General features: G+C 37.2%; 1 protein-coding gene and 1 pseudogene across 1 annotated transcript; one reads left to right on the forward strand and one right to left on the reverse strand.

Annotated features, from left to right (window-relative positions):
- Nucleotides 1–35,162: 35,162 nt before the first annotated feature.
- On the reverse strand, nucleotides 35,163–109,019 carry SLC13A1 (solute carrier family 13 member 1). Its single transcript, XM_055129057.1, has 16 exons — nucleotides 108,971–109,019; nucleotides 106,950–107,023; nucleotides 103,577–103,705; nucleotides 99,137–99,273; nucleotides 96,209–96,396; nucleotides 94,169–94,226; nucleotides 94,039–94,087; nucleotides 75,406–75,557; nucleotides 60,882–61,001; nucleotides 56,374–56,472; nucleotides 55,695–55,796; nucleotides 52,585–52,691; nucleotides 50,285–50,394; nucleotides 41,682–41,843; nucleotides 37,603–37,740; nucleotides 35,163–35,300 (listed from the first exon to the last, which is right to left on the reverse strand). Exons 1-16 carry the CDS (start codon nucleotides 109,017–109,019, stop codon nucleotides 35,163–35,165), a joined length of 1,812 nt encoding a protein of 603 aa, XP_054985032.1.
- A 32,302-nt stretch (nucleotides 109,020–141,321) lies between these two features.
- LOC101553841 (serine/threonine-protein phosphatase 2A regulatory subunit B'' subunit gamma-like) lies at nucleotides 141,322–142,587 on the forward strand (annotated as a pseudogene).
- The last annotated feature ends 1,592 nt before the right edge of the window (nucleotides 142,588–144,179 follow it).

The raw sequence follows: 144,179 nt of genomic DNA on the forward strand, positions 1-144,179 counted from the left end.
TTTAGGAGAAGGAGGAGAGTTCATATGCCTCATATTCTACTGATTGTTGGTAATGAGAGAGAGAGAGAGAGAGAGAGAGAAAGCAAAATCTTAAACTATAGAAAAGAAAGTCACAATCAGAATTGAACTTAATGTCCAACTCATATTAAAGTTAGTGATGATAAGAATAATATTTTTAGGAAGCATGTCTGGGCTGGAGCGATAACACAGTGGCTGGGCATTCGCCTTTCACGTGGCCAACCTGAGTTTGATTCCTCCACCCCTCTCGGAGAGCCCTGCAAGCTACCGAGAGTATCGCGCCCGCATGGCAGAGCCTGGCAAGCTACCCGTGCAAATTGGATATGCCAAAAACAGTAACAATAAGTCTCTCAATGAGAGACATTACTGGTGCCTGATCGAACAAATAGATGAGCAGTGACAGTGACAGTGATGTCTGGACTTAGAATACGGTGTCTTTTGTTGTAGATGTCCGGACTGAAGTGATAGCACAGCAGGTAGGGCATTTGCCTTGCATGTGTTCGACCCAGGTTCAATTCCTCTGTCCCTCTTGGAGAGCCTGGCAAGCTACCTGTGGCATATTCGATATGCCAAAAGCAGTAACAAGTCTCACACTGGAGACATTACTATTGCCCACTCAAGTAAATCAATGAACAATGGAACGACAGTAGATATTTAGTGGATGCAGTTATGAACTCAGTTCCTTAGGGCAAAATACCAAGAGTTATGAAAAGATCAAACATGTCAATGAAATTGTTTTCTTATATGGAGTGATAGCACAGAGGGGAGGGCGTTTGCCTTGCATGCGGCCGACCCGGGTTCGATTCCTCCATCCCTCTCAGAGACTCCGGCAAGCTACTGAGAGTATCTAGCCCGCACAGGAGAGCATGACAAGCTCCCTGTGGCGTATTCCATATGCCAAAAACAGTAACAATAAGTCTCACAATGGAGACGTTACTGGTACCCACTCGAGCAAATCCATGAGAAATGGGATGACAGTGATAGATACAGTGATTTTTATTACTATCAGCCTTAAGTAGGATAGATTAAATCAGAGGAATAAGTATGTAGTGATGTCAGTTGTGGTGACAAGAGAGGAGTATAGGTGAAGAAAAACAATAGTTGAAATCACTAGTTATTACTTCATTAGGATGTCCTAGTACTTAGAACTTTAATGTTTTATTTTTTATAAAGGAAGATCAATTTCACAAAAGCTAATGAATTACATGATTCCTTTAAAATTCTAGGCAAAGTTCCTAAGGTTCAAAGACTTTCAATATTCTGAGAACAAAGAGAAACATGAGGCGATTCTGGGAAGTAAGATATGAGAGACTCTTACTTATGACAAAAAAAAACTTTGATGCCCAAGAAAAATAGTTTTCTTAAAATCAATAACAAGACACAACTGGACTCTAATCAATCATTTGCAGAATCCACAGATAGCAGTCTTGAGTTGCTTTGAAGCATTTGTGTTGAAGCTCAGTGAGGAACTTTCTTTGAAAACAATATTTCCCAGTTGTTTTACCTTTTGGAGTTTACTATAATATCTTAAGATATAGCATAGATTCATTCTAATCTTTGCATCACTCTAAAGATAAATGCACAGGTACATGTTGCCCTGGCATATATATATGTGGAGAAAGATCTTTGGGGCCCCATAGAAATAAAGATTTTTCTGACAGTCTATCTTCTTTGAGAAATAAGCATAGAAGACTGAATTTTAAAATTGTCTTTCGTTGGTCACTTTCAAACTATTTTTGATTCATCATATGAAAAGGTCTAACTTTCATGTTTGAGCTGCAAAATATGAAATATGCTGAGAGATGCACTTTTGCTCAGGATGCTACCAAAGAGATGTTCCCACCTTCTGAGCTGTCCACGGAATGCTTACAGGATCTCTAATATTTCTTGTTTTTTAACATAACCCAAGTCAAATTTTAGACTCATATCTAACAAACTTTAAAATTACTGTTTCCAAAACTAATAATAATATCTTTTGTTGCTATGGAAATTCATTTAGAAAATATATTCACAAACTATAATTTCACAGCAACAACCCAGCTATCTTCCTTATGTTTATTCAGTCACTACATAACTTTGAGTAATTACAAAGTGCCAGGCACAAATGTACCACTTTCGTATTTAGAAATTCATTCTTGGACTGAGGAGACAGAGCGGGGAAGTGGATTTACTTTAGCCTTACAAAATAGCATTTATTAGGGTCAGAAAGATAGCCTAGGGCTAAGGGATGCATGCCCGGAGCCCCAAGTTCCATCATAGGCACCTCTTGTCCATATCAAGAGCAGACTTGGAGTACTTGAGGCACTAGGCACTGCCAGGTTTGGCACTGGTTGGTCCCCCACATGCTGTTTCTGAGAGGTAACATTGCTGGGACAAAACATTGAACTGTCCCAGCATAGTGGGCAAGTATTGGTAGAGATCTCCACTCTTCAGCACTGCTTTTTGAGGAATACCTGCATCGTTTTCCAAAAAGGCGCAACTTTGGCATTCCCACCAGCAGTTAATAGAAACTTCCTCAAAGAAGAAATAAAATATCGAAAGGCAAATGAAAATAGTGCTCTACATCACTTGTCATCATGGAGATTCAAATCAAAACAACAATGAGATGTCATTTTACACCCAGAGACTGGCACACATCAAAAAGAACATGAGCAACCAATGCTGTGTGATACAGGGAGAAAGGAATGCTATGACAGTGATTTTAAAAGTAGATAATATTGCCCCCATGGGGATGTGTGTGCTGGAGTGATGTGGGCAAAGGGAACAGGGGTTGAAAGTAGCTTTGGCTACAATGGGAGAGGGGGGGTCATTCTGTTTGCTTAAAGAAGATAGATTTCTGAAGAAGTGCTGAATATTTTTTTTTCCTGAGAAGCATGATAAGATAAATAAATTTGAAACCTCTGGTCTAGAACAACTGATTATGGACTAAGGCAACACAAATATGATGGACTTAGCATATGGGAAGTTTCAGAAATATAGCTGAGGAGCGGGAGTGATAGCACAACGGGCAAGGCATTTGCCTTGCATGCGGCCGACCAGGGTTCGATTCCCAGCATCCTATATCGTCCGCTGAGCACTGCCAGGAATGATTCCTGAGTGCAGAGCCAGTAGTAACCTCTGTGCATTGCTAGGTGTGACCCCCCCAAAATAGCTCAAAAACTTTCAAATTATTAAGAAATGTTAATTTTTTTAACGTGATGCTTAAAGAAGACTTCTTTGTATCTCAATGAACTGGTTAGATGATATTAGAGATAAAAGTTTAGTCATGATACTTTTGAACAAAATTGTTAGAGAAAGTTCCCTTTGGTTAGGTGTCACAATTAAGGAAGGATATTAATGAATCATAAATAGACAAAGAGAACAATGAAATCTGATAAGAGAATGTAGAATCATGGAGAAGCACAAGATAAACCTTATATTTGTAGAATATGAGGTTGAAAGTGCCAGTGGTGACCCATTTGTGTATGTTTAAATATTTAATCAAGCTAGTGTAAATTAGTCAGTTTTGTATTCCTGGCGTTCCATGTCAGAATATGATAATGCAGAGAAATGGGCGTGTGACTGCCGTTCTTGAACATTATCTGGACAGTTTTCCTCGTGTTCCTCCAGATCTCATGTACATATGGACAGACATCAGGGCCCTTGTCTGAAATCCAGGTTCTTTCCAGTCTTCCTAAGATAAACTCTTTGCCAGCCCTTGGCCACCTTCATGTTTTGTTTTTATTTTTACAGACTATATTTTTTGTCTTTTGTTTTTTGTTTTACAGTTACAAGTTTAAATGTTTGGGTTATAATCATACAATGTTAAAACACACCCATCCCTCCACCAGTGCACAATCCCCACCATCAATCTCCCCAGTATATCCCCCTTTCCCAGCTTCCCCCTGCCTCCATGGCAGACAATTTCCCACATACTCTCTCTGTACTTTTGGGCATTATGGTTTGCAACACAGATACCAAGAGGCCATCACTGTTGTTCCTTTATCTACTTTCAGCACATATCTCCCATCTCAACCGATCCTTCCAACCATCATTTTCTTTTTTTTTTTTTAATTTTTATTATTTATTTATTTTTACCTTTTTTTTTCTCCTTTTGGGTTACACGCAGCAATGCTCAGGGCTTCCTCCTGGATATGCACTCAGGAATTACTCCTGGTGGTGCTTGGGGGACCATATGGAATGTCAGGGAATCGAATCCGACAACCATCATTTTCTTGTGATCCCTTCTCCCCTCCTCATGAGGAAGGATTTAAACTATGAAGCAATTTTCCTGCCCTTGTGTCTACTGTCCTTGGGTATCAGTCTCATGTTATGTTATTTTATACTCCACAAATGAGTGCCGTCCTTCTGTGTCTGTCCCTCACTTTCTGACTCACTTCATTTAGCATGATACTCTCCATATCTATCCACTAATAAGCAAATATAGGCAGAAACCTCTATGTCATTGAAGTTAAAAGCATCTTTAGGGATGAAACACCACTGACCAAGCAATCGGCAACAAACAAACAAATGATACTACATCAAACTAAGAAATTTCTGCCCCTCAAGAGAAACAGTGACTAAAATACAGAGAGAGACCACATAATTGGAGAAGAATATTTACCCAATACCCATCTGATTTGCTCAAGTGGGTACCAGTAACATCTCCATTGTGAGACTTGTTAGTGTTTTTTTGCATATCGAATACGCCATGGGTAGCTTGCCAGGCTCTGCTGTGCAGGCGATTCCTGTGCCCCTCTCAGTAGCTTGCTGGACAAGAGGGGCAGAGGAATTGAACCCGGGTTGGCCACGTACAAGGCGAATGCCCTACCCGCTATGCTATCACCCCAGTCCACCCATCTGATAATATCCAGGATATACAAGACACTAGTAGAACTCACAAGAAAAAAAATCTCCAATCCCATCAAAAACTGGGGAGAAGAAATGAACAGAAGCTTCCTCAAAAAAGAAATACAGGGGCTGGAGCGATAGCACAGCGGGTAGGGCGTTTGCCTTGCATGTGGCCGACCTGGGTTCGATTGCCAGTATCCCATATGGTCCCCTGAGCACTGCCAAGAGTAATTCCTGAGTGCAAAGTCAGGAGTAACCCCTGAGCATAGCTGGGCGTGACCAAAAAGCAAAAAAAAAAAAAGAAAGAAAGAAATACACATGGCCAAAAAGCACATGATTCTGCACTTAGTGGGAAATAAGATTGTAGCAGCCATGAAAGTGGGTTCTTTAATCATTCCAAAATTGCTTAAGAAAGAGGAATGCATCTCAGTCCCTACAATGCAAATTGTGCCTTTGTGTCTCTAAACAATGTTCTTGACTCTATTAAGCTACTTTCATAGACTTAATAACAATATATTTGGTCAAGTAAAAAGTCTTACTTGCTTTTTAATAAGCTTAGACTTTTGAAACAGAGATTATTATTACACCCATCCTCGTTTGATATAATCATGTGTTCTCTATAAACTAGATTAATATTATTATAAGCACACATAATTATGCATACAATATTTATGCATATATATGTAACTAATTCTCGCATATATTAGTTACTCTCACTGGGAGCAGTTTTTCTCCTCACAGAATATTTGACAAAGTTTAGACATATTTTTGGTTCTCACAAGTGGGAGACGTTTACTACTGGCCTTTAGGAAGTAGAAGGCAGGAACAGCCCTCAATTTTCTGTAGTGCATTCGATGGTTCTCACACGGAAAGACTCATCGAGCCTAAAATGCCAATAGTGCTGCTGTTAAGAAGCCCAGATTTATTGAAGAGGGAAGGAAAATGAAGCAATTAAAGATATAGTAAACCTAGTTCTTCAAAGGTGGGCAATGTACAGTAGAAAGCAGAATCTGCTAGAATAAGCAACTTCAGAACATATTTAAGTCCTTTGTGATTTAAAAAGTTTATTGTATCTTCCTCCCCAGTAGCACTAGTCGAGGGGCTCCTGACCTCTTCATTTGGCTTTAAGGGACTGGGAATAAGACAAATCCTGGTCTGAGGGCAAATACTTTTCTCTGAGGTGATTAGAAAGGAGTTTCTCACCCAGCATGAAGAAGACTAAGGGCCCGCCTAAAGAACATACCTAAAAAGAGACTTAAAGTTCCCTATCTCTTGGCTCTGCAACATCAAAGATACATCAAACAGCTGGGAAGGAAATGCTATAGCCACCAGCATCAGGAAATAATCTTGTCCTGGAGATTTCTGCTTGTGGGAAAACACAGTGTCAAATTCTACCTGCACAGAGTGTTTGAGGATGCAAATGTATTTACTTTCAGCTCAGTGAATGAAAATAAAAATTAAATAATATGCAGGGACAGCACATACAGGTTTAGAAAAAAAAGTACCAAATGAATACAAATATGAAAGAGTAGTGAGGATTATTCAAAATCTTTTATAGTACAAAATGAGATTTAAGTGTATTAAAAGTTGAATAACAAATTAGGTTTGGCTGACTTTGGCTATTTTTCTATAGATTATGCATATAATAATTAAAATTATGCTAAGTAAATATGTTACGGCAATATTAACTTAATCTTAGCTCTAAAGACAAGAGGAAAGTGCTGAAAACTTGTTTTTTACTAACTGCTGACACTGAATCTAAACTAAATTAATTTTTGTCCTTTAATAAGTTGGTAATATAAAGATCAACTATACATCATAATAGAAAGAAATTTTATGATGTTAACTAAAACCACTGTAAAATAAAATATCTACATTCAAAATGCATGAATTAAAACATGTAAATATGCAAGTTTACATTAACTGCCAAGTAAACACAGTAGAGTATTATTTTGTTGCTGTTGAGAAACAAGACATTATTTTTTTATTCCCTAACTATATCTTTTATTTTTATTATTTTTATAATTTTTTATTAGTGAATCACTGTGAGGTACAGTTACAAACTTATGAACTTTCATGTTTGCATTTCAACCATACAATGATTGTTTACTCATCTCTCTACCAGTGCCCATTCTCCTCCACCAATGTTCCCAGTATCCCTCCCACCACCCCCACCCCATTCCCCACCACCCCACCCTGCCTCTTCAGCAGGGCATTCCCTTTTGTTCTTTCTCGAAGTTTTATTGAGATACAGTTACAAACTTGCATGATTAAATTTAAGTCACACAATGCTCAAGCACCCATCTCTCCACCAGTGCACATTTTCTACCACCATTGTTCCCAGTGTCCCACCTGCCACCCCCACCCCACCCCACTCCCTGCTTCTGTGGTACCATAAGAAGGTACCATCCTTCTTACTTTCTCTCTAATTTTGAGCATTATGGTTTGCAATACAGATACTTAGAGGCCATCAATGTTTGGTCCTTGGACTACTTTCAACACATATTTCCCATCCTGGGCAATCCCTCCAATCATCATTTACTTAATAGTTCCTTCTCCATCCCAACTGCCTTTTCCCCCAGCATGGTCCGAGTATGGTCTTTCACCATGGTGTGAAAGACCATCCTGGCCCTTATCGCTACTGTTCTTAGGTGTTAGTCTCATATCATGCTACTTTATATTCCACAAATGAGTGCAATCATTCTATGTCTGTCCTCTCTTTCCGACTCATTTCACTTAGCAGATACTCTCCATGTTCATCCACTTATATGCGAACTTCATGATTTCATCTCTTCTAACAGCTGCATAGTATTCTATTGTGTAGATGTACCAGAGTTTCTTTAACCAGTCATCTGTTCTCAGGTACTTGGGTTCTTTCTAGATTCTGGCTATTGTGAACAGTACTGCACTAAACATACATGTGCAGAGGTCATTTCTACTATGTGGTTTTTTTTTTTTTGCATCTCTGGGATATATTCCCAGAAGTGGTATTGCTGAGTCAGATGGAAGCTCAATTTCTAGTTTTTGGAGGAATGTCCATATTGTTTCCCAAAAAGACTGGATCTCTTGGCATTCCCACCAACAATGAATGAGAGTCCCTTTCTCCCTGCCTCTGTGCCCACACTGGATGTTCTTGTTCTTATTGATGTGTGCTAGTCTCTGTGGTGCGAGAGGATATCTCATTGTTGTTTTGATTTGCATCACCCTGATGATTATCGATGTACAGCATTTTTTCATGTGCCTTTTGACCATTTGAATTTCTTTTTTGAGGAAGTTTATGTTCATTTTTTCTCCCTATTTTTTTTATGTATTTGGAAGTTTTATTCTTCTACTAGTGTCTTGTATATCCTGGATATTAACCCACTGTCTGATGGGTATTGGGTAATATATTTTCCCATTCCCTGGGCTATTTCTGTATTTCACGCACTCTTTTGAGGTGCAGAACCTTCATAGTTTAATGTAGTCCCATTTGTTTATATTTGTTTCCACTTGCTTTAAAATTCTTCCAACTTTTTGTTTGAAAAGTTTTATAACAAAATGTTGTGGAAAATATTGATATTGATGTAGTCAGTTTTTCTTGTCTTGAAAAAAGACAATTTATTACTAATATAAATTATTCTAGAGAACAGGAAAAGTGAGAAAGATTCTCAAGTCACATAACAGAATACTATAAGCTTAAATTTAAAATTAAACAAGGTCAAAAAGCATGCATAAATATTCATTCTTCTACATTTCATAGACTATAGTCATGAGAGTCTCTTGCCTGCACGACTGGCTGTCTTCCCTGGGGCCCCTCAGAGGGGATGGGCTCCAGCTTCCCTCACCACCCAGAGCAGAGCTCCTGGCTGCCAAAGACCACCAGAACCTAGCCACGGCCATGCTCGAGGCCCCTCTCCACACGTTCAGACAGGCCTCATGCATAAAGGTACCGGCAGATGAACCTAGGTGTGTGTAATCCCATCAACGGCCAACATCCAGACACTTAAAAGCGGCCGTGTGATATCTTGTAGCCTACTTCTCCCTCTGTCAGAAACTGGCAAGCTTCTGAGAGTTTCCTGCCCAAATGGGACAGCCTTGCAAGCTTCCCATGGTGTATTCATATGCTAAAGCCAGCAACAATCTGGATCTCATTCCCCTGACCCTGAAAGAGCCCCCCGTGCGACATAGTTGGGAGGGCCGAGTCGAGAGAGACTTCTAAGATCTCAGGGAAAGGACAAAATGAGAAGTTACTGAGCCTTCTCAAGAAATCAATTATTAACGGGATTTCGTGATTGTGATAGTCATTGTACATTGTATAATTATATACAATAATGTATATCATTATAGCTATTATATATGTATAGCTATAATTTAGATAGTAATTGTAAATCATGCTTTGTAATAATTTCTACATTTTTTTGATGGTCACACCCAGCAATCTCAGGAGTTACTCCTGACTCTGACACAGGAATCTCTCCTAGTAGGCTAAGGGCATCATATGGGATGCTGGGAACTGAACCTGGGTTGACTTCATGCAAGGCAAGCACCCTCTACCTGCTGTACTATCTCTTCAAGTCCCAAATAATAATCTTTTTATGCACCCCATGACATTGTTTTATGATGTTGGAGTAGCAAAGTGTTTTTTAATTAAATTGCACGGTAATTATGAACGAGGAGCAAAATTTAAAAGGCAAACCCCATAAACCCTATAGGGAAAACCACACTTTAGTAAAATTAACCACTTGGCTCAAAATTCTTCTTAAAAAAAATTCTTCATTAAATTCTTCTTAAAAGGAAATCCATGACAAAAGTTTAAAAATGAAACACATTAACAGAAATAATCAATTGGACTTTTAAAAAAGTAACACAATCTTTGAGCCAAATGGTTAACTAGGACTTATTCCTATCTAGTGTGAAAATTATATTAATATTTAATAAAAAATGGGTGGGAAATTATAGAACGGTATGTATGTATGGTATATGTGTATATTCTGGTTGTTATTTTCCTTATTTTTCTTTATGTTTGAAGTAAAGTAGATGAAAATAGTTGCTATAATGTATAAAAAAAAAGTCTTGAGCAAAAGACTAATTCATAAATGCAAACATTCATTTTATAAAAGATAATAAAATAATAAGACTTTTTTAAATGCATCCTGAAACTAAATATCTGTGTATATATAATAAATAAAATATCTAATATTATTATGATAATGGTTTACATCATTTTGAATACAAACTAGGGATTAGAGAGTTAAATACCTGGGCCACAATTATGCAACCAGAAAATAGCTATCTCAAATACTAAAATTTCTTACTTCAAAATATTTTTAATTTTTCTAATCTTATTAGATAATAATGACCTATAAAATATCTAAATGTAAATGCATTCTTATAATATTAGATGATGTTATGCTGAAGTCTTTTCATTGCATTTTTTATATTCCCTTTGTCCCCAGTCTTTCACAACTGCACTTAAATAAAAAATAATCTGATCTTGCCTCTTCAAAATCAACTAAGCAAAGCCCATTAGCAAAGATAGACTTTATTGTACTCAGATTTTTTCATAAAATGAAAATGTAGGTTAAATGATATTCTGCAGAAAATCTTTAACCATGCTCATTTCTTTCCACTGGAGGGACAGGACTGTCTATCACAATGATGTATTTACATAAAGAATATCTAGAATTTATCAAAAGGTCTTGCTTTAAAACATTTTGCACAATTAATAGAATCAGCCCACAATAGAGTTTAAATGCTGAAGAAGGGTTTGGAAAACAACTGATTTTCAATTCTTGTCAGAGTTCTTGTATATACGATTATAGAAGTTCAAAACATACTTTAGAGATAGAGTTACTCCTCATTAACCATTTGCTGTATTTGGAGGGGTTGGTTTTGTGTCATATGTGGCTGTGCTCAGGGATCACACCTGGTAGTGTGCTCAGGGATCATTTGAAGTGGGGCTCAGAGGATCATATCTATGTCATGGATCAAACTAAAGATGTCTGTATGCAAGACAAGCACCTTAATCTCTGTACTATCTCCCGACCTTTTTTTGTCTTTTATGGGTATAAAAGGAGGGATTAGAAAATGTCAAGAAATTGTAGGAAAATATTATTCACAAATGACATTTATTTCTGGACAAGAATTTGGACATTACTTTAATAATTCTCAGGTTGTTTCTTTGCCTCTTAAAAGATACTTAATCAGACTAATAAAAACAAACAATATGATTTTCTTAGAGAACATGCAATTATAATATGATACATCTTTTAATTCACACATAGCCATTTTGAGAGTTTTCTAATTGTACTTGATTAGGCATTCAGATAGCAGGAATGAACAGATGGATTGTGAAGAATTAAAACAGGAAGAGTAAAATGAATATAGGTGTGATTACATCTCAGACTTGTGTTATGTTCTTTGGATAAATATGTAGATATAAAATTGCTGTATTATATGTTAGAGATATTGATAATATTTGGGGAAATCTCCAAACTGTTTTCCCTAAGGGTTGTATCAATTTATATTTTCACTGTCAGTGAGTAAGGGTTCCTATTTCTTCATAGCCCTGCCAACATTTGCTATTCCTTGCCCTTTTGATACAGGCCCCTGTCACAGGCTTAAGATGATATCCCATAGTTTTGACTTGTGTTTCACTGAAATTAAATGATAATTAACATTTTCTCACATGCCTGTTGAACATCTGCGTGTGTTTTCTGATGAAGTGTCTCAATTCTCACTATTTTTAATAGAGACAGTTTTTTTGTTGTTGTTGTCATATGCAGTAAGGTCCTTTAATATATTTTGTATATTAGCCCTTTGTCAGATGCATGGTATAGAAATATTTTCTTCTATCTAATAGAATGTCTTGTCATTAGTCATTATAATGATAGTTTCACTGTTTAGAAGCTTGTAATTTTGATTCTATATCATCAAAGGAAATTTAAAAGATTCAACTGATAAAATTTACTCCAGGAATAACTGGAAGTAACATTTCAAATATTCAGACAAGCGTGTTTTTTCTATTGAATTCTGTCTTGACACTCAACATTGTTTTCTATTATTTTTTTTAAGTATTCTCACTTTATGCACATGTACACAATTAATTTTGGTGAGAAGTCGACGAATATGCTAATGTCTTGATCTTGGTAATACTTACACTACACACACATATCCACACACATAAAATTTTCACATTGGAGAATTATGGATAGCTCACAGTTGAGCATTGCTTACAGGTATGGATCCAATAATTTGATCCCCAGTACTGCTCCACATGCTGCCAACGGCAATTTGGGAAGTATATTTGAGATCACTGATACTGCGATCAAGTGCACAATACCTGGTCAATACAACAACAGTAAAAAGGGAAAAAAGGAAAAAGAATTTTTTTTTTAATTTATTTATTTTTAATTAGAGAATCACCGTGAGGGTACAGTTACAGATTTATACACTTTTGTGCTTATACTTCCCTCATACAAAGTTTGGAACCCATCCCTTCACCAGTGCCCATTCTCCACCACCCGTGAACCCAGTGTCCCTCCCACCCTCCCCAATCCCATCTCCCCCCCACCCCACCCTGCCACTGTGGCAAGGCATTCCCTTCTGTTTTCTCTCTCTAATTAGCTGTTGTGGTTTGCAATAAAGGTGTTGAGTGGCCGCTGTGCTCAGTCTCTAGCCCTCATTCAGCCCGCAACTCCCTTCCCCCACATGGCCTTCGACTACAATGTAGTTGGTGATCGCTTCTCTGAGTTGACCTTTCCCCGGAACGTGAGGCCAGCCTCGAAGCCATGGAGTCAACCTCCTGGTACTTATTTCTACAGTTCTTGGGTGTTAGTCTCCCACTCTGTTATTCTATATACCATAGATGAGTGCAATCTTTCTATGTCTGTCTCTCTCTTTCTGACTCATTTCACTCAGCATGAAACTTTTCATGCCCATCCACTTGACTACAAAATTCTTGACCTCCTTTTTTCTAACAGCTGCATAGTATTCCATTGTATAGATGTACCAAAGTTTCCTCAACCAGTCATCCGTTCTGGGGCATTCGGGTTTTTTCCAGATTCTGGCTATTGTAAACAGTGCTGCGATGAACATACATGTGCAGATGTTGTTTCGATTGTACTTTTTTGCCTCTCTGGGATATATTCCCAGCAGTGGTATTGCTGGGTCAAATGGGAATTCAATATCTAATTTTTTGAGAGTCGTCCATATTGTTTTCCAGAAGGGCTGAACCAGTCGGCATTCCCACCAGCAGTGAAGAAGGGTCCCTTTCTCCCCACATCCTCTCCAACAGCGGTTGCTTTTGTTCTTTTGGATGTGTGCTAGTCTCTGTGGTGTGAGGTGGTATCTCAAAGTTGTTTTGATCTGCATCTCTCTGATGATTAGTGATGCAGAGCACTTTTTCATGTGCCTTTTGGCCATTCGTATTTCTTCCTTGGTAAAGTTTCTGTTCATTTCTTCGCCCCATTTTTTGATGGGGTTGGATGTTTTCTTCTTGTAGAGTTCAACCAGTGCTTTATATACCATTGATATCAACCCCTTATCTGATGGGTATTGTGTAAATATCCTTTCCCATTCTGTGGATAGTCAGGAAAAAGAATTTTTTTAAATCATATTGCAGCTAACCACAAGTGTGAGTGAGATTGAGGGTAGGTAAGATAGAGAAAAGACCACAGTGGCAATAATAGCTGAGAATGATCATGATGGACAAGATCAGAGGGCTAAATGTAAGTAAGGGATATTCTTGATAACCTTTCAATATCAATATTGCAAACCATAATGCTCAAAAGAAGAGAGAGAGAGAGAAAGAGAGAGATAGAGGAGAAGAGCACCTGCCATAGAGGTAGGCAGGGGACAGGGAGTGGGGGGTGATAGGAGGGAATCTGGGGACACTGGTGCTGGAAAATTACACTGGGGAGGGATGGGTGTTGTAATACTGCATGACTGAAATCCAATCATGGCTTTGTAATGCTCTAAAATAATAAGGAAAAGAAAATAAAGAACAAATGAAAAAATATCACATTGCATTTTTAAAGTTAAGCTTTTTAAAAACTGGCATCATTATAGATTTATATGCAGCTGTAGAAAATTATACAGCAAGATTTCTTACTTTTATGGACTCTGCTTTAAGTATTAAGTCTAAGAATGCATTCCAAATCCTGGACCCTGAGGATTTTCTTCTAAAAATTGTATACTTTTATATCTTACATTTAAACATACTTATTGTGAGTGAAAATCTGCATAAATTATAAATGTTATAAAATTAAACTAGCTAAATTTTTGGTGTATCATCTTGTCTGCTCCAGCATTCTTTGTTAAAGGATATTTTGGTTTCAGCATCATTTGTTGAAGGGATTTTTATTCCATTAATTTGACTTTGTACCATTGTAAATAAATTAATTATAAATTGTAAATAAATTATATTTATTTGTGACTGTTTCCAAATATTTATTCTATATCATTTGTATAAATATCTATCCCTTTATAGATACAGCTGTCTTGATTACTATATCTATAAACAGTCTTGAAGTTGTGTGTGTGTGTATATATATATGTATATATATATATAATACAGATATATCATTATCCACTTAGTGGATAATGAAACCATGGTGATATATACAATATACATGCCAGCAAAACTAAAATGAAGACTACTGTTAAATTTAGATCTATCTTGATGCTCAAAATTCTTATTTTAAAGTCTCTTTTAAGCTTCCTTGAATGTGCATATGTATATAGAGAACTTGCTAATACTCATTCACTATTCACTAGGTTAAAAAAGTTCAGAGATTCTCTAAATATAATATAATATAATATCATCTCTGAATAGTGAGAGCTTGATTTCTTCCTTTCCCATCTGGATGCCCTTAATGGCTTTTTCTTGCCTAATCGCTATTGCAAGTACTTCCAGTACTATATTGAACAGAAGTGGTGAGAGTGCGTATCCTTGTCTTGTCCCTGATCTTAGAGGCCCTTAGTTCTTCCCCATTGAGGATAAGTTTGCTATAGGCTTGTGTCAGATGGCCTTGACAATATTGAGGAAGTTCCCTTCTATGCCCATTTTGGTGCGAGTTTTCTTCATGAAAGTGTGCTGGATTTTGTCAAATACTGTCTCTGCATCTATTGATATACATTATGGACGCTTCTCAAAAAATTAGAAATGGAGTTCCCATTTGACCTAGCAATACCACTTCTGGGAATATATCCCAGAGATGTAAAAAAAGTATAGTAAAAGTGACATCTGCACCTATATGTTCATTGCAGCACTGTTTGGAATTCCCAGGATCTGGGAAAAATCCTAGTGCCCAAGAACAGATGACTGGCTAAAGAAACTTTGGTACATCTACACGATGGAATATTATGCAGCTGTTAGAAAAGATAAAATTTGCATATAGGTGAATCAACATGGAAAGTAAAATGAGTCAGAAAGAGTGAAATGAGTCAGAAAAAGAGGAAAAACATAGAAAGATTGCACTCATTTGTGGAATATAAAGTAACAGAATGGGAGACTAACACCCAAGAATAGTAGAGATAAATACCTATCTCCACAGCTTGGAAGCTGGCCTCACATGTAAGGTAAAGAAGCATCTCTGATAGAGAAGGGATCACCATGCAAAGGGTGTTAGGCGGGCCTACTAGGGATGGGATACTCGGGCTGAAAATAGACTATAGACTGAACATGATGTCTACTTAATACCTCTGTAGCAAACCACAACAACCAAAAGGAGAGAGAGAGAGCAAAAGGGAATGTCTTGCCACAGAAGCGGTGTGGGGTAAAGGGGACAGGGTGTGGGTGATGGGAGGGATGCTGGAACCATTGGTGGTGGAAAATGGGCACTGGTGGAGGGATGGATATTCAATCATTGTATGACTAAAACGCAAGCATGAAAATTTGTAAGTCTGTAACTTTATCTCATGGTAATTCACTAATAATATAAATAAATAAATAAATAAAAAGTTCAGAAAGCATTATTTGAGATACAATAGCATAACAACTAGTACCTGAGTGTTTAGTTGTTAATTCTAATTTCTATCTTGGTTTTTCTAGGGCATGATTTGTAAAATATTTGTAATTAAAAACTCTAAAAATGTCTCTACAGTTTTGTAAAGAACATTACTAGAATCTGATTTTAAAAATCAAGCTACCAGAGAGTTCAATAGCAGATAAGAAAATTGCATATAATTTTGCCTCTTTGTTTCCACCTTCTAGTCAAATTAATATACAAATTTAAAGAAAATACATAAAATGTAAATAGTGGCTAAGGAGATTTCTGTCTACTTGGGAATACCCATGCTATTTTTAAGTTTCACAGTTCTGGATTTAAGAAAAACTCAGGGCTTGCTCTTCAAGTCCGTGTTCTCCTTTGAACATGTATCTTGCTTGCTTGTCTCTATGCTTTTTCCCTCTGAATAAGCCTGTGTTCTCTCTTTAACATGCACTCCCTCTCTTTCCTCACATCTTTTTAAGTTTTGTTCAGTAAAAAAGTTTCTTGCTTCACTTTGCTTCACTTAAAATAAATCAAGTAACACTAGCCTTCGGGAATACATTAACTATAAAGCTGGCTTTGGCTCAAAGCATGAATGATCTATCACATTAGATATCATATGTAGTGTGGTCTGTTGTGTCAATAAAAAGACAACTACAGTTCCACTCTGATAATGGATTCCACTTCTGTACAACATCTAAGAAGGACCCTGTGTAGGTGCTATATGAAGAAGGTATCACAAAGCAGTGACCAATTTCTATAAAGGCAAGATGTCTCACCTCACTGGACTACGGATGTAATCCAAACCATTCATTTTCTTCATTGAGATAGAGATAAATTTTGGAGAGTACTGCCAAGGATTGTTTCCCAGATCCTGAAGAATAACCTGTCATTGTTTCTTATTTATTTTTTTGTTAACTGAACCACTATAGCAACCATATGATTGTGTGAAGACAAAATATTCAGTCTAAGCCACAGCTTCATCATATATCACCTTAAAATGAATTCTTATGAAATGAATTCTTATGCGTATGGAGTGAGTTCTTTTCTGAACATTTCCCCCAAGATTTCCAGGGGGCCAGGAGTGATTTGTTTTTCTGGAAAGAGACTGTTGTAAATGATGAAAATTCAAGGAGAATTGACAAATCCTATAGATACTTAAAGATTTCAGCACCTCTCTCTCTAAATAATTTGTAGAGCTAGTAGGCAGAAGATATTTAAGAATGCAGTATAACTGACCAATATTTTCAACTAAACTGATCTAACTGATATTTTAAAAACAATGAACATAGCAACATGAAACATACTTTGATCCGTCCATGGGCCATAGCCAGTGGTGCTTAGGGCTTACTCCTGTCTCTGTACCCAGGGATCACTAGTGGCAGAGCTTAGGGGCTACATGAGATACTGGAGATAGAACTGAAGCCTACTGCATGGTAAAAATAAATGTTTTGCAACAAGATTACAAAAAGCAGTGCTTCTTAGGAGAAAAGTAAGAAATAAATATGTTCCTATTGAAAAAAGAATATTATTAAATTTACTCATAGAACACATTATTGTTTGTGAAGAAAATTCTATGAAATCTTTTTTCCCAAAAATTAGAACTAATAAAGAGTATAGACAAGAGTCTAGGATACAAAGTCAATTCATGAAAATAAATGTCTAAATCCTAGCAACTATCAATCAGATATTGAAGCTGAAAAAAAGATCTCATTATAGAATCCAATGAAACTAAGTAGCAATGACATTTGAAGGTGACAAATACTGTACATAGAAAAAATTTTGATTATTATTCATAAAAATGAAAGAATAAATATATATATCTATTATGTTTGTGGATCAACAGAATCACAAACTTTAAAGTGTCATTTTCACCCATACAATCTATCAGTCAGAACAACTTCATTTGGCTTCTGGGTTAGTCTAAAAATTTTCACTTTTGATATACAATTTATTTCAAATAGTCTAAAGTTGTAAAAATCTCTTAATTTTAAAAAGAAAATGAAGGATCCCAAAGCTAGTTTTTAAACCCAACATCTACAAAATTTTGTGAGAAGCTGTAATCTTCAAACTAGAAATAGGTTTCATGGTAATTATATTTAGATAGATCACACATGCTATTTTCAGAACATCTCTCTGTCCTACGGATTTTTCCACCAAAAATTCTACCCCACTCTTTTTTTTTAGAATAGCTCGGAATTTGAAAGCTATACCATGAAATATATGTGGTATGTCATCTCTAGGCTTGATTTGAGAATTTATTCCTAGGCCAAAGCATATGGATTAGTCACAGAAAATTGTCCATTTGTCATTTCATTATGTAGAAACACTATAAGAAGCTACCCTTGTTAAGAGACTTTAACAAAGTATCTGAATCTTCTGACAGTGTCTCAAGTTTCATTCAGCAAAAAGTAGGTTAAGAAAGAAAAATGTACAGAGCTAGGTTTGCTGGAGGATGTGGGAGGTGTGAGCAAGATACAAAGGGTGAAGATATAACAATGAATGAATTTTAGCACTTTGATGTTAGGTGTGGTGAACAAGTTACTTTTTTTGTTTGTTTGGGCAAGGGTGTTTGGGCACATCTGAGAGTGCTCTGGGCTGCTCTGGGCTCTGTGCTCAGGAAGGAACTTTGTGGTGTTGAGGGGCTCTTTGTGGCACTGGGGATGGAACTACGGTTGGCTATATTCAAGGCAAGGGCCTTAACTCCTGTACTAGTTCTCTGGCTCAACAACTTACTTTGAAGAGGCATGACAAAAACACTTCTGAAACCTCTACCATACTGTGAATTACTCCACTTAAAACTTTTTAGCTAATTAAGTAAAAGAAAAAGGAGAGTGTAGGATAACATAGCTTCTGTGTAGGATAACATAGCCTCAGGTAGTTTAGGTTTATTGGGTTACTCCCATCACAGTGCTCCCATTCCTCTGTGTTTATTTGTAACTTCTTTCTTTGTGTTCTGTTGACTTACAAATATTGTTTTTCTCTTCTTATTGAGTCCTTTGCATAGTTTATTCAGAGCCATGACCTTTCGTATGAGCACAGGAAGACTGTAGCAATGCTATGCTTTTGTAACCTGGGAGTCATTTGACACTATATGATATTTTCCTCGTGGGCATCTGTTCTCTCGACTTAAGCCTCAGCTGCCCTTACTTCCTAGCACCCCCAAAAGCAGGATCCTGATGAGGGATGAGATGAACCCAGGGCAAGTAGTGAGTTATGTGCTACCCTGACATCGAGATGGGCCTGGCCAAAGTGCCTAATGTTTAACTCTAAGTTAAGAGCTTGGTCATGGACAAATGCTGTCATGATCCAAAAAGTAATAACTAAATTCGGACCCTGCTAGGGATAGGAATGATTAATCAGGCCTGAGTGCTGTAGTCTGAGTCTGTGGCAAGATGTTGCCAGGAGAGCTGCCCTGCAAGCCTCAATGTATCTCTTAGTGTGTCCATACAAAAATAACTAGGATTAAGATGTTGATGGAGTTTTTGGAGTGAGGAAAAGAGAAAAACACCTTAAGATTTATTTTGCCTGCTGGCAGTCAAGAAGGGCTTTCTTATGTTGATTTTGCTACCTGGCTGTGTGTAGCCTAGAGGACAAGGTGGGAGAGACAAGTAGGGGGAGAGACTAGTGAAGAGGGAGCAGAATCCAGAGAGCAGGAAAGGAGGAGTGAGGAGCTAGGAAGGGAGAGTGCTGGGGGGAGAGAGGAGAGAGGAGAAATGGGGAGCTCAGAGAGACTAGAAATTGCACTTGAAGAGAATGGAATAAATGGCATCTGATCAATCAACCAGCTTAGCCGTCATTTCCTCTTCCGTCTGCCCCATGGCCTGGGCCTCCCCACTGGGCGAGCGGCCCAGGACCGACCCCCTGAACCCAGGCAGCTGATGGGGAGAGCCACCGGAGCTATCCCCTGCCACACCCCTGGCAGATGTTTTTTACAGGAGAGGTTCAGTCTCTGGAAAGGAACAGGCATAGGGGTAGGTAAACTGAGAAGGGAGTCTGTTACTTGTTTGGTGATGGATGGAAACTTGTGATGCTAGTCAAAGGCTTCCAGTGGTGCTCAAAGTACCACAGTTGGAAGCTTACCTCAAATGCTGGGGAAGAGGGCAGATGAGATAGATAAGGGACCACTAGGATAATGCTAGTTGGGGAGATGGCTCTGGAAGGGAGCTGTGTGCTAAAAGTGGCTAAAGGACCAAACATGATGGCCTCTCAGTAGCTGCATTGCAAACTATAATGCGCTGTTGCATGAAGTGATCAATCAATCGGTCGGAGGCATGGAGATAAAACACGTGAGAGAAGTATAAAGAGCATGGAGGGCAAGACTCAATGTGGCTAGAGGCAAAGAGTTACTGCCAGAGCCCTCCTTTTTATCCTATTTTTTATCAGTTACATTCTAATGACTTCATCACAGAGAAAGACTAACTAATGAGAGTACAAACAGTTATAGGATGAGTATTCATCAAAGGAATATCAGTATATACATTATCTTGTCAAAGCTATGGTGTCAAAGCTATGTTGTTAGGATTAAAAATGTCAGAGGAAGATATGGAACTGGACATGTAGACTCTACAGATTATGTCCCCCACATTCTTGTGGTTGGTTACACATAGGACAAAGAAAAGGCTTATACTGATACTTGAAGGCCAAGCAGAGCCTGGCAAGTTACCAGTGGTATATTCAATATGCCAAAAACAGTAACGATAGGTCTCATTCCCTTGACCCTGAAAGAGCCTCCAATCATTGGGAAAGACGAGTAAGGAGAGGTTGCTAAAATCTCAGGGTTGAGTGTAATAGAGATGTTATTGGTGCCCGCTCGAGTAAATTGATGAACAACGGGATGACAGTGATACAGTGATATACAATATATACACAAAAATACATCTGTACATATATATGTATATATATATATCAAAGCACAGACAGAACATGTGAAACTTACACAATGTTCAACCTGAGATTTTTTTAAAAAGAGAGAAAGATGCACTAGATTAAAAAACAATGAAACAATTCAGTTAACTAACAAAAATGATGTAAATTGTGTAATCAAAAAAAGGGGCAGCTTGGGGCTCAATCTCTCCCGCCACCCGAATTTGGTAGTCTCATGCCGCTTCCCCCACTCCACGGAGGTCGATGCTGATGGGCAGGTGAAGTAAGGAACGAGGGTCAGGCTGGTTGGTCTCAGTTGCACTTTATTCCATCCCCATCTCCATTCTCCTTTGAGAATGCTCCTCCTGCTTCTCCCTTGCCCATGCTACTTCATTCTCCTTCTCAATTTCTCATCATTCTCCTTCTCCTCCTGGCTCTTGATCAGATCTCCCCAGCCAACACTTACAGCCCAGTTAAGTCCCCAAGCATGAGGAGTTGGATCTTACACATAAGTGTGGCTACAATTCTTTCCCTCAGGAGATGCTGCTTCTAGAACAGGTTCTCATACAGCAAGATGACCCACCTAAGGGCAAAATATCCTCTAGGGGTGCGTTTCTCCTTTCCGTGTTCCAACAAGCATACATTCATATTAGTCATTTTGTATGGATATGCACTAACATACACCTCAGAGACCTGGGCCCTATGAAAACAGGATGAGAACGCTATTTGGGTATCCCAAAGAGGAATCTTTTGGGTATCCCAAAAGAGCTATGCTAGGAGTATCATGTTTCACTCAAGTGAGAGAAGGAATCCAGTGTTCCAACCTTGATGGATGATCAAGAATCAGGGACGCTGTCTCATTTGCCAAGGTGTCAAAAGTCAGATGGGCTGGACACATATTGCGATTCAGAGACAACTGCTGGACTAGAGCTGTTACCGATTGGATTCCACAGGACTTCAAAAGACCAAGTGGCCACCCACCAACGAGATGGTCAGACTTCTTCGTCAAAACCCTGAATGAACAATTTAAGGATCTTTCTGTTTCTGGAACAAGCAGATACCATTGGGCTACACTAGCAAATGGAGACAAATGGAGACGTTACTGGCACCCGCTCAAGCAAATCGAGGACCAATGGGATGACAAGTGATACAAGTAATTGTATGGACACAGTAAGAGATACATTAAACTTATAGAATTGCTCTCCTGGGGTCATCTCGATCTCAGACTACAATGATCAAGCCATATTAGTCTTTTCTATCCCTAGCAGGGTCCTAGTCTCATCATTACCTTTGGATCATGACCGCATCTGTCCATGATCAAGCTCTTAACTTATAGTTAAGAATCGTGATGGTCTGGCCCATATCGATGCCAGGGTAGCTCACAGCTTGCCCTGGGTCCTTTCAGTCCCTCATCAGGACCCTGCTTTTGGGGTGCTAGGAAGTAAGGGCAACTGAGGCTTAAGTCGAGAAAGCAGATACCCAGGAATGAATAATATTCAAAGCCAATTAAATCCCAAGTTAGAAAGCATAATATTGACTGTCTTCCTTTGTCCATACAAAAAGGACATTGCTTTAAACTAAACTATTCAAAAAACATAAAGAGAGGAGAAAGACAATATTTCACTCATACATATAAAATCATAGATTTCTGAGAAATCTGACCTTACAAGTTAACAGAGTCTGATTAGGGGGAAAAGGGGATAGACTGGTTAGGGAAGAAAGCATGGAGAGGAGTTTACAGATAACTGCAGTGGAATGGAAGTGCCTCGGAAGCACTGTGATAAATCTAAGCTTCTTGTGGCAAGGGGAATAGGACATACCAATGTTGTCTTAAAATGTTTAGAGATTATTACCAGATAAACCTAAACTCTTTGTGGCAAGGGAGAAAGGACAAACCAATGATATCCTACATAAATGTTAACTATTACACATGGATGCAAGAATGCATCAATTTGGGGAGACGAACTTTCAAGCGATACTTAGGGGGCTCATGGTACTCTCCCAGTGATATGAGGCCAAACCAGCTAGAATGTTCAATGTAGGGCCCAAGTGTGCGGTACTTCAGTGTATATTGAACAGAAAGACAGGTGACAACCAGTAAAACAGAGGGTCTGACTAGTGACTGAGTTACAGAGCTGTCACAGGGAGGAGGTCAGAGGATGATTCAACTTAGCAGGTATGTGGAATTCAGCTGTCAGATTCATCAAAAACTTAACAGAAGGTACTCAAAGAGTCCTGACAATATAAGGGGTTTAACAATCTAAAATTCCTTGAAGTGAAAAATAATGATAAGAATAGTAGACAGAAGGATTCATCTGACAGCAACATGCCACATTATTCCAGTTTCTGGATATTGGACTGATCTTTTAGTATTGTATACAGTGCCTGCATTCTCCTTTGTTTTTTTTATGTGGAATTCTATAAATAAATATTCATTTTGTCCACTGTTTTCTTTCAACCAATTTATCAAGAACTTCACTTGTAAGGATCATAGAATGTAGGTAGAAATGGTAATTGTGAAAAGTATAAAAGGGTGAATTTAAAAAAATAAAAACCTTAGTTGACTAGGTTAATGTCTGAAATAAGTGAAATGCCTTATTGGACTTTAATTAGATGAACTGTTCTGTCAAGAAAAAAAAATGGAAGTTTGAGAACTCTATTATTCCCAACTCTAGAAACAAAATAAAGCAGATCAAAACACAAAAGGAAGACAATGTCATTTTTGAGACATACAGGTATAAGGCTAAAACTGTGCTGTGTGTATATTTCTTTTATAGTTCACCTAAATTGCGATATTGTTTATTTTAGCACATAGTTTTATAAATTCATGATTACTGTCACTGTCATCCCATTGTTCATCAGTTTACTCAAGCAGGTGCCAATAACGTCTTCATTCGTCCCAGACCTGAGATTGATTTTTCCTGAATCTTGGATGAAGCTAGAATGTATCATGTCTTGAAAACCTCAATTCTGTTGTCAGATTCTAAGGATTTATTTTCATTGTCCTTTTCTTGTCTTTGTTTATTTGTATAGCATATATGACTGAGGTCATCTGACATGCATTCAATCCTCTGACTTGTGTTTTTAACATGATACATTCTAGCTTCATCCAAGATTAAGGAAAAGCCAATGATTTCATCTTTTGTTGGGGGCCACACTTGGTAATGCTTAGGGTTAACTCCTGGCTCTGTGCTCAAGGGTCATTCCTGAAGGTGCTGAGGGGATCATATGGGATGCTGGGGATTGAACCTGGGTTGGCCACATGCAAGGCAAATGTTCTGCCTTCTGTACTATTGCTCTGGCTTAATAATTTCATTTTTTATTATGACTGGGATTATTCCACTGTATATGTGTACCAAACTACTTTTATCCACTCATCTGTTGTTGGGTATTTGGGTTATTTGAAGACCATGACTATTGCAATAGCACAGCGGGTAGGGCATTTGCCTTGCACGTGGCCGACCTGGGTTCAATTCTCCTGTCCCTCTCGGAGAGCCAGGCAAGCTGCCTAGAGTATCTCGCCTGCATGGCAGAGCCTGGCAAACTACCCTTGGCATATTTGATATGCCAAAAACAGTAACAACAAGTCTCACAATGGAGACGTTGTTGGTGCCTGCTCGAGCAAATCGATAAACAATGGTAGGACAGTGTGACAGTGCTACAGTGCTACATGGCTATTGCAAATAGTGCTTCAATGAACATATTGGGATAGATCCCCAGGAGTGGAATCACTAGATCATATAGTATTTCTCTTTTTAAATTGTCACTCAAGATATTTTCCCAATAATTTAAATATCGCAGATGAGATAATTAGGTTCAGAGAGGTAATTCTGAATTCTTCGCTGGGAACACATGGTAGAGGAGCAACCCAAGTCCTGATGTCTTGTAAATGCTTTGGTGTTTTCAGTTGTACCCCATGACTGCTTTTGTATGGTGTGGAACAGTGTGGAAAGTAGTTGCTACTTTAAAAATGAAAGATGAGCCACAAAGACTAATGTATGTGACAAAAGAAGAGTGTGTTTGTGAAGTTTTCTTATTATCAAAGACTATTAAAGTAAGTTAGACTTTCATTACATGGTCATTACTTGAGATTTTATCTACTGTTGCAGCTCTGAATTTCAGCCAATGTTTTGAGTGAGCAGCCAAACAAGTCTGTTTGGATATATGTGGCACAGGCTGAATAAAGATCTGTGGGTCTATGTTGATATAATTCATTAGCACCATGGTTCAGATGGCAAGTACAGTGAATGAATTCACAGATTTTTGAGCACCCCTCGAAGACAGAAAAAGAAATGTACTTTAAGCATGCAGGGGTTCAATTTTTCTGTCCTCTACTAATATTTAATATGAACACAGAGTTGTGGAGAAAATATGATCCCATTTACTTACAACTAGTTTTTTTAATAGAAAATAGAACTTCAAAATTATTCTTGAGTTATTATTTCACTTTCTGCTGCATTAAAGAAAAAACCAATGAGGCAGAAAATGTTTAACTGCATGTCTTCTGACCAAAGACTAACATTAAGGAAGCAATTTAACACAATATTATTTATTTTATGGAAACTGGTGGCTTAAATATTTGAACAGAAGAACCATCACATAGTGAAGTACTAACAATAAAAAAGATTTAAGTTTTAGCAAAGCAAAGGATGTATCATTTTTCTTATAAGTCATACTATCTACCCAACAGCCAAAAATAACCTTAAGAAATGCAATGTATGTAATATACAGCCAATAATATTATACTGAAAATTGGAAAGGTGATAAGATAGCTATATTGATGTTTCACATCACAAGAAAAAATCTTTTTTGGTAACTGTGTGGTGACAGATGGGGAATAGACTTGCTATAATGATATTTCACAATATATACAAATGTTGAGTCATTACGTTGTACATCTGGAACAATATGATATATGTCAATTAAACTTCAATAAAAAATGTGCTGTGAGGATTGTGAGATTTTGTTATAATTAACTTATTGATTTGGCTTTTGAAAAGTTAGAAAAATCATTTTATGCTTATGAGTTAGAGATCTGTATTATTTCTTAAAGATTTTATATTTTCTAGAGCTAACAGAAATAAAAAGTTATATTAGATGCTTAGTTATTTGTCAAAATACAAAGATTACCAGGTGTATTTCCCTCTCCCTACAGAATGTGAAAGTATATGAGTTAAAAATCTAGTGTAATTTCAAGTCTGTTAGAATGTGAATTGTTTAATGTAAAGATTATTATGGTCAAAACCTTGATTGAGAGTTCCATTTTTAAGTACATCTACAATTTATAGCCAGATATTTTAATATATAGTGCTTTTAGGTCAGAAAAAATAAAAGAAAATAGCTATTTGCTCATAGTTTCTGTGTTATTCTGGACCTTTCTTTTTCCATAAATTGTTTTTTTTTTAATACTTATTATTTTTTTCCTTTTTTTTTTTTTTTTTTGCTTTTTTGGGTCACACCCAGCAATGCACAGGGGTCACTCCTGGCTCTGCACTCAGGAATTACCTCTGGCGGTGCTCAGGGAACCATATGGGATGCTGGGAATCGAACCCGGGTCGGCAGAGTGCAAGGCAAACGCCCTACCCGCTGTGCTATAGCTTCAGCCCCTATAAATTGTTCTTAATGCTTAAAATCAGTGAGTTTATTGAGGGAGAGAAGTTATAAAAATATTAACTAATGAAGGTAATAAGAGGAAATAAAAGAAGTATACTGTTAGTGGACAAAGAGTATTAAAGGATCTGCCAGCATTCAGAATTCAGTATTTTTTTTGTCTTTCCACGGCTTGTTCTATGGATCACTTTCCATTTAAAAGATTCCAAGGACCAAAATGAGATAGGATTCTTTCAGCTGTCAACCAAAAGTCATTAGGTCTTTTCTCAGCCAAGGCATGCAGTGAAAAGGCACTTTATTTTTCAGATCCCTCTGAGGGATTAAACAGTCTCTTTCACATCGCCTATACCATGCCCCCTGCTCTGGAGCCTCTTTTCCACGTATATTCCACACATATTCTCATCTACCAATCAAGATGACTGCAAGGACCACCATATTCCAGAAAGCTGTGCTGTTTCATTTCTGTGATCATTTTCCTGAACTCTTACCCTAAAGTGACGTTCCTTAACCAAGCTTATCCTGATGTTGCCCTGTTCGCTCGGCACGTCTTTAAGGAACTGCTGTTGGAGCACAGCAGAACTCCACCCCTTTCTCTTGTTCTTCTTTTTCCCTTTGGTTTTGTTTTTGAGCTACACCAGGTGGTGCTCAGGGATCAGGTGAATAGAATGCAGGTCTCCCAATGCAGGTCTCCCGGGAGGTGGGTTCCCCCCCTTCTGCCCCTCACCCCCCCTCCCCCGCCACTAGATGACTGATCTCCACTCCACACCAGCAGGTTGAGCCCTGGAGCCAGAGTGGCTGCGGGTAGCAAAGTCTCAGTTCCTCCAAGGCTGTGCCCCCGCCAGGCAGAGCCACCACGCAGCCTCCCAGGCTCCACAAATACTTTATAATCCGATTGTCTTGTGCACAATTATTTTGCCAAACTTTTATATTAGGTTATTGATTGCAATTACTTGGAACTAATTGATAAACAGGACATAGTTATCTTGATGATGATGAATTTATTGGTCTGTGACTTGGCATTTCTTAGGCATTCTTTGGGGGTATATGAAAAAACTTTCCCACAGTTTGCGTCTCTATCTGTACAGTTAATTTATACGCACAATATTAGTTTCATTTACATATTTGTGGGTGCTTTGTGGTTTTTGTTTTCAGAGTTGGAAAGTAGAAAAAGGAAAAGAAAAAGGAAAAGAACTCCCCATGGGGCGGGGAGTTTGCCTTGAACGCAGCTTACCGGAGTTCGATTCTCAGCATCCCATAAGGTCCCCTGAGCACCGCCAGGAATAATTCCTGAGCGTAGAGCCAGGAGTAAGCCCTGTGCATCACCAGCTGTGACCCAAAAAGAAAAAAAAGGGGGAGAAAAAAGAAAAAAAAAAGAACTCCCCATTTGGGGACGAATTTAGTATAGCACTAAGTTACTAAGTTCTATTTGTTTTTAATCTTGTGAGGATTCCCAGTGGTGTCCAAAGGACCATGGTTGGGTTGGGGATTGAATTTCAGGTTTTCTTCAAGCAAGGAATAAACTCCAATTATCTCCCCAACTCTGATGGTAAAACTTTCTAATTGCATTTTCTAAGAGTTTGATATTGTATAGAAACACAATTCATTTTTGTCTGCTGAGTTATATATTGGGGTTTCATTAGATTTTGTCAATGAAGAAAATAATAAATGCAAATGCTTTTACTTAAATTTCATTTTACTCTATAGAGTTTCTACTTAAATATTTAATGGGCATTCTGATGGCAGTTGCTTTCGATCATTTTTTAAAAGATAATGCTTTGATCTAAACTGTAGCAATAGACATTCTCTTTCTCTAGTTCCTAACATGATATTGAATATAGGACTGGTAATTGTACCATGAAGTCTCATATTTATTGCAGGTGTTCTGTCGATATTCTCTGTTGTAGTTGGCAGTGATGGTATCAAGTCTTACTCATGTGTTAAACATTAAAACACACACACACACACAAATGGGGCCGGAGATATAACACAAAGAGATGGAGCACACTTCAAATTACATGCTTGAAGTCCTAATTCCCAATCCAACAGTTCATATCTTCATATCTTCACAACACCCACTTGGATGTATTTCTGGTGGCTGTCAGTATTGGTGGTACTGACTGTCAGTACTGGTGGTACAGTTTAGGTGGTACCTAAACTGCATCAAATCTCAGTACGGATTCAGGCCAGACTAAGCCATCAGGTCTGCACACACAGGCTAATTGCAAGTGACTTTGGCCCACAGAACAAAACTGGAGAGGCGCTTATTGAAAAAACTAATCACTGTATCACTGTCATCCTGTTGGTCTTCTATTTGCTCGGGCGGGCACCAGTAATGTCTCCATTGTGAGACTTGTTACTGTTTTTGGCATAGCGAATACACCATGGGTAGCACGCCAGGCTCTGCCATGTGGGCGAGATATTCTTGGTAGCTTGAATTTTGTAATTCATTGATTTTTCTTCCTGCATATATTAAAATTGTTATACATTTTTCTTCCTTAACCTGATTGCGTACATATTGTTAGCTTATTTTTACTTTTTAACATTAAACTATAATGAAATAAAATTATTTACATACACTTTGAGATTGTGCAATATTAAAATCAGCTTGAAAATAAATCCTTGAGAGAAAACATAAAATATTATATATTTCAATTTGGGTTTCTAATTCCAATTTTTAAACCCACAATTGGATGAGAAGTCAGTTCATAATTTTTCTTTCTTGTACCCTTATTGTCTGATTTAGGTAATGAAATTATACCTGCCTCGTCAAATTAGTGTTCTTTTTTTCTAAAACAGTTTATATGCAATTAAAATTCTGTTTCAGAATTTTGCAAACTAAATTGCTAAGAAATTTGTCTAGGTTTGGTGTATGTGTGTGTGTGTGTGTGTGTGTGTGTGTGTGTGTGTGTGTGTGTGTAAGGTTTTAAGTATCCTTTAAAAGTTTGAATGTTTTCAGCATTATTATTTGGTTGTAATTTATCTTTAGTCATCTCAGGAAGTTACAGTTTGGGAATTAATCCTTTCATCTGATTTTTAAAAAAATTGAGATATTCCTGATACTTTCTTTTGTGTGATTCCAGGGCCTTACACATGTTAACCATGTGATTCTCCACTGAATTACTTCATAAGCCCCTGCCTCTTTTCTTCATCAGTCTTGCCAGGATATCTTTTGTTTTATTAGTTTCTTTTTAAAAAAAATAATATTTTTACTTTCTTGATCTCTGTGTATATTTTCTATCTTATTACTCCTTTTAATAATAATACATCTTTATAATTTCTATGCTTTATTTCCTTCACTGTCACTGTATCACTGTCATCCTGTTGCTCATCGATTTGCTCAAATGGGCATCAATAAAGTCTCCATGTTTAGACTTCTTTTTACTGTTTTTTGGCATAGCGAATACACCATGGGTAGCTTGCCAGGTTCTGCCATGCGGGTGGGATAATCTCGGTAGCTTGCCAAGCTCTCCGAGAGGGGCAGAGCAATCGAACCTGGGTTGGCAGCATGCAAGGTAAACACCTTGGGCTGTAGCAATAACGCAGCGGGTAGGGCGTTCGCCTTGCACGCAGCGGACCTGAGCTCGATTCCTCTGCCCCTCTCAGAGAGCCTGGCAAGCTACCGAGAGTATCTAGCCCCCACGGCAGAGCCTGGCAAGCTACCTGTGGTATATTCAATATGCCAAAAACAGTAACAAGTCTCACAATGGAGATGTTACTGGTGCCCACTTGAGCAAATTGATGAGCAATGGGATGACCGTGATATAGTAATACAGTGATTACAAAAGCTTTATTTACTGCTTATTTTAATTCTATTTGGAATGAACATATGAATTATTAACTTTTTATACTGACTCTGAATTCCATTTGAACATTTAGCCTATGATTTATCTTCCAAGCATTATTTTGCTTTCAAATTTATTCTTAGCACTTCCATTTTCACTTTAATTATGACCAAACTGTTGACAAAACTTCAACAATTATGTATGTTACTTCCTAACTTACATAGAACTATTAGGAATTTTTTTAATTTATGGGAGATTTCTCATTTTTATTATTGATTTATGATACTGTTTTGTTTTAGATAAGTTTATGTGATGAATACATAGATGTATCTTGAGACATCTTTATAAGCAGATGACAAATTTTCATGAGATCATATACTTGAAAGTTTTCCCAAAAGTTTTATGAAATGCTTTGACATATAAATTATACTATTCACATTTTGATTATTTATATTAAATTTTTTCTGATAGAAAAATTACTGAAAAATGTGTCATACACACCTCTTTGACATTGGTTATATCAATTTGTCTTTCTTGCTATCTCAACATTTTTTTAATGTAGTTAAAAGTCTAGATTATTAGGCTTATATCGTTTATAACTCTTGAAACAGTGGATGATTTTTCTTTCACCAACTCTACTGACTTGCTTTAACTACATTCAAGTTTTACATTAAATACTTTTTTGCTTCCTTTAATATAGACACACCAAATTCTTACTAGCTATGATTACTTGAATATAGATCACCCCAGCAGTGTTCCTGAGCCATGAGGCTACTCTCATGATACTTGGCTGATAGTGTAGATCTTAATGTTCGGTACTAGGATCTGAGGCTGTGCTGGTGTTAGGTCAGAGGATCTGGGGTCCTCTAGGGCTATACCTATAGAGTCTCGGGTCTTATCCTGAATAACGCAACAATCTTGGGATACCTTTTCTTTTTTTTTAATTTGTACATTTATGCTTATCAATGTTTTAATTCTAGTTGGTTTTCTTTAATCCATATATTTTGCAATTTCATTATTTCCCATATATTACTGTGTCACATATAAAATTGAGCAGGCACCAGTAATGTCTCCATTGTGAGACTTGTTGTTACTATTTTTGGCATTTTGAATACGCCACAGGTAGCTTGCCAGGCTCTGCCGTGCAGGCAGGATACTCTGGGTAGCTTGCTCTCTGAGAGGGAGGGAGGAATCAAACCCCGGTCGGCCACGTGCAAGGCAAATGCCCTACCCACTGTGCTATCATTCCAGCCCTAATTGCAGAATTACGAAAGACAAATTACTCTTTCTATTCCAAGAGTAGATAATTAAAGTGAGAAAAAGTGAGTCATAAGCAATCACTGATAATTTTAATATCAATAAGTAATCAATATTTTTCAAGAAGCACTAAATTCTAAACCAGGATTTAAAAACTGAACACAATAATGTTCATGATAGTGAAATACTTAAGAGAAAGTGAAAAACTTAATATACAAACAAGATAAACCTCATGTAAGGAGCAAGTAAACTGAAGCTACTTTTACTTTTGCAAGGCAAACGCCCTACCGGCTATGCTATTGCTCCAGCCCTTCACTGTTACCTTTTAAAGCATGCTTTCTTGTTTCATATCCTGTACTTGATACTTAGAAAACTATTGTATTATATATTTGATTCCATTGCATTTGCTGATGTTTGTCCTTGCACCATGTACTTTATACTTTGACAGAATTTGTAAGAATTATGCACTGATATAATTTCACATAAAGCTTCGAATTTAGTAACACTTGGAACCAAAGGTTAAGAAAGGTGTTCTTTCTTTTGCTAAGATCTTAGGAATCCTAACTCAGAGTGATTCTAATATAGTTTCAAATTAAGTCACTCCACTCCTCAACACTTGTAGTGAGACTTTGAGTCCCTAATATGTGTTATTTTACATTTTCAAGGAGAGTTTTATTCTTTCTTAGCAATGCAAAGGTTAAGAAAGGTCACAACATGATCATTCCTTTGTGTTTCCCTCTATGATGTGAGTTTTTCCCCTAGTTCTCAGCAGAGAATACAAACCTTCAGGATACTAGCTATATATAATTTTCCATTCATCTGTAACTTACTTGGATACCATTCTTGGTCTTTCATTCCAAACTAGCTTTATCTCCCTTCCCTTCCTCATTTTATACCCTGTGCTTGATACTTAGAATATTTGATTTATATATTTGATTATATACTTGATACCCTGGTAACAATTTAAAGAAAAAAAATAAATCTCTCAAAACTGCCAATTGCCACCTTCATCCATGCTTAAATCTCTGGATTCCTGATGGTGCCTCATTCTTTTTCTTTCTGACGATTTCTACTATTTGTTTGCTGATACACATAATACAGCACTGTTGTCCCATTGTTCATTGATTTGCTCGAGTAGGCAGCAGTAACGTCTCCATTGTGAGACTTGTTAGTGTTTTTGGCATATCGGAATACACCAAGGGTAGCTTGCCAGGCTCTGCCGTGTGGGCGGGATACTCTCCGTAGCTTGCTGGGCTCTCAGAGAGGGATGGAAGAATTGAACCTGGGTCAGCTGCGAGCAAGGCAAATGCCCTACCCGCTGTTCTATGGCTCCAGTTCACATACAATGTATGTCATGTCATGAAATATTTTAAATAATTTGGCCGCATAAAGGTCTTCCCCTAGGACCCCCCTATCTATACTATTGTAGTATTGCTAAGGAAACTGCTTTGTTTGCCTGTTTGTTTTGGTGCCACACCTGGTGGTGCTCCAGGGTTTGCTCCTAGCTCTGTACCAGGTGGGATTCCAGAGACTATACATGGTGCTGGAAATTGCTATCGAGTTGCAAGGCAAACACCCTTCTTGCTATACCATTTTTTTCTGCCCAAGAAAACCACTTTTGCTTTCTTTTTAAATCTTGTATTATTTTCCTTCTGCTGCCCAGACAAGAACTCTGGGGTCTTCTCAGAGGCAGGATGGGCAGCCTTCCCGGTGCCCTTGTAATTTAAAAGCCCTAAGCAATCCATTATCCCAGACCATAGATTCTAAACCTCCTAATTCCTCAATACTGAAATTCCAGTAAGAGTCCACCAAATTAGATGGGAAAGTAACATAGAAGCCAACCAAACCCAACAAACAAAAACAGTAACACAGAGTATCAACTAGCAACAGGTAACATAAAAAGTTCCTAGACAAGGATTTAACAGTGCTGTGAGCAGACGTTTGCACCTAAAAATGGATTATTTTTATATGTATTGATTTTAATATTGGAGCTTTATTATATAATCAGTTTCAATTCTAGAATTACATCAATTGTTGTGACTTTTATCTACATTAAAATAAAAAAGTAAAAAAATGAAAGATGAGGATTCCTATGTTTGAAAGAAATATTTTATTTTCTAATATAGTTACATGATGTGTTTAATGTTAATTTCTGAAATAGTGTGGCCTTGCTTCTACAGTGGAAAATTCCATTTAAAAAATATTTCATTCTAAAATCCTAGTAAAACTTTAATTTGATAAAGATGTTTCATTTGAAAATCATAAGGCTAGTATTGCATTGGAATTACATTTTTAAGTCTTTTTCCATTTTATATTGTTAGCATCATAAAACTGATGCAGTTTGGATTTATTCTTTCATTGGTTGTACAATCTTCCTCTGGCTAAAAATAAAAATATTTACTCTAGCAAGAACCATATAGTCAAGCAAAGATAATATTTACTAACTAAACCAGTATAACACATCGAAGCAGAATTATTAGCATAAAGATTTCTTCATCAAATATTAGCCACAGCATGGACATAATAGCATATCTATCTAGTAAAAACCTTTTGCATGTCAGAATAGGCAGGACAGACAAAATGCCAAGGCTCAACTAGTAGACCATAATGTTCTTTTTACCAATTTTTGCTAAGACATTTTGTTAGTTTTATTGCATGAAATTATACTTTCTTACCTCCCAGATTAACAAGCAAAGAGCAAGTCTTTGGAAATTAATTATGGTGAAAACAGTATAGAGGGAAGTAAGTCTGAGTTCTAGAAATGTTGACATGAGCAGTCTTTGGTGATTAGTGAAGGACACACGTCAGTTGAACTTGCACGAACAGAGAGCAAAAGGCACTTAATGAAATTGAATGAAATTGCTACTCTTATCTAGACAAGATCCAATCCTAAACTGACATTGAATTAAAGTTACAAAGATTTTAAATTAACCTGTAAGTAAGGATCAAGATCATAAAAAATATTAAAATCATTATCAATCGAAGAGTGGAAAGACCAAGATTTGCTTCATAATTCAGGTTCTCAGCCTGAAAAACTGTTGGATGGAATTTTTGTCAGTTTCTACAGAAATTAATAGTGAAAAAATGAAGTTGGGCCATTGACATGGTGGCAGCAGCAGTGTTTGGATGTACCTGCTGGCAGGGACTTGCCAGTCTCTCCACCACCACCACCTTCTTCAGTGCCTCAGATTTCTCAGCTGGGATACTGGCGTGCCCATGAATTTTAGCGGGTTGGCTTGCTTCTCTCCTGAGATTTGGTTATAAATGTATAGATCTAGGTAAAAGGATGAGTTCGCATGGTGGTGGCCGTGGGATGCGGGTGATAGGTTTTCCTTTTAGGTTAACCTTTTCTTTTGCCACAGCAGATGACTACAGCTTCAATATTTTAGAAAATTGCTTTACGGCTGGATGAATTATTTACACAAATACTCTATTTCCTCTCCAGAAACCCCTCTACCCCATATCTAACTTCACAGGAAGTTTCTAACGTGATCATTTTTCCATTTAAAACATGTCATGGAACCACAACTATACCATGAAGCAAATTACTGAATACCTCTGGAGGTCATGTTACAAATTATTCCGTGATGGCGCAGGATGAATATAGTCCAATTTCATGCGGACATGTTGTTGAAAACAGGTAGATACTCTCTGAGTCTTGAAGCATGTGTAGATTCAGCTCTGATGGCAGATTTTAGTTTTTCTCTGGAACTGCAGCAGTTGTATCATCTGATTTAAGCGTGTCATCAGTTTGCCAGAGTCCAATTTTGCAATGAAGTCTCAATGGCTTTAAGAACTCCCTATAGGTTAGTCAGAACATTTGCACTTCTCAAGGCATAGTTCCATTGATAATTGGAAGGGCCCAAGATGGGTAAGTGTGGAGGTCAAATATGGATGAAATCCAGGTGAACATGCCAAGCATCACGACAGCAACACCTATAATATTTACACCAATTCCAGCTTTAACCTTGAACAGTAAAAAGAATAGATGTCAGTTAAAAGAAGTGTCCAAAACCTAAAGGAGAATTAGGATATTGTTTCAAAAGGCATGTATCAGATTTATATGCATACTAAATAATTAGCATATGTTGATGAATTAAAAAAGAAGTAGTTCTTCTATTAATATCAAAAAGATCATCTGTCCCTACAAAAGGTTTATTTAGTTGGAGTTTTTCAGAGGGGTTCCTCTTAGTAATATGCTGAAGTCATCCCACTGTAACACTGTAGCAGTGTCCTCCCTTTGTTTATAGATTTGCTCCAGCGGGCACCAGTAACGTCTCCATTGTGAGACTTCTTGTTACTGTTTTTGGCATATCGAATATGCCACGGGTAGCTTGCCAAGCTCTGCCATGCTGGCAGGATACTCTTGGTAGCTTGCTGGGCTCTCTGAGAGGGATAAAGGAATCGAATCCGGGTCAGACGCGTGCAAGGCAAATGCCCTACCCACTGTGTTATCGCTCCAGAGATAGCAATTAGAGAAAAATCTACTTTAAAAATGATTTTTCATTTTAAATCAAAAGTTGAGTTTTGTGGTTGTCTATTTCCGTGGTCATGGTTCATGATAGGATAAGTATAGTCTCCTTTCTATTAACTTAATATTTTTATTAACTTCTCTTCAGTGGTTTCATATTAAAATTTAATAATGCCACCTAGAGTTCCAATTATTAGAGTTCCCATTTTCATAGTGATTAAACCATGTTTCTGGTATCCAATAAATAATCTCAAAATTTTATTCTTTCACTAAAATGGAGGTTGACAAACATTTACTTAAGATATGATTTTAAATAAAATTTCATGAGACCACAGCCTTGCCTATTTGCTTACATTTCGCTGTTGGCTGTTTTCATGGTACAATCACAGAGTTGAGTAGCTTGTGACAAGGACTATATGGCTCTCAAAACCTCAAATATTCACCAGTAGCTATTTATAGAGCATGCTTATGTATCTCTTCATTTTTTTGTAATGAGACAAAAAGGGACAGTGTAGACTGTGGCCGGAGTGATATGATAGTACAGCGGGTGGGGTGTTTGCCTTGCACCCAGTTGACCAGACTTGATCCCAGGAATCTTAAATAGTCCCCTGAGCCTCCCAAGAGTGATTCCTGAGTGAAGAGCTAGGAGTAAGTCCTGAGTACTTCTGGGTGTGTCCACCCTGAAAAAAGACAAAAGAGGATACCTTGTGATAACTACTATAGTGCTCATCTTATCTGTGCACTCAAGTAACTTATTTATTCTATAACCCTATGTGGGGAGGGGTTGTATTTTGATTCATACACAAAGAACATTGTTTATTTTAATTAATTCATTCATTTATTTTTGGTTTGGGGGTCATCCCTGATGGTACTCAGGACTTACTCCTGACTCTGCATGCCTATGGTACTCAGGGGACCAAATGGGAAGTTGGAGATGAAACACTGGTTGGCTGCCTGCTGAGCAAATACCCTAACTGCGTACTATTGCTCAGCTCAAATTTCTATTCTTAGATCATTTTCTTTTTTTTATGTTAACTGTATATTAAATAACTTCCTCATAAAGACATTTCCAATAATTCTTCTATTATAGAGGATAGGAATAGTAATCTGTGTAAAAAATGTCTGGAACTTACTAAAACCATTTTCTTAATAAGTTCACTGATTTCACTTTGGTGATATACTAGTTAGATTTGGTATAGAAGTTGAAGATTAAGAATGGGAAAGACTATATTTTGAAACCAGTCCTGAACTTTCACATTTGGCAAAAATAAGCATATTTTATCACATGAAATGTTCACTATCACTTCTTTGTACTTTCAAGTCAAGTGGTTGGAAATATTGAGTACTATTGAGTAGAATAAAAGAAGGCTTTTAATCAGTTAGACTCAGACCAATATATTATTTAAAACAAATATCAATTGCAAATAAATCCTACTAGGAAAGCCTACAGTACTGTTTTGATCATTGTATTTCATTTATACATATTTTTTCCTTTTGCATAAGTAAATTTAGATTCACACCTGGAATATCTAAATTTTATCCATTATATTGAGCAAGTTCTAATTGGTAACATTACCAATGCATTAAATAGCTTTGTATTTGTGACTTTAAATTCTAATGACACATTTGCTTATGCCATAACTCTTAAAAACAATTCTCTGACCATTCATGTAATCACCAACAAGAGCAGAAATAAATTCATCATTTTCCTGGCAATTAGTTCATAAAAAGAAAGATTACCCAAGACATCACAAAAATGTCTACATTGAACCTGGTAGCATTCTTTTAGCCAACTTACCATGTCAATGACTTTTAGATGGCCATAAGAAAACACAATTGCGTTGGGTGGATTTGAAACTGGTAAGAGGAATGAAAATGAAGTACAGAGAGTAGAAGGTATTAAAATATACAGAGGATTCATTTTAATAGCTTCAGCCTATTGGAAAAGATAAAAAAAAGTCTAAGTAAAACTTTGATATAGTCGCCACACCTCAAAATGAGTGAAGTCACTAAATTAAACCTTTCAATAAGTAGATATAAATGTAAAACAGTAAAATTATAGACACACATAAAATCTAACTTGAATATTTTTCAGAAATATCTTTCTGTTGTTGCATTTTACATGGTTACAGCTAATTGTTTAACATTCAGTTAAGTTAGAAAATGGTCATTTACTTCATTTACTTCAATAAGCTAGATAAGGAAGACCTCCGGAATCCAGCCACAGCGATGCTCAAGGCCACTCTCCATATTCTCAGACAAGCCTCACACATGAAGGAATCGGCAGAGGAACCCAGGTGTGCGGGAGCCGGGGCCAAGATCTCGAAGGCTGCTTGGATCAGGACTGGGCCTCTTCCACCCAGATTCCCCATTTTCCAGTAGCTAGGCAGTCACAACCAGAAACTGCCCCTGGCGCCATGTAATCTCATCAATGACCAACATCCAGAGACTGTAACACCAAGCTCCCAGAAGCTTGGTTTGTGGAAGCTTGGACATCTGATAGTCTAGTTCTCCCTCTTGGAGAACCTGGCAAGCTACCAAGAGTTTACTGCCTGCCCTGGGAAGAGCCTGGCAAGCTCCCTGTGGTTTATTCATATGCCAAATAAAGCAAAAATGATGGGTCTCATTCCTCTGACCCCGAAGAACCTCCAATGTGGCACCATTAGTGAAGAATGAGTAAAGAGAGGCTGCTGAAATCTCAGGGCTTGGATGAATGGAGACATTACTGGACCTGCTTGAGCAAATCGATGATCAATGGGATGACAATGATACAGTGATACTTCAATAAGCTAAATAAAAACAATTATTTTAAAATTTAGTGTTAGGTGCTATCGTATGTTTAATATGTATATAAATACATATATATGTGCTGTACTGTCATCCCGTTGCTCATCGATTTGTTCGAGTGGGCACCAGTAACGTCTCTCATTGTGAGACTTATTGTTACTGTTTTTGGCATATCCAATATGCCACAGGTAGCTTGCCAGGCTCTGCCGTGTGGGCACGATACTCTCATATATAGGTGTGTGTTATATGTCTGTATATATATAGCCTACATACAAATTTTAATATACTACATATAATTCTGTTCTTTTCACAATGACCTTATGACATGACTACCATAAGTCCAAGTAACAGATGAAGAAACTGAGATTAAAATTTGGCAAAGTAACATGTTCATAAACATTGCAGGCAAGCAATGGAACACAGGGAGGGTTTCACATTCTTCCCAATTCTAAAACTTCTCATCATACCACTAGCTTGACTAGCACTGTCATGTATAATTAAAAACTTGCTTAAGTATATTTCTAGGGAAGATTTATTGATATTTTAAAATCATCACAAATTTTTTAACTGTTCCCTGTTGTGGAATAAAAATCAGGAGAAGGTGCTAGAGAAATAGTATGGTGGGTAGGGTGTTTGCCTTGCCTGACCCAGGTTTGATCCCCAGCATCCCATATGGACCGTTGAGCAATGCCAGTAGTAATTCCTGAGTACAGAACCAAGAGTAACCCCTAAGCATTGCTGGGTGTGACCCACACCAAAAAAAAATCAGAAAAAACCCTAGAATGATAGTTGACCAATATAAACTCTTTATATTTCCATTCTGATTTGAAGCAGAATATCAAAGTATGCCTGTTCAGTTGGTAGCAGAAAATTCCAAAAGGGCAACCCTTCTGAATTTACAATGCTTTCCTTTCATCAAACTTATTTGGCCCCAATTTTTTAACTTAAATTTGTTACTTATAATTAATTGCAAACTGGGAAGGGAGAAGAAGAAATCAGTAACAGACTTTCTCTGACCTTGCAAATGTGATTTTTAGTTATCTCTTCATTTGGGTTTATTTGGGGAGGGATTGTTTGTTTGGGAGCCACACAGAGAAGTGCTTCCTCCTGCCTCCTCACTGGTGGACTGAAGGGACCAAAGCAGGCTTGGCCTCGTGCACGGCAAATGCCCTGCCCATTCCTGCTCCTTTAGTTATCTCTTTACAATCCTTCTCTTGGTGGTAGAAAACCAAGACCAAGATGGTTAAGCTGCTGTCTAAAGTATAAACTTAGATTTTCATTTACCTACAAATCACATATAGGAAGCACTTTTCAGAAATTCAGAATCATCTGGAGTAACAGGTGTCAAAAAGTCAGTGATGGAGATCTAAATACTAAAGTTGCTAGGAAACAACGAATCCCAAAGCTTTAAGTTTGGAAAATACCTAGACTGATCCTCCATTTATCTCTGAATGAAAATTATGGGAAGAATAAAGGTAAGCTGATCATTTAATAATATGCTGCTTAAGGTCAGGGAGGTCACTCAGTGGTCAGAAGCACATGCCTTACACGCACAATGACCTGAGTTTGAACTTCAATGCCACATACCTAACCCCCTTACACTTTTGCAACAGCGCCCCCCCACCCCCGGTTCTCTAGGTGTTCCTGGTATACACCAAGCACCACCCACCAAGATTAACCTGGGGACTTCATTATCACTGGCTTGAGCAGTACATCATTGCTGGCCTGAACATCAAGCCACTGAACCTGAACATCAAACCATTGATCGACTGAATCTGACCAGGAGTGACATCAGGAACCCCTGAGAACTGTTGGGGAGCCTCCACCCCACATACAAAAAATGTGATACTTTAGTAGGGAAGTAAAAATTCTAGGATAGTAGAGATAAGGGCCAGGAGGATCGCTCCACAGCTTGGAAGATGGCCTCACATGCTGAGGGAAAAGGTAGCTGGTTCCTTTTACAGGAACCACTAAGTAAACAATGCTTGGAGAGTTTGCTTGGAAACCCTCCAAGTAGACTATGGACCAAACATGATAGCCACTTAGTACCTGGATTGCAAACCATAACACCCCAAAGGAGAGAGACAGTGAAAGGGAATGTGTCTGCCACAGAGGCCAGGGGTGGGGAGGTGTTGATGGGAGGGGGGTGGCAGGAGAGATACTGGGAACATTGGTGGTAGAGAATGGGCACGGGTGGAGGGATGGGTACTCAATCAATGTATGACTGAAACATAATCATAAAAGTTTGGAAGTCTTTAACTGTATCTCACAGTGATTCATTAAAATAAATAAAAATTCAAAAATAAATAAAAGAATGAAAAAGTTCTAAATTGAAGTAACCCCCACCCAATAAAAAGCATTAATAGAGTCTCGGGCCAGGGCCTATACCGGTGCGTGCTCCGCCGAGACTCGACCCGGGCAGCCACACTTTGGTGCGGCTGTTTTGCTGCTGATTGACCACAATCCGGAGGCCAACTAGACTACTTTTGGTCCCAGAAACTGCTTGCAGCCATGTCTCTAGGCTGTGAACTAAGCCATTGCCCCATACTGCCCCAGGAAGGGAAATTATGCAATTTCTAACATAAATCTCCCTGGACTTAATTACTAAAATAATAAAATACAAAAATCCTAAACCACACGGCCGCTACCGTGGCCGCATGACTTCATATCTCTTCATTCTCAGCAATGGAAAACTAATTATCGAATGTTTCATTGTCAGTAGGGCTATTTTGGGGGGAGGAAACTCCACAACAATAGTGAGTTTTGTGTTGAAATATGGAATTTAATCAAGGTAAAGAGAAAATGGGGTGAAGTTTATCAGTTACACAGGCGGGGGTAGGGGGTGGGGGGTGGGAAGTATACTGGGGTTTTTGGTGGTGGAATATGGGCACTGGTGAAAGGACAGGTGTTTGAGCATTATATAACTAAGACATAAGCCTGAGAACTTTGTAACTTTCCACATGGTGATTCAATAAAATAAATAAATAAATAAATAAAAAACATTAATACAAATATATATCACTTATGAGAACACATTTGAGAATGAGTCACTATTAATGAAGAATATAAATATATCAATGAGATACTCACCAATGGGGCTAGAATTGGGAGAAGAAGAGTAATTGTTGCTGGATTGCTGGCTACTTCTGTTAAAGATGTGACCAGCAAACAAGATATCAGAATTATTAGCCATCCTGGTAATGAACCTAGAGGAGATAATTGATTTGCCATCCATTTGGATAGTCCGGACTCCTGAAAGAACACAGTTACAGCATTTGTTATTCATTAATAGTTCATTTTTATCAAAGGTATCCAATTAGGTAAGCAAGAGGTCAAGCTATTTGTGGATGACATGATACTATACTTAGAAAATCCTGAAGCCTCTACCAAAAAACTCCTAGAAACAATAGGTTTGTAAAGTGCCAGGCTACAAAATCAACACGCAAAAGTCCATGCCTTTCCTATATACAAATAATGAAAAAGAAGAAAGAGATATTTAAAAAACAATCCCATTCACAATAGTGCCTTAGAAAATTGAGTACTTTGTAATCAGCTTAACTAAAGAGGTGAAGGACTATACAAAGAAAATTACAAAACACTACTTCAAGAAATAAGACAGGACAGTAGGAAATGGAAATATATCCCCTGCTGATGGATAGGGAAGACCAACATTATCAAAATGGCCATACTCCCCAAAGCACTATACAGATTTAATGCAGTCTCTATAAGGTACCTTTGACCTTCTTCAAAGAAACAGACAAAGTCCTTTGGATCCGGCTGCGGAGCGAGCATGATGGAAGAGCCCAAGAGAGCGCCCTTGGACTCCAGGCAGCCCACTGAACTAATTCCGGCATGGGACCAGAGACCCCACGGTGCGCTGAAACAGTGGGAACCGGGCAGCCCCCAATTCTTTTAACCTGTCTCTCTCTCTCAACTCCTCCCTCCTGAACACAGCGCAGGACTTCTCCATCTTATGAGCACCATAAAAGGGTAAAAGTTTGTAGTGATGTTATTTCTGGTTGTACTTTCCCTGGACTTTATACAGAAACCCAAAACCGCGCGGCCGCTGCTGCGGCCGCGCAACCTAATGGCATCTTAGCATCAGCAATATGTAATGGTTCGCTTTTAATGGGTCGGACTTTTGTGGGAGATCCTAACAAGAATAGTAAGTCTGTTGCTGAAATATTGAAGGCAATCAAAACGGTAGCCATCTCTCTAGACTAAACTAAGCTATATCCCCATGCCAGCTGAGAAGAAATTTTCTTCTTTCTCGGGAAGAAACTCGGCGTGTCGTCAACTACAGTGTGATGTCCATTAAGCAAACAGACCTGGTGGCGTGGGAATGGGATATAAGGGGAAAAATTATGTACATGGAACAGTGGGACGCTGGTGGAATCTCGAGCCGGAGCCGATACCAGCACAAGACCTTCGGTTCCAGAAACTGCTTGCAGACACTCTACTAGTCTATCAACTAAGCCAGAGCCCCACGTCTGCTGATGACGGGAAATAACCATCCTTTTCGTTTTTTTTTTCCCTTGTCAGGCAGCGTGGCGATTACTAAACAGGCGTGAACTCGGTGGCACGGGGCAAGGGGGAAAAAGAAAAGTTATGTAACAAACAGCGGGACTTAATATCTCTATATTCTTAGTAGTGGAGAACTATCAAATGCCTCCTTGGCAATAGGACTGCTTTTCTATTTTGGGGGAAACCCCAACAACGGTAGTGAGTTGTGTGTTGAAACATGGAATGTAATCGAGATAAGGCATAAACGAAGTGAAACTTATCAAGTACAAGGGTGGGGACTGGGGAGGTGGGAGGGGGCGGCAGGTATACTGGGGGGGTTGGTGATGGAGGATGGGCACTGGTGAAGGGAAGGGTGTTTGAGAATTGTATAACCGACATAATCCTGAGAACTATGTAACCCTCCACATGGTGATTCAATAAAATTAAAAAAAAAAAAGAAAGAAAAGAAACAGACAAAGTACTCCTGAAGTTCATGTGGAACAATAAACCCCCATGAATTGCTAAAGCAATCCTTGGGGAAAAAAAGATGAGTGGCATCACCTTCCCCAAATTCAAACAAAGCAGTAGCAATTAAAACATCATGGTATTGAAACAGAAACAGACTCATAGACCAACGAAATAGAGCTGAATATCCTAATACAAATTCAAATATATGATCACGTAATCTTTGATAAAGGAGCAAGAAATGTGAAGTGGAGCAAGTGTTGGTGGGAAAACTGGACAGCTACATGCAAAAAAAATGAACTTAGATCTCTATCTCATGCCAGGCACAAAAGTCAGATAAAAGTGGATTAAAGACATCGATATTGGACCTGAATCCATAAGGTACATGGAGGAAAATGTAGGCAGAACCCTCCATGACATTGAAGCAAAAGGCATCATTAAGGATGAAATACCACTGACCAAGCATTTGGAAAAAATAACAAATGGGAGTACATTAAAATAAGAAGCTTATTCACCTCAATATAAATGGTGACAAAAATAAAGAAACAGCCCACAGAATGGGAAAAATTATTTACCCAATACCCATAAGATAGATGTTAATATCCAGGAGATATAAAACAAAGACACTGGTAGAATAAACCTTGAACTCTATCAAAAAATTGGCAGAAGAAATGAACAGAAACTTCCACAAAAGAAAAAGAAATACAAATAGCCATAAGGCACATGAAATAAAGCTTCACATCGCTATTCATCAGGGATATGAAAATCAAAACAATGAGACTTCATCTTACACCACAGACACTGACATACATCAAAAAGAAAAAGAACAACCAGAGTGACTTGGATATGGGGATAAAGGGACTCTCTTTCATTGTTGGTGGGAATGCCCACTGGTCCAGTTTCTGGAAAACAATATGGGCATTTCTCAATACTATAGATATCGAGCTTCCATATGACCCAGCATTACCACTACTTCTGGGACTATATCCCTAGGGTGCAAAAAGGCACAGTAGAAATGACACCTGCACCTGTATGTTCATTATAGCAATGTTCACAATAGTCAGAATCTGGAAACAACTTGAGTGGCCAAGAACAGATGACTGGCTAAAGAAACTTTGGTACATCTACACAATGGAATACTATGCAGCTGTTAGGAAAGATAAAGTCATGAAATTTGCTTATAAAATGGATGAACATGAAGAGATGACCCAGAGTATCATGCTAAGTGAAATGAGTTAGAAATAGATAGACATAGAATGACTATACCCATTTGTGGGATATAAAACTACAAAATATGAGACTAACACTGAAAGACAGTAGAGACAAGGGCCATGAAGATTGCTCCATGGCTGAAAACCTGCCTCATGAGCTGGAGGAGAAGGTGGCTGGGATAGAGAATGGATCACTAAGTCAATGATGGTTGGAGGGATCGCGCAGGATGTGAGATGTGTGCTGAAGGTAGATAAAGGATGAAACATGACGGTCTCTCAATATCTGTATTGAAAACCACAATGCCCTGAAGGAGAGAGAGAATAAGAAGGAAGTTATCTGCATTAAAGGCAGGGGGACATTGGTGGTAGAAAATGTACACTGGTAGAGGGATGGGTGTCCATCATTGTATGACTGAAAGTCCAATCATGAAAGCTTTTGTAACTGTACCTCACGGTGATTCAATAAAAAAAATAGTAATTCATTTAAAACCAGCACAATTTAAATATATTAAAAGCCTGATTTGCTCTGAGAACTGTTTCTTAAATGCAACTTTAATCTTTTATTTTTATGTGGCTAGATAGATCTAGGTGACATGGAAAAAATTTATTCACCTTTTAATATTGATGACATGTTTTAGGTAAATAATTGTCTTTCTTTTTTGGGACTGGAGTGATAGCACAGCGGGTAGGCGTTTGCCTTGCATGCGAGCGACCCAGGTTCGAATCCCAGCATCCCATATGGTCCCCTGAGCACCGCCAGGGGTGATTCTGAGTGCAGAGCCAGAGTAACCCCTGTGCATCGCCGGGTGTGACCCAAAAAGCAAAAAAAAAAAAACCAAAAAAAATAATAATTGTCTTTCTTTTTTATTTAAATTCTTTTTTTACTTAATCTGTAAGGATGGACTGGAGCAATAGCGAAGTGGGTGGGGCATTTGCCTTGCACGCAGCTGACCCGGGGTCCCGGGTTTGATTCCTCCATCCCTCTCCGAGAGCCTGCAAGCTACGAGAGTATCCCCACCCAGACGGCAGAGCCTGGCAAGCTCCCAGTGGCATAATCGATATGCCAAAAACAGTAACAGCAAGTCTCACAATGGAGACATTACTGTGCCCACTCAAGCAAATCGAAGAGCAACAGGATGACAGTGATAGTGACAATCCATAAGGATGTTTCAACAAGCCCTCTGGCTCCTGCATTCCCAGAGAATGTGACTTTGAATTATTGTTTCAATACTAATTAAGTAGCTAGACTTATGTTTAGGTATTTTCGGCTATTCTTCAAAATTGTCTTTTTTCTAACTTTTTTATTTTTTTGCTTTTTGGGTCACACCCAGCGATGCTCAGGGGTTACTGCTGGCTTTGCACTCAGGAATTACTCCTGGCGGTGCTTGGGGGACCATATGGGATGCCGGGGATCGAAACCCGGGTTGGCCGCGTGCAAGGCAAATGCCCTACCCGCTGTGCTATCGCTCCGGCCCCCTTTCTTCTAACTTTTAAATCTATTTTTTTTTACTGTCTTAAATCTAATTTTTTTTTTTACTGTCATACTCAGTGATGCTCCAAGACTATTCCTGATTACATTGCTCAGGACCGTCTACGTGGTACCTGGCGTTAACTCAGGCCTGCAATGTGCAACGCATGCTGCTAGCCTTTGGGCTAAATCACTGATTCCAAATTTGTGTTGCTGAGCTGCTTTTTTGTTTGCTCAGTTTCGAGTTTGGTGTTTGGGTTATTCCCAGCTTGTTGTTGGTGGATTGCTCCTGGCAGTGCTCAGGGAACCTCAGTTCCCCAGGAATCAAACTGGGCCTCTGGCATGTGAAGCATGTAGTCTAGCCTTTGGAGGTATTTTCTGCAGCTTCCTAATTTTCAAATTTAAATAATGTTTTCTCACGGACACATATGGGTTTCAATCATTATTATATCACCTCCTTTTTAACATGAATAGATAGTTGAGGATCACCAGACAGCTGGAAAAGACGATGCTATAATAGACAGTAGCAAAAATAAATCAAAAGGACTTTACAGTAGGTAACTGAGTGCAGCCAGCCGGAGGTATCGTGTGTGCTAATTTTGTACAGAGTAAATCTAAATTTTCTACCCTAGAGGAGAGAGAGAGCTGCTGGCTGTCTAGTCTAGATTGGAGAGAGTTTCTGGAAAGCCCGTAGCTCCTTATATACTTTTAAAGCCATTCTCATTTTTGGCCCTGGCTCTTCTCCAAGTTTCAGTTATTCTGTTGCTTCCATTTTCTAACTCTTTCAGAATCCCCTGGATGAATCCATTTGTTTCTTGCTGGATCTTCCCTTGGCTGGCCCCTAGATTTCAGGTTTCAAAATCAGCCATTCCTCAAGTAGCTCATTTCAATCTTCTAATCTTTATGGATGTTATTGCTCCTATGAAGATAGAGATTATCTTTATGGGTAGACAGTGTCTTGTTCTGTTGCTGCAATTTAATGAGGGACCTCAGGGGGAAAAAAGTGCTTGAATCCTCCAGAGTTAGCCTAAGGTAAAACCTAGAAGAAGGCATAGGAAAGGACAAGGAGGTATGTTATTTCTCAAAAAAAAAGAAAGGAAGGAAGGAAGGAAGGAAGGAAGGAAGGAAGGAAGGAAGGAAGGAAGGAAGGAAGGAAGGAAGGAAGGAAGGGAGGGAGGGAGGAGGGAAATAGGGAGGGAGGAAGGGAGGGAGGGAGGAAGGGAGGAAGAAAGAAAGAAAGAAAGAAAGAAAGAAGAAAGAAAGAAAGAAAGAAAGAAAGAAAGAAAGAAAGAAAGAAAGAAAGGAAGGAAGGAAGGAAGGAAGGAAGGAAGGAAGGAAGAAAGAAAGAAAGAAAGAAGAAGAAAGAAAGAAAAGAAAGAAAGAAAGAAAGAGAAGAAAGAAAGAAAGAAAGAAAGAAAGAAAGAAAGAGAGAGAGAGAGAGAGGAAGAAAGAAAGAAAGAAAGAAAGAAAAGAAAGAAAGAAAGAAAGGAAAGAAAAGAAAGAAGAAGAAAGAAAGAAAGAAAGAAAGAAAGAAAGAAAGGAAGGAAGGAAGGAAGGAAGGAAGGAAGGAAGGAAGGAAGGAGGAGAAAGAAGAAAGAAAGAAAGAAAGAAAGGAAAGAAGAAAGAAAGAAAGAAAGAAGAAAGAAAGAAAGAAAGAAAGAAAGAAAAGAAAGAAGAAGAAAGAAAGAAAGAAAAAAGAAAGAAAAGAAGAAAGAAAGAAGAAGAAGAAACTCTCAGAACAAGAGACTTCAATCATAATCGAAGACATAAAGCTAAGGGACATTTAAGATAGAAGGAATGGCAAGGAAATAGATGCTTTAGTGTCTCACTGTTTCACAGTCCCCAGGTAGAAGGGTTTTGCTAGTTAGGAAATTTGTCAAACTAATTACATTTTGGTTCAAAATTTAAATAAAATTGTGTAGTAGGTCGAGAGAAAGCTCAGGCAGGAGAGCACAGGCCTCACATGCCTCACATGTCCTAGGCCCCAAGTCTGATCGCTGGTACCCCATGCTCCCCCAAACACTGATAGTCCGGCATTGATGCCCTCTGGGCACTGAACCACCAGGCCCACTCACTGGAAAGAATTCACTGGGAGAAAGAGAGGCTACAAAGTCTTCATTCATTTAACATTGATTTTTAAGATGGTCTGTACTTTAAGGATACAATTATATAATTCTCGAGAATTAAAATTTCCTTACTGTACCTACCACCAACTAACAATGTCTTTTTATCACTTGCAATTGGTGGGACAAGTTCAAAGAAATGAATTTTCTCCAGATTTCCATGAAAGCCTATTTCTATGGACATCTTTGCCTACAGCCAGGTTTTTAGAGATCATGGATCCAATCTTACCACACAGAGCCAGGGTTATCCAAGGTTTTACCTAAAGAAATCTGATTCCATAGCCTAAGATTTTTATTGCAATCTAGTTCTCCCTTCATGGTTTCCTGAATCCTTCAAGCCTATAGTGTATGAGAGTACTTTCACTTCCACAAATTCTTATTTCTTTAGGTGCAGCTTTTCTAGAGTATGGTTAATATTTTTAAAATCATTTTTAGTGTCTTGGATCAATTCTGGACTAGTATTCTGGGAATAACAAATGAACAAAGATCACATCAATGCCAAGACTGCTAATTCTGATTTTCTCATATTTCAAATTAGCAGACGCAAAAATAGAAGTTACTTATTCTGTGAAACCAGTGCTCACTGCTAGTGAGTCAGCAGAAAAGTGTGTTTTTCCTTTTGCTTCTATTTCTATCAGTTATATCTGAGCAGTCTATAAGACAAGCCAAATCTAGACTTGAAACGACTTTCACCTATATTCTATTGCTAAAATCGCATTATCCAAAGCCTATCAAGGAAAATTGACCATAAAATCAGAAGCACTGTCCCAAAGATTATCAGGAAGAGAACAAAACAGGTATTTGTCTTGAGAAATGCAAAAATTTAACCTCCCAGAAATTTAAAAGCAGTTACCACACCTCTATTACCATACTTTTTATAAAATTGGTAATTGAATATTGAAATGTTGGTGTTTTGCAGAAGTCTATGAAATTCATAAGAGAGAGGTTTTAAATTAGACTAAGGAAAGGGGATTTTTATAGATTTTGGAGAAGATTCTTTTCTTCTAGTAAGCCTACAAAGATCAGGGAATTTTGAAGAACAAGACCACTCCCAGCTTCTACTCAGTATATAACAGATATTAAGAATCTAGAGAGATAGACCCAAGATATACCAAATTTATTCTTGATGGTGGCTTTACTTCTTCCCCCAGTTAGACAGTGTCAGGTGAAATTTTTTTCCTTAACTCAATTCAATGAATATGTATTAAATACCTTTCGAACCACTGGCATTTTACATTCTCTTTCTGTGACTTCATTAGGACCACAATATACTGTAGATAGGTTTGAGTTACCCAACTTTTCACGAAAGAGGGAAAGATATAGCCCTCTTCTGCCAAAAACAAAACAAAACAAAACAAAACAAAAAGTTGAACTGGGAGTAACTATATTTTTGCATATTTTTCTCACACTAATTATTTTTTCTTATTTTCATTGATTAAAGTATTATATACTTTATACCCATGGATTAAAAACTATAATCTTTGTCTTATTTCTTTTGATATGCTGGGATATCCTGTAATTTATATTTTATGCTTGCAGGATGGCAAAAGTTTTGAACTCTGAACTCGCTTCAACTGTGTGGTATACTTACTTCATAAGTTTTTTGGGTTTGTTTTTGGGCTACAGCCACTGGTGCTCAGGGCATACCCCTGTCTCTGCACTCTGAAAGTCCTCCTGGTAGGCTCAGGGCTCAGGGGACCGAATGGGGTGTCAGGAATCAGATTCGGTCAGCCTTGTGCAAGGCAAGCACCCTACCTGATGTGCTATCACTCTGTAGCTCCCCCATCCTTTGCTTCATGGCTTTTGAAATCTGCATCACTAAAATAGTAGGTGAAGTTGAATGTGCCAAAATCTTGAATGCCTCTGTGTCTTTCTTTTGAAGAGCTTAGCTGATTGTTAAATTTGTTAGACACCCAGTATTACCTCACAGCCATCTGCCAAGGCAAATCCTCCACCAACAAGAATTGCTATGTCCCAGGGCATGAATGACTGGAATTCTTTCCAAGTAATCAATGGAGAATAATCAAAAACGACTAGAAAATAAAAGTCTTACAGTTACATATTACTTAAAATATAACAATTTGACACATTTTTTTCATTATTCCAAGTAGCTAAATAGTTCTATATTTTTTATATAGAAGACTTGATCTTAACTTTGAGTAGTTTCCATCTTATACAAATGAGCATTCTATTATGAAAAAGAAAAATTGTTATAATTTGAGACTTCTTTGCATTGCATTAATATTTAATTTTAGATTTTATAATTATCATTCATATGTTATTATTCATTTATTAATTTTACTAACATCTTTATTTATGCCTACCAGCATATTGGACTGTATTTTTACTATGAAAAATGTCTTAATAGTCTATGAGCTCTAGCACATTAGTGTGGATTTGTAATTATTTTTAATTAATATATATCATCCATTTTTATAATAAAAGCAGTAAATGATGGCTTCAACTGAATTCCTTACCAAAATAACTCAAAGTTTAGATTTTAAAATTTAAATACCACTCATAAGATCCATATAACATTTATATATTATAAATGCACATATTTATAATATATATTGATAACTATAAATTTATCCTAATATTTAGTGTCTGAGTTATCAAGGTTAAAATCTCCTAGAGATTTATCAATAAATCTCTAAAAATTTATTATTACTAGTTGTAGGGCCCATCATAAATTTATGAAGGCCACATGGTGCTGGAGATTCACCCAGGAATTCCCCCAAGCTCAAATCAAGCCTATTCTCACTGTTGACTAAATCTGACAGTTTCTTTTATGAATTAAAGTCACATATACTGGTAAAATGCTAATATAGCTGAAATGTGCAACTCATATAACATTTCCAAAAGTCTATCAGGGAGAAATAAAGTTGAACAGTAGGAAGAGAGAATGATAGATAAGGGTATGACTTTTCATGAGTGAGGATTCAGATGTGTGAGTTATGTCAAGCACTGATTCTGTGACACTTGCCTTTGGGAGATCTGAGGATTAATTGACTAGTCAGAGGGCTTAGAATTTTGTAGGAATCATTGCTTTGTATTGCAAAAATCTCCCAATAGCAATCAAATTTTGAGTCATTTTCATCTCAAGTGAAGAGCAAAAGGCATTTATTTCTATGCTATGCTTCTTGCATATATCTAGTCTTAAAAAATCCAATTTATTAAACATTTATGGGGTCCGACACAAGGAATCAGGAGAGCCAAGTCAACTGCATGAATTCTAGTTTTAGTCCAGTAAAAAATTTAAAAGAGAGAAATTAAAATCACCACTACTACTGCTACTGCCTCCCACTACAATAGATAAAACTTAGATGTATTATACTATTTCAAGAAAATTTAAAGTCATTTGTTTCATATTGGACTGGAGCTATAGTACAGCAGGTAGGGCGGTTGCCTTGCACAAGGCCGGCTCGGGTTTGATTTCTCCATCCCTCTCGGCGAACCCAGCAACAACCGAAAGTATCCTGCCCACACGGCAGAGCCTGGCAAGATACCCGTGATGTATTGGATATGCCAAAAACAGTAACAAGTCTCACAATGAAGACGTTACTGGTGCCCGCGTGAGCAAATCCATGAACAACGGGATGACAATGCTACAGTGCTACTTGTTTCATATTGATAGCAGAAAAGACTGACTAATTCAAACACTCTATGTTAGTGTGAATCACTGTGTGTTGAGGGGAAGGTAGTATGTTTACATAAACATGTACAATTTTCGTTTGTGAGATAAATATAGTGGAAACACCTATGGAATACCCTATCTTTCTATTGTAACACTGTGTTATTGCTAGGATAGGACCAATTCACATTTTTTTCAACGCTGCTAAAGTTGTAAATGCTCTCAAAATTTACTTTTTAAAATCATAAGCATTTATTACCATGGGCTGACTCATTATGAAGTAATCACTTCCAAGTTCTTGTTCTTTTGTCAATAGTAATAGCAAGTATGCATATGGTAGAGGAAGTGGTGTTATCACCAACCAAATATCACTTGTAACAGAATCCTAACCATGGTTAATACAGAAGTCTGCTTACTACTTCTGCCAAGTAAAATGATCTTCTCAATAGAGATTGAGTAAGGATTGCAAGTGCGTAAAATGGGGATTTTGCAAGCTTGTCACTTTTCTTCTAACCACTAAATGAAACCAACAGAATTTTGATTTTTGCTTTCCTATCAATTTTATTCAGAATTATAAATAATACTCAACCAATTTCTCCTGCAGATGTAGTTTTAGTCAATCTTTTAGCTGGTATAAGAAAGAACAGAAGTCCTATAAGTAAGGCAACAGTTGAATCTGTAGCAAAACCAGGATACCTGGAAAAGAACAAAAAAAGTACATTAAAAATGGCATCAGAATTTTTATTACATAGTTACTACTTTTTCTATGTATTTTCTTCTCTTTCTCTCTCTCTCTCCCTCCCCCCTTTCAAAACCATGCATATACTACAGACTTACTAGGCTAACATAGTTGATTCCCTTTTGATAAAACTTATGGATCAAATAAACAATCTTTTCTTTGTTATTTCTTTTAATTATGTTGGCAGAGAATTGAAGTAGAAATAATTATTGGACTAGAAAAAAACTGTATAATTAATACATAACCTTCTACTGAATTGTGGCAAGGCATGGCTATTTCTAGTCTGCTAAAATTCTTTTGTCAATTGTGAAAAGGAATTGATCTTGTTTTTCTAAGCTATAACATCTGCTGCTATGATTATAAACCCTAGCCATATTATTCAAATGAAATCAACCCGTTTAATACTTTGCATCCTATTAAACTCAACCAAGAATATTTAATAATTAGAATGGCTTGTGAGATGCTCAGAAACGATCACTTTACAAATTAAGAATGATTCAGGAACAGATGGGGTCTGAGAATCACCAAGTCATTTCAGCAAATAAGACAGGTTCCCAAAAGTCTCAACAGTTAAGAAGCACCTGGAGATCAGAAATGAATAAATGGGCATAAATAATTAGAAGTCAGTTCTAAAAGTCAGCAATATTTACCTAGTGAATTTTTGTAGTTTGATGAATATGTACACCCTAAATATTACTTTGCTACATTGTAGCTTAGTAATAAAAACATATTTCTTTCTACCATTTTTACTTACTTGAACAATCTGGTAACAAATAAAAAATCAGTTTAACAATTTTAATATGAAGCAGAAAGTCACGCCTAAAGATAATTTTTTTTACTTAATTGTTGAGTTAAAAGCTATATTGGTATAAGTTGTTCAACAAACCTAGCTAACATTTATTATTTTATTGTTCATTATTCTATTCCAAAAATAAATTTTGGATTTTTGTCAAATTAGGTCAGGCATCATGTAATCTGATTTTGTTTTATGTGAAAAGACACATTGAATTCAGTCCAGGTTCAAACAGATGGAATGAAAACATTTGGTGGTGGCTTCAAATCTTGATAGAACATTCTAACTTTAGACATTCTAAATACCAAAAACCACTCATTAAAAATACTATGTATACTTTAAATAAAATCAATCTATAAATACTGGTATAATTTATTTTCAAAATAATTTCTAAAGCTATTAGTATTTTATGTTGCGTTTGTTTTTACTTTAGGAACTAAGTAATGTCAGTATTACAAATACCAAGCTTGTCGAAAGTTTATTTGCCTTGGCAATTTACAACTGTACTTGATAATTTGATTTCTAGTTTCAAATCCCATTTTCTCCCAAATCTTTATTTCTTTCCCTCTAGGTTTCTCTCAGAATTCCAGGTAACATGAGCAGCTGCCCATAGCAAATACATGTTGTTGTTTTTTCCTGATTCAAACAAAACATCTCCCAAATTTCATTTCCCTCCTGTGAGGAACAGACATTAGAACACAATTATATTGAAGTTCCTAATGGGATTTCTGACTGTTTATTATTAGGTGTTCTCTAATTTCATTTAGCCTTTACACATTGATGTTTAAAGAAGGCTTGTAATCCAGGGTGGCAGGAGTAAGGTTTTGAAATGTCAGAAGAATTTTCATCCAAGTATTAAATGATAACTTATTTTGGATAATTAGATGTTGTCTTTTGTTTAAATCTCTTCAAAATGAAGCTTACTCTAAGGGACACTGACAGTTTTCCCTTTTAAAAGCTAAAACTGTGGGGCCAGAGAGATAGTACAGAGGGTAGAGCACCTGTCTTGCATGTTGCTGTCCAGGGTTTCATCCCCGGCATCCCATATGGTCCCCTGAACATTTCCAGGAGTGATTCTTGAGTGTAGGTCCTGGAGTAAGGTCTGTGCATTGCCAGGTGTATCTCCACAATGATCTGAAGCAAGTTACCACAGTGCTTGGGGATTTTGTGTGGTTACTGGGGTCTCTTTTATGGTGCTGGCAATTTCTACTCAAACTCTGTACCTTACAAAAAAATGTTGGCTATGCCGACATAATCAGAAATCTCTGATTCTGAAGAGAGAAATTTGTTCCATGGGAGCAGAATATATATCACTCAAACAATTTTGGTACCTACCCCCGAATACATGATTCTTGCTGGGGGATGTGAAATGGGAGTTATATTTCCCCCATGAAAGATAGATTGGGAACACAAATATCAAATCCAAAGTATTTATATTGACATGTAGGATGGTTCTTAATTTAGAAAATTATGCTCCAGTCTTCCCCCTCACTTCACATGACTCAGCAATGACTGCTGGTATAGAAAACACCGAGGAGAAAATTAACTCTGACCCACCTCCAATCATTAGCATTTAAATATCTTGTTATTTCATCATGAATTTCTTATCTATAAATTGGAAATTGATATGGATATAGAGTGAGCTTCTGCAAGACAAAGTTTAAATTTTAAAAAGAACAAACTATTAAGCGAAATAAACTATAGAACTAAAAAAGAATTAAGCTGGGGGAAAAATTACCTGATTTGAGTTCATATCAGATAACAGATAATGAATGACATTTATTAGTAATAATAACTATTTTCCTTATTCAAAAAAGTGACTTGTTCAAAACAGAAAGGAGAGATGGAATGGAAATAAAACAGTATAATCCTAAATACCATGGAAAATGGCTTTCTTGCATATTATATTTCTAAATTTATAATCATGGAACGAGTCAGGTATTAAGGAGCCAGATTTCCACTTACAGGGTAGGGTGATGACATTGTTAGTGACCTTCCCTTAGATTAATTCTCTCCCATTTTTCTCTATAAAATATTACAATTAAGTATATCTTCAAGGGAGGAAAGGAAGAAAAAAGTATCATATAATTTCCAAGTTATAGGTATTACTTAGGAGAAAAACAGAGTGGAATACAAGAATAATTGAGAAACAATATATAATGCTTACTCTGAAAAAAGCACAGACCAACCAGAAACAAATCCCGGATCTCGGCTAAACCATAGCACGGCCATGATAATGAAGAGGACCAACGTCACAATTTCTTGATACCTGTGAGAAATTTTAATGCTTTATTAATTTTCTCAGTCAGGACATTTGTATCAACTCCCTGAGTGATAGTCAGCTATAATCTTAGCAGAACACTAAACACTGAGGGGCTGAAAAATAGTACAGTTGGTAAGGTGCTTGCTTTGCACCAACCCACCAGGGTTCAATCCCTGGCATCCTATACGATCCCCTGAGCAACAACAGGAGTAACTATTGAGTGCAGAGTCAGAAGTGACCCCTGAATATCGCTGAGTGTGACCTGAAAGATAACAAATAAAACAAACAAAAACACTGAAAAACTATAAACTAGGTGTTTTTTGCCTGAGAGAATCAACAGAATAATCAATGAACTTTGCTTTTCCCTGTGTCTTTCCATTTCTTTCAATTTTAGCAGGTATATTTTTGTTGGATATGGTATTTTATTGTGCTGTTAATTTTTAAAATGTTAGAATGTTTCCCTTACAAATGTTTAAATACAGTAATGTCGTAATATTATTTGCTTTTTGACAAACTTGTTCAGTATGAGCAGTGTGTGTGTGTTATACGGTTGTATATGCATGTGAGTGCATGTAAATCTTACCTCATTGGCCCAAGTTTCTGATATTCTTGTTTAATCACATCAGCACAAGCTTTTTGTTTCACGGTTTTAGTCTTGCCACATTTAAACATCTCTTTAATACTGTAAAGAAATGAGTCCTGATTAAGGAAAGGATTCACTCTTTATCAAAAGTATTCCCTTTGAAAACTTCATTAAATATAAATCTCCCTGTTAATGAGAGAAATGTTAGCTCTGTATGTCCACCTTCATCTACTTATTTAATGAACCTCTTCTCTTTTTAATTTTTTTACCTTGTTTGATCAATTTTTGGTGCTTACTTTTTGGTTACTATTTTTCAGAACACTATATTTTTTCAAATTCTTTAATATTATTGAAATTTTTCCATGTACAGTCACTTTCAGTTTGAAACTTTATTGTACAGTTAATTATCATGTTTCAATATGCTTATTATATGTCATTATTTGATGCTCATGTGCACATTTATCTCACTTGTGATATAATATTTTATGTATGGATTGGAGAGTTCTGGATGTTATCTTAACCAGGCTATGTATACATATATAGACATACAATGACATTGAAATATTTAATTCATTATATTTTAGTAACTTTGTCAAATGCATGAGATGGTTGTGACATCCATAAATTTCTAAAATATGCTAAACTTGTGTTATATATTAGAGTAGGAAAGTTACATACAATTGATCATGGAGTTGGGAGAAAGTTTAGTCTCAGAACTCTATTATAATTTTTCTTTATGTTTCTTCACTGAACAACCACAGTGTCTTCACCAGGGCTCCTCGGATCGGGGAAGGTTGAGTTTCCATCCCCAGCCAGAGCAGAGCCCTAGCAGCCAAAGACCTGCAGAACCCAGTCACAGCCATGCTCAAGGCCACTCTCCACACATTCAGACAAGCCTCACGCATGAAGAAACCTACAGAGGAACCCAGGTGTGCTTGACCTGGGGCTAGGATCTCCAAGCCTGCTTGGATTGGGACTGGGTCTCCTCTACCCAGACCCCTCATTTTCCAGTAGCTTGGCAGTCACACCCACAAACTGCCCTGGCACTGTGTAATCCAATCAATATACAAGATTCACAGACTATAAAACAACGCTCCTGGAAGCATGCGACTGCATTCGAGGCCACACGACCTCTTATAGCCTAGTTCTCCCTCTCAGAGAACCTGGCAAGGTACTGAGAGCATCCTGCCCACACAGCAGAGCCTGGCAAGCTCTCCGTGGCATATTCTATATGCCAAATACAGCGACAATGATGGGTCGCATTCCACTGACCCTGAAAGAGCCTCCAATGCGGCACCACTGGGAAGAATGAATAAAGAGAGGCTGCTAAAATTTCAGGTCTAGGACGAATGGAGACATTACTGGCACTTGCTCAAGCAAATCGTTGATCAATAGAATTACAGTGATACCGTGATGTTTCTTCACACCTATATCCTAAGAGCATCATTTAGATTGATGTTTCTCAACTGGAAGCCATATGCCTCCTTAGGCACCTCCCCACACCGCCCAGATATTCCAAAGGAACACAGGGGAAAGTAGAACAAATGGGGATTTCTACAGAGGTAAGCCCCCACAATAAGATGGGGGGAAGGTGCACTGGAAAGAAACAAGATCTAGAGTGGACCATGATCAGAAAGAAAAGTTTGAAAACACTGTATTAGATAACTTTCCACTATATTTTCAATTGTAACTCTCTATTTCTCTTTATCTCTGTCTGTCTCTGCTTCTCTCTCTCTCCTCTCTCTCTCGCCCTCTCTGCATCATTCTCTCTTTCTCTTTCTCTCTTCCTCCCTTCTCTCACTAACAGATAGATCTAGCAATGCTGAGGGCCTGAGATCATTCCCACTGGTGGGCCTGCAGTGCTCAGGCCAGTGGTATTTAGGGCCCACAAGGACCATGGTATGAAGTAGCTATTGTTAATTTTACACAAATATATATTGATTTTTGGTGTTGAGGAGCACATCTGGCTTGTTTAGGGGTCACTCCTGGCCCTGTACTCATAAATAACTCCTGGCGGACTTGGGGGACCATGTGGGATGCCAGGAATAGAACTAGGGTCACCTGCTTGCAAGACAAGTGCCTTACTCACTGTACTATCACTTCAACTCCATACCCAACGATAGACTCTGGGTTTTTTTTTCTGTAAGTTTGCTACCCAAACTTGTTTTTACTTTATTACATTGAAGCAACACCTCCTCAATTCTGAAGTCATCCATTCTACACATTTATAATCACATTACAGCAGACATTTTAACCAATGAGCATAATTAGTTGGATGTTGCTGCATTTAAGATCAATGAGGTGATATTTAAATTACAGAGCCTCAATTCAATTACCGACTAGTACCAGTCTTGATATGTTCCTCGTGTCAGAAAATAAATACTACTAAAACAGGAAACCAATTCACAGACCACCCAGAGAAAGACCTGAATAGAAAAGTAGAATTAGACACAGAGGTGGTTCTTCTTAAAAAAAAACTGTTTTCCACCCAGTGTCTATCTGTATGTTGTCACTGTGATTCAGGACAATAAATAGTTAAAGTCAAAAGCCAAATTGGCTTTGCTACAAATGAAGGTTAATGCCTTCACAAAGGAACTGATGAAGAATATGACAATGCATCAGCCTCCCCATTTAAATGAGTTCAGTGGCAATGATAGATGAGCTTCTCTCCTCAAGAATCCTGAGGTCATTTATAATAGGTGAGTTAACTATGTTAGCAGTCAACACACTAATCAGAATGTATGGTAGCCTGCTAGGAGAGTGGCTGATTGTTCCTGTTTGTCAATGTAAAACCTCTGGAGGTGAACACCCTAGTCGACTGAAAGGGACTCTGAAAAATTAGAGGAAGCAAGAAGCTATGTGGTATCTCACCAGTAGTGGACAACAAGGGAAATGTTTAAACATGCCACTGATGGTGATTAATGGACTCTGTCTAATGTATGCACTCCACAGGGTTGTTTTCTTCGTAGAGGATGCATTCCAGTGCAACTGCCCTTTACTTTCTTCACATCTCCTTCTTACCTGATTGCGAAACATTTCCAGATTATGACAATGGTCGCATATTTTATAAGGTCATTTCATGTCACAACAAAGGATGAAATAGCTGTGGGTTTCTGAGCGGATGTTTTGTCCATCATTTGGGATTCTTGTCCCCTGCATCCTGTATTGCCACCTGTACAGTTTGAATAGACCCCCATAGGCTTGGATTTCCAGGAAGGGACACTTAGTATGCAGCTGGTCTCTCCCCACTGATGCCCACCTGCTGAAGTCAGTGACATTACACACATTTGCTTCAGCAGGAGCCCTGCCACATGCTGATTTCACAATCTGGACAGATAGATTTTTTTTTAAAAAAAATCATCATTACTATCTTTTCACTACTAAGAAAATCGTGGCAGTTCTGGAGAAAAACCAGGAAGATGAATGCAATAATAAGAATATTAGTCCTTAGGTGACTAAGCTTGGAAAAAACGTGGGCATAGGCACGGAACAGCACTTGGTCGTAGTGTTTTGCTTTTCAGAAGTGCAAATTGCTTACTTTGGTCTCACTCATTTGGTGAATAACATACTGTTTCACTCACTAGGTCATGGGAATTATTTGAAAATAATGCTATAAAGTGAATTAAAAATGGTGGGGGAATAAAAAATCTACCCGGAATTGAAAATAGTCTTTTCCTCCCTTTTTAAAATACTGTTATATATATTGAGTACCTAATGCTGCACTTTAGATTTTTTTTCTTAGGAACCCTTCATAATTTTAAATGCTGCCATGTAAGTCACTTGTCCTGTTGCTTTCCATGATACTTATGAGCCATTAACTTCAGTAACAGTAATAGTTTCAAATTATTCTGGATACAGATTTTTGATATTTTAGTGCCATTTACTGGTCAGCATTTTTTCCTCCTATCTTGAGTATTCTCACCTTCTATGTGCTCAATCTGAGTTAAAATTACAATGTCACACATGCTTTTACTGACCTTTCAGTTAAAATATATTGTTTTACTGATGAAGACTCTGAATTTGAGAAGTAACCAGTAACTCTAAAGTCTGGCGCTTGAGATACCAGATATTTCCCTTGGGTCTAGTGAGCAATCATCCAACATTATTTCTAAAGAATACTGAAACCTTAATTCTATTTTTTCTAGGACATGTAGATTCTGGTGCTAATCTGAATCTGGAAGACCTGCATGGAGCATTCTCAAGTAGCTCAAGGATTTGAGGGAATCTCCATAATAAACCAAGAGAAGGGGGACAAACTCCTAAAAATTTACTTTATTAATCTCTACTGGATCCTCATTATTATGAGCTCCTTAATGCCAGTCTGACCTACAACTGTCTTATTATCTTATTGTTTTAAGTAGACTGGGATGATCTGGTTTTTGTATTGCCCGTGATCAATGCTAGTTTTGTGGGGAAGTAAAAATTAATCAAAGAGTACTGGCTAATGAATCCAGAATTTGGAACTTTGAAATGTTTATTTATTAGTTTAACATGGAGCATTTACTTACTTGAAACCTAGGAAAAGCCACTGAAGCCAAATCCAGGAAAGGATTAGAATAATTATAGCAGCTGGAAAGGAAAGTATGAACCATGATCCAAAGTTGATGCATTGGCAGTCAGGGTAGCGGCTGAAAGACAATATGGAAAAGTGTTTACAGGAGTTGTGCAAATAGAATTCTCACCGATGGCTGTTGGGAAGCAGCCGGTCATATCTTTAACATGCCATCAGCCAAGAAGGCAGTATGTGGGTACTTGCCACCAATCAGAAGGCAAATATGGGATGATATACAATCCATTGAGTATACTGTTAGACACTTTGTCTTTTGTTTTGGTTCTGTAAGCTCATAATTATTACTGCTTCCAAGAAAAACAAAGGAACTGTGAATGTGTTATACTTTTTATTTTCTCAATTCAATCTATAAGAAAATATTTATGCAAAAACACAGCTCAATAGTTGATAAAAATGAAACACACAAAAACAGGTATATATGGGTCTGTGTGTTTTTGATTTTGGTTTTGGTTTTTGGGTCATGTCTGGCTCTGCTCAGAGCTTACTTCTGGTTTCATACTTGTGGTGCCTGACTGAGATCAAACCTGGGTTGGTCTAGTGCGAGGCAAACACTCTATCTTCTGTATATGAGAAAGGAAAGACAAATGAAAAAAAGAATCGATGAAAATTACCTCAATAGACCATGATCATTTGCCATTGGTAGCTGGCAATGACATTAGGCATTAGGCATTGGACATTCTGATTTGCCTCAAGTTCTCTATTGTAGCTCTTCTACTCCAGGGCAGCTGCATCCATCTTACCGGACACATGCCAGCCATTTCCTTCTAGAAGTAGACAGTTCTTAGACAAATTAAAAAAAAAAAAACTAGACCAGAGGAAAATAATTAAAAATTCTGAATTGGGAGAAATACACACTTATTTAAGTTGATATTTGTCATTTATATAAAATATAACACCAGCTTAATTTTTTCCCAGGTGTTTTTACTTTTGATCCACATAATCACAGAATAGCAGCTGAAAACAATTTTTGACAACCTATGTCAAAATGCAGTATATATTTTGGATAAAGTCTCATATAGTTATATATTTTGTGACTCTGTGTAGAAAACTAGAAATTTCATAGATATTTGACCATTTCTTTTTTCTTGAGCAATAGATAGCACAGCGGTAGGGCGTTCACCTTTCAGGCGGCCAACCCATGTTCGATTCCTCCTCCCCTCTCGGAGAACCTGGCAAGCTACCAAGAGTATCTCGCCTACCTAGCAGAGCCTGGCAAGCTACACGTGGCATATTGGATATGCCAAAAACAGTAACAATAAGTCTCACAATGAGAGACATTACTGGTGCCCGCTCAAACAAATCGATGAGCAGTGACTGTAACATGCAAAAAGAGTTGGGGATCTGAAAAGTAGAGGAAACATACAAAAAGTGATGACAACACTATTAATATATTTAATTATTTAAATGACAATTACAGAGGGGTTTAAAGAAATTATAATTTCTACTTAAATAATGCCATATAGTTTTATATCTAAAAATAACTCAATAATAAAATATCGTATGCTATATATATCAACCTAAGCAAAATTTATATTTTGTATAATGCTTCTTCTGTTTTAGAACTATTTCTAGGTAACACAAATACCAAAAAAAGGAAAGCAAAGCAATACATATTTAAGATTTTAGATTACTAACATTTTCAACAATTTGTTTTTAGTTTATAAAGAGTTACTAATTTCCTTGGGTCCTAGAATTGTAATTGGGACTTGAAGATTTGGGGCCCAAAACCAAAAAGTAAAGAACAGTTAAACTCTGTTACTTCATTTTTTACTTGAGTAGTAGATAAATATAGAAACAATTTCACAGGACTGTGGCCTACATTATCATAAGCTTTACATTTATGCTTAGGGTAAACATTTTTAATGATAATAAAATAAAAGAGGTTACCATTGCACTGGTATTTCATTTATATTTGCCTATATCCTACAAAATGAAATGACGAATCTCTACTTAAATATGTATTTCTCCTGTTATTAACTATGTTAAATACATTTAAGTCTGATTTTTAAAAAATTCTTGCATTCACATTAAACAGTGTTCTGGGTATATGAAACCGTATGCCAGATACTTTCCTTATCAATGGGAATATAGTGGTGAATTACATGAACATAGTCCTTGCTCTCATAAGTTTACATTTATGTAAATAATACATCAATTAATAGGCATATAATGAGTCACAGAATAAAACAGAATAGTGAAGCAAAAGTTATTGGGGGAAGGGAAGAGAGATAGTATGGTAAGTAAAGTGTTTGCTTTAAATCTAGCCAACCCGGGTTGGATCCTCAGCAACACATATGATACCCTGAGCCCCACCAGGAGTGATTCCTAAGCAGAGAGCCTGGATAAAGCCCTGAGAACATGTGACCCAAAAAATAACCCCACAAAAATTATTAGGAGGATAGAGAATTTTTATATAATTTCATTAATAAAAATTATATTTGATATGAGCTTTAAATGCTAAGGAGTCAGTCTTAAAATACGTAGGAATAAGTGTTTCATACAACGGAGGTTATTAAAAGTACAAAGGCTTTGAAGTAAGTATCACTGTCACTGTATCACTGTCATCCCATTGGTCATCAATTTGCTCAAGCAGGCACCAATAACGTCTCCATTGTGAGACTTGTTTTGGGCATATCTAATATGCCATGGGGAGCTTGACAGGCTCTGCCATGAGGAAGGGATACTCTCGGTAGCTTGACAGGCTCTCCGAGAGGGCAGAGGAATCGAATCCAGGTCAGCTGTGTGCAAGGCAAATGTCCTACTGCTGTGCTATTGCTCCAGGTTAGCTCAGTTGGTTGAAGTAGGTATGAGTTACAAATGTGTGAGGATTACAAAGGATGCCAGTGTGGTTTGATGTAGTAAACTAAATATACAGGAACATCGAATCAACCCAAGAAGTAACCAATAGAAATCAAAGAGGATATAATCTAACAGCTCATCAAAAGGTATTTAGATTGTAGTAGATTGTAAGTTTCTGCTCTTGGTGTTTATTTATGCCTTATATAACTGTCTCCCCTCCCTTTTCTTTTTTTAACAGAAAGATATTGTGACTATGATACTTAAGAACTGGGATTAGGTTCATTGATGAAGATATTTTTCCAAGAAAATCAAGTCCCCATCATTTGATTTTGAGTTAAATTAAAAGGGAGGTTATGATGGATGGGGTCTAACTTAATCAGAGAATCTTTCCTACAGGTATAAAGAAATAAGAGTTCATGTTATCACAGCAATCATGTAACAAAGATCTAGCTGAGAATGACTATGTGCAAATAGTATGCAATAAAAGGAACACCTCAATCGTTGAACAATAGACCACTAACTTTTGTCAACAATCTGAAAGAGGTCCCTTAAAGAGATTGTAAATTCCAACTGACATCTTGAATTCAGTCTGGGGAGATCTTGAGCAAGAGACTGAACTAACTTATACTTAGGCAAAATTGTGCAATAATGGAATAGTTCTGCTTTACTCCAATAAATTGATTACAGCTTTTTTAAAAAAGAAAGAAAAAGCCACACAGGGAAGTCTGTTTAGAAATCTGTTTGGAGACAAAGTTTTGTGGAGGAGTACTGCTGCATAGAGAAGGGAGTAAGATAAATTTCATCTTAAGTGAAAATTTTATCTTAAATAGTAGTGAAGAAAGAGGGGATACAAAAAATTTTAAATAGATTTGGGATAAAAATTGGGAAGTGGGGGAAATGTGCTATTTCTTGAGATGAAGTCACAGGAAAAAACATGTCGACAGAACTGGTAGATTTAGAATGTTGTTGTGAATTTTTTAGTTAGAGATGCCCACTGTTTTTCAACTGGCCAAGTTGAATAAGCAGCTAAATAAATATGTCTGAAACTGAAAAAAAAGAAGGAAATCCAGAAGTATAAAAATTAGTAGCTACTAACTCATGGGTGGTATTACAAAGCATGAAAATTGGTGTGCTAATTTTGAGAGAAAACAGAAACTGAAGGACCTAAGAATATGCATGCCCCAAATCCTTCTAAGTGTTTAGAGGTCAGAGAGAGGGGTACGGGGAGAAGATGAGCTAAGCATAATTAATTCTAACAAAAATTCAGAACAGAATAAATTACATTTCCATGTTAAATAGGAAGACAATGTTTCAAAAGGTTACATAAATCAGTCAAGGTCAAATATAATATAATCAAGCTGGATTTTTAAACCGAAAAGGAGTGTTGAAAATATAACCTCTTCTCATTAAAGATCACCGTGTTCAACTTCAGTTGATAAATAAAACTAGAAAAGTTCATATGCATTGTCAAATATAAATATGCCTGCTAAAACAACTTCAGAACTATATGAACAGTTTTTTACATACATTTCTTTATGATGTAAACCATAAAGAAATGCTTTGACTTAAACAATATATACATGACAGTGTTGATACCTAGGAAGTAGTGTTGTTATTGTACAAAATGAAGTACTAATTAGATACATAAAAATGTTCTCATAAGAAAGGTCACTGGAGAAATTTATAACCTTGTAATGAATTTTGACCATTAAGAACACTATAAGCTAGTGCCCACAGAGATTACAGTCCTTTTGATAAGTATGGCGATTAATTTTGAGTCAAATCTATTGTTTAGTTTTGTATTTGGTGCTCCCAGTGGTTTCATTTAAAATATTTACTTGCAATTCACTATCCAGGTTTAGGTTTCTAATATTAATCGCAAAAATAGAAATAGCAGCAATGTCTAAAGTTACTGACAAGATCCAATGGACCCAACCATTTGCTAAGATAGACAAGTATTGTTCTATTTAATTCTCATACTAACACGTTCTAAAAATTTTCCCATTTACAGGTGAGCAAAACAGATGCTTATAGAAGTTAATATATGGTAGGACTATGATCTGGAGTCCAAGCCCTGAAATATCTGAATTCCATTTCTAGTATTTGTTAAAGAGTTTCTTCTCTTTTATTCCTTTTCTTTCCTTTTCCTTTTTGTTCTTTTCTTGTCTTTACCTTTCTTTTTGTTTCTCTTCTTCTTTAAAAAAAAAAACAAACATTTGCCCACATAGGGCTGTACTTATGGATCACTCAATGGTGTTATTTTTTGGAGGGGTGGGGGGAGGGTCACATGTGGTGCTTATGACTGAACTGGGATCTACTACATATAAGGCAAGAATTTAACCTCTGCACTGTCTCTTCATCCCCTGCCAGAGTTCCTTTCTAAAAAAAAAAACTTTATTTCTCAGCTCTGAAAAGATAAAGTGTGATGATTCTTAATGGTAGCTATTGTTGGGTAACTTGTCTACCTTCTCCTGCTAATAACCAGAGAGAGGTTAGAGAAGCAGGCATTAAATTTAAGATGCCTATAAACACATTTATCTTATCATTCCTTGGTGTGTGAACCTATAGACATCGTAATTTAACACATAATTAGTAAGAGGGACTGTGCTGATCATTTGATAATAGAATTCCCTTCCAGGCTACTTGCACACATTTTTTTCACAGCTAACACCCACAAACCAAATAGTATATTTTGATAATCAGAAGGCTATGAAATTTTATATGTGATGACTCTCATTCTTAATCTAATTGACTTTTTGGAGGAGGTTTAACTGTTTCCCATTGTTGGGTATATCAAAATTACTTTGCTATGAATGAAAGCAGTAATCATCCGGATTAATTATTCTCTTAACAGCATTATTTTACTATCAAAAGATTATGTGGTTATTAATTTATTCCCAAGAACAATAAGGATTTATTTACTTTTAATGTTTTTATTCATTTGTTTTTGTATGTTTAGAGAACACATCTGGCAGTGCTGAGGGCTTATTGCCAGGAACTGCTCCTGGCAGTGTTCAGGAGACATATTGTGGTCTACCAGGATTCAAACATGGGTAAAAACATGCAAAGTAAGTACCTTACTCACTGTACTATATTTGTAGCTTCTTTTATATCTTGGTACAATTAATCTCAGTGGATGTTTATTAATCACCCACCTGTGGCCCTATGCCTAAAGATAATTCAATGATTCATTCAGCCTGCACATGTTTGCAATCATCAGTGAAAGTGATTGTATGGGTGTGGATATGTGTATAACATCACATTATAGAAATGTGAATATAGCTAAAAAATTAGTAAATATGTCTTCTGGTAGAAGGATATGGGAATGTATATATAGAAGTTTATGTATAAAATTTAAAATTATTTTAAACTTTAGAATTATTTTAGTATAAGTAAATGTATAAATTAAGTATATGCATAAGTATATGTATAAAGGGGGCAAATTAGAAAGTCTTAAGAATCAGAGTGGGAAGAAATGGGTTAATTTCAGTGTTAAGTAACAATAGGGTGAAAAGGAAACAATTGAGTGATGACTGGAAGAATTTATCAGTGAAGGATAAGAGTCAGATACAGAGCCAGAGCATTGAGTACATAAGACTAATCTAATGGAGGAATCAAAAATCTCAGTAAACCTGTAAGATTGCAGTAGGAGGTGGGTATCCAATGAATATTCCCAAAATGGCCCATTCCATGGTTTAGTACTGTAGCACTGTTGTCCCGTTGTTCATCAATTTGCTTGAATGGGCACCAGTAACGTCTCCATTGTGAGACTTGTTGTTACTGTTTTTGACATATCCAATATGCACGGGTATCTTGCCAGGCTCTGCTGTGTGGGCAAAATACTCTCCATAGCTTGCCAGGCTCTCCGAGAGAGATGGAGGAATCGAACCCAGGCCAGTCGCATGCAAGGCAAACACCCTACCTGTTGTGCTAACAGTCTTCAACTATACAAAACTCTGACTATGGAATGGAGAGACAGTACAGGAGTAAGGCTTTTGATCTATGCAGAGATGACCTGGGTTTGACCCCCAGTGCCACATAAAGTCCCCTTAGTACTGCCAGGAATGATCCCTGAGCACAATTCCAGGTGAAAGCCCTGAGCACTGCTGATGCGGGCCCCGAAAGAAAAACAAAAAGAACTTTATCTACCTATTTTCACAACTCACATTGCATCACGTTTGATTATAGAGTTTTATTATCACTTTATATCATAATACATTTCTGTACATAAAAAAGTATCTCCAAGCATTACTATCAAAACTCCTATAAAGAAAAAGGTACTTCCTTTTTAAAATTCTTTTTAAAATTTTATTGAATCACCGTGAGATAGTTACAAACTTTCATATTTGGGTTACAATCTCACAATGGTCAAACACCCATCCCCCCCATCAGTGCACATTCCCTACCACCAATATTCCGGGTATACCCCTCCTTTCCCACCCTCCCCCTGCCTCTATGACAGACAATATTCCCCATACTCTCTCTCTCTCTACTTTTTGGCATTATGGCTTTAAACACAGACACTGAGAGGTCATCATGTTTGGTCCATTGTTACTTTCGGCATGCATCTCCCATCTCAACTGGTTCCTCCAGCCATCATTTTCTTAGTGATCCCTTCTCTACTCCATCTGCCTTCTCCCCTCTGCTCATGAAGCAGTCTTCCAGCTATGGGGCAGTCCTCCTGGTCCGCAAAAGGTAATTCTTAAAAGTACACGTACTTTATCATCTTCCCATATCAAGCAACTAATTTTTATACGTTTGTAAATTATACTCAGCTCCAAATAACTTTAATCTTATGCTTTCAAAATAGAGTATATATCAAACCCAAATGAAATTTTTAAAAAGTTATAATTATTACCACTTGGTATAAATGTGTGAGTTATATCATTGGGATTAGTTAAAAATAATAGGTAATTAATTATAAAGTTTGAGTTTAGGTGCCTCAGATACCAGATTTGAAACTTCCTTACAAATATAATATACCTCATTCATTTTTAAACTTATTTTTAGTGAGTCACCATGACTTACAAAGTAATTCATAGTTGAGTCTCAAGTATACAATTTATCAATACATATCCAGCCCGATGTCCACTTTGCTCAACCAGTGCCCTCAGTTTCCCTCCAGTCCCCCAGCCTGCCTCCTTGGCAGGCACATTTTTAAGTTTGGTGATTAGAGTTTGGATCTTATGCTTTCAGATTTGTTGTTTCTATTGTTTAAATATATAGTTAAACAACACCTCTACCTCACCTGTGTGTTCCAGCTCCTGCCCCTTTTTTTCTGCTTCCTTCTCTTCAACTCTCTTTACTCCCCCCACCCTTATATATATATTTTCTTTCCCCATCCTCAGTTTTATAGTCCAGGGTAAGGGAAAGCAAGGCATCAAAGGGGCAATACCTAAATCATTCTAGGACCTGGAATACAGAACAGAGGATTCATTCTTGATCTGAATAAGATAATTAGCCTAGAAGGATTATTTTTAGCATGACTTTGAAGTTTGCCTTTCTAGCTATATAGAAGCTAATGAACATGGAATAGTTAGCCTAACTAGTCACAAACAAACACAGTTTTGTAGCTATTTCAAAGAATATTTAATATGTGTGTATACTTACATTTTATTAAAAATGTGGATATGAATAGAGATGCATTCCTTCTAAAATTATAAAAGAAGCAAACTTTTTTATACAATTTGGTCAGCAGAGCACCTTAATGAGGTCTATGAGACAAAGAGGATGGAGAATAGAAGGACATTGGACTAAGGTTATCTGCCTGGGATCATCACTTCCTTGAGTCCCATCACTGTTTATTCATCTGTGAAGTGAGGAGGACATCCACAGGACTCAAAATTTTCTCTGTTCACATCTTCTTCTCCCTCATATTTCTCAGGAGCATATGTCCTTTTCCAAGGCTAACATCTCTACTCTTGTTTCTGATTCATCCTGCTCCCAACTGTCTTGTAGACAATATTCTGTTTCTTTTTTTTCCCTCAAAATCCCACAATCTCTGCTTTCACTGTCTTCTTCCCCTGAGATGTAAAACTAAACTGACATCTCTTTTGTTCTAAAACAATTTTCTGCCTCTGGTCATACTATCCCTATTATTTTCCTCTTTTTCTTGGCAAATTTGAAAGAATCATTTAAACCTCTTTCCACTCCTTATCCATGCTTTAACTCTCTCTGGTCTGTATTCTACCTACTCCCCCACACATAAACTTATTCCACAAAATCTACTGTCTTGGAGGACACTGCTGAGAACCAGATGCTTTTTCTCCCAGTCATCATCCTACTTGATTGATTCTTGTCCCATGAATAATTCTGACTCATCTTTCACTTTGGAAATGGTGTTCGGTTTTCAAAACTCTACATGACCCAGGTTCTTGATAGACTTTCTTGTATTTTTTTCTTGTCAGTATATCTTGAGCTTACTCACTTATCAATTCTTTTAACATTTCCCACTGTGGCTACTTCTAATCTCAAGATTTTAAATTTAATACTTTTAAATTTAATAATTTTATACCCAGAAACTGCGCCTGGTGCCATGTAATCTCATCAATGACCAAGATCCAGAGACTATATAAAACAAAGCTCCTGGAAGAGAGCGACACAGTATCTCCTACCCCCATGCCAGGCTTTCTTCACTGGGGCCCCTCGGAGGGGGGCAGGTTGAGTTTCCTTCCCCATCCCAAGCAGAGGTTCGGCAGCTGAAAACCTCCAGAATCTAGCCACAACCATGCCTAAGGCCAATCTCCACATACTCTAAGGAGCCTTACACATGAAGGAACCCAGGCATGTGGGACCCAGGACAGAGATCTCTAAGCCTGCTTGGATTGGGACTGAGTCTCCTACACTCAGACCCTCCATTTTTCAGTAGCTTGGTAGTCACACCCAGAAAATGCCCTCAGCACCATGTAATCCCATCAATGGCCAAGATCCAGAGACTATATATCCCACCCACAGGGAAGAGCCTGGTAAGCTCCCCGTGGTGTATTTGATATGCCAAATACAGTAACAATAACAGATCTCATTCCTTTGACCCTGAAAGAGCCTCCAGTCATTGGGAAAGAGAGGCTGCTAAAATCTCAGGACTGGGACAAATGGAGACGTTAGTAGTGCCCGCTCGAGCAAATCCATGAACAACAGGATGACAGTGATACTGTGATACTTTTATATGGAGCTACATTCCATTGATAACTAATTGAACGATGCATTTGTTAATGCTTGCCTAAATTCCCCTTGGATAGGATCCCAGGAGATTATTTCAAGAACCAATGCCAGATTTGCACATTTTTCCAGTGAAACTATCCCTGTAGTGTCATATTTGGTAAAAGTTCCTAGACTTTCTAAACAAAATCATGTAATTTGCAGCAGCATAGATGGAACTAGAGGATATCGTGCTGAGTGAAATGAGTCAGAAGGAAAGGGATAGACACAGAATAATCTTTCTGGTAAGTGTGACTTAAATATACACAGCAAGATAGCAACAAAGACCCAAAGGCAACATAACGGGAGAACCCAACCACACAATTGACTTCAGAGGGACAGGTCTTGGGGTCATTAAAGATGGAGGTAGTACACTGTGATTGGTGTGCTGTTGGAGTTATGAACATGAGAACTCATCATTAATAGTATTGTAAATTACAGAATCTCAATCAGTAAAAACATTTAAAAAAATACCTTGACTTGGACCTGAGTACAGCAGGTCGGGTTCTTGCCTTGCACAGGGGAACCTTGAGTTTGATCCATGGAACCCCATAAGATCCTCTGGGCACTCTCAGGAGTGATCCCTGAGTGTCGAGTCAAAAGTAAGCCCTGAGAACCACCAGATGTGGCTCAAAAACAGCAACAACAACAAAAAGAAACATTACTAGACTTTCCCTTACTCTGCTTTCCTCTTGACCTCCTACCTAATTATTCCCACCTTGTGTTGTGTAGTGTCTTCCATCTTTTCCATTACTTAATAATTAACTTAGTTATGTTCCTTTTCTTAGCACCTTAGAAACTGAGTCTTAATTGGTCTCATGTTCTGAGACTCTTAGAATATCAATAAATCTGCACATAGCTATTTTAAGCTGTGTATAATCATGCACAGATTCATCCAGCCCACCACAAAACACTGTTCTACATATTTTGTATTTTGATTGTGTGATTTGCATCATTCCCTCTATAAGTGTGGTGTTTGCCCCTTTTAACATTGGATCACACTGTATAGATCAGGTTTTCCGGTGATCAAGGGGTGCTTTCAGAAAGCTGTGGATGCATGTCCAATTATGTTTCTAGTGGAAGTAACTTTTTATAGAGATAGCTTTTTGGGATTTGAATAATTTTCATTCAGTCTTTACTAAGTATGTAGACCACTTGACTTTATCAGCTCTAATAATAATAACAGCAATATTTATTGATTACATGGTAAGAGGTCACACCATTCACAGTATGTTAGAGAAAGTTAAATATGAAACAGTCTCACATAGAGAGGCAAAGCGAAGAAACAGACAAAACTAAATGAAAACAAAGTCCTGGATTTTGATCACATAATTGATGTTATCAGAGGAAGAGAGGGAGGGGAGACAAGTGGAAGGAGGTCCAGTGAACTGTGGTGACATATATGGTACGTTGGTGTGGTAACATATATCTAGAAGAGCTTTGAAATTGTTTGTTTAAAACTTATACAATCTTAGAAACCAAAATGATGTCAATAAAAATAGGTACAGAGCATAAAATAGAAAAATTAAGTGCTGCTTATTTTACAGAAGAGAAAATACTTAATTGCCTGAGTTCTGCTCAATAAGAAAGGGTACTATAAAAACGGCTCTATTTGCAGCAACTAAGCAACCAAGAGAATGATCTTATTTTTTTAAGACAGACACTAAGAATACATTTATAATAACAATGAATCTCCTGTGCGTGTTAGAGACCCAGCAAAGCTGACAGACTCCTATGTGAATCCAAAAAAAGATCTTTAGAGCAGAGACTGTTGAGAGGAAGGTAGAGGTCAGGTAGAGAGATACCAAAGCATAGTAAAACAAAGAGCATGCAGATTTAAATTCCAGTAAGGGGATTAGGTCTGTTAAAGATATCGCCTTAAGGAAGAAGTTGCATGTAATCACACAGATCTTATTAATATTCTCATTTTTATGACAAACTAATACTTTTTGATCAATTCATATACATTATAATGTAATATAGTACCACGGTCTATATTCCTTTACTATGCAGATGATTCCAAGATGATTAAATGCACAGTTTTTCTAATATCGTCCTTTGCATTTCTTCAGGTAAAGTCATTTCACTTTTTTCTAAATATTTTTTTTATCAAGAGAAGGCACTAGATTCCACATTGCTTCCTCATATTTGCATATAATCTTAATGCTAAGTCAATCTTGTAAGAAAAATATCACCAGATTTCAAGGTACATTTAAGCATGTTTTAAATTCAAAAGTACATTTTGGCCAACTTTCCATGAAAATATCAGAATATTAGATAATTAGGGAAAATAGTTACTGAAACATTTTGTTCAGTGCTATAATGCTTTCAAACTGTCAATGAAAATGGACTAATGTATTCAATGAGTCAAGGGAACAGTTGTTTAAAAACCTTGCTTGATAGATTGTGGATTAATAAAAAGACCAAATTTTTTTTTTTTTTTTTTTTTTTTTTGCTTTTTGGGTCACACCTGGCGATGCACAAGGGTCACTCCTGGCTCTGCACTCAGGAATTACCCCTGGCGGTGCTCAGGGGACCATATGGGATGCTGGGAATCGAACCCGGGTCGGCCGCGTGCAAGGCAAACGCCCTACCCGCTGTGCTATCACTCCAGCCCCCCAAAAAGACCAAATTTTAAAATATGCCTTTCAAGGTGGCAGGCTCAGACTGGGGTGGGGTGGGTGCAGGGCGTAGGAGAGAACATAAAAACACTTGTGGAGAGAAGTTGATGCTGGTGGTCAGATTGGTATAGAACATTATGTGTGTCTAACTCAACTATCAATAACTTGTAAATCATAGTTCTTTAATAAAATTTTAAATTTTTTGAAAGAACACAAAGACCACCGGAAAACAATATGGATGACTTTGAGAACATTAAGTAATTTCATGGAAATTTTGGGAACTGGCAATTCTCTAATACCAACAAAGATAAAACAGCAAAAATGTGGTCAAAATTATATAAAATATATTTCATTGTATCACTGTATCACTGTCATCCCATTGCTCATCAATTTGCTCGAGTGGGCACCAGTAACATCTCCATCATCTCCATTGTGAGACTTGTTAATAAAATATATTTACTGATATTTAAGTTTCCTTAGAGAATTTATGAGAAAAGAATTCATGAGAAAAGATAGGATTCTAGTTCAAAAAGGTATCAAGAATGTTTTTCCCCCCCTTGGATTAGGGGACATTTGTAATAAATTCCTTCTGACACGGTGAGATGTCTTTCACTTGTAAACTAAGCATCTTTCAAAAGTATCCTTTTAAGTCTAGCACAGTGGGTAGGGTGTTTACCTTGCATGCTGCTGACCTAGGTTCAATTCCTCTGTCCCTCTCGGAGAGTCCGGCAAGCTGCGGAGAGTATCCGACTCACACGGCAGAGCCTGGCAAGTTACCCATGCCATATTCGATATGCCAAAAACAGTAACAAGTCTCTTACTGGTGCCCGCTCAAGCAAATTGATGAACAACAGGATGACTGTGCTACACTGCTATAATACATATGTATTCCTACATTGTACAATAAGTTTAATCTCTCATAAAGCAGAAATTTTCAAGGTATTAGTCCAATAGTTCTTATACAGTTGCATATATCTTTATATAATATGCTCACAGCCTTTTATATGAAAACATTAATAATTATGAGAGTACCGTACTTTGCTACTGATTGTTCAAATTCACAAAATAAGTGACTGAAAATTGTGGAATTTTTAACTCAGGTGTTCCAACTGTATGTACAATTTTCCATTTTTTTTTTTGTAATGGATTTACATCACAGTTCTAAACTTATATTTGAGTCATATGTCTGTCCCTGGAACACTTTATTACTGCCATTTCTTCTAATTGCCCAATTCTTCAAATCTTTTTGAATTCTAAAGCTAAGTCTTCTGTAATTAAAACCTTTTTCACCACTCATCATTCTAGTTTAATGCCTGTCACCAAACTCTACATAAATTACTTCAGGCAAATAATACCATTTTATCTTAGTTCATTACATAACGTGCAGTATTACTTATATTTAAAAAAAATATCTCCAGTTTAATTAGAGTGGTCAACTTGGGGTTATCTCTCTTTTGGTTTATGGGTCCCACCCCATGGTGCTCAGGATGTACTCCTGACTCTGTACTCAGGGCTTACACCTGGTGGCTCTGGGGACCCTATGGAATATCAGAATCAAACCCAGGTCTGCCGCATGCAAGGCAAGTGCTCTACATGCTGTACTATAGCCCCAGTTCCATGTGGTTGTTGCTTACGAGATAAACTGAGCAATCTATCAATGTAATGCAAGTCCTAAAAGTTTAACTCCCAGTGAAGGGAAGGCCTAGAGAAGCTCTGATAGGGAATAGAGGGGAGTTTGTTAGTTCATTATAGCATCTGACTTTGGATTGTCTGGATCAAGTAAGAGAAAGTCATATGTTGTATGCAATGCATTTATTTAATAAACAATACAATATTTTTACTTACTCATTGAAATGCTCAGTGAAGATCAAGTTGGTAGAAGTACCCGTGATGGTTGTTAGTCCACCGATGGTAGAAGAGTAAGCAATGCACAAACACATGAGCTTACACATCATGTGGTCCTTCTTTGTTCGATATTTAGTTCCTGTGCTTAAGTTCTAGCAAACAGAAAAGTTGCTATGAGACCAACACTTTATATAGCTTTTAAAATCAGTCACTGTCACTGTCACTGTCATCCCATTGCTCATCGATTTGTTTGAACAGGCACCAGTAACGTCTCTCATTGTGAGCAGTAACAGTGTTTATCATGGAGTAAATATTTGTGTCTTTCCAATTTCATATATTGAAACTTTTAAAGCTGGAGTTTCTTAAAACTTTGTCATAGGCCCCTATACTGCCTCACTCTAATATTTCTTTGCAGGACTGCTTGCGTATTTTTATTGATTTTGTAAATAAGCATGTACCAAGCCACAAAATCTTATCTTCAGCTCCAATTTTCATATATACATGAAAAATATGAAAGCTTCATATATCCATATGTAATTGAAGATTTAATATAATTTAAATGTATTAAATAAACTTCTGGTTTCTAAATTTTTTAAACCAAATTCATTATTTCCTCCCGCTAATTTAGTTCTTTTTTTCAGGCACCTGGACTGCCATGCATCTCTTAATGGCTGGTGTATGTTATAAAAAAAAAGTCTCATTAGGCAATTTTGTGATTGTGTCATAAGTGTACACAAATATAGACAAGTATAGACTTTTGTGCTATATGGTATAGACTTTTGGGACCAACATTGTATATCTGATTGATCCCTCAATGACCAAAGCATTGCTTAGTGTTGGATTACTATATAAGCTAATAGCATTTCCATCACTACAGTTACAAACACTTAGAGTGTGCTTAGTATACATCACATATAATCAGCACTGTTTGGAGTAACTGTTTTTCAAATGATGTAATTCTTATTGTTCTTACATACAATGTAGTTAGCATTGCCATTATTTCACTTTGCACGCCAGACAGGAGACTCAGCTAGGATGAAGAGCTGTATCAGATAGCCTAGAAATATCCCTTAGGCTTGAAACCTTGCAGTCTTACTTTGGAGCTCAGGCTCTCTGGCCACTATACTGTAGTATAATTGTTTGTCCACCTTACAAGTCTTTCCTTATCATACCAGATCTATGGAAATATCTGGACTCTGCTCAGGTTTCGCCATCTTCACTGTTATCATCTTGGTGAAAGTCAGCATTAGCTCTAACTTGGGTTACTATAATAATGTCCTTATGTGTCTCTGCAGACCAATTTTTACCTATTTCAGATATAACCTACTGCAATCTTTAAAAATCTAAAAGTATTTAAGAACTATGCAGGCAAAGAATTATTCATTGTTCCACACAGATAAGCATGTTCTTCTCTCGACACTGTCAGCTAAAAATCTTTTTTTGAGAAATAGTGATAAGGATAAAAGTTCTATTCAGTAAAAACCATCATGGATATGGCATTTAGAATGGCAGGATCAAGTACATTTATCTGAAATTGGACTCTTACTTTCTAATTAACTTAAAGGTTATCCCCAGGGGCATCCATTGTTCACCTCACGTAAATTAAAGTACTGAAGTCTCTTTTTGTCTTATATTTCCTCTTTAGGAACTTTTTTTCACATAATAAAGTTCCCCTAAGCATCTAAAACAATAAATACTATGTTAATAAGATAGCAAAATAAGTTTGAAAGTTGTTATGAGTCTCACAAAATAACAATAGAAATTGGGCTTTATATATTAACTATTTTACTGTAGAAAAGACTTTAAGTAAGAAAATGATATTCTATTTAAATTTTATTAAATTTATAATGATAAAAGAATCAATGCACAATAAATAGAGTGTTTATTATCATATTATAACTACAAAAATATTTCATGCAAAAGTTTAACTGAGAATATATCTAAAACAAGTTTATCCAACATAATAAAGAAATGCAAGTGTCTATCAAGACAAAAGATTAAAAATCAAATGAAATATAAAAATATTTGCCATGCTATAAACCTTATATATTTTCCAGACATTTTTTCTACTACTTAAAAAATATACAGTTACTACACAAAAGGTGATGTTTATGCAATTGTAACAATTTTTCCATACATTGAAAGTTCCATGTAAATTCAAATTCTGCAGTAAAGAGCAATGTAAGTAAACCGGGGTTTAGTGGAGGTATATAGGAGGAGGGATGAAGTACATGTATATTTTCTATTAACTAAGGATTAGACCAAATATACAACTTTTGAGTTGTTGCTCAGGGCATGTGGATCCTGAACTGAACTCATTCAAGAAATGATACAAAAGTGAGGGGTAAAGATCGATGTTATGGGACTGGAGCGATAGCACAGCGGGAAGGGCATTTGTCTTGCACACAGCCGACCCAGGTTCGATTCCTAGCATCCCATTTGGTCCCCCGAGCACCAACAGGAGTAATTCCTGAGTGCAGAGCCAGGAGTAACCCCAGTGCATAGCCGGGTGTGACCCAAAAAGCTGTCACTGTCACTGTCATCCCGTTGCTCATCTATTTGCTCCAGCAGGCACCAGTAACATCTCCATTGTGAGACTTGTTACTGTTTTTGGCATATCGAATATGCCATGGGTAGCTTGCCAGGCTCTGCCCGTGGGGGCAAGATACTCTTGGTAGCTTGCCAGGCTCTCTGAGAGGGGCGGAGGAATCGAACCGGGGTCATCTGCGTGCAAGGCAAATGCTCTACCCACTCCGAACCATCAATATATATAGAAAATAAATTTATGTGAATATCGTTATATCTGATTGCAGGGTTTTTAAAACTCTCTAAGAATTTTAAGCTTTTTTGTTGCTTCAAGAGGTTTTACCTATTAATATTTAGTTTTTTATTTTTTACTTTTTGAAGTAAACAGATTTTATTTATTTGTTTATTTATTTATTTATTTATTTATTGGGTCACACCCAGCGATGCTCAGGGGCTACTCCTGGCTCATGCACTCAGGAATTACTCCTGGCGGTGCACGGAGGACCATATGGGATGCTGGGAATTGAACCCTGGTTGGCCGCGAGCAAGGCAAATGCCCTACCCGCTGTATTACCAATTCAGCCCCAAACAGATTTTATTTAGAGGCTTTTTGAGGGAAGGAGGAAGGGATAAGAGAGAAAAGTAAGGGGCCGGAGCGATAGCACAGCGGGTAGGGCGTTTGCCTTGCACGCGGCCGACCTGGGTTCGATCCCCGGCATCCCATATGGTCCCCCAAGCATTGCCAGGAGTAATTCCTGAGTGCAAAGCCAGGAGTAACCCCTGACCCCTGAGCATCGCTGGGTGTGTGACCCAAAAAGCAAAAAAAAAAAAAGAAAAAAGAGAGAAAAGTAAGAGTAATGCGGTCAAGAGAGAACGCAGGCTTCTCCAAGGGTGGAGAGAGCTGTACACACATCCTAGCTCTAGACACGAAAGCATGAAAGTACACATCTCAAGATGGGGGTGACACATATGCCCGGGAGACACATGCGTTCGGCCTCATGGGCACAAGCAGCACATGGGCTCAGGCAGCATATGCGCCTACCTATTAATATTTAGTTTTTATTTAGTCACCATCCTCCTGACTTCCATCACTAAGGAGGATTTTAGTAGAGAGCAAAGAGCCACTCAGTTCTTTAAAAGCCTGAAGAGAGTCACTGATTAAGCCAGTCGTTGCTACAGAAACTGCACAAAGGGAGAGAGGGTCCTCAGCCGATTTGTCTTCTGCTCAAAATAGTCATTTCTACTCTAGGTTTGATTCTAGCCTGAGAAGGCGTTGAAACAGCTACACACACAGGCATTCACATGGGGAGGTGAGCATGTTTTCAGAAAGGTTTCAGAGAAAGAACAATTCTAAAGCAGATACGCCTGAGAGAGTAAAGCAACCTAAAAACGTGAGGCTGGGAACAGTCAGGTCATGAAGAGCCTTGTAAGGTGAGAACAGAGTTATCAAACTGTCAATAATGAAAATAGAAACTGTTTCTATTTCATGACTAGATACTTTTATAAAATTAAATGTGTAGAACAACGTAGCACTGTAGTTCTGCCATCCCGCTGTTCATCGATTTGTTTGAGTGGGCACCAGTAACATCTCATTGTGAGACTTGTTGTTACTGTTTTTGGCGTATGGAATATACCACGGGTAGCTTGCCAGGCTCTGCTGTGTGGGCGGGATACTCTAGGGTAGCTTGCCAGACTCTCCGAGAGGGACAGAGGAATCGAACCCGGGTCGGCCGTTTGCTAAATAAACACTCTACCTGTTGTGTTACCACTTCAGTCTTACAGAGCAGTGTAATTAACAAAAATAAAACCCATACACATAAGGGTAAGACAAAAGTAGAATGTGTTAAAATTATTAACATGGGATAGTGAGGTATCTTTTGCCTTCTTGTATGAATTTCCTCAGCAGAGTCCAAAATGTGACATAGCTTTGGAACCAGAGTCCTTGCCTTTGATTTTTTTCTCAGTGACTTCCATTGAACTAGCCTGTCTTCCAGAACAGTGTTTATGTGAATTTTAAAAACTGATATCTAAGACTTTCCATTTCATTAAATTTGTTTCATGCTGCTTTCACTACAGCAATTGTAAGCTATTATGTCTTTATTAAATCTCATTGCTGTCATGTGTTCGTTATTTCAGCCAAAACCAAAACATTATGAGTGATATTTACAAAAATTCTTCCAAGTGACCGCAAACATTTTGTCTAGAATGATGAAATTCACTATCACATGACACCACACAGGTAGTGCCCAATGACCTTTTCAGAACAGTCTTTTTTTTTTTCTTTTTTGCTAATTTTGGGTCACACTTGGCATTGTGGAGGGGTTATTCGTGGTTCTTCACTTAGAAATTACTCCTGGCAGTGCTCATGGGACCGTAGGAGATGCCAGGGCTCAAACCTGTGTTGGCCACATGCAAGGCAAATGCCCTAGCCCCTGTTCTATCACCCCCAAACTTGAATCTTGGGCCAGAGGTTGTACAGTGGGTTGGGCACTTGCCTTGCACTCAGCCGACCAGGGTCCAATTCCCGGCTTGTCATATGCCCTTCCCGTCATATGCCCTTCCCTCCAGCTCTGCCAGACTTGAACCCCAAGTTCAGAGCCAGAGTAAGTCACAAGCATAGCGGATGTGGCCCCCAAACAAGAATAAAACAAAAAAGGAGTCTTGCTTATTCAGATAAAACTCACTATTGCCACCTGGTGGTAATTATCACAAATCCTTAGGGAATGTTACGCTTTCAAACCTAGGGTGCTAAAATGAATCCGTGCCAGCAAAACCAGTGGTCTACACAGGGCTATTCAAAGTAATTTGTTGGGTAGATGTGTTATGAAAGTCCTATATTTCAGTACTTATGAAAAGTTAGTTGCACAAAATGGGCCGTGCTTTTATTTATTTATGTTTTTTTTTTTTTGCTTGCCAATGACAGGCAAAAAAAACTTCTTGTTATTTTGGTATTTGCACTTACATTAATAATATTCATTTGGAACCATATTTTGCATTTTAGGCATTGCAATGTAACTTCCACTATGTTATATGATAATTTATCATTTTATCTTCATCCATTGAACTTTTACATACTTTTTAACTCTCCATCATCTGCACAACATATTGTAATTTTCTTTCGAGCAGAAATCAGTGTCCAGAATGTTGCCCAGAGACCCATTAATAGTTGATCAATAGGCTGTATATTATATTACTTTCCCTGTTTTTTATGACTCACCAGCCCCTCTGTCTTGGTTGTGAATATTTATACCCACTCCTTATTTGCTTAGTTTTCTAAGTACATATCACAAAATCAATTCCAAATATTATGTGCTTGTTTAACTCTTTCCTCAGAGGATTCAAATATAGCATATCCTATCAAAATCAAATAGGTTACTGATTTCATTGCTTGGGAGACATCTTTTCCATGACCATCCTATCTGTTCTAAATCTAAATCTGCAAAAAGCTATCTCGATTTTCATTTACCCTTTCAATTCATTGATAGAGCAAATGGATTTTGACTGTAGATGGAAAAAAATATGAATCAGAATTCTGAACACATATTTTCTATGTCTCTGAGTTTCTGGTTTTGAAGGAAGTCATCAGACATTCATGTTATCTTTAAAGGAAACCATTCCCCTCCTTTTGGAAACTCTTGGGGTTCTTTTTCATTCAAAGTATTCTGAAATTTCAATGATTTTACCTATGTGAGTCTATTTCATCTATTTCTGGTACCCAAAGAGACTTTTAGCCACAAAAACTATTTTACCATTAGGGTGATTTTCTTGAATTTTTTTCATGCAGTTCCCCTATTAGTTTTCTGAAATGCCTATTATTTTCTTATCTTGTCCTATTTTTTCTTACTAAATTTTCTATGTATAAATTTTCATATAATTATCTTACATTATATTTATATATTGCATCTTCTTATTCCTCTTGTACAGAACACAATTTATATTTCATGAGTGCCATTTCTTTGTTTATCCCTCTGAATATATTAATGACAGTTTCTTTGCCTGTGCTTTCATCTTGCACAGACTCTGTCTCCTGCAAGTTCTGTTTTCTCTTAGCTTGTTTGGGACTCTGTCTTTCATGCCTGCAGCATTCTTCAGATGCTCAGGACTTTATGGCTCTTGGCTCATATTTAAGGAGTGAACTGTCAGGTGGGAACTGTGTCCACAGGCTTTGGGACTTGTTGTTAGAGTGGGCTTCACTTGAATCTCGTCTATCTGAAACTTTGAGGGATAAAACCCAATGCCATATAATCTCATCCTTTTTTCTTGTGCTCACAGCATTCTCCAGGGGAGAAAAGCCTGGTTTGACCAAAGGCGCTGATGGAATATAGGCCTGGCTTCAGAAAAAAAAAAAGGTTCTCAACATTCAGCATATTAATTGTCACACAATCCATACTTTTTATTATGAAACCCTCCCCTTAATCTTGATCTGTGAGCCTGGTTCTCCTTTCTTTTTGTTTTACTATGTCTAAAGCTAACATTGTATTAATGGGCGAGAAAGAGTTGCAGTCTTGTAGATTTGGAAAAGAAATGTGGGCATTCAAATCCTTCAGAAGCAATTTGATACTTAACTCCTCTTTTAAAACTTTGAATAATTATTTTACATAAACTGAATTTCTTCTTGACTTTCTTCACTCTTGATAAAGGATTCTGATTTTGCATGGTCACTAAGTCTTTTCTTATATATTGTTTTACTTTCCAGCTTCCAAAATTATTTTGTTGTCATGTCCTCACTTAACATTTATGTAACCTTGACTGTTGAATTTTAAATGTATTTTAATGGAAATTCAGGATATGGTGGAGGCAAAGTGGCAAATTAAAGTTACTATTTTTTTGGTAGATGCAGTATAGCTCTTTTAAAATTAAAAATTCACCATAACTTGGAGCGATAGCATAGCAGAAGGGCATTCGCCTTTCACGTGGCCAACCCGTGTTCGATTCCTCCGCCCCTCTCGGAGAGCCCGGCAAGCTACCGAGAGTATTGAACCTGCACGGCAGAGCCTGGCAAGGTACCCGTACCGTATTGGATATGCCAAAGACAGTAACAATAAATCTCACAATGAGAGATGTTACTGGTGCCTGCTCGAACAAATTGATGAGCAACAGGATAATAGTGATACCATAACTAATTATTGATATACAAGTTGACCATGGACTTCATGGATCCTACCTGTATTGGAAGAAATAGAGATTTCTGTCTCCTTGGTTCCCTGAATATTGAGCTTAGATATGTTTGAGTGAAAGGACAGCAAATTATCCTTTCTAATTTTAGTTAAACCAGCCCCTCCATAATGTGCTTATGGTTTTATCCTCTGAACTTGTGATATTGGTGTATGCAGTAATAGTATGATAATGAAAAAGATATTTCAATTTTAACCACCCCAAACTTGAGGATTCATCATTAAGTTTTTTTTCAGTAACGTTGAAGGTCATAGTTAAGTCAGGGTTCATTATACAAAATATAGTTATTCTAAATGTTAAAAACTTTCCATTTTAATTCTTAATGAAGAACAAAAAAATCAGCAACCAAGCTATATGTCATTGGGAATAATTTTGGTTATATTATGGTGGCAAAAATTACTAAAATAATGTATACATAAAATAGCAGTTTCTCTTCCCACCTAGATGAAAAATCAGATCCTTAGTTAAAAATACTATTTAAAATCATTTTTAAATGTCTTTTAATAATGATAAAACATAAAACTACATAAAATTCAAAGATTTGTCTTGATACCAAGTAAAAGTAGATGTCTTAAGTGATAATTAGTTAATTTTTTTGACTTAAGGCTTTTAGTTTATTTTTTGCAAGGAAAGATGGACACAAAGGATGCAAATGGCATCTTTTCTCGCTTTCTATGAGGAATTGTATTGGAAAACATTCATAAAACTGATATCCGTTGTAGAAGTGGACAGTAAGAAAATATCATGCTGACTTAAGGGAAAACATACCATCTCCTATAAACTCTTAGAGTACGTTTGGTTTCAGATTGGTACTATCAATATTTTGGAAAAACAATAATATAATTGAAAACTGTTCCAGGCAGCTGAAACCCAAGATGTTAGGAATTCTTATAAAATTCTAAGGAAAATTAGCCTTTCAATACTTAAGAGCTCAAGGCTTACAATAAAATTTAGATGATGAAAGTGAGAATCAACAGAAAACAAACCAAAAAAAAAAAAAGACAATGGAGCTATTAAATAAAGAATATAGGTACAATTGTATATATGTATGATTAGAAAAATTAGAGAAGATATTAAAGATATGTATTAAGAGACAGAGACTATAAAATTAGCATGCAAATCTTAAGACAGAATTTGTAGAAATTAAAATTTAAAAAACAAAGTTAGCAACAGTAAACAGGTTAAAGAATAAACTAGATGTAGATGAAGGAAGATTACTGAAATAGAAGGCATGTCTGTGAAGATTATTCAGATGAGATCAAGCAAAACACTGAAAAGAAAAATGATGGTAATAAGCATGGGTGATAGAATGAGAAAGTTAAGACGTATATAACTAGAAATCAGGAGTAGATAATTGCTGAGTATCCTCAAGAATTGCTGGGAAAAATACAGTACACAGATTTCATGCACTCACCTCTCCCACATACACACACATATTTAAAGTAAGCAGAGGAAATATTAGCTATAAAGGAATAGCGATTTGACTGATAGCTAGCTAATTTATCAATAGTGAAAATTAAAAAATAATAAATTCACATCTCAGTTTTCAAAGAAAAAATAATGGTCAACTTAGAACATAATATTCACAAAAATGCATTTTAGGAACAGGAAAATAAAGACCATTATATCAAACAAAACATAATTTACCATTGAAAGGCATTCTCTGAAATATATCCAAAAGATATATTGAGGGAGAAGTACATGATATGGGAGATGGAAGCAATGGTGAACAAAAATAACAAATTTGTGCATAGTGCTAATAAATATTGCTCTATAGCACAGAAGCTAGGACATTTGCCTTGCACGTGGCTGACCTGGGTTCGATTCCTTCATCCCTCTCGGAGAGCTCAGCAAGCTACTGAGAGTATCCCACCCGCACGGCAAAGCCTGGCAAGCTACCCGTGGCATATTCGATATTGCCAAAAACAGTAACAAGAAGTCTCACAATGGAGATGTTACTGGTATCCGCCTGAGCAAATTGATGAACAATGGGATGACAGTGATACAGTGTTACATTGATAAAATAACATAGCACATAGACAAATAATAACTAGAATTTTTAAATGGTAAAGGATATCATGAAATAAGAAAGAATGATCTTGCTTCTTTGAATTATACTCTGATAGTACGATTGAACATGTTAAGGAAGACAGCAACACATAGACACTTTTGGGATTTTTAAAAATTTTACATACCACCAATTTATATGTTGAAAACTCAACATTCAATATCATTATATATGACTATAGAAACTATAAGGATAGTAAATGATAAATTAAGTCATAAGAATGGAAACCTAATCTAATAGAATTTGTGCCCATAAAATAATAAGAGACCAGAGTTCCCTCTTGCTCCTCACCAAGGAAAGGACATGTTGCAGACACAGTGAAAAGGCAAACAGACTAAAGAAAGACCTGAGTAGAAATCAAACAACCATGTGATCCAGTCATATCTAATCTTCAGAATAGTGAGAAAATAAATTTCTATTGCATAAAACAACATCTGCATCTGTGTTACTCTGGTGGCCTTAGTCAATGAATACATATGATCAAAACAGCTAAGATAATAGATACAGAACATACAACATCATATGTGCATGGCAGAGGGGGATGAAATAAAAGAAAAGAAAATTACTATAGAAGAATAAAGGGAAAGAGATATACAGTGTTTCTGGGAAAAGCAAAATTTGTTGGTAGAAATTACTCTGAACTTAAAAAGTTGTATAAGGTTCAGATAGGCCAAATTAGGCAAACTACTTTTCAACCTGGATAAAAATGCAAAACTTAGCAATTTGCAATTTATGAAAGACACATTAAAGACTAAGGACATAGAAATATTGAAAAGGAAAGGGGTAGAAAAAATACAGATAAACAATAGTTTAAGGAAAGCTCATTGTTACATTATACCTAGAAAAACTCGAATATAAATGGGAACACAGTAAATGCATGCCCTTGTTAGGAAGTACCATTGAAAGATGCATAGAATAACACTGCTAGAATTTCAAAAAGCAAAATATAGTTTTAGAATAAATTATATAGTGTGGGAGGTTTATTGTACAGTTAGAGGAAAGTACAGATGCTTCCAACATGGTTGAGCTTATGTTATTTGCTAGATAATACATCAATAACATAAAATGCAAAAGACTGTACTTTGACTCAAAAATGAAAGATATATGTGATAAAAGATAATCACCAACAAGCATCTTGAGCAACAAAATATTTTGTGGAAATGTGCTAAGTATACTCATAATCAAGCTAGGGCTTTGGCTGCAATAAAAATGGAAATCTGAAGTAAGGTCATATTTGAAGGTTACTTCTGTGATTTATTTTTTATCACGAATGTTAAATGAACTATTTGGCTTTGGATCATATTCACAGGTTACATCCATCTCTGCTTGGGAGTACCTCTTGGTAGTACTTAGGGGGTCGAAGGATACCAGGGATCCAACCCAGGGGTCCTGCAATTAAAGCATGCATTCAACTCTGAGCTATCTCTCTGGCTTCAAATGAATTATATTCATAAGTGAATTTATCTGGTCAACTACTGCTGTCCAAGCCTTTGTCAGAAAATGCTTGTCAGAATTTCAGATGGGTAGTTTACTTGCTTGCTTCTATTTTGGGAATGTATCTTCCTTTCAGTCTGGTGCCAAATGTTCCAGAAATGATAGCCTCTTAATTGGCCAAACTTAAATCCCTAGTTAATGATATTATAAGTTATATTTTCTACTGTTCCTTGAATATCTTTAGAATATTAATTATGTGTTCTCTTACAGAGATGGATTTTTTTGGTAAGGATTTCACCCCCAAACTATATACCTAACTAAAAACACAGTTAAACATATTCAAAGAAAATTTCTTTGAACAATTTTACCTTTGGGAGGCTACAAGTTAAATAAATAGTTGAATGCAAAACAATTTTCTTAGACCTTTCATTAAAAGCATACTGATTTTCAATTTTTTTTTATTTTATGATGTCTATAGGTTCAGAAATTGAGCAAGTGTATAAATTTGAGCTATTTCTTCAATAATATTAATGCTATAAGAAAAAATAGTTTAACAATTTGATTCCTCCTTTGGCATGTAAAAATTGATTTCTGGATACCCCAGCTTATTTCTCATGGAAATCAAATCAGGATGAGCAGTCTTTTTATAACTGCACCGAACCCCCAAAAATACATTTCCCCATATTCTGTCAGTGTCCTAATTGTGTTTTCTTGCTCCTTTTATTCTCTAAAATAATCTGATACTTTTGGAGGAATAGAAATGTTATGGGCTATGCTTCACTTATATTTGGGTACAATGATAGAGCTTACTAATGTTTGCATCGAGGTGCATAGTAAGTAGCGAGATTGGTGAGAATGGATGAGTTTGTTGTTTTTCTCATTATCCAGAAGAGAACTATAATTCTTAGACATGAGTACTCCTAAATCTATTACTGGAATCTGAGGAATTACTGCAAAAACTATACATCACCTTCAAAAATCAACATACAGGAACCAGAGAGTACAGTGGGTAGGGTGCTTGGGTGCTTGCCTTGTGTGTGACTGATCTGGCTCAATCCTCAGGACCCCATATGGTCCCCAAACCCACTAGGAATGTCCCTGAGCACAAAGTCTTGTGTAAATACCAATGGCATGCCCTCCTCCCCCCAAAAAACAAGCAAACCAACAAAAATCCAGAGTCATCACCTACATCAGTAGTAGTGGAAAAATTACCAAATTATCATCATCTTTATTAGAACTTTTCAGTAGTAATACAAATTTTAGGCTGATAATTTTTAGTTCTGAACCCTAGTTTTTTTTATCCACAAATGAATTCATATTCTTGAATATCAATAGATCCTGAGAATGAAGAAAGCTTGAGATATCACAATTTCTGGTTTGAAACTATGCTGTAGTTGTAATAATCATAATAGCAGGACACTGACATAATATAGATCTTTGGAAGAAAGCAAAAAATTATACCCTTATACATAGTCAGTATTTGACAAGTGGGCATTTGACATTAAGACAAAATTACTCAACGGGGAAAAGATAACGTTGAGAAAAGCACAGGCAGAAGAGTAAGATTGAACCCTTATGTTACATCACCCATAAGAATATACTTGAAATGAATTAAACTTAAGCTTAACATTGAAAGCTACAAAATGATTAGAATAAAACAAGAAAAATGGTCCTCAACATTGCTTCTGACAATGACACCAAATGCGTTGAAGCAATAAATGTAAAAAGTAGTAAATGGTGGGGGACTAGGGTAGTGTTAGTCGAAGGCACTGACTGTCAGTTCCAAAATGAGTATGTGCTCAGAATTCAGTATTAGATTTGGAAATCTAATCACACAGTGATTATATTCAATAATACTGTTTACTTAAAAGTTTCTAAGATAATAGATCTTAACTCTTCTCTGCATAAAAATAGATAGTAGTCATTTAATACAGTGGAACTTCTAACTACAGCTATGGTGGTAATTATTTTGCAATATATGTGTATAAGGTCAACATATAAAAGTTGATATGCATGTCATATACATATAGTGTATATCAATTAAATTTCAATAAAACTGAAAAATTAAATTAATTTAATTCCTATTTTTTAATCTTTAAACATTTATCACTTTGATTTTTTTCTTGAGTTTATACCCAGAATTGATTACTGTAATATAAATGTAATTGAATGAAAAAATTGTAATTTTTTCATTCACTTAGTAAATATTTATTAAAAGCATACACTATAATAATCAGTGTTCGACTGTTTGAGATAAATAAACAAATTTATAAAATTTTCTCGACCCCCCCAAAAAATTCTTCCCCTTAGAATCTTAAATTTAGTGGAAAAAAATAAGCAAATAAAATAAAAAATAAATAAATAAATAATATAATTTGTGAGATGGCAGTATGTGCTTTGGAAAAAGTAGGGCAACTTCAAGGGGGTTAGGAAGAAGTATATTGACTACAATCAAATAAGTTGTAAACTCTACAGGAAGCCCGGGATAGCCGATGGGCGGGACTTCCGGATCCGCCCTGTGCGGCCGACATTTAAGCACAGAGCCATGTGGGGACGCTCCTTTGCGGCCCCGAGCGAGATCGACCCCGGAGGCAACTGAACCACTTTGGACACGAGCGGCGCCCCCAAAATGCCTCCAAACTGTGTGCTGGGAGCTTCTGGCCCAGGCGCTGCCAGCGAGTGATGCAATTACCAAAAGAATTTTTCTTGGACTTCATATAGAAATCCAAAACCGCGCGGCTGCTCTTGCAGCCGTGCTACCTAATATCTCTTGATTGTCAGCAACGTGTAAATGTTCCTTTTTGGCAGGGCTTAACGTGGGGGGAAACTCCAAACAATAGTACTAAGTTTTTTGTTAAAGGGTAAAAAATTGTAGCGATAGAATTTTAGGCAGAATTTTCCCTGGACTTTATATAGAAACCCAAAACCGCGCGGCCGCGGCAGCCTAATGTCATCTAATCATCAGCAATATGAAATGGCTCCTTTGTAATGGGTTGGACTTTGGGGGGACCATAATAGGGTTAAAGTTTGTAGCGACGTGTAATTTCTGGCTGTACTTTCCCTGGACTTTATACAGAAATTCAAAGCCGCGAGGCTGCTGCCATGGCCGCGCAACCTATTGTCATTTAATCATCACCAATATGAAATGGTTCCCTTTTAACGGGTCGGACTTTGGTGGGAAATCCTAACAAGAATAGTAAGTCTTTTGCTGAAATATTGAAGGCCACCAAAGTGGTAGCCATCTCTATAGACTGAACTAAGCCATATCCCCACGCCGGCTGAGAAGAAATATCCTTCTTTCTCAGGAAGAAACACGGCGTGGCGTTAACCATAGTATGATGTCCATTAAGCTGACACGGACCTGGTGGCGTGGGAATCGGATACAAGGGAATAAATTATTATGTACTTGGAACAGCGGGACGCTGGTGGAATCTTGAGCCGGGGCCGATACCAGCGTATTACTTTGGGTTCCAGAAACTGCTTGCAGACATTCTACCAGACTATCAACTAAGCCAGAGCCCCACGCCGGCTGATGACGAGAAATAACCATCTCTTTTGGTTTGTTTTCCCTTTGTCAGGCAGCGTGGTGATTACTAAACAGGCGTGATCTCGGTGGCGCGGAACGAGGGGGGAAAAAATAGAAAAGTTATGTAACAAACAGCGGGACTTACTATCTCTACATTCTCAGCAATGGAGAGCCATCAAATGCTTCCTTGACAGTGGGACTGTCTTTTCTTTTTGGGGGGAAACCCTAGCAACAATAGTGAGTTATGTGTTGAAACATGGACTGTAACCAAGATAAAGCGTAAACGAAGTGAAACTTATCACTTACAAGGGCGGGGACTGGGGGGGCGGGAGGGGGCGGGAGGTATAATGGGGTGGTTGGTGATGGAATATGGGCACGGGTGAAGGGAAGGGTGTTTGAGTACTGTATAACTGACATAATCCTGAGAACTTTGAAACCCTCCACATGGTGATTCAATAAAATTTAAATTAAAAAAAAAGACAAATAAGTTGTAAAGGTAAATCTCATTGAAAAGATAATAAAAAATACTAAATGATTGTTTTTAATATTATGATAGGCATTAAATTCAGAATTTATTTGGTCATTATTAATTTTCTTCTACCTACTGGAAATTTTCTGCTAAAGTTTTATGCGTCATGTGGATCAGAGAATTTGCTATTCGCTTGAAAAGAAATAGAAAATTCTAAAACATAAAATATACACAAAATTGGAAAAATTAAGAGCTTATCAAATGTCTGAAGTTAATTTGATTATAACAGTAAAAGATTTTAGCCAGAACATGGGAAAATATATAACCTTCATATTTTTCTTTCCTTTCAAATTTATTTTGAAACCTTCACTTTATAGGGAATAATATTTGAATATTTTATGACTTCCAGTTCAAATTCAATGCCAAATAATACAGGATTTATTTTAATTCATCATTTGGCCTACCAAATTCACAAAGTAGACCAAAGTATAAATATTCTTTCCATCTCATAACTACATAAAACAAATACAGATAGTTCCACAAAATCATTTAGTGTTAATTTAACTGTGGGGACTTGGCAAAGGAGAGGTGCAATTTATTTTAATCACAGCATAAAATATAAAATATGTTGACTCTCAAGAAGTAATTTATAATTGCTAAAAGTCTAAACATATTCCAAAATATCATTTATAAAATAACTTTCCTGTTACTCCTCATAAAGAATACTTTTGTTGTGTGAAGTTATCCCTTAGTTTTTCTCTTACATAAAGTTGAATATTTAGTTATCAGTTATATAGGCTGTCATAGACTCAGCATTCAACAGTCCTGCTCTTCTAAACTCAGATATTAATCTTTGTTGCCTAAAGTGTACCCAAATTTTCTTGGTTTTCTCATAGAAAACTTATTCTTCTGACCTTTTATCCCATCTCAATTAGTGGTGTCATAATTAACCCCCTAGATAGTTTACTGCAGCACGACATCGCCTATGTTCCTTTTTATCCCCAGTGTTTATTCATAAAATCCATCTAAATTCATAGCCTCTGACCATCACATGGTCCCCACAGTCAGGTCAGCATTTCAAGAACAGAATTTACAATGTATCGCCCTTGCTTCAAAGATCTCAATTCCCCTAAACTAAACTAAACTTTTCTTTAAAAAAAATTTTATTAGAGAATCACTGTGATGTACAGTTACAAACTTATGAACTTTTGTGTTTGTATTTCACTCATACAGTGATCGTTTAGCCATCCCTCCACCAGTGCCCATTCTCCTCCACCAATGATCCCAGTATCCCTCTCACCACCCCCACACCATCCCCCACCACCCCACCCTGCCTGTGCGTCAGGGCATTCCTTTTTGTTTTCTCTCCTTTTGGGTGTTGTAGTTTGCAATAGAGGTATTGAGTGGCCTTCATGTTCAGTCTATAGTCTACTTTCAGTTCTCATCTTCCAACCCGAATGGGTCCTCCCAACATCACTCTACTTGGCGTTCCCTTCTTTATCTGAGATGCCTTTTACCCTAGCATGTGAGGCCAAAATAAACTAAACTTTTCATCTGAGTTATTTATCTAGGGCATGAGCAGCTATTTTTAATCTGGTACCACATATCAAAACATTTATTACATATTAGGGTATTTAATATCATTGTATTCTCTGATTAGACTACACCTTCCTTTTCCACTTACATCATTAATAAAGATAAGAATATATTAATTACCTATTCTGTGCTAGGTAACACAGTATGATAGGGGATCAACTGGTGAACATGCACATATAGTCCCCTGCACATATGGGGCATGTACTTCTCTAATTAGACAAATCTTCTTGTTTCGAAACTCAAATTTTCTTATATCATACTCCCTACTCACAGTGTGCTTGGACGAACTAGGTTTGCATGTTTCTACAAGACTTAACCTCTGTGTGTGACTTTGTTGGGGTGCTTTTGTCACCGTTATCATGAAGTTCATTTCTCTGGTGGCCTTCAGATGTGTACCTAAGTAGATCTTTCATCAGTAGACCCATAATGCTGAATACAAAGTTGGATGTCAAATGGCTTTGGAGGGCCTTACCCAAAATTTAGGCAATGTGCCAGAAAACTTGGTTGCTAGAGAGATTTCCACCAGATTTTCTAAAGATGTCTACAATAATGTTACTAAGGTAAATATTTTCTTTGCCAGTCCTTATAGCAATTTTCATAATAACCCCTCTATATAATATGTCCTTTCAAGTAACTGGTATCCTTTGATATATGTTTTAAGATTCTTCTATATGTAAAGATGAAAATGTTTTCAAAAATAAACATCTCACTTTTATGTTAAAAATCTTTAATATTTTCTTAGATAATATTTAAACTTTATTTATTGTTTTTACTTTCCCTTTACATAGAACCACTTTTCTTAAACATTTCTGTAAGTATCGACAGAGTTTTATTTTTTCTATAGAGTTAATTGCTAATATGTTACAGAATTAGGAAGAAACATATGCCTTGCTCTCCTATTCTTAATGCCATGGTTACCATAGGATTGTTTCTAGGCAGGATTATTTTTCAGTGGTCTCAAGATACACTGATCCACATTTTACTCAGACTAGCATTTTAATGGATCAATAGCACAGCGGGTAGGGCATTTGCCTTGCACACTGGTGACCCCGGGTTCAATTCCTCCAACCATCTCGGAGAGCCCGGCAAGCTACCAAGAGCATCTCACCCGCATGGCTGAGCCTGGCAAGCTACCCACCGTGTATTTGATATGCCAAAAACAGTAACAAAAAGTCTCACAATGGAAACGTTACTGGTGCCTGCTTGAGCAAATCAATGAACAATGGGACTACATGCTACAGTGCTACAGCATTTTAATATTGATTTATTCTGAGAAAAATGAATTTAATGCGACAGCTTACAAAAGTCTTCTTTCTTACTTTAATAGCTTGAATGACTAAAACATCTCCTAGATCTGTGATAGTAGCAAAGCATGACTTTCGCACTAAATTTCTTAGTGCAATTACGACACTAAAAATAACTAGTTTGTAATTACAGGAATAGGAGTTAGTTTAAGTTTATAAACAGAAGAAATGAGGATGTTCTTCATAAGAATTAATCCAGTAAGATTTTAATAAGAAAATGAACTAATATTCTGATACTGTAATTACGGTTCTTTAAACTACAAATTCAAATTTTTATCACTATGAACCTCTAAGAGGAGAATATAATGTTCCTAATTTTCACCTAGAATTGGACCTAGAATAGACCTAGAATGTTTCCTATTAGACTTTGATTTCAGCATATACATGAAGATTTATTTACTATATTTTGTGCTTTAGCTTAGGCAAGCATAGAAATTTATTATAGATTCACTATAGACAAGAAATCAAATAATAGGATTTAAATGCAGATCTAATTTCATATATAATAATTTAGAAAGAATCAAATTAAATGTACCTTTTCCACCTCCATCTTTCTTGAAATTTTCCCTGCATCATTATTGCATCTGAAAAATAAATTTAGCCAGTTTATAACTTTATTAAAACATAATTTGGAAAACCCAAATGAAAATGTCAATATTCTTTACCCTGGAACTTGTTTTGTTTTCTCTTTGCTCTCATTTGTTTCATGTCCATCAGCACTTTCTGCAAATGAAATCAAAGAAAGATAATCTAAATTAAGGGTTTTCAGGTCATTGATGCTTAGGTGTGCATATAAAAAATGAAAGCTTTAGTAGAAACTGAAAACAGCATATGAAGCTTTATTAGTAGCACTGTAGCACTGTTGTCCCATTGTTCATCGGTTTGCTCAAGCGGGCACCACTAACGTCTCCATTGTGAGACTTGCTGTTACTGTTTTTGGCATATTGAATACACCATGAGTAGCTTGCCAGGCTCTGCCACTCGGGCGAGATACTCTCGGTAGCTTACCGGGCTCTCCGAGAGGTGGGGGAATCGAACCCAGGTCGACCACATGCAAGACAAATGCCCTACCTGCTGTGCTATCGCTCCAGTCCAAAACTTTATGAGTATAATATCATACAGTATAATGAGTATAATATAATGAGTATAATGAGTACAATATCATAACAGTATAGTCCTCGGGCATTCAGGGCACTACTTGGGAAGACATTCTGGGGATGGGGGTGGTGGTTGGGGACGGGAGGTGGGGACAACAAAACGTTCTGCATTATATAGAGCTTATGCTTTTTTTTATAAAAAAAAAGAAAGGTTGAAATAGGAAGATGTAAAACTTTTATAATATTTGCATTCACCTTTCCTATTACATGATGTGACTCAGTGCCTGTTGCATTGTAGTTTCAGTGCTCTTGTCCTACACTGGTTCAGATTTGCTAGAAATCTGTGCTGGTTCATTGGACACCTCTCAACTCTTGGACACAGTGTCAGAGCTACCCAAACAGGATCAAAGGAGAGCCAGGAAGAGAGTTCATAGAGCTGGAGCACATGCCTGACATGTGAAGCCTGAGTTTGATCCCCTGTATCACATGTCTCTGGAACATTCTGAACAAGTATAGCCCAACTTGCCTCTAAACTTCACTGGGTGTGATCTTAGTGGCCCCCAAGCACTGCTGGGGCGGTCCTGGTAGCCTGTAGACAGGCCCACACAACTGGACCAGGCAGTAAGGTCCCTGGGCTTCCTAAGAACTGCTTGGGAGTTCCCTACTCACCCCCAACCTAAAAATCATCTCTCTCAAGAAAAATGGATTAAAAATGTGAAATAGTGCTGGAGCAATAGCATGGTGGGTAGCGCATTTGCCTTGCACACGGCCAACCCGGGTTCGATTCTTCCATCCCTCTTGGAGAGCCCGGCAAGCTACCGAGAGTATCTCGCCCACATGGCAGAGCCTGGCAAGTGACCCGTGGTGTATTCAATATGTCAAAAACAGTAACAACAAATCTCACAATGGAGACATTACTGGTGCCCGTTTGAGCAAATCAATGAGCAATGGTATGACAGTGACAATATTAATTTAAGTAGGAAATTTATAAACAAATATCTTCACAATATTTTTCCACTGTTTCAGAGAAATTTATCAGAACCACTTATTTCTACTGAAAAATGTAATATATTTAAACAATGCAAGAATTAAAGATTTTAGATACATTTGCATCATAAATATTAGATTGGAGGTCTATTGATGTAGACTGGAAAGAGAGAATTTTATTCAGACCAATTAGACAATAAAAGGTCATTCTGACTCTTTTCAGAAAATGCAAGTTCAAGTTAATACTAAAGGGAAATGTTAGGGGCTGGAGAGATAGTACAGTGGGAAGAGCACTTGCCTTACGCACGGTTCACAGGGTTCAATCCCCAGTACCCTGTATGATCCCCTGACCCTGCCAAGAGTGATCTCTGAGTGTAGAGCAAGGAGCAAGCCCTAAGTATAGCTAGTGTGCCCCCAAACAAAGCAAAACAAAAAAACTAAAATAGCTAAGTAATGTAAATTCTTGCACAGATATTCAGAAATGTGGAAAGAAGAGAGTTAACTTCACACCAACAGACATGCATCTATAGTTATAGTTAATTAAAATATAACCCAAAATCTATGAATTTTGCCTATTGCCCAATGACTAGGTCCCACAGTGGCCATAGCAACATTTGATACCATCCATCTCCAGTCCGTAGTTGGTTGCTCCACTCATACAATTCATCTGAGTAGCCTCGACTTCTGCTTCAGCACTGATGATCTGCTGTGCCACAGCCTCCACAATGGGCATCACCATGGCAGCAGTGGAGGTGTTGCTAAGCCACATTGATAAGAAGGCAGTACTGCTCATGAACCCCAGAGTCAACCTGAAATGAGAGGAGGGCCTTTAGTTTGGGCAGTGCCAACTAACTTTGCCCTGTATTATTTCATTATAAAGAATACTTTCTTTATAATGTTGAAATTAATTTAGTATTAATTTAATAAAATTTAATTCAGTATTAACTTAATAAAAAAATTTAGTTGGAAATTAATGCTTTTAAAACATATAGACAGTTAAGTTCCCAAGGTGATGAGTTATGAGAACAAGTAGAAATCAAAATGGCACAAGCAAGATGTGTCTCCAGGCAAACCAAAAGAATCTTCTTTCCAAAAACAGAAAAATGATAAAATTCATGAGCAAACCATAAGTTGGTAGAGGTATAACAGTATATAAAATTGTGCCTGTCCCTTCACAGATGACACACACTCTCTGAAAATAGTTAGGTGAGGTGTCATCAATATTTGGATTTAGAATCTCTTATCCTTTCTTTAGTCTTTTGGTCATATCTCTGTTTATTAGAATCTTTGATAAGGAGACAGAAGGGCAAGGAGAGACATTAATTTTTATTAAGTCATTTTGTTCAATATTTGAGAAGTGGAGTAAATGGTTAAAATCACTATCTAAAATGAGGTTTTAGAACTTCCTGTAGAGTTCATTATTTATGCTCTCCTGAATATGACATCTCTAAGTGTTGCAAGAACTTGTTACATTATCTCCTATTATAAATAGAGTAGTTCTTCCCTTAAAAATAACTTACCTAGTTTATAAGATTCTAAGTCACATCAATAAAACTTTCACAGTCACATGGGGGAAATGAATCTTTTGAGTAGGAAATCTCAGAAAATCTTCTAAAGCACCTCTTTGAATATAGATTCATTTATAAAATCCCCTGACTCTACTTTGAAATATATTTACAAGAAAAACCCTACACTATAGGTTTCCCTTTCATTTAGGGTATTTTCAATGTTCAGAACAAAATAAAACTTTTGAGAATTACAGTTAAGAAAACGTGATTCTTAATGAAAATAAAAGTAAAATTATCTTAACTTTTTTTTTTTTGCTTTTTTGGGTCACTCCTGGCAATGCACAGGGGTTACTCCTGGCTCTGCACTCAGGAATTACTTCTGGCGATGCTCAGGGGACCATATGGGATGCTGGGATTCGAACCTGGGTTGGCCGAGTGCAAGGCAAACGCCCTACCCGTTGTGCTATTGCTCCAGCCCAAATTATCTTAACTTTTAACATTTATAAGATGTAGTCTTCCAATAAGATGAAGGTTGATTGGGTTAATAAGTCTCTATGTGATGAACACCTTAAATGGAAAAGCCACTTAGAGCATAATGGATAAGATTAGCTCCACTGTGCATGTGCTATGTTTTCCTCTGAGGTCAGTAAGCAAATGTTCAAGGATAAGGGACACATTCATATAGCATCCCCAAAAGTAGGTGAGTACAATTTCAAGTTAAGAATAAAATAATCTAAGTATTTATATTGACCGGGGTTCGATTCTTCTGTTGCTCTTGGAGAACCCGGCAAGCTTCCGAAGAGTATCCTGCCTGCACAGCAGAGCCTGGCAAGCTACCCATGGTGTATTCGATATGCCAAAAATAGTAACAACAAGTCTCACAATGTTACTGGTGCCCGCTCAAGCAAATTGATGAACAATGGGACGACAGTGCTACAGTATTTATATGTTAAAACACATTAAGTAACATTTTATTGTTTCATCTAAATTCATTATTTGGGGAGATGGGAGTTGGGGCCCCACTGAGTTGTGCTCAGTATTGTCTTAGAATCAGTAGTTTGTTCCATAAACAATAGATACTAATATAGTTATGTAGTCTAGAACTATCTTTCCCAAAGAAGACAATATCACCTCCAAGAGGTGCTGGAATGATCCAAGGGGAAGTGGGTACAAGAGGGGATTCTTCTGTTTGTTTGTTTCTTTGAAAAGAATAGATTTCCAGAGGAACTCTGAGTAACTTTTTATCTGAAAAAAAGGTGGTGGTAAGCTAAATAAGTTTGGGAACTTTTGCTCTAGAATGAATTATGCAATAGAAAACAATTTTAAAAATTAAGGAGAGTTGAAAAAGGAAGAACCAACTAAAGCTTTAAGGCACTGTGCCATTATACAAATGGTTATGACACAATTTTTTAAGGTACCATCTATGCTCTTAACACAAGCAGACATTAAAAGTAAAATATCCAATCATTCACTTCAGTGAACATGGAAAAGAGTCAAATGAGTTATTTCATATTCTCAGATGAACGTTTTCATGTTTCACTCTGAAATAGTTCATTTTTAAAAGGAAAATATTCACTTTGGAATTTTTCTGCACACATTTTAATTTTGTAAGTAATGTCTTTTGTTTTTGGTTCTTAACATTCTCCCTCATGATCAAGGATGCTCTTCAATAACCCTTGAATGTGTAATCAACCCAAAAAATAGGAAAGGACTGAAATGTATGCTGAAGTCTATCAATCTTGCCTGTTGTGGCTCAAGGTTTACCTTAGCATTGACTCCCAGGATACATAGAAAGTGAGAGATTTGTAACCACTTATCCCATGTGCCTTGTAATTAGACCTACAGTAAAAGGAAAGTTGATTTTTTTTTTACCCACAACTTAAGTCCACCTTATATCACTCTCATATTTTCAGTAAAAAAAATCATAAATTATATTGTGATACAAAGGATTGCCTGGCTGTGCATTGTTTATTTAGTTATTTGCCCTGTACAAAATTATTCTGTTTGGAACAAAGCCTGTAACAGTAAATGCAGTACTTGCCATTCTGGGTTCACACCCACCATCATCACCATTCTCAGGGCAATCCTTTTGTGCAAATTCCATTTTTCTATTGATGTTGCTAAACATATGACTCCAATTAGCAATAGGTGAAAATCTTTGAAATAAGCAGATGCCACCTGAAATTACAATTAAACCCATGGTTATTTAAACTTGTGGAAGAAAAATAACACTGTATAAGAGAGTTATTATTTCAATGTTTTTAACTTTCAATGCTTTTATTTCAATGCTTTTAACTTTGACCTTCAACTACCTGGCATTATTTGTTGAGAGAAACCTAGATGATCTGACTACAAATTTAAAGTGCATTATTTTTTATTCTTACACAGAAATAGTATTGTTAATAACAAAAATACATAAAATAAAGAGTTTGCACACAGATAGCTCCAGCTTGATGCCTGGCAACCACATTTGGTCTCCCAAGCATCACCAGGATTGATTCCTGAGCACAGAGCTAAGAGTAGCCTCCTCTGAGAACCACTGGGCATGGCTCTAAACCTCTCCTCCCACAAAAATTTATATAAATTGTGCTATTAAATCTAATAGTCAGCCTTGAAGCTCTGCATTGTGAAACATTGTATTTTTTTACATTATCAGATTTGACTGATCGGACTGGAGCAATAGCACAGTGGGTAGGGCATTTGCCTTGCAAGAGGCTGATCAAGGTTCGATTCCTCCATCCCTCTTGGAGAGCCCAGTAATCTACCAAGAGTATCCTGCCCACACAGCAGAGCCTGGCAAGCTACCCGTGGTGTATTCGACATTCCAAAAACAGTAACAAGTCTCACAATGAAGATGTTACTGGTGCCCTCTTGAGCAAATTGATGAAAAATGGGATGACAGTGCTACAGTGCTACATCAGATTTGGCACATTTGTTCACTGTCTCATCCTTAAAACATTTACTTCACTTGAAATTCAAAACCCCCACACTCCTGGTCTTTCTACCACATAGCTTTCCTATTATTCCTAGTGTCCTTTGCTAGTACTTTCTCCTCACAACAAATTCATAATGTAGTTAACCAAAGTCCAGTTCTTTGTTCTCTTTGCATTTTTATCTTTACCCACTCCCTAAATGATCTCACCAAGTCTGAGGGCTTTTAGTATCATTAATATGCAGATGATTCTTCAGTGATTATTTCTAACTCATCTCTCATGAACTCTGGACTCTTTCGTATCTGCCTATTCACTATCTACACACAGATGATAGATTTTATGAACTTAAGTGTCCAGCAGTGATATCTAGGTGTCAGTCTATCTCTTGTACCAAGTCCACTCTGCTCTTAGTCTGTCACATTTTAAATGATGGTCACCTACTTGGCAGGTCAAAAGAAAACAAAAAGCCCTTTCTGAAGCATTTTTGATTGTGTCATTATTTAGTCATTCAGGAAATTTTGTTGGTTTCACAAAAAACGTATATCAAGAATGCAGTCAATATCCCTATTGCTATAGCAGAATTGCCTCTCACCTGAATTGGTGCATTAGTAACCTACTGTTTGTCACACCTTCCAACTTGTTATGTTTTTTTCTCAAACTAAGAGCCAAACTAATTATTTAAAATTGAATATCAAATTGATCAGTCTTCTGCTTAAAACTCTAAAAGGCCCCACTTCACTTAGACTTAAAATGTTACAATGACTTAATAAGCAAGCATTTAGCTCATCTTCTGATTAAATCCCTAATCCGTTCCCTGTAGTTTTCCTTGGTCAGTCTTTTCTGAGTAAAAGTTCATTGCATTGGCTGAAAAATCACAATTCTAAAGAATAGTTTTCTCTACTTAAAATCTTGGGCTGGAGCGATAGCACAGCGGGTAGGGCATTTGCCTTGCATGCACCGACCTGGGCTCTATTCCTCTGTCCCTCTCAGAGAGCCCGGCAAGCTACCGAGAGTATCCCGCCCACACGGCAGAGCCTGGCAAGCTACCAGTGGTGTATTTGATATGCCAAAAACAGTAACAAGTCTCACAATGGAGGCGTTACTGGTGCCTGCTCAAGCAAATTGATGAACAACGGGATGACAGTGACAGTGACAGTGACTTAAAATCCTAAGAACTCTGGATTTTGGCAAGTTCCTGATAAATTTTCAGGTAAAGAAAACCACATGAAAGTTAAAACAAACTTAGGTTGGAATAACAGAGGTAGACAATAGATTTAAGTTTTATGATAGTCATGTTTCTTAAGAAATATATTTGCTTTTTTTTAAGGCATACCTGGTAATAACATTAACCTATATAGAGAGTTTTTATTTTCTAACAGATAAGTACACTTATAAAATATTTAATCTTTAAGTATTTTTTACAAACTAGAGGTAGTTCCAAGAAAAGAATATGGTTGTGATGATGGGGTACTAACGTGAAGGAGGAAGCTGAGGTCTAAAAACCATAAAAAATAAAAGTGTCTTCCACAGAGGCAGGTTGGTGGGGCAGAAGCTGGGGACATGAGTAGTAAGAAATGTACACTGGTGAAAGGATGGGTGTTGGAACATTCTATGACTGAAACCCAATCACAAACAACTCTGTAACTCAGTAGTATTTCACAGTGCTTCATAAGGGAAGAGGGGAGGGTTGAGGGAGGGGAGACTTAAAGAAAAAAATTATATATATGTTCAAATGCAAGCAATGCTACCATAGGAAGGAATGATGGGGTTTGTTTGTTAAATATTAGATGTAAAAGGAAAATGTAGAGTCAAAGAGAATGAATTTCAAACTTGGGCTCAGTAAAGCTGAGTTATTTAAGCACCAAACTTTTTCAGAGAATGCTATGGGTTTTCTCGTGGGATATCACAGGCCCACACAAGTAAGCCTTTAGGTACTTCCTGAATGATCTCATCTATAAAAAAAAAAAAAAACATTATGGGAGGAAATTCCGGTCTAGAGTGGATGACTCAGACAAACTTCTTTCCAAGTCAATAATCCTGTAACTGTGAAATTTTTCTGAGGCTGACACAACTGATAATAAAGAAATCTTGAGTAGCTCTCAGCAACCTGGATAATACTGCTACCATTGGTATCTAGAAATTTTCTGCCTTAATAAAGCCTCCACAGCCTGCAAAAGGGCAGACACATTTCCCTGGAAGTTTCCACAAAACCAGTGCTTCAAAGGCATGTTTTTCCACCTTTCCTCTTCTAGCCTGCTTGCTATGGAAATGCTCTTGGATGCCAATTAGCCTACTTCTCTCTCTGTCACTTTTACAAAGTCAACTTTGCCACTTTGGTTGATGTTAAATCATCAGAGACAAATGTGTGACTGTTTAACTTCTTTATTTCTAGCTGTCGGGGTTCCCCCCCCCACACACACACACCTAGTTAGCAGGAATAGGAAGACTGACTTTCCATTTTGAGATCTTGCCAGCCCCTTACTTTTTCTGTGGACTAACAATCATATAATTGGTGGGAGTATTTGAGAATCTTCTTATAGATCCCAGGTTGTCTTGAAGCAGTAAGGAAACATTCTCTTACTATGCTTCCCTATAAGCAACTGTTCTGAGAAAGAAGATTTAAGACATTTGTTACTGCATTTTTCTGCCCAATAAAGAATCAGAGATGCAAAAATGAACTTGGACTCTAAAGTGTAAAAGAATGAATGAAAAACAAGAAAGAAATTAAAGCCTCTCACAGGAGAGAAAAAAAATCATCTATATTCCCACATTAGTTACTGAGAAACTCTCCACCTACAATATAAGACAAATGAGCCTCAAGAGAGCAGCAATATTGGAGCCAGGGCAGAAAATAGAAGCCCAAAGTTGATAAATTGGATGAACTGGCATCATAAATTTTATATCTTTCCTGAGAATGTTTTGGCTGAAGTTTAGGCAGCTATATTCTGGGTAACTAAGGAGGACATGGAGATAGGTTCCAGTGCATTTAATGTTTTTATTGGGAAACTGAATCCATTTTCTTCAGGCAGGTACCCTTAGATTGTATAAGTGAAGAAACACCTCTCAGCATGAATAAACTCTTCTCATCCAGAACAAAATAGAAATACACGTGAAAGTTAATTTGGCTTTATGTTTCAAAATGGCAGACTTCTGCAAAAGAAAACACAGAAGCTTTTTCTTCATTAAAAAACCAAAATTGCTTTTCCAGCTCTGTGTGATACTGAATTTTGGAGAACAGAAAACACTGACTCAGGACAGGAATGGGTTGGTCCTTTTGTATGGGAAAGACAAAACACATGTCATCTTGGGATAAGAGACACACACTTGTACATGATTCAAGAAGCTGAAGCCTGTGTTTATTTTCTGGCCACTTGAAGGAGGCACACAAACAGAATTCAAGAGTCACAACACTGGAAGTTTGGCAGATTGATGTGCAACCCTTATCAACAACCTTATTGTTGTTTTTATAGTTAAGTCTTCTCAACAAAAATATTAATACAAAGTAAAAAAAAAATCTGATTCTGACCAACATTTGCTAGGTCACTTACCTTCTTGGAAGGCATGATCCCGAACAATGGGAACATTAACCCAGGCAGCAAAGCCGTGACTGACAGAGGCAAAGCTTCTGTAATCCAAAACATGGCGATGACAAAGAGTGTGTAGGCACATTGTGCTTCCTGGAAAGAACACAAATGAAATTCAAGGGAAATCATGAGTTTGGGAAACCATCAATTATAACCACACTTTTTGAATGAGCTGTGTAACAGGAAAAGTAAGGAGAAAATGCAGACCTCTGTGCTTTTGAATTGGGCTGCTGAGCATGAATTAGGGGCTCCATAATGAACACATTTATATTAATAAAATCAAAAAAAGCAAAGGCATAAAAAATTCCCCATGTATAAATTTTTTTCACATTTCCTCAGACAGATAACAACATATAGTTCATTTTCGGTGCTCATTCTGGCTCATGTGGTTGTTTGTGCTTTCCTTTCTTTGGCCTTTGCAATTTTCTCTCATTCTGGTCACTGTCACTGTCATCCCATTGCTCATTGATTTGTTCGAGCGGGCACCAGTAATGTCTCTCATTGAGAGACTTATTGTTACTGTTTTTGGCATATCCAATATGCTCGGGTAGCTTGTCAGGCTCTGCCACGCAGGCTCGATACTCTCGGTAGCTTGCTGGGCTCTCTGAGAGGGGCGGAGGAATCTAACCTGGGTCGGCCGCATGAAAGGCGAACGCCCAACCGCTGTGCTATCTCTCCAGCCTGGTAAAAGGGTTAAAAACAGTCACATAGGTACAAGCTTACAATGTTGCGATTCCTGGCAGACATTTCTCTGGACTTAGTTACTAAAATACTAAAATACAGAAATCCAAAACTATGCTGCTGCTAGTGCGGCCTCCTGACCTCATATCTCTTCATTCTCAGCAATGGAAAACAAATTACCAAATGCCTTCTTTTCAGCAGATCGACTTTAGGGGGGAGAAACTCCAAATCAATAATAGTGATTTTTTTTGTTTAAATACTGAATGTAATCAAAGTAAAGTGAAAGTAAAGTGAAATTTACCAGTTACACATGCGGGGTGGGGGGCTGGGGAGGTGGGGGGAAGGGGGGAGGTATATCGTGATTCTTGGTGGTGGAATATGTGCACTGGTGAAGGGATGGGTGTTTGAGCATTGCATAACTGAGACTTTAACCTGAAAGCTTTGTAACTTTCCACATGGTGAATTAATAAAAGAATTAAAAAAAAAAACAGTCACATAATTGCCTCTCCCCAGGACAGGCTACACCTACCACTTCATGTTTGATTCACCTGTTTCCCTTTCCTTCTACTAAAAGGAAAAAGATATCAATCTGACTAAACTCTAAACTATGACCAATTTTCCTTTATCTTTAATCAAGCAGTTTTCCCTTAATAAAACATATATTCAGACTGCCTTAGGAGCTGCAGCAGTTAGATAATTTGAGTCTTTTTCATCAGAAGAACTTGTTTACTACAAATTATTCATCCTTTGAATATATATGAATAAGAAAAAACAAAGCAAGAACACTCATGAATCCTTATTTCAAAGAAAATAATCCTGTATTCTTTATTTTAAAATTATTGTTAGTATGGGGCTTCCAGAATTTGCATTTATGCTTCGCACAGGTGCTGTGCTCATCTCTGCATTTTTGGGTAGGAATGCTAACAAGGTGAGCACTAGCCCTGTCTATATTTTAATATGCTTTAATTCCTTAAAGAAGCTAATGACGCTCTGCCTTGATTTTCCTATTTAGTCAAATGTGTAAGCAGTGTTCATGGGGAGAATAAAACCCTTTTCTGACCATGTTTTCAATGTCTGACCAAGTTGACAGGACAAGAGAACCGGATGGATCCATCTATAGGATGACAGCACGATTATCAACCAAACAGGGACACTCTTAAGGAAAAAGTGATTGCTAATCAGAAGTTGAACCAGTACAAAGAACCAGCACCATTTGAGAAAACTGGGAGGGACAGGCATCCTTACAGCAGTTATAATAAGGGAAGTAATTATATTTTCCTCCTTTTTAAGAACGGGAACTTAAGGAGAATCCTGGCAATTCCCACAAATTGTCATATGGTCCTTTTTATCTTTCCGGTCTGCCTTGCAAAAGAAGATTTGCAAGTCACAGCAGGTAGGTAGCATTCTTCTTACCAGAGATTTTACTCAAGTGCTGACAAAGGTCAAGGAGATAAGAGAGTGAGTGAGATGATATGGTGTCCCTGCACAGAACTGAAAAGCACAAATCAGTCTCTAAAGGGTAAGTGCTCCTGAGTTTAGAGAATTGTTAATGTAGAGGAAAATGATCCTACTGATGCTAAAGCACTTCATTTTTCAAGAGAAGCAACCAGAAATTCCGGTTTTATTTTCAATGTGAAATCTGGTAATTTGTAAAGATTAACTCAAATTACATGTGTACACAAATGCCATTGTGAATCAAATCATGTTAGACCTGGGATCAACTGCTTGGTTTAAACAGCCCAATCATTTAATATGAAAGTGTTCAAGAGAATATTTTATGGTCATGGACAGGTACTAACTGACACTTAGGGGTACCTGGGGATTGAAATGTTTGAGCATTATGGATTAGAGGTTAGATAAAAGGACGCATAACGAGAATCAGGGATCAAATTCCAAATCTCAAGAAACTGTTGAAATAGTTTATTTCTACAGGTAGAAGTATAGGAATACATCTTATTATAAAGTGAAGATAACCTTCCACACAATGAATCGTGATGCCTTAATAAAAAGGTATTAAAATTACTGTATGACTGAAATCTAATCATGACCAACTTTGTAAGGGTCTATCTCACAGTAATTCAGTAAAAAAGTAAAATTTTAAAAAATTGAACGTATTAAAATAAAGTTAAAATTTATTTTATATATGTATAGAAAATTTATTATATATGTATATATGTTCTCATATATAAGAGAAAAAATCAAGTCAGGGTTAAACCAGATAAAATATAAAAAATAGTATAGACAGATAACAAAGGTTTCAAAAATAAAAATTTTTAATTAGTTACATCATTAGGACCCTATACTCCCCTAATCAATCCATCCCTTATACTGTACTATTGGTTCTGTGTCTATTTTTATTCTAATATCATACTGTTACTTATTATTGCTTTATAATATTGTTTGAAGTCAGGTATAAAATGCTTTAGAGTTTTCTTTATTTTTCCCTACTAGGGGTCTTTCAAAGTTTCATACAAATTTTAGCACTTTGTTTTACTTCCTTAAGGTATGAATGTTATATGATAATGTAATATATTAGATAGAATCAACATTGGTATGATTTACATTGAATCTTTATATTGCTTTCACTAAAGTGAACATTTAGGCTGTGTTATCTTTCCCCATCTATGAACATGGAAAGTATGTCTGTGTTTTGAGCTATAGCTCTTAAAAGTAGATAGATCGGTAATATTGTTTTCACAAATAAATTTAGAAGTGTTGCCTCCTTTTGAACTTTTTTGAAGATTTTAAATATAGTTATTATTAATTTTTCTCTGTCACTGTCACTGTCATCCCGTTGCTCATCGATTTGTTCGAGCGGGCACCAGTAACGTCTCTCATTGAGAGACTTTGAAGTCATCTGTTGCTGAGTGATTTTTCCTCCCCCTACCCCCTACCCCCTACCCTACCATACACACACACATTTTTCTCCCTTGTCTCTCACTCTGTCTCCATGAATTGAACCTATGGCTTCATACTTTTGAAACACAAGATCTACTACTGAGATATTCCCAGTTCCTGATAAACTTTTTAAGGTATAAGATTATTAATTCAGTAATTGGCCTATTTAGGTCTTCTATTTCTTCATGACTCCATCTTGATGTGTTGTATCTCCTAGGAATTTATGTATCTCCAATTATTTGGTGTGTGATTGACATGTTTCTAATTTTAGGATAGTCTCTTTTTCTTTTTGTGGGCATTCCCCTTTCTCCAAAAGCTTTTGATTCACTGTTGTTTTCACTTGATTTGGACTGCTCTCATCTGTGTAAATATTATTATCAATCTTTCTTAACTGTTGTCTTGCATTTTGACATTGAATTTTCAGATTTATCCTGAGTAGTAGCTGTTTTGCCTTTCTGTATTTTTCTTTCTGCAGTAATTAATATTTTTATTTAGAATATTATTAAGTCGTGTCCGGTGCTTCCCAGCCTGGACTCCTGTCCTACCAGTTTGATGCAAATTTATCATTATAACTTAAATTAGGTATCTTGGGTCAACTCCTGGCTGAGACTCTTGGTCGTGTGTGCATCTTATGATACTATCTCATATAGTTGTCACTCTTGGATTTCCTATCATAGCTTCAAGAAAATAATTTTCCATTTTGCCAAACCTTAGTGTGTGGCATTGAAATAGACTCTGATACCACATGATACAATAACACTTTCTGTCATACTCTGAGCATTTCTCTGTATTCTTTTAAGGCCCATTATTATCTATAGAAGTATGTGTTTCTTTTTTATTTATATTTAATAGATTGAGGAGTCCTAATTTTATAAATTTCATGTAAATACTGACCACAAGCTCTGTAAATAGAAAAACTCATTTCAAAAAAATGAAGATTTTCACCAAGGTAGGGATGGATGTTGAAATATTGTATGACTGAAACCTAATCATGAACAATTTTAACTCAGCTACAAAATTGGTACCTAAATCTAAGCTATAAGGATGGATTTGCATCAACCTGGCAGGACAGAACACCAACTGACAAGAGACAGACATGACCATAGGACGTCACTGTGACTCAATTAATAAAAAAACGATATTCACCAAAGAAACAGGCAAATATGTTTTTATGACTCATGATCAAGAGAAGGGGAAGTGATATTTTTGCATATAATTGACTACATATATAAATAAATATTTGACAAATAGAATCCTGGCTTATTCATATGGCTTATATCATTCAACCAAATTTCTATGAGGTAGGTTTTGTAATTCCATGTTGAACTAAGATCAAATGATCCTACTGCTAGTGTGCAGGAGAGAGGTAGGATTCAATTTAAGTATGAACTCCAGAAGAGCTTGTTTCACTACTGTACTTACTATCAAACTAATATAATGAATGGCATATAGTAGGTGATTCCTAATATTTGTTGAATGAATAAAGTTTTCCTTGTCTTCTTTTGATAATCATTTCAATGAACCTTTCTTGATTCCTATATCAAAAATTGTATCACATCTCATAGACATTTAATGTAAGAGTGTTTTTCTTCTTTCTATCCCTTACTATATTTTGTCTTTTCTTCTACTTTCCTGGCACTGGATAGTTTATCCTTCACCCCAGTAGGTGAATTTCTCCTTGTTTTCCTCTAGGATTCTCATTTCTTCTTCCAACAAGCTAGAATTAAAACTAAAATTACACTTGCATAATCTTCTTTCTCATAATTAACTTTCTCTTACTTTCCCAGGTCCTGTTAGCAACATCATAGTCATAGGTTATATTAAACATCTCAATTTAGTACAATCGGAGCACTTGCTGTAGAAGTAGAAAAGGTAAATGAAGTCAGTCAGGCAATTTTTTTAAAGTCTGCCCTTCCTCTCCACATCCTTCCAAGTTCTGACTATCAAATTGTCTTGGGAAATGTGGCCAATTGTATTTAAAATCACCTTGATTTTCTTTTAAATTATAGCCCCAGGTGGAACTGAAGTATAAATTAGACTTTAAAATGCAGGTTCTTATTACCCTCCCCCACCCTTTTAAAATGACACATTGGCTGATATTAGGGAGTAATTTGGTTGATGAATTAGTATGTATGTGAGTATGATCTCTCAGCACAGCTTGAGAAAAGTAGAACCAATCACAGGCCTTCCTGCTGCAATTGATTTGCCAAGGAAAATGCAAAGCAATTAAGAAAGGAGAAAAATCATGCATTTTAAATCTGTGTGCTATGAGAAAAACACTATTATTATTTGACAGAGCCTATAAAGGCCTCTGTGAGCCTTATGATACATCTACCCGACCACTGCAGTGATTTTTCAAGATTCAATCCATATTAACTGCAAAGCTGAAAAGGATTCCAAATATCCTTATCTCAGAAGATGAGACGATGAGGACATGAGGGAGCTCACTATAAAGTGAAAAAATAAACAAACAAAACCCACAAGTATTTTGTCTTTTTAATTTTTAGCCCCAGCTAATTCCAGAGAAAGGTAATTGGTAGCTCTAGTATGCTAATTACTAGAAAAATTTTAACTCCTTTTTCTTTTTTTTTATTTTTTCTTTTTTAATTAGTGAGTCACAGTGAGGGTACAGTTACAGATTCACACATTTTCGTGCTTGTTTTTTCCTCATGCAATGTTCGAGAGCCCATCCCTCCACCAGTGTCCAATCTCCACCACCAATGAACCCAGTATCCCTCCCACCCCCCAATCCAATTCCCACCAACCCACCCCCCACCCCCGCCTCTGTAACTCCTTTTTCATTTAACCTCTGCAACTAATTAGTATTGGGTATGTGGATTGGAGTGGTAAGCACAGCTGGTAGGGCATTTGTCTTGCATGCACTCAACCTGGGTTCAATTCCTCCGTCCCTCTCAGAGAGCCAGACAAGCTACCGAGACTATCGCTCCCTCATGGCAGAGCCTGGCAAGCTACCCCTGGTGTATTCGATTCATCATAAACAGTAACAAGTCTCACAATGGGGATGTTACTGGTGCCCGCTCGACCAAATCACTGAGAAATGGGATGACAGTGATGTGCTGTGTTCACACCTATAGTACTCGTGCAACTGAATATAGCCACAGAGATCGTCTGAGTTTTGGATCGGGATGCATTCAAAAGCAGTCCATGAATTAACTGCTTCTGAATCATAAGGAATTAAATGTACAGTGTTCTATATCTCACATTTAAAGTTTCTGGTTTTCATTAAGTATCTCAGGTGAATCTGGGGAATCTGATCATCAGAAAACATTTAAATCTCTTTGATGTGTGTTGTTTATTTTATATATTAGGGAATGTAAAGAGTTTAGTATAATAGCATCACTTGGAGAGTTTTTCAGAATATGGTAGTCAAGAATCAAGACTTTATAAGCTATATGATGGCAAATCTACCTCCCTTGAAAACAGATTCAAAGAGCCATGTTTTCTTTCTTTGGCTTTTTTGGGTCACTCCCAGCAATGCTCAAGGGTTACTTCTGACTGCACTCAGGAACTACTCCTGGTGGTACAAGGGGGACCATATGAGATGCTGGAGACTGAACCTGGTGAGCGTGCGCAAGACAAACACCTTATTTGCTGTACTATCGCTCTGGTTTCCATGTTTTCTTTCTTTCTTTCTTTCTTTCTTTCTTTCTTTCTTTCTTTCTTTCTTTCTTTCTTTCTTTCTTTCTTTCTTTCTTTCTTTCTTTCTTTCTTTCTTTCTTTCTTTCTTTCTTTCTTTCTTTCTTTCTTTCTTTCTTTCTTTCTTTCTTTCTTTCTTTCTTTCTTTCTTTCTTTCTTTCTTTCTTTCTTTCTTTCTTTCTTTCTTTCTTTCTTTCTTTCTTTCTTGAACACATCCAGCTATGCACAGGGCTTACTCCTGGCTCATGCACTCAAGAATTACTCCCAGCGGTGCTCGGGAGACCATATGGGAATAGAACCTGGTCGGCCGTGTGCAAGGCAAACACCTTACCCGCTGTGCTATCTCTCCAGCCCATCCATGTTTTATTTCTTGATCAAACTATTCTTTATGAATCACTGTTGCTCCACAATAGAGCAAATCTTATCTTGATATCTGCTTTTGTAATTATGCATACAAAAACAATGAAATGAACAATGCATAAGTTCTTTATAAGAGCTGATGTAAATGCTATAAAAGAAGCACTGTCATTAATGTGTTTGGGACTTAGATGGGCCTGTGTCCACCTAACTTTCATAAAAGAATAAACCTGTACAAGGGACATAACTGAAATCACAGTAAATAGCCTAAATCAGTTTTAACAAATTTTTACATGAGATTATTTAATAAATTTTCTTTCCAAAATTAAAACAAAACTATTGCATTTATTCATTTTATTCAAATTCTTGTTTAAATAGCAATTAAGCTGTATGATTATTTTACTGATTACTAATTACTGGGCTGGAGCGATAGCACAGCGGTTGAGCTTTCACCTTTCACACCGCCGACCAGTGTTCGATTCCTCTGCTCCTCTCGAAGAACCCGGCAAGCTACTGAGAGTATGGAGCCCGCACCGCAGAGCCTGGCAAGCTACCCGGGCATATTGGATATGCCAAAAACAGTAACAATAAGTCTCTCAATGAGAGACATTACTGGTGCCCGCCCGAAGAAATTGATGAGCAACGGGATGACAGTGACTAATTACTAACTAGAGGAAGAACTAAGACTCTAAATGTATGTAACAATTGAAAAAACATTTCTGATCACTCAGTGCAAAGCAACTTGAAAATGGAATTTCCTTATTTACAACAATGTTTGGGACATATACTTATTACCACTGTGGAGGATATAAAGACAGGTTATTGGTTGTGGTTGAGATTAATGGCCTGGAATCAACAGATGTTTATGAAAATATCTATATAATCACATTTTGGTAATGTATGTAAAGAACTATACAATCATACTTGTTTCTGATGTGTAAAATTAGACTAATAACTAGATGCCAATTTAAGACCATAATGATGGTAACATTTCTGATAATCATCCATGCCAGATGATGGTGCCAGTACCCCATACACAGCCCATGAAGCACATATATAAAGATTGCCACTTCAGGTTTTATAGGTCAATCACTAGTCATTAGAGTCACTGCAATTTTCTACCTTAAAGACATTGAGTAGAGGCTGGAGCAATAGCACAACGGGGAAGGGTGTTTGCCTTGCATTCAGCTGACCCGGGTTCAATCCTCAGCATCCCATATGGTCCCCCAAGCACCACCAGGAGTAATTCCTGAGTGCAGAGACAGGAGTAATCCCTGTGCATAGTTGGGTGTGACCCAAAGAGAGAGAGAACAAAAAACATTGAGGAGCATGATGTCAATTGAGTAATTGGCGAAAAGAGTAAATGGCTAAAAGCTTCTCAGGTTTGACCTTTTCTACAGCACTATCATAAGAAACATAAGAAAATAGAAATGCCTAAAATGTTATTAACCATTTACCAAGCCACATTTCCTATAACTCTTCAAAATGGAAGGCAAGTCTTCAAAAAATAGTAAAATATAGAAAATAAACATAAACCAACTCTTCCTTAAATTGAAAGAATTTATGAGATCTGAAGCCTGAGATCTGACAGAACCCAAGTTCAAATGCAGCCTCTGCAGTTTCTTTGTAGCACTGTTGTCTCTCACCTTTAAACACTAACTTTTACAAATGTAAAATTGTATTTGGAGAACATATGCCATTGTCTTATACTTTGTAATGAAGTTTAAATAAGATAATGTGCACAAAGCAGTTGGCAGAAAGCCTGGCTGTTCTGCCAGGTGGATTCCTCCTCCCTGTTGAACATTCCATTGAAAACCTGCTCAAGGTCTCTCATGATTAGTGCTACATTTTACTTGAAGTGAAGTGGAAACTAAAGTAAGGGTTAAGGCCAATCTATAGAAATTATTCAATAATCAGTTGGAAAATGAAAAAAGAAACAGTCAAGAATTCATTGCTTGTTGGTTCTACATCAGGTAGGCTTATTGTGTTTTGATATAGTAAAATTGGCCTTTTATTTTGCTTCGATTCTCCAGTTGTTCTGTTCTATTGGTTTAGAAGCATAGGGTTCTTCAGTTTTGAAACTTGAAAGTTACATTAAGTTGATTATATCCATGTGCAAATGAAGCTCTGCTTAAATCTTATCTTTTTTAGAGACTATGTGCCTCTTGAATGCATAAGATTTAAGCATGTTTTTGTGAGACTAATACCCAAAGAAAGACCTTAGGAACAAACGCAAGGAAGATTAGTCTATGGTTGGAAGCCTTCCCCGTGTCCTGGAGAATAAGGCAACTCGGATAGAGAAGGGACCGACCGTTATGACAAAAATAGTTGGCAATGATCAGCCTGGATAGGAACTGCGTGCTGAAAATAGGTAAAGGAACAAACATGATAACCCTTCAGTATCTGTGCTGTAGACCATAGTGCCCAGAAGGAGAGAGAGAGAGATAAAAAGAGAGAGACAAAGAGATAGAGACAGGGACAGAGAGACAGAGAGACAGAAACAGACTGGGAAAGTGCCTGCCATAGAGCCATAGAGGCAGACTGGGGGAGGAGTTGTGTAGCAGGACAGAAACGGGGGTCATTGGTGGTGGGAAATGGATACTGGTAGAGGGATGGGTGTTGGATCATTGTATGACTGAAACCCAATTATGAACAGCTTTGTAACTGTGTATACCATGGTGATTCAATTAAAAAAATTTTTTAAAATGTTTTTATTTAGACAACAATTAAAATACTATTTCTTGATATTAATTCATATTTTATTGAATTATTAGATGTTTGTTTAAATAGGATTAAAGTTACACTAAATGTATTTTTACCTATGTCAGAGTGAGACATTATATTTACAATACCCTCCAAAGGTCCATCTGCTCTGAAAAAAATCAGCTTTCATTGTAAACAACAAAATAATTTTAAGTTAATTTAGCAGTCGATTGGATGATTAAATACAAATGTTAAGTAGCAAAAAAATAAAATCATGTTTTAGTACTTTGAAAAAAGTAACATTACCATTAATTGAGTTGTAACAAATGAGTTGATTAGAGGGGGAAAAAAAAGGAGTATAATTTACTAAATACAGCCGGATGCCAAGTCCCTGTGTTCCCCATAGATCTAATGTACTCATTATATATTAGGAGGAAAAAACAACTGACTTTTGGGTCTAGAAGGTAGCTCAAAGAGCTGGAGCATATGTCTTATATGATCTCATAGCACAGGATGGTCCCGTGAAAACCCACCAGTGCATCCCTGAAATCCCCAAATATTGAAAACCTGGGTATTGAAATTTTAGGTCCATCCTAGAATAGCGAGAAAAAACGATGGCTATTTTTCTTTGTAAGGATATACTTTCCTGTTAATGAATCATTCATTGAAGCCATTGTTTATAATTTCTTTCTTGTTTTTTCTTTTCTAAGAAATTATATTCACTTGCTCTGAAGGTAATCAGTTTTATTTTCAAATCTGTCAAAGGATCAGATGATATTCAAGCATGGCCTAATTTGCCTTGACTTTTTAAATTTCTTATTTTCTCTACCACGAGTAAGAACCTGTGCTGAGACTAAGCCCCAAATACTTAAAAAAATATAGCAGGGGTCCAGGGATGAGCCAGAATCTTCATGGAAGGTATTAGCTAAGTTTGAGGGACCTGTAGAATTATGGGAGTTGGAAAGAGAGGGTCACTGAGCACAGTCGATTGAGAACCAATCTTTGAGAGAAGAGGCAAGAAGTGGAACTTGGAAATTAAAATTCATTGTCTATGGCTTAAATTTGTCATCTAGTGGTCTGTGGAGACTCAGAGGGGTCCTCAGAATTAGTTGCCCTGCGAAGAGCAAAGGAAGATTCGTCACACAAAATTTAAGAAGCAAAATCTACCATACTAAATCACTGGACTTCACCTATTGTTTTTACTATAAATTCTGTGAGGATACAGGAGATTAAACCAATTTTTGTCCAAAGAAGATGGCTTAGGTCTCCATGGAAGAGGCTCAAGCTCTGGGAGGCAGCAGTGTATGGTGTGTGTGTGCGTGCGTGCGTGCCTGTGTGTGTGCGCGCACACGCGTGTGTGTTTGTGTTTGTGTTTTGGGGGGAGGGGGAAGGAAGGGGCTAGTGAGGAAGGGAGGTTGAGGTGTGGGTTTGCTCCCGGTATAAGATCCTTGCAGCAGTGGGCAGCAAAGGTCAGGCTTTTTATGGGTTTTGTAGGTAAAAGAGATTTGCCAGATTAAAAAGTGAACATTTCATTAATTTGTATGAATTTCCTTCAGAGACTCCCATATTTCCTGGAAGACGCCTGAAAAAGGTTGGAAGACCCTCGATATTATAATTACTGGATTCTATATTAATCCAGACCATTACAACGTTCATTAATACTTGATCAAAAGAATGTTTGAATGTTTCACCTCTTAGAGTAAAGGAGTCATGAGTATTGGGACTCTCACTCTCACCCTTTGGGGATCCTTGCCCAACCCCACATACCACCATGTGTCTATGCCAGGCACTATTCCAAGAGCTGGATGGGTATTTATTCACTTAAACCTCCCAACAAACATGGAGTATCCCAATCTTACACATGAGAAGACAGAAACATAGTAAGGTAAAAAAAGATTGGTCGAAAACCTGGTGCCAGCGACATAGCAAAGGGCTAAACACATGTTTAAGATCCTAGAGCCCAGCATAGAGAAGGCGCTCACCTATGTCTTGATTCAAGTTATTTTACCAAGGAAGTTTTTAAATGGCTTTAACATTATCGTAAATCACGGTGCCTAAATTTTTTGTAAAAAATGTTTTTAATAATAAAGAAGTTTGAAAAAACATCAGTTAAGGAAAAGGAAAGAAAGAAAAACAACCTGTTTGTTATACTGGGCAAATAATAAAAAATAATATTTTAATAAAAAAATTAAAAAAAAATAGACCATGATAAAAAACAAGCAACTGGGTGGAGTGATTTGGGCTAATGATTTTTTAGAAAACTAAGGAAACTAGAATTTGTCTAACTCTGAACGAGGCCAAAAGGCATGAGGATTATAGCCCTTTATAATGCAAATACCGAGATTTTTTTGCTACAGAGGAACCAGCATGAGATGGGTAGATCCTCTTCTAAAAGGAGAAGTTTCAAAAGAATCGAAAGGTCATGAAAAGACTATGAAAAGATCATCAGGAACCCACAGATTTCCCCTTGACAACACCTAGCAACAGACTTAACTCAGGCCGGGCCAGTTTGGAAGAACAATCACTGAAATATCAGTTTTGTAAAGATATCCAGGGCTTATTCTCCACCTTGCTGGCTGACCTGCATTTCAACCTGAGATGTGTATTCAATTTCCCCTACAGCCAACAAACACCAAGTTCTTCCCTGAACATAATTTCTTTTTCTCTCCCCTCACTTGAAGTAAATTTTTTTAAATAAAACAAAAGACAAAAATCCTGCTTGCTTACGAGTCCTTCCTTTCATTGTGGCAGGCTTTCTGCTCTTTTACCTTTCTTTTCCTTCCTCTTAAATAAAATATTTTCTGAATTTGGCCAAAAACAAACAAACAAACAAACAGAAAAATGTTTACAAGTAAACCAAAATGAAAAAACATTTTAAGTGATCAGAACAGGGCACAGTTATGATGGGCAGATAGATGGGCGGGAAAGGGGATAGGGAGGGGGCTAGTAATGCGATTTGTAGAAATAATTAAGCTTAAAAAAAAGGTCCAGGGCTGGAGGGATGATGCTACAGTGGGTAGGACACTTGCTTTGTATGTGGCTGATTGGGGTTTGATCCCTGGCACCCCATATTATCTCCTGGGCCTATAAGGGGTGGTTCCAGAGTGCTGAGCCAGGAGCAAGAACCTTGAGATTGCTGGGTTGTGACCCAGAAGCAAATAAACAAAAAAGAAAGAGCAATTGCCTGGTCCTAAAATAGCCCAAACATAGGAGGAACAGGCGCCTTTGAGATGTGAACTTGAACTCTTTGTTGTCTGAGTAACAGAGAAACTTGAGCTCTTTGGAAATCTAGGTAGCACCCTAAGAAGGGTGACCCTCTGTAAAGAAGCTACAGGAGAATCTAAAATCCAGGATAAAAATATGAAATAACCACCTGGACTCAAAATTTTTCCTGTGACAATACCTGGTTTTAATGTCTGCAGGGAACTCCAGGTCACCAAAATTTGGAGCAATTGTGTACAGCCTCCCAGAAGCCATTCTCTGCTTTTCCATTCTGGAGAAGTGCTTGTTCTCGCTTCAGCAAGAATCTCTAAGTCAATCTCTTGCAGTAAAACTATTTTGCTTCATTATCTGTTTGCGGAAACTCTTTATTTATTTATTTATTTTTTTTTAAGAGGGAAGGCTACAGTCTTGAAATACCTACACAGAGGTGAGGACCGACTTTCATTTTCCTGCAAAGAGCAAGTCTTCTGTTGAACCTGAATCTGGGCTGTCCCAGAACTTGGGTGGTGGGACCAAGGCCCTCAGTGTGCAGAGCAAGTGGACCGCTGGCTCGTGGGGCTGGCAGGACGTTGGCGTCAGCGTTGCTTAGTTGCTCACAGCGGACATGGACTTTACTAGACCAGGCGCCCCCTCCCCCCCGCCCCCGCCCAGGGGTGCCTGAGGTGGGTCTTAGCAGAGACTTGGAAATCTTCTCCTAAAAGCTACTTACTTGGCGTGCTCTCCACTTCACCCACATCACCCGCAGCAGTAGTTTATAGGATTTTCTGGTTAAATAAGGAAAACTACTTTATGCTTCTATATCTTTTCCTCGGAGGGAACCAAGATTCCCCCGTCTCTGTGAGTCACTTCAAGGCAAGGAACTGAGGAGTAAATCAGACTACTCCCCTCAGTCACTTTACAGCAGTTCTCTACGGAAGGAGTTGGAATAACCCTTTAGGGGCGCTGGAGATTAATTAACTCTAGCAACAAGATATCAAATGTTGTGCTTCTTTCCTTCTTTCTTTTATTTAGTTGCTAGACGCAGAACAATTCTGAATATATTTTTTATTTATTCTGTTAATCATTGAGACTCAATCAATGTTAACTATTAAAAAGGAGAAAAGTAGATAAATCTCAATGTAAACCATCCTGACCACAAGCCCCAAACAGCAACATCCATTCAGCTAGGAGAGAAGTAACTTTATAGCAACAATAAAGGACAGTAAAATAAATCAGGAAATCCACCGGATTTACGTACCTTGGTATGGAGGATAATTGGCAACGGCAGTAAAATCAACAGAGTGAACGCAACAAGAAAAAATCGCCGATAAACTAGAATACTACTGAAGAGTTTCATTGTACGGAGCAGATGCCTTCAATAGTTTGTCTCAAAATAAAGCAGGTGTTAAATAACCAACCTGGATTAATATTTCTCTAACTCACCATTTTCACTTACTGCCCTGGATGTACCCACATGAGTTAAAGTTAAATCTAGAGTTTTATTGTTTTACTGTCATAATGAACACAGAGAGATAGACCTGAGTGTTTTCCAGAAAACAAAGTTAATTCAGTGAGATGGCCTTTAAAAGGTAAAATGGTTCTTTCTCCATTGGTTCACTTTAATTGACCAAGTCTCGTAGGTGAAAAACTATTGAATTTGGTTGAGTGTGCCCACAATAAGATATATTCACTTCTGATGTTCCAGGGCTTCCCAGACCCACGCCTGGATGGTATCTTGATCAAATCTTTATTACATGGCCTCCAGAAAGAAGCTTAGAAATGTCTAAGGAAGCACATTTTTAGTAAATGAGCTAACACAGCAATTCTTGGAGAATTTCAGTGAATGGCATTCTGAAAGAAAAAGTTGGGTGTACACATGGATTTTTTTCTGGGTTTCTCTCCAATGACATTCTGAGGCAATCTTCTGCCCTGTTTACAGGGAGTTGGATTCCAAGGGCTTTTAACTCTTCCATTCAGGAATTCTTTGCTCTCATTCAAATTGCTTCTGATAACATTGCGATGCATTTTTCTCTTTAATATCACATCCACATGCACAATAATTTCCTTAATATTTGAAGGCAAAGTTCTTTGTATTGGGGCGGCCCTCTTGCTTTCTTTGATAGATAATTGAAAGTTACCATTTAGCCTTACATAAACTCTCCCTGTTAAAACGTGTTCAGGACAGAGCTGATACGATTTTGCTGAAGCTAGCTAGATAATTATCAGTTAATCTCTAGAGATGGGTCATTAGGGCAATTAAAGTGTGTGTGTACATCTATCTATGCATGCTCTTATACATATGGAAATTTATGACAATGATACAGAGGATGTATTTTGAAATTCCGTGGAGGAAAAGACTTGTTTTGTATCTTGTTGTGTTGTAAGTAAATTATCCAATAAAACATAGCTAATCAACTTCCATGTACTCTACCTTAAACAAAATATATTTCCTTCTACAATTTATAGTAAAATATTGTTGGTGAAAATAACCTTACATTTATGTAATCTATGGTTAGCTTTTAAACTTTATTTAAAATTCCATGTTAATGGAGCTGTTTTAGTTTTCTATCAAGGAAAATAATCATTACACAACATTCTACTATTTTGTCAATGTAGATATGAAATTTTTTTCTTTTAAACTTCTAAATTTCTAAAGCTATAATTACATATAGTAATTTAGAAAAGTTAACAAAGAAATTAACAAAATAAAGCCTTCAGAAAGACCCATTATACCCTGTACAGTTCATGGCATGTTTTTTTTTTCTTGCTTTTTTTTTTTTAAGAAACCATTTTTTTTCTCAGAATTTCTTGGGTACCTGGTGAGAACATTTGAGTCTCACTTTCTCATCTTAAAGGATTTTCTTTGTGAGATGACACACAAAAAAAATGAAATGGCACTTATGTGACATTTAACAGAAATAAGGACCAATAGAAACAGGGAACAGTGACAGTAAAACCAGACAGAGGCTAAAGGAAAAACCTTTGACATTTGTTATACTTCCTCTTTGCCCTTTATCTATTCTATTCTGGAACCATTTCTTACCAGAAAGCTTTTCAAATCCTTCTTTATGGCTTTTGACTTTAGCCAATTCGATCTTCTAGGAGAAAACTCTATACAAAATGATTCCACCTTTTCCCTATCTTCATTTCAATCTCCTGTGTGTTTTCCACTGTTACAGAGAGAAAAAGATTTGATTAAATAATTCACGGTAAACACAACTCACTTTTGTGATATGGATACCTCTAAAGAGTCACCTGAACAGAAATAGACAACTTTGGATGCCTTGAAATCATATTCATAGTGGGTTTTTAAATTATAATTACTAGTTTCACAAATTATCAAAGTTCACCTGTGTACCAAAAAAGAAAAATCTTAATATATCAAATTAAGATTTTTGTTTGTTTGTTTGTTTGTTTTGGAAGCAAGGCTACCTCAGGTATCACTCCTGACTGTGCTAGGGAAACCATTTATGAAGCTGGGGACCAGAGTGGGGTTAGCCACATCTAAGACATGCATTTTAACCCTTATACTATTTCTAGGAGCAATAGCACAGCGGGTAAGGCATTTACTGCACAAGACCTACAAAGTTCAATTTCTCCATCCCTCTCGGAAAACAGCAAGCTACCGATAGTATCTCGCCCACACAGCAGAGCCTGGCAAGCTATCCATGGTGTATTCGATATGCCAAAAGCAGTAACAACTGGTTTCACAATGGAGATGTTACTGGTACCAGTTCCAGCATATCGATGAGCAACGGGAGGACAGTGCTACAGTGCAACAGTGCTATACTATTTCTACAGCTCCCAGATTTTGCTGTGTTTTATCTTTCTAATCTAAAATGTACCAGAGTTATGCAATCATGGGTTATTCCATTTCAAATAGGTACTTTACCAGTAATTAAGTACTTACAAGATGACAGTGCTACAGTGCTACTTTCTGACCAAATAAACTTTACCAGTATTTTTAAAAATCACAAATACTGTCAATTCATTCACAATTACTAGGAGGTTTACATTTACTCCCTCATTTAATCATCAAAACCTAATACAAGATGTCCAAAATGTATGTACCATTACTGAATTTATCCTTCACAGAAGTGAAAATTCAAATTAAAAGAGGACAGTACAATGCCTCAGGTGCTTCAATATTTTTTCCAGTGTTGGTGGGGCTGGGGGTTGGGGATGCCTCCAAGTCAGTGATCAGGGGACCCTGAGGTCCCTCTCTGTGACACTTGGCCACTATGGCTTGTGATGCAATGTAACAAGCAAGGACCCAAGGACATAGTGTAGCATGCAGTGCCGAGGACCCCCAGGGTCAAGTCAGTAGAGCTCAGGGACTAACAGAACACCGTGGCAGTGCATGGAGCCTTCAGAAAAGTCAGCAATGCTCAGGCATTGTAGTATCAGGTAATAAACTTAGCCCTGTGCTCCAATTTTTCTGACCTTAAAGTTAATGTTTAAATATGTATATGTATATGCATATGCATATGTATATGCATATGTGTATATTTATGTACATATACACATATATGTATGAATATAAATGGTGATTTGTATGATTTGTAGGTATATTTATATATTCTTGTATGTGTATATATACACATATGTATAAGTATATATACGGAAGATGACATATGTATATATTGTGACACATACATGTACACATATTGTGTAATATATAATATAATCTATACATATACAATAAATATATTATAAATACATATAATATATATCTAAATATCATGACATCTAGGCCAAATACACACACACACATACTCACACACACACACACACCCTTCCAGTCTGCTCTCTTGACAGATACCTTTCTAAATTTGGTTTGTTAAAGTTTGGGTCTCTTGACTTCAGTGTTGTTGACTCACACCTTAGTTTTTTAAACTGTACATTAAAACCCCAGAAGGTGTAACATAACTAGATATGAGGGCCGTGAAAAATTTGCAGCAGTAGAAATTTGATGAATGCATAATAATCAAAGATTAATTCAAAATCAATATTATAATTAATCTGAAGTGTTTCTCTGGAGAAAAGGGGTCACAAGTGGAAAATGCTTCAGAAGTCCATTTATACAATCACCATGAGGTGATTGAGGAAAATGAGCTTTTATGATAAGATTCGCTTTCAGGTGTCACTTATTTCGTATTTGCTCATAAATTTGAATTTTTCTCTAGTGCTTTATCTTTTCCTAGAATATGTACCCTTTATGTTTCTAAATTTCATCCATGTTTAAAGTCATTCTTCAAAAAAATGGAGCAGGTGCTCCTGAAATTCGTATGGAACAATTAGCTGCCATGAATAGCTAAAGCAATTCTTGGGAAAAAGAAAATGGGAGGAATCAACATCCCCAACTTCCAACTCTACTACAAAGTGGTAGTCATTAAAACAGCTTGGTACTGGAACAAAGGCAGAGTGGCAGACCAATGGGACAGGGTTGAATACTCTGACACATCCCCCCAAATACATGACCATCTAATCTTTGATAAGGGAGCAAGAAAGGTGAAGTGGAGCAAGGAAAGCATGTTTAACAAATTGTGCTGGCAAAACTGGACAGCTACATGCAAAAAAATGGGCTTAGACCTCCACCTATCACCATGTACAAAAGTCAGATCAAAATGGATTAAAGACCTCAACATCAGACCAGAATCCCTAAGGTACATTGAAGACAAGGTGGGCAAAACACTCCACAACATTGAAGACACTGGTATCTTCAAAGCTGACATGCCACTGTCCAAGCAGGTGAAAACAGAGATAAATAAATGGGTTTATCTCAAACCAAGAAGTTTCTAGACCTCAAGAGAAACAGTGACCAAAGTACAAAGACAATCTACAGAATGGGAAAGGATATTTACGCAGTACCCATCTGATAAGGGGTTGATATAAAGGATATACAACGCACTGGTTGAACTCCACAAGAAGAAAACTGCCAACCCGATCAAAAAATGGGGTGATGAAATGAACAGAAATTTTCCCAAAGAAGAAATCCCAATGGCTCAGAGGCACATGAGAAAATGTTCAACATCACTAATCATCAGGGAGATGCAGATCAAAACAACAATGAGATATCATCTCACACCACAGAGACTGGCCCACATCCCAAAAAACAAAAACCGATGTTGGTATGGATGTGGGGAGAAAGGGACTCTTCTTCCCTGCTGGTGGGAATGCTGACTGGTTCAGCCCTTTTGGGAAACAATATGGACAATTCTCAAAAAATTAGTAATTGAGCTTCCATTTGACCCAGCAATACTACCTTTGGGAATATATCCCGGAGAGACAAAAAGGTATAGTAGAGATGGCATCTGCATTTCTATGTTCATTGCAGCACTGTTTACAATAGCCAGAATCTGGAAAAAACCAGAGTGCCCCAAAACAGATGACTGGTTAAAGAAACTCTGGTACATATACACAATGGAATACTATGTAGCTGTCAGAAAACATGAAGTCATGAAATTTGCATATAAATGGATCAACATGGAAAGTATCATGTTGAGTGAAATGAGTCAGAAAGAAAGAGACAACCGCCGAGATGTGATCCCGGGGGCCACACGCATGTGCGGCCTCTCCGCAGCTGTACAAGCGTGAATCCAGACCCAGCAAAACCTCTTTCAGTGTGAGCAACTCCTCGCAGAATGTCTCCAGCCTGAGAACTAAGCCTCGGCCCCGTGCCCGCCCGGGAGGGGAAAGATATTTCTCTCTCTCACCTCTTTCTCTCCGGGGATGAAGGGCGCGGTGGCCGCCATATTAAGACGACCACAGATTGGGTTTTCAAGCCTGCAATTATCTAATATCTGGAAGAAATCTCCCTGGACTTCGTGTTAAAGTACAGAAATTCAAAACCACGCAGCTGCTACTGCGGCCACGCGACCTTATTTGTCTTCACAGTAGGTCTGAATCTAGTGGGGTACTCCTAACAACAATAGTGAGGTTTGTGTTGAAATATTGAATGTAACCAAAGTAAACAGAATGTAAAATGAAACTTATCAGTTACAAGGTAGGGGGTGGGGGGGCGGGATGGGAGGTGTACTGTGTGGCTGTGTGGGGTTTTTTTTTTTTTTTTTTTGGTGGTGGTATATGGGCACTGGTGAAGGGATGGTTGTTTCAGCATTGTATAACTGAGACCTAAGCTTGAAAGCATTGTAATCTTCCACACGGTGATTTAATAAAATAAAATAAAATTAAATTAAAAAAAAAAGAAAGAGACAGACATAGAAAGATTGCACTCATATGTGGAATATAATATAATTGAGAAGTGCAAGTTTGCAATGATGCAATTTCTCTGGACTTAGTTACTAAAATACAGAAACCCAAAACAGTGAGGCCACTAGGTGCGGTCACTCGACCTCATACCTCTTCATTCTCAGCAATGGAAAACAAATTTTCCTCCTTTTCAGCAGGTCTGATTTTAGGGGGGAGACTCTCCAAACAATAATAGTGAGTTTTGTTGAAATATTGAATGCAATCAAAGTGAAAGTAAAGTGAAATTTATCAGTTACACAGGCAAGGGGGGGCTAGGGGTGGTGGGGGGGTTAGGGGTGTGGGGGGGCTAGGGGTATGGGGGGACGGGATGGAGCTATACTGTGATTCTTGGTGGTGGAATATGTGCACTTGTGAAGGGATGGGTGTTCGAGCATTGTATAACTGAGACTTAAACCTGAAAACTTTGTAACTTTCCACATGGTGACTCAATAAAAAAAATTTTTAAAAAAGTTCAACCTAGTAGATGCCTCTTAAATCTGCAGATGCTAATAAAGCTGGAAATTCCAATTCCCATTCATTCCCTCAGGAGGTCCCTTACACAGATTATATCCAGATAATCAAGGTGCCTAAAATAAAAGCAAACTTTCTGCCCTGTTGTATCAAAAAATATTACATGGGATTCCTGCTGTTTAAGTTGAATCCCTACCTAGTTGTTTTCTCTTCACTTGCTGAGGATCCCAGACAGTGGGTTATCAGAATTGTTTCAACACTCTATACGTAGCCCCTGAAATGGCATGGTGTCTATTGAGCTATACCTGGCACTGCTGGAGAATGAATCTGGGGCCCTCCACCCCTTTGAGCTATCTCCTGTGTCTCTGACGTCACAGTTTGGATCTTCAGCCTTATGTATGCTCCTGCAAGTACATTAAACCACTGAGCCATGTTCTGTGTCTTTATAAAGCATTTGTATGTGTTAAAATTTAGAAACAGACTCAAGATTTATAAGAAACATTTGGTCCGGGAATAGAGAGACTTACCGCTACTTATTGATTTCTGTTTTAATAAAGCATGTAAATGTTATATCTTCAATAATATTGTAAGCTCTTTAGTTACAGCGAATATCCATTTATTTCTCTTATATACGAAGTATTCATTGTTCATCTCGTTGCTCATCGATTTGTTCAAGCGGGCATCAGTAACATCTCTCATTGAGAGACTTATTGTTACTGCTTTTGGCATATCCAATATGCACGGGTAGCTTGCCAGGCTCTGCCTCGTGGGCTCGATACTCTCGGTAGCTTGCCGGGCTCTCCAAGAGGGGCGGAGGAGTCAAACTCGGGTCGGCTGTGTGAAAGGCGAATGCCCAACCGCTGTGCTATCGCTCCAGCCCCCAAAATTTACCTACAAATAATTAGATTAAAAAGTTTTTATATTCAACATTACTTGATTAAGAAAAAAATCAAATGCTCTTTCTGTTGTTAAAAAAGGCTCATTTATCTAAAAGTCACTGTCACTGTGTCACTGTCATCCTGTTGCACATTGATTTGTTTGAGCTGGCACCAGTAACGTCTAACATGCATTTTTTCATTTGTGCATTTCTATCTTCATTTTCAAAGTTATTTGAATTCAAAGTACATACCAGTTTTAATTAATTAACATTGTTGAAAATATTCAGTCAGGCTTTCAACTGACAGTCATTTCTTTGTTAAATCAGATTAATTCCCAGTTGTAAAATTGGTTTCTGGTCCACACATTCTGGCTCTTTTTATAGTCTATAACATATATATATATAAGTTATATATATAAGTTATATAACATATAACTTATATATATAACATATATTTTGGGTATATTTTGTAAGTGCCATATCGACTTATGCCCCCAAACATTTTTATGTATTATAAAAATCAAATCATGTTTTGCTCTTAACTAGTATCTAGTAGTTGTGGCACTTTTTACTAATTAAAAAAATTCATTGTCACCTTCCTAATCTGTAAGATAACGAATTCTTTTAGTGAAAGTGAAACCTATAGTAAAATTTCTTAACCCATATAAAGGAACAAGTCTTTCTACCTTTATTTCTAAACAGATAAGTTAGGCATGTGGGGTAAGATAATCTAGCTGGCTTTAGATCTATGCACAAGACCCTAAACATCAACATTAGTATTATTGATTATTAACCACAACCTCAATAATCATTCATTCAGTCCTGGAAAATAAACAATTAACTGAACAGATGAAAATTGAACTGTGTCCTATAAAGTGAGGAACTGAACTCTAATGAACCAAGAAACAAAACAAATTCCAAGTCAGAAGGATCCAGCTCCAGCAAAAACAGCACTGCCTGGTTATCTTAGCACTGTGGCCTAGACAGAACAATCTGCTCCCTCCACAGATAAGGGCAATGTTTTTTCTCTTGAGCCTACTTGGTCACGTCTTTGACGTGGACTCTCTAGGAGATCAAAATGGAGTGGGATAGGAAAAGTGAGTGGGGAGATTCAGGGATGGAAGGAGCAAGGAGTGGAGATTTTTGAAAAAGGCAAGAGGAGAAAGGACCTTTGAACTGCTTTGTTTGCCTACTAGAAAAGAAAATTGAATCAAGCTGGCCTAAAATGTCAAGAACCCCATTTCCTGCTATTTCCTGATTGTCCTTCATGCTCCTACCTGGTGCCCTTGTATATCAGAAATATTTATTTCCTGCAGTCATAACACCTGAGACAGTATTATAAGTCATGGGAGAAACTTCAGTATATTCAGAAATGAATCCAGAATGAATACCTAGTTGTGGTGTTTTGTTAGAAAATTGGTCTAACAATTTTCTAACAATTGTTAGGAAGGTAGAACAGGATTGAACAAGATATAACTTAGAAATCCCCACAAACTACCCACAATCTTCACTGATTCAATTGTTCGTCCTTCTAATGGAAAAGGACTTTATTAAATTTAAAATAACCACTCAGCTCTGTTATGGAGTATGACTAAGGAGACTTCTTTAAAGAAACTACTTAGGTAAATTTTTTCTACTAATAATCTCAGTTATGCTCTGAATTCATTCTTGTTCACAGACAAAGGTTCATTTTTCTCCCTCAGGAAAATAAAAAACAATTTTTCCTATCACTTTAGTTACCAAAAGTACTATCATTTTGAGCATGGAACATATTCTGCCCTTGATAATGATGAAAGGACAAAAGAATTAACATAGTTTTATGTAGTGATTTCATTTTGAGATTAGTGTCATTGACACATCCAGCTTACTGTCAGATTGACCCATCTTCTTTGGAAATTAGTTTTTACCTAAGTCTAGTGTATTTTACAATATGTCATTAGCATGAATACGGAGAGTTAAACTAAGCTGCCCTCTTGCAGTAATTTTCTGTTGGCATGGCTACAGTGTTCATTGCTATTTATCACCAGTTTCCTTTTGTGGACTAGAGGCTTTTGTTTTAAAATGGTGCTAATAGATGAAATTCATTGTTGAAAGGAAGCAAATGAGTGCCTGATTGCTACAACATTGGTAAGAAGCATACCAGTAATTTTTCATTAAAGTTATTTATGCTTAGATTTTTGTCCATTTTCTTTTGGGGGTGTTGCTGTCTTGTGACACATTTCTTCCAGTTGTTATAATGTGTATTTTTAAGACTAACATATTTTTCCTTTTTAGTTTTTTTTTTTGGGGGGGGTGGGTACACCCAGTGATGTTGTGGGTTACTTCTGGCTCTGTGCTTTGGATGTGGAAAGAATACTCCAGAAAATCTTCAGTGGGAGACCCTGGTCTCACATGCTGCACAGGGTCCATTGAACAGTCTCTCTAACCATATAAAGAATTTCTTTTCACTACATATATTGAAGTTTTATTTTAAGCAAAAATAGAAACTTTGGTCGGAGAGATGGTACAGAGGTTAAGGTGTTTGCATTGGGCACAACTAACCCTGGTTCAATCCTGTCACTGCATATAATCCCCTGAGTAATCACAGGAGTCATTCTTGAGCACAGGCCAGGAGTAAGCCCTGGATACTACTGGAAATGACCCCAAAATCAAAAAATAATTTTTTAATTAAAAAAAATTGTAATGTAGAAGTTTTTTTTTTAATTTCAAGAAACGAAATAGAGCTTTTTAACCTGTGAGGCTACATTTCTCCTAAAAATAAAATATATATTATCAAAGTATTTTAAGATATTTTATAAAACATAAATATGTGAAGTATAACATTTATCCAACGTCAGTCTAAACAAGTAAACAAAATAGATGCTACTTACTGCTATGTAGAGAGCCTTAAACAAGTCTAGTTTACATGGAGTAAAGAAAAATTTTAAATGATTTGAATCAAAATTCTTTCTCTTCCAATAAACCCAGGAGCTTTTTTTGATTACTCATCCTGAAACAAGTTTTCAGACACTGAGTAAACATTTTTTTCAGAACTGACCTCATTGCCACATGTTTTCACTAATTATCTGAGAATGAGTGCTTGGTCTTGGAATGTGTACTTTGAATTTGGGTAAAAGGCAGAACTACTTAAGACTAACATAGAAGCAGGGAAAATTGAAAAAAGAGTAAAAATGCTAGAAGGGGGAAAGAAGTTTTTTTTTTCTTTTTGGGTCACACCTGGCACAGGGGTTACTCCTGGCTCTGTACTCAGGAGCCACCCCTGGCGATGCTCAGGGGACCATATGGGATGCTAGGAATCGAACTCGGGTCGGCCATGTGCAAGGCAAACTCCCTACCCACTGTGCTATTGCTCCAGCCCTGGGAGAGAAGTATTTTTAAAAATAGCACTGGTTGAAACGTATATCCACAGGCAAAAACTGAATTTGGATTTGATATGAAAAATTTAGCCATCCCTAGATATGAAAATAATTGGCTCAAAATATATCAGTGAATTACTATGGGACATTTATTTAAAACAATAGGTTAGTAATGACTTTGTCTCTGGCATTTAATCTAAATATGATACCAAAAATGCACATAACTGAAGAAGAGTTATATAATTAAACCATACCCAATAAAAGTGCATTCAAAAGACACTATTAAAAATGTGAAAATATAACCCATACAATGGGAAATATATATGCAAATCAACAATAAAAAGATAAAACATAATTTTTAAAAAATATAAAGAATTTTGATTGACATTTCTGTAAAGAAGTGACACACATAGCTGATGTGCACCTACAGAGATACTCAAGATTACTGGCCACCAAAACCCTTCAAAGCCATGCCTCAATGAAACACTACTTCATACCAATTGATATGATTATGATAATAAGGAACAACCAAATAATAACAAATGATGTCAAGACTTTAAAGAACAGAACATTTTGCATGTTTTGTGAGAATATAAAGTTCTGCACCTGCTTTAAAAGAACCTTGGAAATTTCTAAAAGAATTGAGCATAGTGATATCATGTGAACCAGAAACTATTGGGATACACCCAAGTTAAATGAAACCTTGTTTGCACATAAAAACTTATATGTGAATGTTCACGGCAGCATTTTTTAAATACTTTTGAAAAGTTGCGACAGCCTAAATGTGCATCAAATTTTGAGTGGAGAAGGTGGTATATCTATATGGTGGAATATTATTCAGTCTTTAATAAAAAGGAGAAATTCTAATGCTAAAACATGATTAAACTTGAAAACAGTATGCTAAATAGAAAAAACCAACTTCTCAAGAGAGCCAAATTCAGTGATACGTAATGTTCAGTGGCTACCATGGTTTATGAGAAAGTGAAAATGGGCAGCAACTTTCAGTGGTACAGGATTTCCTTTTTGTGTTATAAAAGAATCTAGAATTACATAATGGGAATCATTTGATTTCATAACCTTATGAAAATAGAATCATTGTATTGTTTAAGTGTGTACATTATAGCATGTGAATCATATCTCCATTGAAAAAAGATAAAGCTACTCAGATTTCTTAATAAATAAAAATTTATTTTAAATGTAAAAAGCACTTTACCAGCAGTTCATAAACTTTTAGTCTCAGAACACATGGGATCATGTACCCTGGTTGGATACATGCAAGGCAAGCGCCACCCCCACCCTCACCCCACCCCACTATGTTATCTCTCTGCCCCCCTAAGTAGTACATTTAAGGCACATGAATATCTTCCCAAAATATAAGAACAATTATTTTACATTATTAAAAAATTTAAACTTTTTAATTCTTTTACTTTTAAAACACCTCACACACCTCATTACCCCTCACCAAATCTCTTAGATTCTGAAAATAGTTTAATTCTGCTTTAAATCCATTGTCACGTTACCTCTGGAAAATTTTACCACATGTTTAAAAAAAATGATAAAAAAGGAAAGAATAAAAAGGAAATGTTTTTGTTTTATAATGGAAATAGTTTTGCCTTGCAGACCCCCTGAAAGCACCTTAGGGAGCCACATGTTTTCTGAATTAAAGAGGTTGGCAAGTGGGTTGGAGCAATAGTACAGCGGGTAAAGCATTTGCCTTACATGCAGCCAACCTGGGATTGATTCCCAGCATCCCATATGATCCCCAAGCATCGCCAGAAGCAATTCCTGAGAGCAAAGCCAGGAGTAATCCCTGAGCATCTCCAGATGTGACCCAAACTGCAAAAAAAAAAAAAAAAAAAAGTTGACAAGGGCTGAACTAAAGAAACAGAAGACAAACTATAGTTATTATAAAGAAGTCTGTCAAAACTTGGAAACAATCTCCTATCACTCCATTAATAGCGCTTGCTATACTGTCACTGTCACTGTCACTCCGTTGCTCATCTATTTGTTAGAGCAGGCACTGGTAACATTGTGAGACATTGTGAGACTTATTGTTACTGTTTTTGGCATATCGAATATGCCACAGGTAGCTTGCCAGGCTCTGCCATGCGGACGCAATACTCTCGGTAGCTTGCTGGGCTCTCCGAGAAGGGCGGAGGAATCAAACACAGGTTGGCTGCATGAAACACGAATGCCCTACCACTATGCTATCACTCCAGCCCCTTGCTGAATAAAAAATTAAAATGCAAGGTGGTGGCAGAGAGATGGTATAAGAAGTAAGGCTTTGCCTTGTGTGTGGTTTGACAGGCACCACGGATGGTCTCTGAACACCACCAGGGGTCAATCCCAAGTGTAGAGCCAGAAATAGCCCCTGAGTAGCACTGAGTGTGACCCACCCATCTTCCTATCACTATATCACTGTGGTCCTGTTGTTCATCTATTTTCTAGAGTGGGTGCCAGTAACATCTCATTCATCTCTTTTGCATTTTGCATTCAGGGTCAGGGGAATGAGGCCCATTATTGTTACTGTTTGGCATATTGAATAGGCCATGGGTGGCTTGCCAGGCTCTGCTGCATGAGATTCTGCATCGCTCTCTTCCGGGAGCTTTGTTTAATAGTCTCTGGATCTTGGCTGTTGATGGCATTACATGGTGCCAGGGTTAGTTTGTGGACGTGGCTGCCAAGCTACTAGAAAATGGGGGAATTGGGTGGAGGAGGCCCAGTCTCAATCCGAGCAGGTTTGGAGATTTCAGCCACAGGTCCCACATACCTGGGTTTCTCTGTCGGTTCCTTCATGCATGAGGCTCATCCGAGCGTGTGGAGAGTGGTCTTGAGCATGGCTATGGCTGGGTTTTGGAGGTTTTCAGCTGCTGGGGCTCTGCTTGGGGCAGGGAGGGAAACTCAACCCACCCCCGTCCCAGGGGCCATGAAAACTGCCTGGTACGAAAGGCAGGAGGTTCTCCCCATCTTCCTGTGTGATTAAAATGGACTGTGAATAAAATAAAAATCCAAACCCAGCCTTTAACTGGAGATTATAAACTCAAATGTCTAGATACCTGACTGTCAGAAAGAAAAGGAAAGAGAAGTTGGGGACTTCAGTAAAACTGAAAGTAGAACTTCCCCTAAAGAGGTAGTTTCATTATTCCTACTTCCAGTTTGTTAACAGAACACACTACATGTTCCAGTTATCATTTTTCTGGTATGCTAAAGATTTTAAGACCATTTTTATGTAAAACATCCTGATACTTAAATGTTGGCGATGATTCAATTTGACACTAATTATTGTACATGGTAGCTAAGCAATCTCTGGAATATAAAATGAATCTACCATTAGTTATGCATGGTAATGCATTTACAGGCACATTTGTTATTGTAGCAGTAAGATGAGTTGAACATATGTTCTAGAAACCAAGTTGAAGTTCGACATTTAAATCTTCTTCAAATTCTTATATCAAAGATGAGCTGTATGGATGAGGAAAAATGACTCAAGCCCTGGTCAAACTAAGACAATGATTTTGATAACAATGCATCCCGCTGCAATTTAACATTCTGCTAGAATGACATAATGAGACATAGCTCAATAGCAGGTATGCCTATGTTCACTTCTTATATGCAGTCACTGTCACTGTCGCTGTCATCCCATTGCTCATCGATTTGTTCAAGCGGGCACCTGTAATGTCTCTCATTGTGAGACTTATTGTTACTGTTTTTGGCATATCCAATACGCACGAGTAGCTTGCCAGGCTCTGCCGTTCGGGCTCCATACTTTAGGTAGCTTGCCGGGCTCTCTGAGAGGGGCGGAGGAATTGAACTCAGGTCAGCCGCGTGAAAGGCCAAGGCCCAAGGCTCAACCGCTGTGCTATCGCTCCAGTCCAATCATATTAAACAAATTCCTTTTTGTAGGGAATAAATTTGTCATACTGACTTTTCTCCACATTTGTTCGCTCTGACCATTTCTTCTGGATGATCCAGGAACTGAAATACACTGTTCTTTTCCAGAAGGTCAATGTTTACCACATCACTAGGATTCTGTTACTTCAAGGAATTATGCAGATAGTGAGTGATGTAGAATGGCATTTTTTTTTTCCTACAACTACTTTGAACTCACTTAGGCAGGCACTTCTATCAACTCCCTTGGAATGTCACTGTGAAGTGGTGATGGCCTGATCTGGTCCCATCAACAAAATGGCTGCCAAGAGGCCTCGTGGATGCCACTCTGGTACACACAACTTTGCTTCTGGGGAGTACACACCCAAAGTGAGACCCTGGAACAATGCAAGATCCATATAATATTTGGGCTCCCTCTTCTGGGTTCCCACAGATTCACTGGAACCTTTGACAAGCCAAAGTCATTAGTGAATTGGGTCATTGAGTTGTTTTCCTTTTCTTTACATTTAATCCTAAGAAGTTTAGTCACTTCCTCTTGGCAGCAGCTCTGAGGTAAATCAGGTGACCCTGAACAAAGAATTGTCTTCATAGACTCCTTTCCTTTGGACATTCTACCTTCATATTGACTAAAACGTCTTTCCTTTATTTACTTTTCATCCATTGTTCTTATAAAAACAAATAGATACAGAATACTTTAGGTCTATAAAATCTTACACAGTGATTCTAGATTTATTAGGACAAGCTTAACTTGGCTGTGCATAATTTATAATCCAATAAAATATTTTCTATGATGTGATTTGGAGAAGATCATTTAGAGCCACTGGGGTGTATGAGGCAATCACCCCACCTGCTATACTACCTCTTCAGCCCAACCTTCACAGTTCTTGTGACTCTACTTCATAGCATCTTTTAAAAATTGGAATTTAATAAACATTTTAAACTAATGATATCTCAATAGAAATTATCATTCATGGGGCGGGAGCAATAGCACAGCATTTGCCTTGCATGCAGCCGACCCAGGTTCAATTCCCAGTAACTTCCCACTATCCCATATGGTCCCCTGAGCACTTCCAGGGGTGATTCCTGAGTGCAGAGCCAGGTGTAACCCCTGTGCATAGCCAGGTGTGACCCAAAAAGCAAAAAAAATTATCATTTATAACTATCTTTTAAGAGCATATGTTACTTCTGTCAGGTTATTGGACTCTATATCTTAGGTTGTTGCATAGTGTCTAGATATAAGAGATACTCAACAAGTATTTGTTAGTGAAGAAATGAATATACCTATCATGGTCAGACTTTTGTATTTTTGCTTATAGTGTGTTTGGTTCAGTGAACCTTCTCTTTAATTCAATTAGATATTGCTTGACTGAATTAATATATTTTAGGATCTTTTCATCCTTCCAATATCTGTCCCCTGTAGGTCCTACGAACTTCTAAATGTTTTCATAATACCTTATAATGTCCTCATTGTATACACTTGTATACTCCCAGAATTTTTGTTTGTTTTATTGTTTTTGTTTTTTGGTCACCCTTGGGGATGCTCAGGAGTTACTCCTGGCTCTGAACTCAGGAATCACTTCTGGCAATGCCCCGGGGATCATACAGGGTGCATGCAGGAGATCCAACCTGGATTGGCTGCATGCAAGGCAAGTGCTCTACCAGCATGTTATCGCTTTGCCCGAAGAACTTTATTTATTTATTTATTAAATAGTGATGTTCAGGTATTAGCTCAAGCCAAGTGAATAAGTTCTTTTAGCTGGAGCCTAGCACCATGATTTATTAAATTGTCTTCCTGGTAGTTCTAATGAAGTCAGGTTTAGAACCACTGATTACCGTTCTGTATCTTGATCTTGTATTGACATATCTGTCTCTGCTAGCAGAATTGAAGCCTGAGATAAGACTTTGAACTAAGAATTTTTCTTATTCACTGACCTATTCTCTGGAGCTAGAGTATAACTGAATGGTTCAGTGAGTACACAGTGATTTTGAATGACTGGTTTAAGAAATATGTGTGATAGTGACACAATTAAGTATCGATCTGTAGAAGTCCACTTTTATATCAAATAGGAGTGGTAAAGGGGATGCTATAATAAAGATAATGGCATATATGTTGCACCAAGCTAAAAAAGTCTGTTTATGACAAAATTTATGACAAAATTCAACCTACTGTTTCCTTCTTAACAAATATGACGGTGTTTCATTCATATAGATTCCCAGAAGTATTTGGTTGTAGGGGGGAGAAATTGGACTGAGAGAGAATTGTAGCTGATAGTTGATGCATGCACATGTCATAGACACACAAGAGACAAACATGTGACAGTAGACAAATAACCATATTTTCCTTCTAGCACTAAGTGTAGGGCAGCTTAAGAAACTAGTATTTGGAGAACAAATTAATAAAATTTGCTTTTTCTAGAATTTAGTTAGCAAAAACTATACTGATTAAACTAAGGGCTTCTGATTAAAGTGCAATCTTACAGGCTGATTAGTAGGACCTCAAAACTAAGATTTTACATATTTTAGGGTAGGGCCTATGAACTTCCTAAAATCATTATCTATGGATTGTCCTCAGGAAAACAGAATGTAAATTTTATCATATAAAATTTTATCATATAAAATTTAAGAATGAGAAAGAGTTAATCATCTATAAAAGTCAGTGCTGGAGGGAATTCAGGGTCCCTACATTCACCATGGCAATAGTCAAAATAAGATTGGGAACTTGACCAAGTCTTCTGAACCTGATCAATCACAACACTCATCAGATTTCTGCATAGTTTTCAGTTCAGTCTTACAGTGACCTTGAGGATTGCCCTGCTTTCCTGTGTCTTCATTTATAGTTTATGTCGGGTTTCCATTAAGTTAAATATATTTCATTTAACATATAGGCCTTTCTAGACAAGAAAATAACAGTTTATATGCTGAAGAAAGGATTCAATAGGAGATAATACATTCAAAAGAACAGGAAATATTTTATAGAACACACGAAAAAGGAAAGTTCCTTTCCATGTTTTGTTTATGTGTTTCCCTGCTTCTACCACCACTGTCTCACTGCCTATCCTTTGTCAAATCTCACGACCAACATCTTTGTCACATGGAATTCTTTCTTTCTAAAAAGCAAAGCTTTGATATTATGGAATTTTTAAAGAGGTATGAACTTGGTGGCGCGGGAAAAAAATGTGTTTTGAACTTGAAACAGTGGGACGCTCGGGCAGTCTCGGGCCAGGGCCGGTGCCTGCTCGAGCTCCGCTGAGATTCGACCCAGGTGGCCATGCCTTTGCACAGCCACTTTGCTGCTGAACAACCAGGATCCAGAGCCAGCTATATTACTTGGGGTCCCAGCGAGTGCTTGCAGCGATGTCTCCAGACTGTGAACTAAGCTTTTGCTTCATGCTGCTCTGGAAGGGAAATGATGCAATTTCCAACTTAAAGCTCCCTGGACTTAATTACTAAAATACAGAAATCCTAAACCAAGGCTGCGCGACTTTATATCTCTTCATTCTCATCAGGGGAAAACTTATTATCAAATGTTTCCTTGTCAATAGGGCTGTATTCTTGGGGGATAAACTCCAACAAGAATAGTGAGTTCTGTCTTGAAACTCCAACAACAATAGTGAGTTTTGTGTTGAAATAAGGAATGTAATCAAGGTAAAAGAAAAGAAAGTGAAATTTGTCAGTTATGCAGGGGGGGTAGGGGGCTCAGGGGTGGGGGGTGGGAGGTATACTGGGTTTTGTTTTTTCTTTTTTTGGTGGTGGCATATGGGCACTGGTGAAAGGACAGGTGTTTGAGCATTGTATAACTGAGACATAAGCCTGAGGACTTTGTAACTTTCCACATGGTGATTCAATAAAATAAATTTTAAAAAATAAATAAAAAGCAATGCTTTTTAGAGGCTCACAGAGCTTACTCTGCTATGCTGTTGTGGCAAGCAGATATTAAGTACTATTGGTTCTTCTCTTGATTTCTAGCATAGAATTCTTAGGATTTTCCAGGACTTAGAGTAATAGTACAGCAGGTAAGGCACTTGCCATGTTTGCAGCTGACTTGGGGTTCAGTCTTTAGCACTGCACACAGTCCCAAATTTTAAAAAAATGTGCAAAAGGGGCCAGAATGAAAGTACAACAAATTTGCCTTATGAAACTGAACTGGGTTGACTCCCCAGTGTTCCATATGGTCTCCCGAGAATCACCAGGAGTAACTTCTGAGCAAGGAGCCAGGAGTAAACCCTGGTCTTACTGAGTGTGGCCCCCAAACAAAACAAAACAAAAAACATTGGGCAAAAGACAGGAATAGACTTTTCTCCAATGAAGATATAGGGAAGACCCACAATGTCAGGAAAAAATATTCAACATCACTGATTACTAGGAAAATATCATTAAAAAACTAGAGTGAACTACCAACTCACACTTGTGATTATTCTTATATAAAAAATTTTGGAAACAAGTGTTAATGAGAATGTGGAAAAAAAGGACACCTGGCACAGTGTTGGTGATAATCTTCATTGGTGTAGGCTCTACAAATAGTGGCACAGAAATTCCTTAAAAAAATAAAAATGGAAATACAATATTATCTAGAAATACTTTATTGAGGTATATATCCAAAGGATATGAGAGCACTAATTGGTAAAGGTATTTACACTTCCACATTCACTGAAGCACAGCCTCCAAATGAAAACCAAATGCCACCAATAGATGACTGGATGAAGAAGCTGTCAACTATATGTTTAGTGGTCTACTTGTGGACTATTCAGTTGTTTGTTGTGTAGGTTTAAGAAATGCTTCTCTTATACCAGACTTATTTCTGTGAATCAAATACTCAGCTTTGGGCTGGAGCGATAATTCAGGGGGTAGGACATTTGCCTTGTATGTGGCCGACCGGGGTTTGATCCCCAGCATCCCTTAAGGCCCCTCTCTGCCCTACCCAACACCTCTGGGAGTAATTCCTGAGTGCAGAACCAGGAGTAACCCTTGAGCATCACTAGGTGTGACCCAAAAAGAAAATGAAAAAAAAAGAAAAAAAAACCCTCAGGCTCTGAACATCTTCCTTTTAAGTGTTACTCACTTCTCAGATCTTTGGCAAAGTTTCCTTTTTCCTGAAAAACTAAGCCAGGTAGAATTTACACAACTAATTTAAGACAGTATTCTCATTTATTAAAAGGGAATAATAAGGGCATTTTACTCTTTGTAAGTAGGAATAAAAGAAGAATGAGAGGATTAAATCGATGAAGCATATAAAATGGCCTGCACAGAACCTGATATACGGTGAACATAAGTGCTATCCATTGTTGTTATAATGATAGTAATTGATAATAATTTTAGAACCTTAGGCTATTTAGCCTACACTGATCTGTCCTTTCTGTTTTTATTGCATTGGGAGTCAGCTCCACCCAGTTTGGTCTTATTGTTATTATTTTATATATATAGGTTTTGCCTCCTCAATTCAATTATAGACTCCTGGAGGGCATCTAACACAAAAGAAATCACATAGTAGGGATGCTGTATAAATTGCTGATTGGTTTTGCCTCAAGGCTGCTGAAATAAAACTCAATAATGTCACCAAGGGAAACAATTCAGATCAAGAGTGGTCATTTTTGAATCGTCTAAAATTGAATTAAGGGGAGGGTTGTTTTGTAGCACCAGGCACAAAACAAGAGAACAATTAATGTTCTTGTTAGAAATTAGAATAGAAAACAAACCTCGGATCAAATGTCCTAAACCTGGATTGCAGAACATGCCATGTGCTATTCTCTATAAATTTGACAGTATAAATTTGCAATATCTAGTCTGTTTTTGTCAACATTCATTTGTCTTCAGGCTGGAACTTCCTTTTCTGAGGCTACAGATTTGTTTGCCGTCAACACCCGTGATATGAAACTCTTTCATCATTCTGACCATGATAATTAAGAGCAGTCCCACATTCCAAAGCACATAGAATGGAAAAGAACCACAAAACAGCTAAAAATGCACATCATCACTTTATTCATTGAATTCTTGAGTGTATTATGACTCATCTCACTATTTTTTTAATTATATATAATTCAACACATAATTTTTTTCTTAAAATGATGAATATGTTAACCAAAGAAGTTCTGTAAAGTGTATATTATCAATAATGGAAAAGAAGGGAACATACTTTCCAAATGACCTTGCAGATGCTTTTTGAGGATTTTACCCTCCTATTCAAGCAAATTATTATTTAAATTCCCTTTATCAATTACTCCTGCCATTATCACCTACAGTATCCTTTCTGTTCTCCTTTCCTGTCCTGCTAGACCCACTTTTGTATTACACATGTTACTTCTGTGAGGATATAGCTAGAAGTTAGCCTCCTGTCAATTAAAAAGAGAGCTTTTATAATACCTGACCATGCTGGAAACTGGATATTAGCTTTTGTTTTATACATGTCACAATCAACCTCATCTATTTCTTGTCATTTTTTTCTAACCTTATCCTGGCATCTTCAAACTCTATGCCACTATATCAGCCCAGTATCAGCATGTCACAGTCCTTAGTAGCAATTGCTGAACAGTTACTTTTAAGCATTTATTGCATAGCATAAAGTGTTCTAAACAAATACATATATCACTATAGTTAATTCCAATGTGTTGATGAATTAATCATTGTCATTTATTCTACCGAATAAAGTGGCTCATCTCCATGCTACATCATCCATGTGCCAGTAAGCTGTACACTGGCTTATTCCATGGCAAACGGTATTTCATGCCCAGTATTAACATAATCATGAGTCATCTGCTTTAACAGAGTCCAGAAGAATTGCTACCATAAATAATAATTTATTTTTATGTGTCTTATATTTTATTAGATAAGATAATAGCATATATTATTTTATATATTGTAGCACTGTCATCCCGTTGTTCATCAATTTGCTTGAGCGAACACCAGTAATGTCTCCATTGTGAGACTTGTTGTTACTGTTTTTGGCATATCGAATACGCCACAGATAGCTTGCCAGGCTCTGCTGTGCGGGTGGGATACTCTCGGTAGCTTACCGGGCTCTCTGAGAGGGACAGAGGAATCGAATCCAGGTCAGCTGCGTGCAAGGCAAACACCCTACCTGCTGTGCTATTGCTCCACTCCATATTATTATATATTGCATTATGTTATAATTTAATGTGTCTTTATTTTTTAATGTGTCATAATTCTGAAGGCTGGAAAGTCTAATATCAAGTTTCCAGCATGGTGAAGAACTATGAAATCTCTCTTTTTAGTTGACAAGGAGGGTAACTTCTAGCTACATCCTCACAGAATGGAGGATATAGCTGTTCTGGTATCTTATGAGAACATTGATTCCATTCACCAGTACTTCACTCTTATGACCTAAAGCCCTTGAAAATTTTAATACTTCTTAATGCTATCTAGTGCAGGTTAAGACTGCAACATATGAAGTAGAGGAGGAACAGCATAAATAATTAGTGGCCAGCACACTAAATATGATGCCTCCTAAGATAGACAACTCTTAGTTTCTAAATCAAAGATAGCTTCTCCTATCATCTGAAAACTTAGTAGGCTATGAGCTAGTGTTTTGGCTTTTGTTTTGATTTGATTGAGTTTTGATACAGCACATCCCTAATCTTATTGGCTTCTACAGTCCAACCCTGGTAATATTGTGAAATTATAAAGTAAATAAGACCAGACCAAAAAATATAAAACATTTACTTAGCTCTCACCAATCTCAGTTGGGCATTTGTTGGTATCTGGAAAATTCTTTTATCTAGCTTTTATTCAACTTCTGGTACTTTTCTTGCCCCTAGCTACACATAAGCTTGAAAGTAGTGGGGTTTTAAGAAAACTATTTTAGGGTTAAGAAAATAAGTTATTTTGGATTCTGTACTGCTTTTAAGGTTTAATTTATTAATTATAAAAGTATAATAAATATATGAAGATATTAAATTTCTAGATCATGTTTTTATGTAGGTACTAAAAAATTCCTTGTAGTAATTATTCTCCAAATATAAAAACCACTAAGGGATATACAATTTATTTTGTCTTTTTAATTATCATGTTATCTATTTCATGCACTATGTCATACATACTAGCCTAACTATTATAAAGTTCCTGATACTACAAGAACTTAAGAAAAGATACATCTAGGAATCAAAATAGATTGTTGAATATTGATTCAATGCAGCATATCTGTGAGAACTTGGCCAAATTGTTTATTTCTTTGTGCTTCCATTACTTAGAAAACAGCAACAACAACAACATACAACAATAGCAAAAATCCAAAAATCATATAGAAATAAGAGCTCTTACATAGTGAGAGTTTGTTACAAAAATTTAATGAGCAGCTGGTAGGGACTGGAATCAGCCACTAGTAAAGAGTGAACAGCACTGCAGCACAGGAGTCAGCCATGAATTGGAACGAAATCCTTCACCAGTGGCTTGTGACACCCAACACTAATCCAAAGTATTCCTCCAAATGGAAAGGAGGTGGAAAAAATACACAAATGAATTTTGTAAGACCCTTCCCCACTTTTATTATAGACTTCCAGCTAAAGATGAAGTTTTATGACAGAAATTGAGCTATCTTTCTGCAAAGGAAAAGCAGAGCACTGTTAGATAATGAATTACAGAACTTATGGTTTTTGCTGGACAAGCACCAGATACCACCTCTAACTGGAGGAGAGGCAGTGATTAATTATGAAAATTTTCTGAAAGATGGTGGAAAAGCTGGATCAAAATGAAATTAGTTTTTTTACAGCAAAAGTTTTTGCTAAACTCCTTCACACCGATTATTATGGAAGAATTTCTACCATCCACTTTTTCAATTATGTCATGAGAAAGATGTGGCTTCCTCAAATAAGAATAGGACTCTGTTTATATGATGTTGCTGGACAAGAGAACCTTCAGGAATCAGACTTAGAAAACTACATCGTTTAACTTATTCCTACTTTGTCACAATTTGATGGACTGGAAAAATCTTTTTTATTCCTTTTATATATGTATGGCCCTTAGGAAGTTCTTTTGAGATTTTCTAAGAACAGAGAAGATCGAAATTCATCACATTTTAGCATGCAACTTTCCAGATGATCTATTAGAGCTAACCCATGAGAAACTATCCAAAGAGATTCCAGAAACATGGGGTTTTTTGCTTCTTCTTCCCTAAGGATTTATGGGCAGTATTTGAACCTGGCTAAAGATCACAATGGCATGCTCAGTAGTGAGCTTTCCCATTACTGAACAGCAACATGGCCAGTGTCTTCTTAGACCATGTCATTTATGATAGAGAAATGGATTATAAAACCTACCTGGATTTTGTTCTCGCATTAAAAAATAGAAAAGAGCATGCAACTCTTCGGTGTATTTTCAGATTGTTTGGTATAGAGAACAAAGGTTATCTAAATATTTTATCCTGTCCCTTAATTATTTCTTAAGGGTCAAATAGGGACTAATGAAAATCCATGGACAATATCCTGTTCCATTTTGAGATATCAAGGATGTAATTTTTGATATGTTAAAACCAAAGGATCCTTTAAAAAATTCTCTTCAGGATTTAACTAGTAGCGATCGAGGGAACACAGTCAGCACCTTTCTAAAATGGCGTCTGGACTTAGGAGAACAGATAAGCCCTTGTTGCAAATGACGGTGAGAACTTGGCAGACCTTGGTGATAAATGATCTTTCAAAGACTGGACTATACTCCTTAAGATAAACTCGAATGCAACGTACCAAACCTTGGTTCACAATCATTAGAAAAAACAAAGGAAACACTTCTATGCCCAGGAAACACAGCAAAAGTTCTGGTGATTGAAATTTTGGCTGCGTTTGTTTGGATGTTATCAAGATTAAGTGCTGGTTTAAGAGGTAGTAAACTGTGGTTCAATGAAATTCCAATACAGCAAATGTGATTTAGTAAGAGAAGGAGTTCACTTTAAGTCTTCTGAAATAAAGAAGTTTTCATGGAATAATTCTGACATGAAGTCATTAAGAATTTCATTATTTGAAGGATAGTTTAAGTTATCCTCTAGTTATTTGATCCTAAATCTAGTTGTAAAGTAGGCATATTAAAGATTCATTAGAGCTATTTTGTTTCTGAATTAGAAGTATTTAGATATGTTCCTTTCAATTGGTATACAAATTAATATTTTATTTAGTTTTTGTTTGATGGCCATGCCTGGTGCTTCTCAGGGCTTACTCCTGGTTCTGCATTCAGGGGTTATCTCTGGTGGGTTAGGGAGAGCATATAGGATGCCAGGGATTGAGTCAGTGCCAATGGTGTGCAAAGAAAGTGCCTTTTCTGCTGTATTACCTCTCTGACCATATAGGAAAATATTTTATTTAAAAGCATTAGTATCACTTTATCACTGTATCACTGTCATCCTGTTGCTGGTCGATTTACTCCAGCGGGTGCCAGTAACATCTTCATTAATCCCAGCCCTGAGATTTTAGCAGCCTCTTCTTTCCCAATGATTTGTGGCTCTTTCTGGGTCAGGGGAATGAGACCTATCATTACTGTTTTTGGCATATCGAATACACCACGGGTAGCTTGCCAGTCTTTGCCTGAGATATTCTCAGTAGCTTGGCAGGCTCTCTGAGAGGTGTGTGTGTGTGTGTGTATATATATATATATATACACATATATATATAAAATTCTATATAATTTGTTGCCTACTGTCTGAACTCCATCAAATATGGTGTGTTAATTATGGAAAATGGATAGGTAGTGTCATATAATGTCTGGAAAGCTGCCTGGAGCATGGAGGTAGTTGGGTAGTGGAGGTCAGCTGCCAGGGCTGGATTTCTTGGGATGGGGAGGGTTCTCACCTGCCCCACCTCTGGGGTGCCCCAAGTGAAAACAGCCTGGCTGCTGTTATATGAGCAGTTGCAATGTAAACTGTCTAGTATATTACCTAGAACACAGTTATCACAAAATAAATATGGTCTGTAAAATCACTGCTGTTAATGTTTTCATTATTTAATTTATAGTGGTTTTTCAATAAAACAACTTAGTTGAAGTTAAAAATAATTTATCTTCCTCAAATTGAGGCCATTTAATGACAGTGATGATGACTCATGAGTAGATACAATGCTATTATCCAAATGGTTACATGTATAACAGTTAAAAGTAATCTATTAATATTTATACTGGGAAAATAGATATAAAATGAATATGGGCTCTGAATATAAAATGTTTGATCATGGTAAATTATATCTTTGGGAAATAGTTTTATTTAATAATTCCATTCCCTAGTCCCATAGTTCAATTTATT

This window comes from Sorex araneus, chromosome 1, assembly GCF_027595985.1.
Source record: "Sorex araneus isolate mSorAra2 chromosome 1, mSorAra2.pri, whole genome shotgun sequence".
NCBI lineage: Eukaryota > Metazoa > Chordata > Mammalia > Eulipotyphla > Soricidae > Sorex > Sorex araneus.

What these genes read in the sequence shown, in the direction of transcription:
- SLC13A1 (XM_055129057.1), bottom strand. Translation starts at nt 109,019, where the DNA reads ATGTTTAATATAACCTATGACTATGATGTTGCTAACAGGACCTGGGAA. An exon ending in AAAACAAAACAAGTTCCAGG is followed by an intron (nt 94,088 to 94,168) that starts GTAAAGAATATT and finishes TTTATTTTTCAG; the next exon opens with ATGCAATAATGATGCAGGGA. An exon ending in TGGCTTTTCCTAGGTTTCAA is followed by an intron (nt 56,473 to 60,881) that starts GTAAGTAAATGC and finishes ATTTCTTTACAG; the next exon opens with TATTAAAGAGATGTTTAAAT.